The 134,511-nt window shown below is 54.3% G+C and overlaps 8 protein-coding genes and 2 long non-coding RNA genes across 15 annotated transcripts; 4 read left to right on the plus strand and 6 right to left on the minus strand.

Moving 5' to 3' along the window:
* Window positions 1-11,758: 11,758 nt before the first annotated feature.
* Window positions 11,759-28,454, minus strand: LOC106542582 (ectonucleoside triphosphate diphosphohydrolase 2). The gene is made up of 9 exons (XM_087704849.1): window positions 28,272-28,454; window positions 19,991-20,108; window positions 18,926-19,076; window positions 17,893-18,052; window positions 17,486-17,713; window positions 16,938-17,207; window positions 15,173-15,292; window positions 14,064-14,198; window positions 11,759-13,900 (listed from the first exon to the last, which is right to left on the minus strand). The coding sequence occupies exons 1-9, from the start codon at window positions 28,386-28,388 to the stop codon at window positions 13,697-13,699; spliced, it is 1,503 nt and encodes a 500-aa protein (XP_087560975.1). The 5' UTR covers window positions 28,389-28,454; the 3' UTR covers window positions 11,759-13,696.
* Window positions 28,455-31,666: 3,212 nt separating this feature from the next.
* Window positions 31,667-34,433, minus strand: SAPCD2 (suppressor APC domain containing 2). Of its 2 annotated transcripts, none has more exons than XM_087704850.1 (6): window positions 33,976-34,433; window positions 33,449-33,588; window positions 33,040-33,186; window positions 32,850-32,924; window positions 32,594-32,716; window positions 31,667-32,500 (listed from the first exon to the last, which is right to left on the minus strand). In XM_087704850.1, exons 1-6 carry the CDS (start codon window positions 34,394-34,396, stop codon window positions 32,372-32,374), a joined length of 1,035 nt encoding a protein of 344 aa, XP_087560976.1. In that variant the 5' UTR covers window positions 34,397-34,433; the 3' UTR covers window positions 31,667-32,371. The 2 variants fall into 2 exon arrangements, with proteins under 2 accessions (XP_087560976.1, XP_013913837.2); XM_014058362.2 differs by having other exon boundaries at window positions 32,850-32,927.
* Window positions 34,434-34,747: 314 nt separating this feature from the next.
* Window positions 34,748-39,863, plus strand: UAP1L1 (UDP-N-acetylglucosamine pyrophosphorylase 1 like 1). Its single transcript, XM_014058375.2, has 9 exons — window positions 34,748-35,141; window positions 35,231-35,435; window positions 35,531-35,706; window positions 35,894-36,066; window positions 36,157-36,350; window positions 36,964-37,104; window positions 37,907-38,092; window positions 38,843-38,909; window positions 39,574-39,863. The coding sequence occupies exons 1-9, from the start codon at window positions 34,847-34,849 to the stop codon at window positions 39,709-39,711; spliced, it is 1,575 nt and encodes a 524-aa protein (XP_013913850.2). The 5' UTR covers window positions 34,748-34,846; the 3' UTR covers window positions 39,712-39,863.
* Window positions 39,864-40,913: 1,050 nt separating this feature from the next.
* On the plus strand, window positions 40,914-54,087 carry MAN1B1 (mannosidase alpha class 1B member 1). The gene is made up of 13 exons (XM_087704851.1): window positions 40,914-41,158; window positions 44,191-44,299; window positions 44,700-44,827; window positions 45,310-45,458; window positions 45,743-45,852; window positions 46,557-46,742; window positions 47,011-47,159; window positions 47,391-47,579; window positions 48,200-48,390; window positions 48,814-48,934; window positions 49,457-49,654; window positions 49,780-49,911; window positions 51,096-54,087. The coding sequence occupies exons 1-13, from the start codon at window positions 40,985-40,987 to the stop codon at window positions 51,297-51,299; spliced, it is 2,040 nt and encodes a 679-aa protein (XP_087560977.1). The 5' UTR covers window positions 40,914-40,984; the 3' UTR covers window positions 51,300-54,087.
* A 326-nt stretch (window positions 54,088-54,413) lies between these two features.
* DPP7 (dipeptidyl peptidase 7) lies at window positions 54,414-63,834 on the minus strand. Its single transcript, XM_087704852.1, is given in 14 exon segments — window positions 54,414-54,669; window positions 55,279-55,303; window positions 55,306-55,348; window positions 55,463-55,527; window positions 55,983-56,139; window positions 56,766-56,884; window positions 60,055-60,115; window positions 61,202-61,368; window positions 61,576-61,657; window positions 61,777-61,912; window positions 62,033-62,196; window positions 62,989-63,128; window positions 63,529-63,639; window positions 63,735-63,834. Coding segments are annotated over 14 exon segments (1,467 nt in total). The 5' UTR covers window positions 63,826-63,834; the 3' UTR covers window positions 54,414-54,563.
* Window positions 57,137-60,254, plus strand: LOC106542600 (kelch-like protein 9). Its single transcript, XM_014058378.2, has 4 exons — window positions 57,137-58,745; window positions 58,952-59,204; window positions 59,323-59,483; window positions 59,588-60,254. The coding sequence occupies exons 1-4, from the start codon at window positions 57,669-57,671 to the stop codon at window positions 59,915-59,917; spliced, it is 1,821 nt and encodes a 606-aa protein (XP_013913853.2). The 5' UTR covers window positions 57,137-57,668; the 3' UTR covers window positions 59,918-60,254.
* A 152-nt stretch (window positions 63,835-63,986) lies between the features above and the next one.
* Window positions 63,987-77,336, plus strand: LOC106542601 (dual specificity testis-specific protein kinase 1). 2 transcript variants are annotated; one of them, XM_087704858.1, is made up of 9 exons: window positions 63,987-64,344; window positions 67,867-68,069; window positions 71,394-71,515; window positions 72,471-72,519; window positions 73,273-73,422; window positions 74,503-74,676; window positions 74,812-74,895; window positions 75,642-75,728; window positions 76,116-77,336. In XM_087704858.1, the coding sequence occupies exons 1-9, from the start codon at window positions 64,128-64,130 to the stop codon at window positions 76,215-76,217; spliced, it is 1,188 nt and encodes a 395-aa protein (XP_087560984.1). In that variant the 5' UTR covers window positions 63,987-64,127; the 3' UTR covers window positions 76,218-77,336. The 2 variants fall into 2 exon arrangements, with proteins under 2 accessions (XP_087560984.1, XP_013913854.2); XM_014058379.2 differs by lacking the exon at window positions 63,987-64,344 and adding an exon at window positions 65,485-65,517.
* An 804-nt stretch (window positions 77,337-78,140) lies between these two features.
* Window positions 78,141-94,182, minus strand: GLT6D1 (glycosyltransferase 6 domain containing 1). Of its 4 annotated transcripts, none has more exons than XM_087704856.1 (6): window positions 93,798-94,182; window positions 86,202-86,288; window positions 85,859-85,927; window positions 81,432-81,491; window positions 80,483-80,620; window positions 78,141-80,339 (listed from the first exon to the last, which is right to left on the minus strand). In XM_087704856.1, exons 2-6 carry the CDS (start codon window positions 86,253-86,255, stop codon window positions 79,623-79,625), a joined length of 1,038 nt encoding a protein of 345 aa, XP_087560982.1. In that variant the 5' UTR covers window positions 86,256-86,288; window positions 93,798-94,182; the 3' UTR covers window positions 78,141-79,622. The 4 variants fall into 4 exon arrangements, with proteins under 4 accessions (XP_087560982.1, XP_087560981.1, XP_087560980.1 ...); XM_087704855.1 differs by having other exon boundaries at window positions 78,141-80,316; window positions 93,798-94,177; XM_087704854.1 differs by lacking the exon at window positions 93,798-94,182 and adding an exon at window positions 92,297-92,508 and having other exon boundaries at window positions 78,141-80,316.
* Window positions 94,183-104,344: 10,162 nt separating this feature from the next.
* LOC148048612 (uncharacterized) lies at window positions 104,345-106,167 on the minus strand. Its single transcript, XR_015695341.1, has 2 exons — window positions 105,464-106,167; window positions 104,345-105,221 (listed from the first exon to the last, which is right to left on the minus strand). It is a non-coding gene; the product is annotated as an uncharacterized LOC148048612 (long non-coding RNA).
* A 20,162-nt stretch (window positions 106,168-126,329) lies between these two features.
* LOC148048613 (uncharacterized) lies at window positions 126,330-126,644 on the minus strand. The gene is made up of 2 exons (XR_015695342.1): window positions 126,607-126,644; window positions 126,330-126,434 (listed from the first exon to the last, which is right to left on the minus strand). It is a non-coding gene; the product is annotated as an uncharacterized LOC148048613 (long non-coding RNA).
* Window positions 126,645-134,511: the final 7,867 nt, after the last annotated feature.

The raw sequence follows: 134,511 nt of genomic DNA on the forward strand, positions 1-134,511 counted from the left end.
CCTCTCAACTCGGAGTGTTTGGTTTGAATGGCCTGCCAAGAAGAACGGGGGCCTTGGAAGATGGAGGGGGGTCTACGGGCGCGGGGTTCGGCCGGAGCATTACGGTCATGACTGGGAGGGGCAGGTACGAAGGGAGCTTCAGGGCTAGCCATTACCGGGGAAGGAGGGTTCGCTACGTCACAGCGATCCCTCCTTCCGGCCCTGTTAGCTCCACTCCAGGACCAATTGGCGAGAGTTGTCAGGGCCCTGGTCTCAGGCTGCTGTTGCTAAATGCCAGGTCTGTGGTTCACAAAGCTCCCCTCATCCAAGACCTAATATTAGACGAGGGGGCAGACCTGGCATGTATTACTGAAATCTGGCTGGACCAGGAGGGAGGAGTCCCCCTCACTGAAATGTGCCCAGAAGGATTTCAGGTGCTCCATCAGCCACGACACCAGAAAAGGGGTGGGGGAGTGGCAGCCATCATCCGAGGGTCATTAGTTCCTCGTAGGATCCCTGCTCCGGAGATTGTCGGGTGTGAGTCCCTGTTGGTGAAGTTGGACCTTGGGGGCCAAGTGGGCCTGTTGCTAACGTACCTACCTCCCAACAGCGTTACAACAGCCCTCCCTGTGCTTCTTGAGTCAGTAGCCGAGCTGGCGATTGAGTTCCCCAGGCTTATTGTGCTGGGAAATTTCAATCTGCCTTCGCTCGGCGAACGCTCTGATGGGGCGCAGGAGTTCATGGCTTCCATGACAGCCATGGACTTGACCCAGGTAATTCGGGGTCCGACTCATACAGCGGGTCACATGCTTGACCTCGTATTTCTCTCGGAGCAGTGGAGACGTGATCTAGATTTGAAGGGCATTAAGGCCTTGCCCTTGTCATGGTCTGATCACTTCCTACTGAGGCTTGATTTTCGGAAACCAATCCCCCACTGTAGGGAGGGGAACCGATTAGGTGGTTCCGCCCCAGGCACCTGATGGACCCTATGGGATTTCAGACAGCGCTTGGTGTAATACCTGACTCTCTCGTCCACAGTCCGGCGGAGTCCTTGGTCTCTGCTTGGAATATAGCGGTGGCGGAGGCTCTTAATCGGATTGCGCCTTTACGGCCTCTCCGCGGCAGTGGATCCAGGAGGGCTCCTTGGTTCACTGAGGAACTCCGGGAGATGAAGCACCAAAAGAGACACTTAGAGCGACGCTGGAGGGCCAGTAACTCTGAATCCGACCGAACACAATTAAGAGCCTTTATTAGGACTCTAGTGGCGATACGGGCGGCAAAATGTGTGCATTTTTCCGCTCTTATTGCATCCGCAGAATCGCACCCAGCCGCCCTGTTAAGAATAGCCCGCTCCCTCTTGAAAGGGAGGGATGCGGACGACCCTTTGCAGGATAGAGCTGAGGAATTTGTTCAGTTTCTGTCGGATAAAATCGCTCGGATTCGGACAGACCTGGACTCCACTTGGACGTTACCAGCCGATGTGCCAGGGGAAGGTCTTGATCGGACTTTATGGAGCGAGTTTCAACTTGTCACTCCTGAGGAAGTGGACAAGGCCATGGGAGCGGTGAGTGCCTCCACCTGTATACTGGACCCGTGCCCCTCCTGGCTGGTTTCGACCAGCAGGGAGGTGACACGTGGCTGGCTCCAGAGGATTGTTAACACCTCTCTTCGGGAGGGATCCTCCCCGCACCCCCTAAAGGATGCGGTGGTGATACCCCTCCTGAAGAAACCTTCCCTGAACCCAGCCATTTTGAACAACTATCGTCCAGTCTCCAACCTCCCTTTCGTGGGGAAGGTTGTTGAGAAGGTGGTGGCCTTTCAACTCCGATGGACCTTGGATGAAACTGATTATCTGGATCCCTTTCAGTCAGGTTTCAGGCCTGGTTACGGCATGGAAACTGCTTTGGTCACGCTGATCGATGATCTCTGGCGATCCAGGGATAGAGGTCATTCCTCTATCCTAGTGCTTCTTGACCTCTCAGCGGCCTTCGATACCATCGACCATGGTATCCTTCTGTGATGGTTACGAGAGGTGGGAGTGGGAGGCACCGTCCTTCGGTGGTTCTCCTCCTACCTCTCAGACAGGTCGCAGTCGGTGTTGGTTGGACGGCAGAGATCAACTCCTAGGCCCCTCAATTATGGGGTGCCGCAGGGCTCGGTTCTGTCCCCCCTCCTATTTTTTAGTATTTTAGTATTTAGTATTTATTGGGATTTATAGGCCGCCCTTTTCCCTGAGGGGACTCAGGGCGGCTTACATTCGTAGGGAAAGGGGAAGTGCAATATAACACAAGAACAGTATGTGACTAAAATAAAAATAAAAAAATAATAAAAAAAACACAACTGTTTAACACCTACATGAAGCCGCTGGGTGAGATCATACGCCGGCACGGGATTAAATACCACCAATACACGGATGATACTCAACTGTATCTGTCCGCCCTGTGCCAACTCAGCGAAGCAGTAGAAGTGATGTGCCAGTGCCTGGAGGCTGTCAGGGTCTGGATGGGAGCGAACAAGCTTGCACTCAATCCCGACAAGACTGAGTGGCTATTGATGCTCCCTCCCAAGGATGGTCCAGTTATTCCATCTCTTAGCCTGTGGGGTGAAATTATACGTCCCTCAGAGAGGGTTCACAATTTGGGAGTCCTCCTGGATCCGCAGCTGATGTTAGAACATCATTTGTCGGCTGTGACCAGGAGGGCCTTTGCCCAGGTTCGCCTGATGCATCAGTTGCGACCCTATCTGGACCGGGAGGCCCTTCGGATGGTCACTCACGCCCTTGTCACCTCAAGACTGGATTACTGTAACACGCTCTACATGGGGCTGCCCCTGAAGAGTGTTCGAAGACTGCAGTTGGTCTAGAATGCAGCCGCGCGAGCGATAATGGGTGTACCTAGATACACCCATGTTACACCTATCCTCCGTGAGCTGCACTGGTTCCCCATTGGTCTCCGGACATGCTTCAAAGTGCTAGTCGTTACTTTTTTTTTATTTTTTTATTATTATTTTTATTTTTTATTACATAGACAACAATGGGAAAGGGAGAGGATGGAGAGAAAAAAAAAAGGGGGGGGGAAACCCATCTTCACATACAATATGTCATTTAATCACAGGTGCATCCCTACTAAGTTTATACATCCCGTATCTCTCTATTGTATATTTAATAAGCACCACAATAAGCTAGGGTTTAAAAAACAAAAAACAACAAAGTAAAACAAGGGAGAGAGGAAAAAAAAAAAGAAGAAAAAAAAAGGGTGGGGGAAGGGGGGGGCCAAAAAGGACAAAAAAAAAAAGAAAAAAAAAGTTCAAGAAGAGGAGGGGAAAAAAAAAGGGTGGGGGGAGGGGGGAAGGCCAAAAAGGACAAAAAAGGTCCAAAAAGGAAGGGGGGAAAAAAGTCGTTACTTTTAAAGCCCTACATGGTTTAGGACCTGGCTACCTGAGAGACCGCCTCCTGCCATTTACCTCCCAAAGACCGATAAGATCACACAGATTGGGCCTCCTCCAGGTACCATCGGCCAGTCAATGTTGGCTGGCGACCCTCCCGGGGGAGGGCCTTCTCTGTTGCTGCCCCGGCCCTATGGAATGATCTTCCCATAGAGATCCGGACCCTCACTACTCTTCCAGCCTTCCGTAAAGCTACCTGGCTGCTCTGGCAGGCCTGGGGCTGTTGATTAGCATCCAGCCCCACTCTAAGTTGTATGCATGTTGTGTAATTTTAAATAATTGTATTTTTATTTTTATTTTTATATATTCCCTTGTTTGTCTGTAAGCCGCTCTGAGTCCCTAGGGAGTGGGCGGCATACAAATGTCAATAAACTTTCAAACTTCCAAACTTCAGGCTGGACAGCCTCCCGGGGCCCCTTTACTCCTATATTAAAAAGCGACATAGGCAGAGTTGCAGCTTGCAAAAGAACAGGAAGCACGTGCCTAACCACAAAGTTCAATAGTCTCCCAAAATCACAAGAGTTAGCTAAAATTTGCTTAGAGACTCGTACTCAGTACCTATGACAAAAGGAGAAGTAAGACCCCCATCTCCTTATAAGGCTTTCTCCTCAAGATAACCAATAGGAAATGTGTTAAGTATTTTCCGTGTTACGCTGCCTTTGAGAATGTATAAGAACACCTGCTTCGATAATGAAGGTGGTTCAGAACTTGCAATGCTAGCCATTTCGGTACCTGGCTGCCAAATAAACTTTTTGTGTATCGTGAGAAGTCTAAAGCCTGTCATTTTCTGCAACAATGTTATTTGGATTATCCCTTAACTGAATGATGACTGGCTGCCTTATCAGTGTATGGCTTGGACGGTTTGATGGATTGATACCTCTATTCCCATGAAAGGAAAAGCCTATTTAAACTATAGTGTCTCTGTATGCTGGTTTGTCTGTTCTCCAACACAACTCTAACTCCGCCCGGAGTCCTCCCGGATTGGGCGGCCTATAAATTTAAAAAATGAAATAAATAAAATGAGAGTAACGTTCCACAATTGTGTTGCACTACAATTCCCACCACCCGGGTTGGGAATGATGGGGTTTGCAGTCCAAACGACCGGGGAGGGGTCTGGGCTAGAAAATTTAAGGAAAAGGGTTGCGGGGGGAGGGGGGAGGCTTTGCCAATCAGCATTTTGAAAATTAGGAAATGCTTCAGCAGGGAGAGAAAGGTGGGTGGCCCTTGCCTCCTCCCTGTCCACGAGAGATTTCCCACAGCTGAAAGTTTAGCTTGGAAGCTGTTTTGGGGCAGAAAATAAGTTATCCAGTTATGTAATTCTGCCAAATCATCATGGGCTCCAATTGCTTTGTAAATAAAGACAGAATCAACCCTCTTTCCCCTCCCCCCTCTCCTTCTCTCTCTCTCTCCCTCTCTCTCTCCTTGTTTCTCCCTCTCCAGCTTCACCATCTCTTAACGGTGGGGGCAACCACCCTCCCCAGAGCCCCATCCGTGAAGCAGACACCCCCCCCAGCGAGAGAGGCAACCTATTTTGGGCAGAGCGAGCCATAGCCCAGTGGGCTGCCCAGGCTTGTGGGCACCAAGGAAAGGCCCATCCGGCCCAGCATTCTGGCCATGGTTGCCCCGGACCTCCTTTCCCTTTAGGGGGAGGGAGGACCAAGCCCTCCGTTCCTCGGGATGAACGGAGAGTGAGCTCAGCACGGAAGCTGGCAAGAGCCCCGTTCTCCAGTGCTACAGAGGACAACGGAGTCCGCTTGGCAACGGACTCTCTCGCGGCTCTTCCATCCCGCCCCCAGAATATAAACCTCGGGAGCCCCCAATAGATGCTTGCAAGACACGGGCCGTCTGCATCTCCCCAAATGCCACCCAGGAAAGGGTCTCTTCCTCCGCTCCTTCCCCAGGAAGGCACCCGCAGCCCCACAGCCAGCCCCCCACTTGTGCCAGTCAAACAGGTTCCGAAAACAGCGTGAAGCTGAAACCCCCCGCCGTGTCTGGGGCTGGGAGCGGCAAACACCTTTCACACGGGTAGGGCTGGGCAGCATCCTAGCCAGGCCAGCCCTCCCTGCCGGAATGGGGGCTGCCCGCAGGAGCCCGGGGCGAAAGGGGAAGGCCGCCCTCCTCCCCATCGGCGGGAGGCTTTCAGCACCACCCGGGCAGGGAAATCCGCTCCGGCGCCCCAAAGCTTCTCGCGCACGCCTGCCCGCAACTCCCAGGACCGAGGGGCTCCCGGAATGACCTCTGCCCAGCCCCGTTGCTCCTCTCTGCTCCGGCAAAAGGGGCGCGAGAGAACGGAGTTGGTGCTGCGACGGCGCTGGGCTCAGGAGGGCAGCGGGGAGCCCTTCGTGTCCAGTTCCGGCGGCGCTCGGCTGCAGAGCCCGGGGCCACGGGGTGCCCAAGGTTGCAAGCGCGCCTTACCTTGAAGTCGGGCGGCTCCGGTACGTCCTTGGTGGACACAAAGAGGAGGATGAGTCCCACCACAGCCACCAGGCACAGCACGCCCAGCGCTGCCGCCACCGCCTTCTGGGGGCTCATGCTGCCGCTACCCGCTCAGCTTCCACTCCGCTCCCGAGCCTCAGCCGAAAGCAAAAGTATTCTTATACATTCAAAAAGGCAGAGTAACACGGAAACACTTAAAACACTCATTTCTTAGTGGTTACTTTGAGGAGAAAGCCTTATAAGGAGATGGGGGGTCTTACTTCTCCTTTTGTCATAGCTACTGAGTACGAGTCTCTAAGCGAACTTAGCTGACCCTTGTGGTCTTGGGAGACTATTGAACTCTGCGCTTAGGCTTCCTGTTCTTTTGCAAGCTACAACTCTGCCTATGTGGCTTTTTAGGAGTAAATGGTCCCCGAGAGGCTGTCCAGCCTGACCCAGTAGGTTTCACACTCAATGTCCAAATCTCACTTTACGTCCTACTTTATTTCCCCTTTCTAAACTCTGTTAATACCCTCAATTGAATCTTGCCTGTTAGATTAACAATATAAGCATGCAGGATACAGAATAACGAAAAAAGCATGGATACAAGCAATACACGTCTTAGGGCTTATCTTCCGGAATTGCCCGTACAATTTGAATATGAGAGCTAGTATCTGAAGCTTCATCTTCCTTGAGGGTATGTGGGATTAGGTTTTCCATTAACATTAACTTCTTTTCAGCCCGTAACTCTTTTACAGACCTCATAACGAGCTGTTTAAGCAAGGGTATTATGCAAAGGAGGAATGCTAAACTTGCGATTCCACATAATAAAAGAAAAAGCATTTGTTTAATCCAACCTGTTCCCGGTAGCTAAGAGAACCATTCATCTGTCCCTTGCATTCTTTAACCAATTCAGGAAGCTGGGTTTCGTAGTTCTTTAACTACCCCCATCCCCCAGACCACTCTGGATTTATTCATATAGAAACAGCAATCTTCTCCCAGAAATACACATAGCCCACCTTTTTCAGCAGTTAAAAGATCTATGGCACGCCGGTTCAGCAATTTGGTTCAGGCTTTCTTGGAATTCTTCTGACAGCTGCCTGAACTGTGTAATGGAGTGGGTCATTTCACCTACACCCGTTCTAACTGCACTCCTTATTCTCAAGATCGCTAATAGCGGAATTAGGAGCAGCACTCTTTTCTGGACATGTCCCATGAGGGGTACAGGGAGGGTCTGTTCCCCACTTACCACCCATTTTAGGGAGGAGGTGTATTAGAGTGCATGTGCCAGTCCAATTGGTGGGTAAACATAGATATGCATTTCTCCCACATAGAAAAAAAAAACTCCATTTTCTCCTACACATACGCTGATGTTCACGGAGAAGACATGGGCTCAGAGGTTCCTTTCATTAGTCCAGACTTGTAAGGTTCCTGCTAGGAACATACCAGTCAGGGGCTGTAATGAAACTTCTTGATTAGGATCCATTAACTTGTTCCCGAGGTCTGGTCCTTCAAAGAGATATTGCAAAAGTAAACGCAAACTCCCGTAGTGGATTGTATTGAAAGCCAAAGGGGAAGTCAGGGTGGTTGGAATGGCTTTGGGCATCTTCCAGTGGTCAGAATCCCCACTCATCGGTTAAAAACAACTGGAGGTGGGAGGGAGAAAGTGACTTTCTGTTGGAAGATCTTGTGAGCAGAGGGAGACATGCTGTGAGTCAATTTTACATCTACAAGGGTTCAAGATACATTTCAGATGGGCATTGTTCCTCTGATAGTGACACCACAGGAATGCCAGGCTCCTGATATCGTTTTTATGCACAAGGAGGGTGATTTCATTCATTCATTCATTCATTTCATTTTATTAAGTTTGTATGTCACCCTATTCCCGAGAGACTCAGGGCGGCTAACAATAAAAAAGGGAGGGGATACAAAAAATAAAATAAAAAACAATTTAAAATTCTACAACAGCCGTAACCTCGAATGGGGCTGGATAGTTCAACAGCCCCAGGCCTGCCAGAACAGCCAGGTCTTAACTGCTTTGCGGAAGGCTGGAAGGGTAGTAAGGGTCCGGATCTCCATGGGGAGATCGTTCCAGAGGGCCGGAGCAGCCACAGAGAAGGCCCTCCCCCGAGGAGTCGCCAGCTGACATTGGCCGGCAGATGGAATTCGGAGGAGGCCTAGTCTGTGTGATCTAATAGGTCTTTGGGAGGTGACTGGCAGGAGGCGGTCTCTCAAGTACCCAGGTCCGATACCATGTAGGGCTTTAAAAGTAACGACTAGCACTTTGAAGCGTGTCCGGAGACCAATGGGCAGCCAGTGCAGCTCGCGGAGGATAGGTGTAACGTGGGTGTACTCAGGTGCACCCACAATCGCTCGTGCGCCTGCGTTCTGGACAAGCTGAAGTCTTTGAACACTCTTCAAGGGCAGCCCCATGTAGAGCGCATTACAGTAGTCCAGTCTTGAGGTGACGAGGGCGTGAGTGACTATCCGAAGGGCCTCCCGGTCCAGGTAGGGCCGCAATTGGTGCACCAGGCAAACCTGGGCAAAGGTCCCCCTGGTCACAGCCGACAGATGATGTTCTAAAGTCAGCTGCGGATCCAGGAGGACTCCCAAATTGCGGGCCCTCTCTGAGGGGCATATAATTTCACCCCCAGGCTGAGAGATGGAACAGCTGGACCATCTTTGGGAGGGAGCATCAATAGCCACTCGGTCTTGTCGGGATTGAGCGCCAGCTTGTTCGTTCCCATCCAGACCCTGACAGCCTCCAGGCACTGGCACATCACTTCTACCGCTTCACTGAGTTGGCACAGGGCGGACAGATACAACTATAGGGGTGACCCTATAATTTCTACACCAACTGCTATGGGGCCAACGATGGGGAGACAGCTCATCCCCAGTCTTCTAAGAGCATCATACAGATTGCCATGTAGCTGGGCTTCTGCCATTTTAATTCCCCATCTACCTCCCTTGTCAAAGACAATCGTAGCTCTGGTCATTTCCCCCAAAACTGGCTCAACTGGAACAGCATTGTAAGATTAAGAGGTTGCAGACAAGCACAACCAGCATTTTTGGCCTAGGTCAGGGTCAGACCGATTGATTAAGCTTTGGCCTAACTCCAGCACTCTTAACACATATAGTTCCCTTTCCACATTTGTTGCAGGAGCCCGTTTTCCCTATGCTCTGCCCTTTTTCTTACAGGGTTAGTCAGATGGTTGACTTTAGGTGTTGGGATTGGCTTACAGTTCCGTCCCCAAGCATAAATAATGCACCGTTTACGGGAGCGGACCTGTTCCACATCCTGTAACTTAATTCCACCCTGTTCTCCGGGATTTTTGACATCCTCGGATCTTTCTTCAAGAGCAAGGGGGGGTTGCTCGGGTATTTTCCCAACATTGGGAACTACTATTCAAGTCGTTATCACTTAGCAAGCTCTTCGCCAATAACAGCCAGAGCCACAAAAAGCTCATAATTGTCCCTCACGCATAACTTCTTCTAACACAATTCTTTTAGCCTACTGAATCACCACATCAGGAAGAAGGCAGGGGTTATATACCGTTTGGAGGGTTACAGCATCAGCTGCTGGCTCTCCACAAGACCAAATCTTATTTGCTAGAAACACACAACAAATTACTATAAGGACAATCAAACTCACCAAAGTAAAGGATATAGTGGCTACAGATATAAAAGCTTGCACCGCCATATCCTGACAGGTGCTCAAATTCTCTAATTCATCTTGCAACCGATAAGTTGGAACGTTGTTTTCCTTCCTTCAATTCTTCAGCCGTACGTCGAGAAACCAGCTTCCGGTTGTGGTTTCAGTAGGGCTTCATCTGATTCCACCTTTTGTCTCCCTTGGTCTCCTACCCCTTCAGTGTCAACCACTTCATGTTAAAGCTACACAAGTGGAGGGCACTGATGTCAGAGGCACGCTCTCTCTTTCTCTTTTTTAAACACTTAAGCACATCAACAAAGACAAACATGCAAGCTAAAACAGCACAGGAACTAAATGTTTCGTTGAGACTTCTTTTTCTTTTGTTTCTTTTCTCTCATGTATGTCTCTTTTGTGGATTCATGTGGTGATTTGGCTAGAAGGGCAAAATTCAGTATCCATATTCTACAATACCCTGCTACAACCAAAAACCCTCATAATTGTCTCCTATTAGTTGGTTTCGTCATTAAATCAAATCATTAAATTTTTCAACACCACTACTCTGTGGGGAATAGACAGCATGAAGTTTCCACTTAATTCCAAAAGCCTAGGAAACAGTTTGTGTCACCTGAGCTGTGAAGTATGGGTTCACATGCTTCAGGAACGAAATGAACAAGTAAAATCGTTTAAACACACAATAACTACAAGGATGAAACTTTTCTCGTGTCCTTTTGGATTGGAGACATCTTAATTTCAATTACCTTGAAGGTGCACAAAGACTTAGACACACCTAAAAATTTCAACAAACATTACGTCAAATTAATCAAGTACAATTACCTAGGTCTTCCCATTCAATAGGCTTTACTTTCTTATTACCTGCTAAATTTCTTACTTTTGCTCAAAGTTATGCCCGATGTTCTATCTCCTTAAGCACTAGATTGTTAATACCTGTCTCTGCCCTAGGGTGTTCTGTTTCTAATTTGAATCTGCCAGTGGGCGCTGGCTAATTTTTAAAGATCCAAACTCTTCTACCTTGATCTCCCAGCCCACGCTGGCATATTTTTAAAGATCAAGATGTATGGAGACTTTCATTAACACATTGTTTGTATCTGGTGGGGCTCTTGATTCATCTCATGGTGGCCAGAATCTGAGGCCCTATAGAAAGGCACCCCAAATCTTGGCACAATGTCTTTTAGTACACACAATAGCAATAGTAATAGCAATAGCAATAGCAGTTAGACTTATATACTGCTTCATAGGGCTTTCAGCCCTCTCTAAGCGGTTTACAGAGTCAGCATATTGCCCCCACAAAACCAAGAGATCTCTAAATCCCAATTTCTGGGAATATTCTGGGGAAATCTATTTGCCACACAGCACCTGGCAGCCCTGTAGAAGGACTTCCAAAGGAAGTTTCCATCCTGGCTTTGGGTTGTTTTCTCACAACTGAGACAGGCTGCAGCAACCTGATTAACAACAGCATATGTGTCTCTAACAACTGATCCCCGCAAACAACCTCCTTGAAGCTTGTACAATGGGGGTGAGGATAATTTCTCTGCCAGAGACTTTACTAAAACTTTCTGAAAGTTTTTTCAACATGTATTGGAGGGGCGTTCGAGGAACGCTCCCCAACCTCCCATGTTCTATTTCTAACACATTTTCTGCTGACCTGCGGTCCTGGAAATCACAGTCACCAACAGGAACTGCAGCAGATTAACCTCCCACACAAACCTAGAGCCTCATTAGGATACGCTGGTTCCGTTTGGAAGAGACGCTATCCCGGGCTCAAGGGGTGATCGAGCCCCCTCTTCCACTCATAACTCTTCCAAAGAAAGGTCTCTGTTGGCGCCTGAAGACGGGCAAGATGGCCTCGATGGGGCACCGGTTGGTCTGTTCCATCCTCAGCGAAATATCGCTCTAAATCCTGCCCACAGTCGCCAGAATTGTTGCAGAAAATGACAGGCTTTAGACTTCTCAGGATACAGGAAAAGTTTATTTGGCAGCCACATTCAGAACTTGCAATGCTAGCCGTGGGCTAGCTTTCTGACGCCAGTGCTGGCCTCCAGGGTCTGCTCCCTGCTCCCCACTTTGTAAGAATGGGGCGCCGGAAAGTCAGCCCTTCACAGGGGAGCAATCCTGATGTGTGGCCCAAGAGGGCCCAGCTGCAGGTGCAGGACAAACCGGGATCATACAGCTCAGACACTCCGGGCACTGAACCAGAGCACCAGTTCCTCCAAGAGGTCGAAGGCTTCCCAGTAAAATGGACCAGCTGGGCGGGTTGCTAAGCGAGCTTTTATTATGATTTGTTTAAGGCAATCATCACTTTGTTTCCTTTACATGGAAAACAGGCAGAATACAGTAGTAATAATACCCCCCCCCCCAATAATTTTCTTTAAAAATCCCACCCTTCCCTTCCCCACTTCTTCTTTCCTATCTCCCCAGTTTGCAGTGCTGGAGGCATTTTTCTGCCCACCCTGAAATATAAAGTCTCTATGGGAGACTTTAATATTGTTGCACTATCAAGGTAAAGTATAGCAAACAAACAAACAAACCTCCCCAAATCCTTGATATTTTTTTTTTAATGTTATACAACAGTGACTTCATCTCAAATTCACACACGTGGGATGGGAAACGACTGTCACCAGTGCAAACTCAGAAATAAACCTCATTACTTTCTGTGTGACTAGGGAAAATAATGGAAAGTTGCAATTTTGCGGCCTCTGTGCCCCAATCCCTTGTTTTAGGAATTGTCCAATTTGGGCATCTCTCCTCTGAATTCAATTATTGCACCTGACTCTGTTCAGGTATATTTTTAAGGGTTCCGGAGGAGCCGTCCAATGGGGTTGCAACACAGCTAGCAATCGCTTACACAATCCTGGCAGTTTTGGAAAAGACAACTTTGCTATATGTGTATTGTACACTAAGAAATGGAAGGACCCAAAATACTCAAAAATGTAAATTCAGCTGTGGATTATTCTTAATTTCTGATTGAGACCAGCTTTGAAATCATTTGCCTCAGGGATGGCTGTGACACCCAGGAGTGCAACTAACACAGAGACTTTGGAGGGGGGGGGTTGCAGGAAGAAAGGAGGCCGCCTCCTGGCTTCTGGAAAAGATTGGGAAACAAAAAAAAAGATCTCCAGATGTTGAGGGGATCCAGGGATCCTCCCTGCCAAGGAAAACTCCAAAGGAGGGCTTGTTCCTGCCTTGTGCTTTGATTTAGGGCAGTGGTAGTCAACCTGGTCCCTACCTCCCACTAGTGGGCGTTCCAGCTTTCATGGTGGATGGTAGGGGTTTGCTGTAACTCTGCTTTATAAATTTTATAAAGTTACTTTCCTACTTTATAAATCACTGTTACTGTGAAACCGGTGGTCAATTTTACTACTAACAGAGATACGAAAGTGGACGGTAGGTATAAAAAGGTTGACTACCCCTGATTTAGGGGGTCAGTAGAGGATGTATGGGTGATGAAGAGTCTCTCTCGTTGATCTGCTCAGCGGAAGAAGTTTGTCTCAGCAACAGAACTAAAGGAGTTTGCTGGATTTCCGTTCTCTGAAAGCTGAGCCGAGCCAGACCCGGTTTGTACATGGAGGGAAGTCCCGCAGTTGTGGCCGACAGTCAGAAGTCCAGGTGGTTGCCTCAAAAGACCTCTCCCCAAAGCCTTACGTGCATCTGGAACAATCTGGCTAAGTGATCCCCTCTCCCAGTGAAGGACGTGAGTTCGGTGGGGACCAGGCCCCGTGAAACTTTCCATACTACACTTTTTGGATGAAGACATTTGCCTGTTACGGGACCCTGGTTTTTGAAGGCGGCTGATGTCTGTTGAGAGGCACTAAGGCCCTGGGGTGGCCCATGACATTTCCTCCCAGGGTCCTTTGTCCTGGGGTGGGGGCAGCATCTTGTTGGGTCGAGGGGTTTAGGATGGGATAGAAATTCCTGAGTATCCATGGAGCAGGAAGAAGGGGAGGCCTGGAGGTCCCCAGAAGCTTTCCTTGCAAATGGCAGCACCTTTTTCTTGAAGGGAGGGGGCTGGTGGCCCTCCAGGAAGGAAAAAGGAGGCGGGAGAGTGGCTGAGCTGCGTATGCCCACCATCCATCCCAGGCACCGTCCACCTCCGTGGAGTGTTGGCTCTTCCATTTGTCCCCATTTCTTCCTTCCTGAGTCTTGGCAAAAAGGCTGGAGCCCCCAGTGTGAGACCAGGGGAGAGCTGGCCTACACCCCCCCTCGGTCCTTGGAGGACTTCAGCAGGCAGAAGATGCTGACCAAGCTGCCCAGAAGGATGGCGACGAAGAGGAAGATGAGGCCGACCCAGGGGCCAAAGAGGGTGCCCTTCCGGAAGCCGGGCTCTTCCGCCGGGATCATGTTGGTCAGGTTCAGCATGTAGCCCAAGGCCCAGCCAACGGTCGTGTCCCCGATCTGCAAAAGCAGGAAACAACCCCCCACAATTGCACAAAGACTCCCTCGTGCCCCCATCTGGCAGCTGGTCTCAGGACCCACAGCCAACCCGCATCCACTGCAGGACCTCCTCCCCTCCCCAGCCCTCTTCCCCCCAAGCCTTTCCCCAGGACAGCCCCCTTACCTTCTTCTGGAAGTCTATGTCGGGGAAGGTGGAGTTGTTGAAGTGGTAGCCCCGGGTGAGCAGCAGCGAGACGAAGGTGGCCATCGAACAGTAGTTCTGCAAATAGGGCTCCAGTTTCGGCCCCTTCTTGAGCAGCTGCAGTGGCAGAAAGAAACGCCCAGGCTGAATTTCGGCCTTCGAAAGGGCAGCTGCTCTCATCCGCCACCCAACACAGCCCCACTTGATCTCCTCCCCTTCATGATGGAGATGGAAAGATTATTCACCCCTCACACACAAATTATTCACTCCATGTTCATTCCAAGGATTGGTTATTCTTCTTCCTCTCCTCCTCCTCCTCCTTCTTCTCCTTCCCCTTCCTCTCCTTCTCCTCCTCCACCATCATCATCATCATCATCATCATCATCATCATCATCATCATCATCATCATCAAATCTTTATTCAGTCATAGACCACCTTGGAAGATTCATCTGCAATTCTTGTTGGCCAGGCCATATTTTGAGGGGTCCCTTCAGCAAATCCTCCTGGGCATCCCCCCATCTCGACCGCTTCTCTTCCTCTTTGCTTATCCTTAAGTAGCTGCAGGGGTGGGTTGTGGGCAATATGTCCCTGTACAGGTGTACCGGTTCCTTCTGGGAGGAGCAGGCACCGTTCCGGTACGGTGCTTCGAAGGGCCTGCCTAGTCGCCCATGTTCCTGAGCTGTGTTTGACCCAACCGGGCCATTTGCGCATGCACAAGCAATGTAGTGCACCTGCGTGACGCTCCACCAAGCAGCTGGAGCATCACAAGCATCTCTTCCTTTGGTAGCTACTTCAAGGAAATTGCCATGATCCCATCTTCCCCTTTTCAATCCTCACAACAGACCTGTGAGCGAGACCTGGCTTGGCGGTGGCAGGAGATCAGATGACACCCCCCCTCCCTGAAGCTGCCAGCTGTTGTCCTACCCATCAGCCACTACACTCTCCATTTCATTTCAATTCAAGTTTAAACCCATTTTTGAAAACGGATTCTGGGGACGGAGGACGACCAGTGATGTTTACATGACTAGCAAAGTTGAAAGGATTTGGCCCTGGTTGGAGGAAGGGAAGGAAGGTCAGGGGGACAAACCCACCTCACTCCAGGGGGTGGTACAGGTGGCCTCTGCACCTTCTCTGAGGTCATTTGGAGTGGCTACCTGTCTTTTCATCACTGACCGGAGGAAATCCACCGTGTGGAAAAATGACGAGAAGGCCTTTAGGGGAAGAAGAAAAAGAGGGAATGAGCAATTTAGCTTAAGATCCTTAAAGTGATATTACCAAGGCTCAATCTCAATCTCTCCAAGACTGAGTGGCTGTGGTTTCCGTCATCCCGATTTGTGCATCTTGTTCCATCTTTGATGATAGGGGGGAGAAATTTTAGCCCCCTCAGAGAGGGTCCACAATCTGGGTATCCTCCTGGATACGTGGCTTAGTTTAGAAGAACACCTGACGGCCGTGACCAGGGGGGTCTTTTACCAGGTTCGCCTGGTACGTCGCACCCCTTCCTGGATCGGGATGCTCTGTGCACAGACACTCATGCCCTCATTCTTTCTCGCCTGGATTACTGTAACGCTCTCTACATGGGGCTGCCCTTGAAGAGCACCCGGAGGCTTCAACTGGTCTAGAATGCGGCTGCGCGGGTTATCATGGGGGCACCCAGGTACTCCCATTTTACACCCCTTTTAGGCAGCCTGCACTGGTTGCCGGTTGTCTTCCGGGTACGATTCAAGGTACTAATTATGACCTTTAAAGCGCTCCATGGCTTAGGCCCAGGGTACCTGCGAGACCACCTACTGCCACCGGTAGCCTCCCATCGTCCAGTGCGATCCCACAGAGTTGGCCTCCTCAGGGTGCCGTCGGCCAGACAGTGTCGGCTAGCGACCCCCAGGGGGAGAGCCTTCTCTGTGGGAGCACCTTCCCTCTGGAATGAGCTGCCCGCAGAGCTCCGGTCCTTCTGACGCGCCCTAAAAAGTTGGCTTTTCCAGCAAGCAAGCCTGGCCTGAACAAAACAAAATAAATTATTGGTCATTGTTAATTTTAATTTGATTTTTTTTTAATGTTATTGTCAATTTTAATTGGGTTTGTTTGGGATAATCTATTTAATTTTTTTAAACTTTTGTATTATGTGTTTCTTTTAATGTTGTACGCTGCCCTGAGTCCTTGGGAGAAGGGCGGCATATAAATCTAATAAACCTAAACCTAAACCAAAGGAGCCAATACAGGATATGTGTAAACAGAGAGCCAGAAATATAGGATACTATATCTCACTTTTATTTCAGAAGGGGAGGGAGTAGCACTTGCCAGCCCAAACTGAATTCTTTTGGAAATGAAGCTGGGGGCGATTCGGTCTATGGGGTGGGGTGGGGTGTAGCTGAAACTCATAAAAGCAACAAGATATCCCACTTCTGGATTATTGCCAGAGGCCACAGGCATAAATAAAATTTGAGGAACACTTGTCTTTAAAAAAAATGGAGAAACATAGTAAAGTCACACCAGCTGACACAGGTGGAAGCGAAGGGAAGCCAAGCAGGGAATCAATTAGGGAAGAATTAGAGAGCAGGCCCCGCCCCGAGCGGAATTGGAAAAGGGGTGTCATGCTGCTTGTCTCCCACATGGGGGCGATAGCGCTCCATCATTGCCAAGAAGTGGGGGGGGGGGACACCTAATAACAGAGCTGGAAGGGACTTGGGGGTCTTCTAGTCCAGCCTCTTGCTCAAGCAGGAGACCCTGTATCATTTTAGGCAAATGGTCTCTTTATGAAACCTGCCAATGATGGAGCCCCCACAGCTTCATTGCTTCAGTTCCCGCGTCTGCCCCAGGACCACCCCCACCCCCGGCCCAACCCCCAGCAAAACTCACGATGAAGTTTCCCTCCACGGGCGGCTGGAAGACCCCGTCAAAGGAGCAGCTGGAATAAGAGCAGTTTGTGAACTGGAAGAGGCTCTCTGCATACACCAAGCACTGGGCGGGGTCTCCAGAGCCACTCATGTTCACCATGGCCTTGGGGAAGTAGTTTGTGGGCTTCTCCAAGGTGACGCAGGGCGACCCGTAGATGCTCTCCATGGAAAAGCTGCGCTCAAATCCCAGTGGCCAGCAGGGGTTCTCCAGTCGGAGGGTGTAAGCTTTAGCCTGTCAGCGGAAAGTATAAGGAAGGGGCTGGTGAAGCAGAAGACAGGGGTAAACCCACCCCACACAGACATGCACAGCCTTGGTATCTGCCATCACCAAGGTGGGGATGAGCCCCTTTCCCTCCATTGCACTTTAGGGGCCCCTTTGCAGCACCCACCTTCAGGGACATTCTGCCCGCTGTCCTGCAGGAGCCAATCCCAGCCGAGGGGGCCTTATAAACCTCCAGCCTTGGTCCCTGTGCCACAACTGCCCACCGGGGACTCCTGCCCAGGCCGTACCTTCAGGATCTTGGAGGTCAGCCTGGTGTAGATCTCGTTTATGCCGTAGCAGAGGAAGCTGTGCGTGTAGATTTTGTACTGGTGCCCATACAGCTTCAGGGTCACCTTGTTGCCGGGGCTCTCGATGGCCCCCGTGGTCTCAAAGGTGATCTGGGTGGAGGCCCCGCCCAGGTCCATGGCCCCCACCGTGCTTTTCTTGGGGCGGATCCAGCGCCCGATCCACCCGTACTGGGGAGAGAAGACAAGGCAGGCCTTCTGTGATATCATGGAGCTCAACCAACGGCCCATCGGGCTGTGATCCTGTGCTGACATCAGAGCAAGACCGGCCACTGGTGCACGGCTCAGGAGGAAGGGCAAGGAACTTTTCCTTGGGCAACAGCCCCCAAGGAAAGGCCAGGTGGTCCTACCTTGACGAAGTTCTCCAGGAGGTAGTTAGCGGTGACCCACCCGAACAAGCCCTCATCCTCCCCACTCAGGATCCTGGCTCCCCGGAAGTCAAAGGGGTATTTCTTCAGTGTGGAGGTCACAGCTTCAAGGATACTGTCTGAAGCCTGCGGTTTAGAAATGCTACCCATACACAGACACACAACACACAGATAATGAAACGCTTTATGACTTGGACCAGATCTAGGGCTGAGTCTCACCCTCCCCCACCCTCTGGAATTGCTCCTGTAGCAGGGGTGAAATCCAGCAGGTTCTGACAGGTTCTGGAGAACCGGTAGCATAAATTTTGAGTAGTTCTGAGAACCGGCAAATGCCACCTCCGGCTGGCCCCAGAAGTGGGGAGGGAATGGGGATTTTGCAGTATCCTTCCCTTGCGACGCCCACAGAAGCGGTAGTAAAAAAAAATTGAATTTCACCACTGTCCTGTAGCTACCCAGAATCTGCCCTTGATGGTTCACACAACCCAGGTTTTGTTTGAGGTCTTGGGGCTGCCACGATCCACGTCAATGCAGTGTGATCCTTCCCCTCTAGCTACGCAAACAGTTCCAGGCAGCGTCAACCCAGAATATAAACTGAGTTGGATTCCCAGGGAGAACCGTTGCGAACATCAGCAGCCCAGACAACCGCATTGGTTTGGAGGAGGGGTCCCACCCACCCCCATTTACTTTGCTCCAGCTCACCCCTCCTGCTCACAACTCTTCCTGCCAAGGGAAGGAGGGTCCCCAGAGGCAGACAGCGTGACCCCCTTCTTTGCCAGAGGGTCACGGGGCTGCCAACTCGCTGGAAATGGTGACCCAGGGGGCACACAGAGATTCAGTGCGTAAACATTGGGGGGGTGGATTGGTTATGCCCCAAGGGAAGGCTGGGCGGGATGAATTGCACCGACTGCTGCCAGGTGACACAGCTTGAGAAGTGGACGGGATGGCCAAACTCAGCCCCCGCTGGAGGCCGGGGATTGGGGTCTCCCCATGGGGCTGGGAGTCAACCAAGACTTACTTCAGCAGCCGCATGCCAGCCGTGGCACCCAAGTACAGGGGGGTGATGCCATGCCTCGCTTTTGGGACATCCTTCAGGGCCTGGTCAAGGCAGAGTACCAAACTCTCCCCGGCTGCCGGTGGTTTATCGACGTAGCTTGAGATGCCTTTTCCTACAAAATCCATCCGCCATGAGTGCCAGGCCAGCTGGATCTCCCTCCGGAGAGAGCCTGCCCAGCATGCCCAATTGGGGGGGGGGATTCTCGCCAGGCACGGAAGGGGAGAAGCTTATTTCAGCAGCTAAGAGGATTTGCTGAGTCAGACACACTCTGACTCATTCCAGGTTCTGTTACCTGGCACTGCCTTCTCCTCCCCTCCAGATGTGCAGGGAATTCGGTCCCAAACATTTGGAAAAGGCCAGATAGGAAAGACTGCTCTGTTGCAAAGGCGTCAGCCCTTGCCAGCTGCCCAGACTAAGACCAGGGTGGCGCTGGGCCCAGGCTTTGGCATGACCTCCTCCTGGGACAGCTCCGGTTCCCACATGCCTTTGTAGAAGTCCCTGGCCCCCTGCCAGGCTACGCCCGGGCACACCCTCCTCCCAGAGGAACCCACAGGTCTTTCTTTCTAGATCCTTAAACCAGGGGAGCCGTGACAATTCTTGGTCCAATGCCCATGGGAGTAAAGAAACGGAACAAAAGAAACACGGATGCCGCCCGTTGTTCAAATGTACAAAATGCAGAATGGAAACCTCAGCTGGGCTTGTGCCAGCTCTAAGCTGCCCTGAGCTTCGCCTTCCCTGGGCACAGGGTCACACAGGCCCTCCGCTCCTCAACAGGCGTGCCCATACTGGGCTCTGCCAGACCTGGATGCATCCCACGTTATTGCACACCAAGAAGGGGCTCTGGATTGGGGAGAGGAAGAGGATCCCCCTCCCCAGCGCTGGGGACGAAAGGGCGCCCACTGCTTTCGGCAACATTTAGTGGAGTCCAACTGCGAACTCTGGTGGTCCCTGGACAGACTAACGCCCCCCCCTCTCACAAGCAACAAGGGGAGGGGGCAGGGGATGCAGAGCCCCCATTTTGCTTACCCTCCACGTGGCAGTCGCTGTGCTGGCTGACAATCCCAGTTTCGTTCTCCTTGTTGGAGGGCCATTTGTAGACAAACATGGCCGTGTGGGAAGACCCCGCATCAAAAACGATCCCATACTGAACAGGAGGAGGAGGAGGAGGAGGAGGAAGAGGAGAAAGAGAGGGGGAGGGGAGGAAACATCAGTCAGGTCCCCAGTTTTGGCTGAAGCCACCCTGGGGGACACAAAGCAACGTCTCTCACCCTGACCCAATCCCTCTGCAGGGCTATTGGAAGCACGCCAAGTGAGCCCCCCATTTTCCCATGTTTAGGAACAGCCTCAAGATTAGGGTTCAAAATCATCTCATCCCCAGGGCCAACCAAAGCCCCCTCCCCCAGGCCCCAATCCTGCTTTCAGTCAGGGGTTTCTGCTAAGGGGCAGCAGTAGGGAGCCTGGTGGGGCAGGACGGCTGCTGGGACCCCAGGCGGAGAAAGGGCAGCACCATCCCAGCCCTCTTTGGGGGGCAGAACCCCCAGGTGAGCTTGGCTGAGTAGGATCTCGGTTCCAGCCCAGGCCCTGAGATCCTGCCCCAGATCTTCTCCCCCTCTCCCTGTGGGGCTGGGAGGCGCCTTTTGTTATTCACAGGGTGGTGCAAAGGGGTTTTCTTCCTTTGTTTTCCCCTGTAATCCCTTCTCCATTCATCTAGAACCGACAGAGGGAGGGGCCGTCCCTGTGGTCTGGTCCTGGGAGGGGGGGGGCACTTTCCTTCAGCTCAACAAGCCTGCCTCTGTAGCCATTTACCAGACCTCCCCCCCCCCACACACACACAAGAGGCAAAACACGTCCCTGGCTATTTGGGGTGAAGATACACTGTCCTCTTTCCTTCTTTCTCTTGAGCTCCTTCCCCAAAGCGTTTGGAGCCAGGGGGTCTCTCCTCCCCTGGCCACAGTCTCAGGATCAAGAAACACCCCCCCCTGACCACCACCAGAGAAATCCTCACTGGAATAAGAGTTTGGCTTGAGCAGCAGGAAGGCAAGGCAAGATCGGGCTGGCACAGGCTGGGCCCAGAATGGCCTCTCTAACTCCCAGGAGAATCTGCAGCTCTGCAGCCGCCAAAGACACCAGGAGGGTCTTTTCCCATGTTTCAAGGAATTGGGTGGGGGAGAACGCAGGCAGACGATGCTTTTACAACGTTGGCCTCTGCTGAATGGAGCAAAAGAACAATTGGCTGAGCCCCCAAAAATCTGCAGTACGCACGTATTGTCCTAGCCACACGCAGGAAACCCGCCTTAGTCAGAACCTGGCAGGACTCAGGCTAAATATTTTTCAAAGCCTCCCAATTATTTACAGCTCCAGGTGGAGAAATTTGCTGGGTGAGGCTGGGGACGGAGTTGGTTGCTACAAGCAACAACTTGTTCAGCCCTCACAGCCCCTCCATCGAGCCACAAATCAAAATAAACCCTACAATGGGCCAGCAAGTTTCCGGTTTCTGGCAAAGAGGCTTCTGGGGTGGGAGTGGGGGGTTGCCTCACTCTGCCCCACATTGGAAGACCCCTCCCAGCCTTCATGAAGAATTTGGGACACCCCCCCCCCCAAGTCCAATGAGCAAAAGTATCCAGCTATTCTGACCTAGGTTTCCTTCACAAGCATGAAGCAGAGTCTGGGTCCCTGCAAAACCTCTTTTTTTGACACAACTGTGTCCACACGAACCTTATCTCACTTGGAGAGCTGCCAGATAACTAGTTTCCAACCGCAGGGCAGGGCAACGCTTGGCCCAGAGTCTCTTACAGTCACAAACAGAACTTTCCACTCTTGAAACAACCGAAGGAACAAATTGTTTCCTGCAAAAGCTCCCTCCCCATTCGCTCCTCCTTTGTTTCCTCTGGGAGGGGCCGTTCATCATCCACCTGTGGCCTTACTCCCATGTCGACCCTGATCTCTTAGTTGTCCTTGTCTTCTGGCGGCTCTGTGCATGCGCACACTGGGAACATGCTCCAGCTGTTCCTCTGCCTCACTGCTGTCTATCTCCCCCTCTGCCTCCCACGCAGAGCCCTCGTCTGAGCTTCCCTCAGCCCCCCCAAGACTGCCCCAGTTTCCTCCTCAACCTCCTCACTGTCCGACTCTGTGGGCCACAACACAAACAAAGAGGGGGGGAGAACTTCCCGCTTCTTAGCTAAACAATATTTTTCAGCCCCCCCAAGGCTGCTAGATCTCCATTCTTAGGCTCTCCTGTGTCTAACATGTTTTAGGTCTGCCGTTGTGACCGGCAGGCCCAGTTGTCCTCGGAGGATCCTGCCAAATCCCCCCCACCCCGAATTACACCAGTTAACCCACAATTTAGTGCAGGGGTCACCAACCTTTCGGATCCCAGGGCCCAGTAAATTCATAATTTTAAATCCCGCGGACCTCTAATATGATCTGCCTAATGACCGATTGGCTGGGCGTGGCAAGGTGGTCATGTGACTGGGTTGGTGTGGCCAACTCAATGTCACTCATGCCAAGGGATGCCTTGCCAGCCTCTACTCACCCCCTACCCTCCCAGCCCCTCCTCGCCTGCCTGCCTGGGCTCCTTAGGGCCCCCACAGGAAGCAGCTGCTGGAGCTAAGCAGCCCCCAGGAGAAAGAGTTGGCAAAACAGCTCGGTTCAAATTGGATCTGCTTGAGAAGGAGGCTCAGCAGAAGCACCTCACTGAGGACTAGGAGCATAGACCTTCCAAGCAGAGGGAAGACCTGCGGGAGTGCAAGGCCAGGTGCTGGCGCCTGGAGGGCTGAGATGGTCAGCCAGTTCCAGGCCATGATGCAGTCCCACTGGAACGAGGCCCTCCAGCTCTTCCCTCCAGCTTTCGCCCAAAGCCCCCCACCAGGAGGCCGAAGCAGACCCCAAGTTGGAATTTCTGCCCCCCTCCAACCTCCACAAAAAGACCCTGAAGGGGGAGACTCTGCAGCAACACAAGCGTTCATTGCACGTATCCGTCCCAGGGGTCGTAGTTAGAGGACCCCGGAGTTAGTGCAATATAAATAATGCAAATCATTTCAGACCACGGATTTAGGCTGATTTAGAGCCAGTGCCTTCCAAGCAAACAACTAGAACGTTTTGTTGCAGGAAACAACAGGCTTTAGACTTCTCAGGATACAGGAAAAGTTTATTTGGCAGCCAGGTTCAGAAAGTTAGCGAAAATGGCTAACATTGCAAATTCTGAACAATCTTCATTGTTGAAACAGGCGTTCTTATACATTCTCAAAGGCAGCGTAACACGGAAACACTTAACTCATTTCTTAGTGGTTACCTTGAGGAGAAAACCTTATAAGGAGATGCGGCCTTCTCCTTTTGTTACAGGTGTGGATTATGTGTCTCTAAGCGAACCTTAGCTAACCCTTGTGGTCTTGGGAGACTATTGAATTCTGTGGTTAGGCTTCCTGTTCTTTTGCAAGCTGCAACTCTGCCTATGTGGCTTTTTAATATAGGAGCAAAGGGGCCACCAGAGGCTGTCCAGACTGACCCACTAGGTTTCACACATAATGTCCAAATCTCACTTCACGTCCTACTTTAGTTTGACAACATTCTGAGGTGTTTCAAAAGAGAGGAATGTGCTGGGGGGGGGGGATTCCTAGCTGTGACCTCTTGATATTTTGATCCCTTCCTGAGCACATTAGCCGGCAATACAGAGGAGGATGGATTGTCACAACTGGCCTGGCCTATTCAGTCTCCCCCATCTGGGCCAATTACATTCCTCCGACGATCTGCCTTTTCTCACAACCTGTGTCTGTTCCCACCCCCAAGAGATCATTAAGTGCTGGTTTGCGTTCTCTGTCGCTTTCACAATCATCTGTGGATTCCGCACTCTGCCACTCGCCCCCTCGTGACGTTTAGTTCCCCTGGAGACGCTTCAGCAGCAGCACAGAGGAACCCACCCACCCACCCCCTATTCCGCAAAACATTTTCTCAGCTGCTGCATCGGCTGGAAAGCATGGCGGCCAAGTTCTTCTTCCTCCCCTCCACAGCCTCCCGAGCGGAGATTAGCTAGATTTTGGGTGGGGGTCCATGCAAAGGTCAGAATGGAAGAATCTGGGTTGCCTCCGTGATTTGGCCATTCTTGGGGTCGAAGCTAAATACAGGAAATAACTTGAGTGCCGCCGTTTATTATAATTGCAGAGATATTGGAATTCAAGCCCCAAACGCAGGGATTGAGTCACCCCCTGCCACCCACCGCTTTCCCTTCTCTTTCTCTCTCGCTTTCTCTCTCATGGGCAGGAATGGCACTGAGTTGGCACAATCTTTTGACACTCAGCAGCCTGAGCCGGGGGGGGGGGCTGTTCTGGAGCACTTCCCCACCCGGTGAAGCCGGTAGATTTATTTATTTAGTATATTTTTAGTAAATTTATAGGCCGCCCAATCCCGAAGGACTCCGGGCGGCTTACAAAGCGAAAAGAAGAGAAATTAATAAAAAATAAATAAAGGAAAAACAATTTTAAAACATCACACATGCACCCAATCTGATTGGGGCTGGACCCCAGCAATGAGGTCAACCGCCACAGGCCTGCAGGGAAGAGATGGAAGAGATACGAAGGAAGTAAAGTAGGACGTAAAGTGAGATTTGGACATTAAGTGTGAAACCTACTGGGTCAGGCTGGAGAGCCTCTCGGGGCCCCTTTACTTCTATATTAAAAAGCCACATAGGCAGAGTTGCAGCTTGCAAAAGAACAGGAAACCTAACCACAGAGTTTAATAGTCTCCCAAGACCACAGGAGTCAGCTAAGTTCTCTTAGAGACACCTACTCAGTACCTGTGACAAAAGGAGAAGTAAGACCGCATCTCCTTATAAGGCTGTCTCCTCAAGGTAACCACTAAGAAATGTGTTAAGTGTTTCCGTGTTGCAAGGCTTTTGAGAATGTATAAGAACGCCTGCTTCGATAATGAAGGTGGTTCAGAACTTGCAATGCTAGCCATGGGTAGCTTTCTGAACCTGGCTGCCAAATAAACTTTTCCTGTATCCTGAGAAGCCTGTCGTTTTCTGCAACAGAAGGACACGTGTGGAGGCCACCACCCAGTAAGAGTCTGCTTCCTCCGCCCCGAGGCTGGCGTCTCCCCTGGGGAAAATACACATGCCTCCCCTTCAGAGGATCCCCAAAAGTGAGCCCCTGGGGAGCCTTTAAGGAGGAAGTGGACCAACCAGTGCTGGGGGAATGGGAGGCATTCCTCTCTCTGCCTTTGGCTGAGCTGGCCCTCCCTGGACTCCAGGGAACAACATTCTTCCCTCTGGAGATAAATCAAGAATACTCAGGGAAGTCAATGTACACCCAAGGGTGTGTGTGTGTGTGTGTGTGTGTGTGTGTGTGTGCGTGCGTTTCTGTCCTGGCAGTCTCACCAGCATGCGAGTGGCCTCTGCAAAGAGGGAGCTCTAGATTCCTCCTCCTCCTCTGTTTTAACATATCACCGCCCTCATAAGGTTTCCCCCTTGCACATATGTGCTAGTCGTTCCCGACTCTAGGGGGCAGTGCTCATCTCCGTTTCAAAGCCGAAGAGCCAGCGCTGTCCGAAGACGTCTCCATGGTCAGGTGGCTGGCATGACTCAATGCCGAAGGCTCACGGAACGCTGTTCCCTTCCCACCAAAGGTGGTTCCTATTTTTCTACCTGCATGCTTTCAAGCTGCTAGATTGGCAGAAGCTGGGACAAGTAAGGGGAGCTCACTCCGTTAACGCTGCGCTAGGGATTCGAACCGTCCAACTGCCAACCTTTCTGATCAACAAGCTCAGCGTCTTAGTCACAGAGCCACCGACCTCATAAAACCTCTGGATCAACCCCAGGGACCCCCATCTAAGGTAACTCAGACTCCTTCTCTGCTTTCCCTCAAAATAACTCCATCCTTCAGACCTCCAGGAAGTGGAGGGGGGGGGAAATGTCACCAGAGACTTAAGACTCCTGCAATATTTGTGTTCTCTAACAGTTACTCTGGTGATGGTACCCGATTAATACCACTCCAAGCAAGCAAAACTGGCCTTGGACCAGTTTTCCAAAGAGGCCGCTCCCGAAATGGGCATCAGCTACCCAGGGGGAAGGCCCATCAGGATCCATGGTGTTGATTTGCAGAACCACCAGTCCTTCTGAGTTTGTAGCCAGGGAAGGAAAGGGGATGCCGATGAGACCCTCTCAATGAGACCCTTCCCCAAGGCAGGTCTGATCCTGGAATGCCCACCTTCTCCTCCCCCCCCCCACATCCCATTCCAAGCTAAACTCTTAATCTTCTCTCCGGGATTCCGATCAAGAAATGAAACGTTTTCTTTGAAGGACGGGCAATGCAATCTCAGGCTTGCTCATTGTTCCAGACCTTTCCGTGGAGGGAGGCAAATGAAATCACACTTGGCACCTTCGCAGGATTCCCAGCTCAGGCAGGGAGAGAGTGAAATCCGAAGCTGGGGGACAAGCCAGGAAGGATTCAATGGGAAGGCAGGTAGATCTGCTCTTTGGGCAGTCAAGACAAATTCCGGGTGTGAAATTCCAGATAAATTCCAAGCGAGGAGACCACACCATTAGCAACGCCCCCTCCCCCTACAAAAAAATCCTAGGGGCATCCCCCAACTTTTCCAAGAGGCCGAGGGGCTCCTGCACAGAAGGAACCTGGTCCAGTGAGGGGCCTCTCCCGTCCCCCACCCACCCACCCTCCCTGGAAGCTGATCTCCAGCGTTTCAAAGCACTGGCAGGGGCCCAGCGGAGTCTTCCAGGGATTTAAGAAGGGGCGAATGTAGGAGGAACAACCAGGGTGTGGCATTGGAGGGACACACACGTTCCCCCAGTTGCACACTCGCACATTCCTCTTCCCCTCATCCACTACCCTGATTAGGTGCCCAGCCGGCGCTGTTGGGCAGCCTCCAGGAGGGGAGGGGAGGGAAAGACTGTTTGCACTGGGGCTCTTCGGGGCCGTGTCCCACCCTGCCCCCTGCTATTTCAGACTCCGAGACGTGCCAGTCGAAAAGCGCACCCGTTGCTACCCGTTAAGGTAAGGAGAAGGATTGGAAACGCCCTTCCAGCCACCCAGAGCGCCCGACAGGCAGGCAGCCACGAGGCAATGATTGTTAGCCCAGCTTCCTGGCTCTGCAGAGGGTCCCAGCGACCCTTTCAGAGTTTGCAAGGGGGTTGCTTCTCCCACAGCCTTTAATGCTCAGGTAGACTTCTGCAGGACATGGAGGTTTCCCCTCTTACCTGGCCGAGGGGAAATAATGCAATAAAACCACAGAATTCAGAGGCCCCTTTTAGAAGGGGGGGGGGGGAGAGCGACACTGAAGGGAGGAGTTTCCCCTCCAAAATCACCAAATTAAAAGAAGGTGGGATGAATATTGATCAATCGCTACAAATATGGGATAAGTGATGTAAGAACCAACCCCCCACCTCACCCCAGGGGTCATTCTCTTACTGTAAATATTCTCAAAGCCTGTTTTTCCTTTTCTTGCCAAACCGAGCCATAGCCCAGTGGGCTGCCCAGGCTTATGGGCACCAAGGAAAGGCCCAGCATTCTGGCTATGGTTGCCCCAAACCTCCTTTCCCTTCTGGGAGAGGGAGGACCAAGTCCTCCGTTCCTCGGGATGAACGGAGAGTGAGCTCAGCACGGAAGCTGGCAAGAGCCCCGTTCTCCAGTGCTACAGAGGACAACGGAGTCCGCTTGGCAACGGACTCTCTCGCCGCTCTTCCATCCCGCCCCCAGAATATAAACCTCGGCAGCCCCCAGTAGATGCTTGCAAGACACGGGCCGTCTGCATCTCCCCAAATGCCACCCAGGAAAGGATATCTTCCTCCGCTCCTTCGGCTTCCCCAGGAAGGCACCCGCAGCCCCACAGCCAGCCTCCCACTTGTGCCAGTCAAACAGGTTCCGAAAACAGCGTGAAGCTGAAACCCCCCGCGGGGTCTGGGGCTGGGAGCGGCAAACATCTTTCACCCGGGTAGCATCCTAGCCAGGCCAGCCCTCCCTGCCGGAATGGGGGCTGCCCCCAGGAGCCCGGGGCGAAAGGGGAAGGCCGCCCTCCTCCCCATCGGCGGGGGGCTTTCAGCACCGCCCGAACAGGGAAATCCGCTCGGCTCCGGCGCCCCAAAGCTTCGCGCGCACGCCTGCCCGCAGCTCCCGGGACCGAGGGGCTCCCGGGACGACCCCTGCCCAGCTCCGCTGCTCCTCTCTGCTCCGGCAAAAGGGGCGCGAGAGATCGGGGTGGGCGCTGCGACGGCGCTGGGCTCAGGAGGGCACCGAGGTGCCCCTCGTCTCCAGTTCCGGCGGCGCTCGGCTGCAGAGTGCCCAAGGTGGCAAGCGCGCCTTACCTTGAAGTCGGGCGGGTCCGGTACGTCCTTGGTGGGCACGCAGAGGAGGATGAGTCCCACCACGGCCACCAGGCACAGCGCGCCCAGCGCCGCCGCCACCGCCTTCTGGGAGCTCATGCTGCCGCCACTCGCTCAGCTTCCACTCCGCTCCCGAGCCTCAGCCGAAAGCAAAGCCGGGAGCCTCGAAGCGCCGCCTCCTTGGCGGCCCGGAGAAGGGCTGACCCGGGGGGCGAGGCAGGTGAGCCTCCCGCCTCCTCCGAGAGGGCAAGTTGCCCAATCTGCCTCCAGAAGGAGGAGGAAGTGTGAAGAGGATCCCTCTTCCTCCTTCGAAACCGCAGCTCTGAGGAACCTCCACGCGGAGGAGCAGCCTCCCTCCCCCGCACTGAACATCGGAGGCGTGGGAGCGCCCTGCAACACGACCTGGGAGAGGTTAACCCAGCTTTGGACTTGGCACCCACTAAGCCCTACCTAGGTTCAGCTATTGTGTGAATGCACTTGATGGGTCTTTACCATGCAACTCTTTTCGGCCTCCAGATTGCATTTCCATCCTCAGCCCCCATCCCCCACCACTGGGGGAAATGGTGCGAGGCTTGTGGGGAGCAGTGTGCCTGAGGTTAATGATGGCACAGGGAGCCCCTGAGCCCATTTCCCCAGGCCAAACAGAGTCAGCCCCGTGCCTGGGACTCCCAGGGAGACCCGAAGCTTCTTTGTTTCTCTCTCCACTCTCCCCTAATGAGATGGAGAGGCACTTTTTGTTTTTAATTTCCTCTGGAATTAAGTCTTTTGCCACCGGAAAGGAGCTCTCAAGTCCACTTGAGGAAGAAAGCGAGCTGAAGAGAGAAAGAGAGGGAGAGGGGGGGGGGCGGAAGACTCTTGAGAAATCGCCACTCCAGATGGCTTTGAAGTCCTCCGAAATTATGCTGGCAAACGAATGCTTAGCCAATCCAGTAACAAACAGCTAAACCTTCACCCAGGCTTCTGCTGTTAAATTGCCTGGAGTGCTTGCTTCTGAGTTGAGGAGTTGTTTGTGTCCTTTCTGGATGCCGAAGGCTCCGTGCCCATCAGAGTTAGCAATAGCAATAGCAGTTAGACTTATATACCGCTTCATAGGGCTTTCAGCCCTCTCTAAGCGGTTTACAGAGTCAGCATATTGCCCCCAACAACAATCCGGGTCCTCATTTCACCCACCTCGGAAGGATGGAAAGCTGAGTCAACCCTGAGCCTAGAACCGAGGCTCAGGGTTGAGATTAGAACCACTGAACTGCAGATAACAGTCAGCTGAAGTGGCCTGCAGTACTGCACCCTAATCACTGTGCCACCTCGGCTCTAAGTTCTTTCCAAGCATGCTAAGAGTGCCCTCCAAGGATGCCGCGAGACAGACAGACTTCCCCCAAGAAGGCCCTGCCTCTTACGTCACCCTAGCTGGGTCCAGCCACGGACCCGGCCTTGAAGTCCTGGCCTTCAAGAGAGAAGTTTACCAGCCTTACAACCAGCCTTTCTGCAGCTGGATGGGCAAAGACCCTCCGTGCCAACTCAATGAGGAGAGAAGGAGAACAAAACAACCTTTGTGGCATAAGATAGCCCCCCTCTGTGGGATTCGGTGGATAAAGAAATGACTATTTATAGCGAGTTCTCTCGCAGTCTCTCTAGTTTGTTCCCTTCTTCCAAAATTAGATGCCAGCCACACAAAACATCAAGGTTTCTATGGAAAGAATTTGGAAGCAGAAACGCTCCCAGTTGCGCCCGGGGTTCCCCCTCTCTTGGCATTTCCACTTGGAGAGAAGTCCAAGGGGTCTTTTGAGGCTAACTTCTCCGGGACAAAACACGATTATCCTCAGCGTCTCTGACCACATCCAAGGAGACAAAGAGCATCTGGGCAGAGATGCCCCAACTGGGCAGGACTGAAGCGGCCTGGCTCCAAGGCTTCCAGGAAGGCTGCTCAGATGCCTTCAAGAGGCCCACCAACAAGTGGGGGGAACCAACCTGGGTGGATTTTCTCCAGGATTTGGTCAAGGAAGACACTCAAGGGCATTTATTCTTCATAACCGTTCCTCGTCTGAACGCCTGGATGCCTCCTTTTCTCTTCCTCCTGAAGGACCCAAATTCAGGGAAGAAGAGGAGGGTGGAGCTCATTCTGACTTTAGCAAAACATCTGCGACGATCTGAATGGGCACAAAGCCAGAGCAACATTGGACCTTCGGATAGGAGAGGTCCCGAGATCCGCCCTCAACCTGAACTTAAGAGCGGAGGAAGCCAAGAGAAAAAGGCGATTTGAGTTGGGGGGAGTGGGGTTGTTATATGTGGCGGAAGCCCAGATTCCTACACTAAGCCTGGCTCCGCAGAACTGGCTCCTTCCGGACTTAACATCTGGAATGCCTTATTAAATCACAATCAGGCAGTAAGCCAGGCCCGTGTTTCAGGGGCGGTGGAGGGCTCCCAGGTTGCTACAGGGGCCACAAACCAGGTGGGAGCCCAGTCGTTCCCCCTGGATTCTGGCTGGCTGGCGATAAACAGAGGAACATGGTTGCAAAACGCCAGAAACGGAGACATTGAAAACAGATCCATTCCTGGGAGTCTTGCAACATACGTTAAGCCATAAGTACATTTGGGTGGAGCAGGACTCTGGACATTCAACAAGTCTCATCTTCCCTCCTCCCCCGGCCCGCCCAGCTGTTCTGGAAGGATAAAGAGATCTGCTCTCTGGAGCCAGAGCAAGCATCCAGAGTTGTTTCTGGATGGCTGCCTGGGACAAGTGACCCTCCTCTTGCATTGATGCTCCCTGTGGGGGGAAGCCCTGAAGTTGAAAATTTGGGTCTCTCGCCCAAACTGGGCCTCTTTTGTTCTACGCTTCCTCCAAAGGACCCTGCCTTGCATTGAAAAGACAAAAAAAATCCAGTAATTGTTTTTCCAGGAATGAGCAGCTGATGGGGAGCCTGCTGGGTCTAGCCAAACTTCTCCCCGCTCCCAAAACTCAGTGCAAAAATACGGACAACTGGATTCATAACTTTAAAAAGCCCCCCCCCCCCGCCCCCAGATTACTCTCTGGCAGAGCAGACCTTTTCATTCCCTGAAAAAACTCATTTTGGAAAGTAAGCAATCCAGTTGATTAAACACAGATCCTTAACTCGGTCCTTCTTGAGGAAAAAGCTCTCCTGCGGCCAGAAAGTTTGATTTTATCAGCCTCTCTTGAGCAGATTCAGCCATACCCCGCTATCCCTTTGGGCCTCTAATTTCAGGCTCAAGCCCCTTCGGACCCCTGTGATCTATGCCAGGCACTAATGTCAAAGCAACAGCAAAATAAAGGTTTCGCTTTTTTATTTAGATCTGCGCAATAACGAAACTAACACATGTACGGTATTTTTTTTTTTTTTAAAAAAACATCCTCAAAAATGTGATGCAGAAAAAGAGAACGACGCAGTGTTTATTTGTAAACGTAAGTAAACATCCGTAGTAACTGGAGGGGAAGTCAGAGTCCCAAATCCTTTGGCAGCTTCCTCTTACAATGAAAAACAGCTGGTTCTAAGCAGCCTGTCAGCTGAATTCGCCTGGGGTGGGTGGGTGGGGGCTTCTCTCCCAGCGTGAAGGAAACCAAGTGGATTCTGAAGGTTTTCTGCTACACAGAGGAAGCGCATTCACATATATATCCCCTTCTGCGGGCACAGTTTGGAGTAGAGCACCATGGAAATGTCAGCCATAAAAATAAAATTAAAAAATGCCCATATCATTCGGAGGCCCAGGCACAAAAGAGAGCCCGTGTTTATTCTAAGAGGTGGGAATCGGGACCCCGGGAGTCTGACGGGGCTGCTACACATTTTGTTCGAACGTCCAGGAGTGTTTCGGTCAGGAAGGCGCCTTCCTTGGGAGGCTCAGCCCCACTCCTGACCCTGCAAAGTGCCCGTTAAGGATATCCTTGACCAGAGAAGGTGCTGCGATGCCTCCTGCTGGCTGTAAGGGCCAGAAGGGCCAGCTTGCAAAGAGAGGGGGGGACAGGTTCCAGATTCTTCTGCAGCCTCCCCCCCTCCATGGGAGATGTCCCATTTTTCCAGTCTCCGGGGGGGGGGGGGGGAATGCCCCCGAAATAGGCAACGGGTATCCAGAGGCTAAATAAAGGTGGAGTCCAGATGGTCGCTGTCCTTGGTACTTTTGGCCCGAGCACCGAAGAGCTGCTTGATAAGGGCAGACTTCTCCTGCTCCAGCTGGGTGATCCGGTGGCCTTTCTCCGTCACCTCCTGGAGGGGGGGGGGTAAAGCAGTGTTAGCAAAGTAGCCAGTGGGGGCCTTCTCCCCCCCACCAAAAAAAGGGGGCTTCTGCTCCCCGCTGACCTTGGTGAGAAGCCTGTTCTGTTCTTTCAGCATGTTGATGGTCTGTTGTGGCCCTAGGGATGGGGTGGGGCCCAGCAGAGTGGCCGGCGGGCTGTGGGAGACGGTGGGGCTTGAGTTCCCAGGCTGAAGAGAAAGGCACATAACAGGTTTCTAGTCCTTATGGGCAGCGCAGGCAGATGCCAGCAAAGTTGATTTATGTGATTTGTATGACAGGGTAGCTCCCCCCTCCCAACCCCAACCCCCCATTGCACCTCACCTTGGCAGAGAGGGAGAGCAGCTGGCAGAGGCACTGGGGGACGAGATGGTTCAGCGGGATCCGGCTCTCCTCTTCCTGCTGGGAAGAAAGGGGAGGGGGTCTGTGGTTGGGTCGCCCCTCCGAGCAGGCCAGCCAGCCCTCCCTTTCTGGGTGGCGATTCCAGGGTCCCCCACCTGCCTCTCGCCCTCACCTGGCGGCCTTTGCTTTGCGCCAGCTGCTTCTGGTGCCCCTGCAGGCGATGGAGCTGCTGGTGGTACCAGCCCCGGGCCTCCTCTACCAGCTCCAGCCCCTGCAGCAGGAAGTCCTTCTCCTTCTCCAGCTCCTTCATCTGCTTCAGCTGCCAGGGGGCAAGGGCATCAGCGGGCAAGGCAGGCGCCCTCCCTTCCATCTCCACAACACACACCCCCTCCCAACCGCCAGACGAGAGGGCATGACGGGCACAGGCGCCTTTCCCCAGCTGGGAAAACTACAGTTCCCATTGCTCCCAGTGCACTACTGGAGAGAGCAAGCTGCAGGCCAGCAGGGGGAGCCTCCCTCTGCCTTGCCAGCTCCTCTGCCAGGCGGGGATTGAGGGAGGGGGGGCACAGGAGTGGGAATACCATCTCGTAATCCACTCCGTGGGTGATAGTGTGTCTCCGCCTTTCCCCTCGAATGCTCAGCTGCCTCCGTGGCTCCTTGTAGGGACCCTCGTTTCCCACCTGCTCCCTGGGCGGCTTCCGGCTCTCACTGGCCTCTCCTGCTGCAGAGAGGAAGAGGAGTGGCAGAAGGAGTCCCAGTTTAAGGGGAGGGGCTCTTGGTAAACCCACCACTCACAAGGAAGCAGCAATGTTGATCCTTTCTTCCCCTTTTTTTCCTCCAAATTTAAAACTCCTTTTGCAATCTGCCCTCTGATGGGGGGGGGGGCTGTTTCTCCCGGGTGCAGCCCCCAGACCCTGGGACTCACCCCCCCTCGCTCTTGAATCAGCTTTTCCCCTTCACGTCCCACCAGGGACCCCCCCTCCCGTTTCGCAATTAAACCCAAATTTTTCAGAGTTGTGTGATCGGCCATCAACCAGGGGAAGCTTCCCAGCTAAAAGAACTCTGCACGTGGGCAGGGAAGCTCCCGAGCTCTTTCCCGATCCCTCACCGGCTCGCTTGCCCTGCAGCTGCTGCTCCGCCCGGCCGCCGCGGCTGCTCCGCTCCAGGCTCCGAGAGGCGTGGGGGGCCCGTTTCAGCGGCGGCGTCGGGGGGCCGCCGGGGGGGCCGGGCGCTCGGGCCGCGACTTTCCCGCCGGGGCCGTCGTCTGCCTCGGGGCCCAGGAGCGCCAGCCGGAGGCCCAGCACGAAGCGCTCGAAGGTCAGGTAGCCGCTGGCCGGAGCCGCTCGGCGCAGCCCCTCAAGGACCCCCGGCGGCAGCGGCCCCGCTTCCCCGCCCGGCTGCAGCCAGCGCGACTCGATCTCGCGCAGGTGGACGTAGCCGCGCCGCCGCTCGTCCAGGATGTCGTAGAGCGGGCGGAGGCTCTGCAGAAAGGCCCGCGGCGGACCCTCCGCCCTGCGCTCCGGCGCCATCGGGGCTCGGCCGGCGGACAATGGGGCGGCCGGCGGGCAGCGGAGCTCGCGTGACGTCAGCCGCCCGCCGTTCATTGGACGCCCGGCCCGGCCCCTCGACGCCCATTGGCTCCTCCGCCCCGCCAGCTGGTTTGATTTCGCCGTGCGGCAACGCCGGAGCCTCCCGGGCAGCCGTCGCCTCGGCCGCTTCTCCCCTCCCCACGCGAGCCCCGGAGGGGATGGGGGCAGGGGGCGCCCGCGGCCCCCGGCCCAGGGGGCGCCGCTGCTTCCCTTTCGCCCTCGGCCCCGCTGCCCCCGCTGCCCCCGCCCCGCAGCGGGGCTCCGAGGCCGGGAGCTCCGCCTGGCCGGACGGGGCGGGACCGGCGGCTGAGCCCAGCAGCTGAACGGCCGTTTGGGGGAAGCGGCGGAAGGGCGCCTGGGGGATTCTGCCCGCTCCCGCCGTGCCCGGCGATGGGGCCGCCGGAGGAGGCGATGCGGGAGCGCTTGGAGCGCGCCGGCCAGCCCCACCTGCTGCGCTTCTGGGCCGAGCTGGGACCGGCGGAGCGGGAGGCGCTGCTGGGGCCGCTGGCGCTGCTGGAGCCCGAGGAGCTGGCCGCGCACTGTCGCCTGGCGGCCCAGGCCTGCGCCCGTCAGCAACAACCCTGCCCGGAGAAGCTGGACGGCCTCATGGAGCCCCTCCCGCCCGAGGTGGTGGGCAGCGTGGGCAGCAGCGACCCGGAGGCTCTGCAGCGGTGGGAGGATGAAGGTGGGTTACCTGCCTGGCGAGGGGCCGGAGTGCTGGGGGTGTCCCTCAAGAGGGCTGGGCTGATGCCAGCTGTACCTTCTGTCCTCCAGGCCTCCGGCAGATCTCCCAGGGCAAGGTGGCGGTGCTGCTGCTGGCTGGCGGGCAAGGGACGCGTTTGGGGGTGCCCTACCCCAAGGGCATGTTCGACGTGGGCCTGCCCAGCCACAAGACCCTCTACCAGATCCAGGCCGAGAGGATCCGCAAAGTGGAGCAGCTGGCAGGCCAGAAGTTTGGCTCGTGGTGCCTGGTGCCCTGGTGGGTCCCACAGCCGTGGGCGGCTTAAGCAGTGGCAGGAAGGGATTCGGGGTGGGAGATCTGCTAACGCCGGGGGGATCCGGCTTCTCTTGCAGGTACATCATGACCAGCGAGTTCACGCTGGGGCCGACGGAGAAATTCTTCCGGGATCATCATTATTTCAACCTGGACGAGTCGAACGTCATCCTGTTTGAGCAGAGGATGCTGCCGGCCGTTTCCTTTGACGGGAAGGTGATCCTGGAGGAGAAGGGCAAGATCGCCATGGCGCCAGGTGTGCGACTCTTTTCTGGCACGGGGGAGGGAGGGAGCACTTCCGGGACTTTCCCTGCAGTTTGTCTGCACTCGCCTTTGACATCGAAGCCCCTTCTGGAATAAGGGGCCCACGGTAGCCGAAGGTAAGTGGGAACGCCAGCGGTGAGCAGAGGGCTAGAAAGCCGCTGCTGCCTCCTGTGTTGCAGATGGCAACGGTGGCTTGTATCGTGCCCTGGTGGACCACAAGATCCTGCAGGACATGCAGCGGCGGGGCGTCCAGTTCGTGCACGTCTACTGCGTGGACAACATCCTGGTCAAAATGGCGGACCCCGTCTTCATTGGCTTCTGCGTCTCGAAAGGAGCGGATTGCGGGGCCAAGGTGAAAGGGGCGGGGTGGCCTGGTTTAAGCCCAGCCTCTTTCGGTGCCGCGTCTCCCGAAATGAACGGCCCCCGAACGCCGCCTTTGCAGGTGGTGGAGAAAGCCTACCCGGCCGAGCCTGTCGGGGTGGTGTGCTGCGTGGACGGAGCCGTTCAGGTGGTGGAGTACAGCGAGATCGTTGCGGAAACGGCCGAGGAACGCAGTCCCGATGGCCGCTTGGCCTACTGGGCAGGAAACATCTGCAACCATTTCTTCAGCCTCGACTTCCTCCGGGAAGTAGCCAAGTAAGTCCCTTGACCCCCCATCTCCACCCCCAATCAGCACCGAGGGGGCCCCAAAGCGGGCTGAGCTTTCCAGGAGCAAAAACAAGGGAAGAGAAGAGAGGTTCTTGGTGCTTAATTTGATCCAAGGAGGTCTCCCTGCTTTTAATCTGGACATGGGGGGCTGTTGGAGGTAATTTAACTGCTCTGCCAAACTGCCAGTCAGCTGAGGGTTATTCAGGAGGAGGGGAAAAAACGACATGTGTCTGAACAAACCACAGGGAGGCTTCCCGATAGTGAAATTGCGAAACGGTTTCCAGGGAATCGCCAAAAATCACATGCTGAGACACGAGAAATTTCTGTTCCCCTTTTTGTTCATCCCGAACAGCCGAGTCGGGCATTCCCCCATTCAGCTCTTTTCCCTCCCAGGGTTGAAAAAAACTTCCCAGGCTGCGTGGGAGTAAAATTGGGGGGTGTCTCCCACAGGGGGGAGGGGCTGCTTCTTGGTGTGGGGAGACCCCAGCTGGGCTGAGGATGGTCCTGGCTGGTTTGAGGGGCCGGGCCGCCTGAAGAGAGTCCTGGACTTGGAAAGCTGGGGGAGAGACCTCGTTGGCAGAGCCGGTTCTCTCCTCCCCAGGCAATTCGAGTCGCAGCTGACGCCCCATGTGGCCATCAAGAAAGTCGCTTGCGTGGACGAGGAAGGCCGCCGGCTGGCGCCGCTCAAGCCCAACGGGATAAAGCTGGAGAAGTTTGTGTTTGACGTCTTCCCATTTGCTAAGTTAGTGGCCGATGCCTCTCTTCCCTTTCCTTTGGGCCTGGAGACTCTGCTGTGGAACAGAGCCGGCTGCGGAGGGGAGGGGGCGGCAGGGAGGGGGCAATGCAGCCTTCCAGGTTTCTGCATTAACATAAAGTCTGCAGAAGCATTGCACACACACACACAAACACACCAGAGGTGGGTTGCTACTGGTTCACACCAGTAGTGGAAATAGGGTCCGGGTTGCCAAACCGGTAGGGATAGCAGGCTGGCCCAGCCTCCCCGAACCGGTTCCCTGGTCATCCATGGCATTGGTAGCATGTTTTTTAGGCATTTTATAATGTTCGGCGCATGCACAGAACAATTTTAAGGCAACTGTGCAACATATGGCGTGCACACACTTGAAGCGAACCGGAATAATGTCACCAGCAAACCCCCCCCCCCACACCACTCTGCAGCTGGCTCATCTGGGCCCCCTCCCTATTTCAGAGGTGTCCTGTGCAGATCAGTGGTTGGCATGAAGGTGCAGGGGGAAACCTGCTCTTGGGGGTGGTACATCTGTTCTGCGCTGGGAGTTGAAAGAGAGGCGTCCATGGTGAGCAGCTGAGCCAGAATTTCACCTGGCAAAACAGGTGGGGAGTGACATTCCCCTCTGTGGGTATCTCAAAAGACCTATCACCATATAAAGGAATGAAGGGTGAACCACAGTTATGTGGGCATTGCCTCCAATGTTTCACTAGCTTGGCATTGCCAAATAAAACAACCTAGAATTAAACTATCTGCTGGCCAATTTTAAGCACCCAACTCTTTGTTCCTGGATTGGCAGGAACTTTGTCGCTTTTGAAGTCCCGAGGGAAGACGAGTTCTCCCCCCTGAAGAACGCAGACACAGCTGCCAGGGACACGCCCACCACGGCACGACGGTCCATCCTGTCTCAGCATTACCGTTGGGCCGTCAAGGCGGGGGGAAGATTCGTGGCAGAGGGCGGGCAGCTGATCCCGGAAAAGGAGAGGTGGGTTTGCTTTGCTTGATCAGCCCGGTTGGCCCCGAGGCTTGGCAGGGGCGAAGGGGCAACCTCGGCCCCCTGCTGCGACGCCCTGGGTGCACAGCCGCCATTGGGCTTTTGGTTTAGTGGGTTGTGTGAATCGGCTACGTGTCTGATTCAATTCAACCTCCTGAAAAGTGTTTATGGAGTAGGGTGGGAATGTTTTAAAGGTAAGTCAATATTGATTTCTACTATTTAAATTGGGGATGTTGAAACAACTGTCACTATTTACCAGGCACCCATGAAAGGGCTACTTGAATGGTTAACAATCAATATAAAAACTCTCCCATGTTCAAAGGCAATTTAGTTGAATTGGATATTTAAATCTAGAATTATTATCCCAGTCCCAGATTTGGTTATTCCAGGGAATAAACTTTCATGCATTTGGACCTTTATTATCCTATAAGAGCCAAGGTGGCGCAGTGGTTAGGGTGCAGTACTGCAGGCCACTTCAGCTGACTGCTATCTGCAGTTCGGCGGTTCAAATCTCACCGGCTCAAGGTTGACTCAGCCTTCCATCCTTCCAAGGTGGGTGAAATGAGGACCCAGATTGTTGGGGGCGATATGCTGACTCTGTAAACCGCTTAGAGAGGGCTGAAAGCTCTATGAAGCGGTATATAAGTCTAACTGCTATTGCTATTGCTATCCTCCAGCGTAAGGTGCGTTCGTGTGTTTGTGGAGAGCCTGAAATGTCTTTGTTTCCCTGCCTTTCTCCAGTTTCGCCCAAGACGAGGAACCACCTGCTGTGTGTGAGATCTCGCCTCTAGTCTCTTACTTTGGAGAGGTCAGAAAAATTATTCTCTGTTGAGCTCCAAAAGGGTTGGATATCTGTAGCTAAAGGGTTAGGACTGGTTTTTGCACTGACTCGGGAATAAGGGCAGCAGAATTCTTTGTAAACTTTTACTCCCTGTGTTTTTTTCCCCCTTTGTTCCCCAAAGCAAGGAAAGAGCCAGAATTTAGCAGTAGAAGCTTTGCTTTGCACGTAAACAATGCTAATATTAAATTAGGCCTGGTGCACCTAGGAACCCTTCCCTTGTTTTGTAAACATTGTTTTAAGAGCAGGTGATTGGTGCCGTAAAGTGCGAAGCAGCCTGGTGAGGCCTCTACCTGCAAAAAGCCTGAAAAAATATAAAACAATTGGTGGAAAATAATATGAACGCAGAAGGTAGAAAGCGGTGGATATGGGGAAAATCCAGAGTGTGTATAAAGTATAGAAAAGGATTGGTTTTAAAAATAAAGAATGGTTTGTAATTGTTGCAGAAAGCAGAGATAATGAAAACAAAATTTCTCCATCGTTAACTTTAATTTTGTAATTCTGTTTTTAATTCTATTTTATCACACAGTTCATCTCTGCCTTTGGGGTTTTTCTAGCCTTTGAGGTGTCCTAAAACAATCCCTCCACATTCAGTCTGACAAATTCTTCTTCTTTTTTTTTTTTTTTTGTGCAGGGGCTGGAAAAATATATCCGGGGCAAAAATCTTCCATCTCCGTTTCTTCTTGATGAAAGCAAAGCTGAATTTTTAGCTTTGGATGAAGCTGGAGAGCTCAATTTTGGGGGAAAGGTCCCTATTTCTTTTAAAAACTAAAGCAATTCTTTTTAGAAAAAAAAGTAACTTTGAAAAAGAGTGGTTTTTTTTTTTTTGAGAAGCAAGGCATGTTTTACCTTCCTGGAGGAAGGTCAGGAAAATGACCGGATATCTGAGAATTTTTCTTCATATTAAAATGAATTTTAAGAGCAGCCCTGAGGATGTGTGTTTCTTGTGTTTCTGCATTCTTAAGTGTTGTGACCCTCCAGCAGCCAGCGGAGCTGGCAGCAGATTCAGACAATGGGGAGGTTGGGGAGGAAGATGGGCCAGTCCTGGAGTCTGGGGAAGGCTCTGATGAGGGCTCTGTGTCGGCGGCAGAGAAAGGGCCAGGGCCATCTGGGAGTTATCACTTGCTTTCAGAGTCAGACATCAGTGAGGCAGATGAACAGGGGGAGCCTGTTCCCAGTGTGCGCATGTGCAGAGTTGCCAGATGAAGGGAAGAGCTAAAGAACAGGAGTCGACTTGGGAGAAAGGCCACAGGTGGATGATGAATGGCCCCTCCCAGAAGAAATAAAAGAGGAGCGAAAAGGGAGTGGAGTTTGCAGGAGACAATTAGTTCGCTTCATTGGTTCGTGGCTCTCCAAGACTCCTTCCCAAGTTCTGCAGGGATCGGCCTGGCAGCTCTCCAAGCAAGATAAGGTCTGTGACTGTAAATCCTCCCTTGAAAGACTTTGCTAGAGGTGAATGAGCAGAATCCATAGCAAATTAATAAAAGTTGGGGATCAGGAATTTGCTTCAGGCTCTTGGGAAGCCTCCGTCAGGACATTAAGGGGGTTGGCTGGAGATTTGATCAAGGTTGGGAGGGGGGCACATTATCACTTGATGCCGCCAATTTGCCTTCCAAAGATGCTCCTGTCTTCTCTTCATCTTCCTTACAAGCCTTAAGAATCAGCTAGGAAGGGCAGCACAGAATACAAAGCATCAGGCTGGCTACGAGAGGAACAAAACATTGGCTTTGGAGAGGGGATGGGAGGGCCTTCAGAGAGTCACGTGGATTCCCTTCCTAGAGTTGTGGGTTGGGTTACGTGGCGTGCCAAATTTCGGTTCTCACGTGCTATTTTGATCCGGCTCACCCGCCGCCTGCTCTTCTCCCAGTGAAAGACTAGAGGGCGCTGTGGCAACTTAACCTCTCCAAGAAAGGAGGGTGTCCGCGACGTGCCTGCGCGGCCGCTCTAGGCTTCCCCCCTCTCGGTGCCGCGGACAGCAACAGGAAGAAACATGGCGGCGGGCGGAGGGGAGCTCCGCGGCTCCTGAAGGAAAACCGTTCGCCGCCATGTACGCCGCCACCTCCTCCTCCTCTTCTCCGCCGCCGCCGCCGCCGCCACTCCTGTCCCCCCCGCGGCGGGACTTCATCTCGGTCACGCTCAGCGGCGGCCAGTTCCAGGCGGGCGGCGGCGGCGGCGGCTACAACAACAGCAAGGCCTGGCGGAGGCGTTCCTGCTGGCGGGTGAGAGGATCCATAGAGTCGGGACGGGGCAGAGGGGCTCCACGGCGCCCTCTAGGGGATAGGCAGCGGGCGGGAGCGGCCTTTGCCCCGCGCCCCCTGGCGGCGGGGTAGGAATTGCAGCGCCTGGGCCACTGCGGGACTGGCCCCTTCCCGGAGCGGAACCGCTGCACGATGGGGGGAAGCCCGCAGGTCGAGCCTTCCCTGGCCTGAGTGGGGCTGGGAGGCGCCAGGAGCGGCTGCTGACGTGTGTCTTCGGGGTTTGCTGTCCGAGGGGCGGTGTTGGAAAGGCAGCCAGGCTGAACAGACCAAGAAGCCTCGCTCTTTTAGCAGGGGAGGCCTTGCAGAGTCCCACCAGGTCGTTGGTTTGTTTCATATATTTATTTTGGTTTGTCAGGAGCAAACAAGTATGAATATAACATATAAGCAGTAGAGGAATAAGCAGGTATAGGTACATGTATAAGAAAGGAGTACAAATCAATGGGGACAGCAGGACAGGGACGGTACGGACTCCGAGGAATGGGGAGAGGTCCATGGTAGACAGTTTAAGGTTGAAGTCCTTGGAGAGCCAGCCAGTCTTGAGGGGAGCCAGTCCTATGGGCCCATTTTACAGGGGAGGAATGCCGAGGCCTAAAGAGAGGGAATGGAAGAGGCAATCAAGGCTCAGGGTGGGATCTCTCTGCTTTTTGCTGGCAGAGGAAAACGTTTGCAGGGATTGGGGGCAAGGGAAAAAGGGTTAATGCACAGCCTTGCATGAGCCAGTCTCATGGGCCCATTTTACAGGGGAGGTGGGCTGAGCCCAAGGAGGGAGGGAGAGAGAGAGAGAGAGGAAGGGAGGGAGGGAGAGAGCTAATTGGCATAAAATCTGGGTGGAATCTATATTTATTTGTTTATTTCATTTGGTTTGTCAAGCATGAATGAGAAAACAAGTATGAATATAACATATAAGCAGTAGAAGAATAAGCAGGTATAAGTATGTACATAAGAAAGGAGTACAAATCAACGGGGACAGCAGGAGAGGGGCGGAAGGCGTGCTGGTCCGTTTATGAGCAGTCCCTTTTCGGACCTCTGAGGAATGGGGTGAGGTCTACGGTGGGCAGTGTCAGTGACCATCAAAGTAAACCCGTTTCCTCCGTGGATTGCAACAGGCGTAAATATGGTTTTGAAGGACTCCTGTTTGTTGCAGATCAAAAGGTGTGTGATTCCTGTGGCGCCTGGTCAAATATTTCTGGTGTTTGGCAGCTTTAGGATCCCCAGAACTTTCTGCTCTTGAGTAGAACCTGGTCTACCCAAATATGGGGCAGAGCACATACGGCTTCCGCTTTCAGCCCCAATCCAGGGGGCTTCGCAGGCAGTCACTTTCATGACAAACTTTTTTTGTGTTAAATTTATATTTTACCAACAAAGAAATAAAGGGAGACTAGTATAGATCTGAGGGACGCAGGGGCTAAGAGGCTGAGCTTGTCGGTCAGAAAGGTCGGCGGTTCAAATCCCTAGTGCTGAGTAACGGAGTGAGCTCCCGTGACTTGTGCCCAGCTTCTGCCAACCCAACAGTTTAAAAGCACCTAAAAATGCAAATAGAAAAAGAGAAACCACCTGTGGTGGGAAAGGAACAGCGTTCCGTGCGCCTTCGGGCGTTGAGTCATGCCGGCCACATGACCACAGAGACGTCTTTGGACAGCGCTGGCTCTTCGGCTTTGAAATGGAGATGAGCGCCGCCCCCTAGAGTTGGGAACGACTAGCACAGATGTGCGAGGGGAACTTTTACCTTTAGTATAGCTCTATTTCAAGCTATTTAGCTCTTTCCAGCTACCCAATGGCAGGTATGGCTAACTGACGAGAGTTAAATAGCTTGAAATAGATCTGTACTAGTCTCCCTTTTATTTCTTTGTCGGTAAAATATAAATTTAACACAGCTTGAGATAGATTGCATCTGGGCATGGGAGTTGTGTCCTTCTCTTTAAGATCAAAGGATAGGGTGGATTAAGAATCCATCAAGTTCAGGATCTCACACGCCATAAAATCCAGTTTGGTGCCTCTGGGTGTGTCAACGGTTACCCAATTACGCACAGTTTTTAAAACTCCGCTGCCTTTGATCCTGAAAGCGTGGCTGGAAACGGACAGGCTTTGCCTCCACTTAGATAGTTTTGTTTTTCAGAGAAATGTTCCCTGGCAGCAGGTGCATTTCTCGTTACTGGATCATTTCGAGAAAAGAGAGGACGCATTTAGGGGCGTGGCAAGTAACCGCGAGCTGTTGCTCGCCTTCCAAGGAGCTTCTCCTTTGAGACATTGAGCGGAGAGGTGGTTGTGCGTGTCGGGCAGCTGCCGTCCCACTGAATACGGGAGAAGCGGAGAGGAGGCAGGCAGCAGCCTTGTTCCAGGCGCCATGAATTGCATTGTACGTAAGGATTTCTTCCTCATTCAAGGCTGAGAGGAGGAGGGTATTCGCCAAGGGGCAGGAGAGAAGCAGTGGCTGTTTTCCTGAGGCATGTCGTGGGGGAGACGTGGGTTGACCCTGGGCTTGGAGAGGCTCCTTTGTTGCCTGCCATCAATCACCAAGTCAGAAGGGTTTCGTTCTTTTGATTCTGCTGTGAAGCGCCTCCTCTATCCAAACAAATATTTCAGCTGTAATACTTGGCATACAAAGATAGCAATAGCAGTAGACTTATATACCGCTTCATAGGCCTTTCAGGCCTCTCTAAGCGGTTTACAGAGAGTCAGCATATTGCCCCCAACAATCTGGGTCCTCATTTTACCCACCTCGGAAGGATGGAAGGCTGAGTCAACCCTGAGCCGGTGAGATTTGAACCGCTGACCTGCTGATCTAGCAGTAGCCTGCAGTGCTGCATTTAACCACTGCGCCACCTTGGCTCTTAACAGGGAGGACCCAGATTGTCTCCCAGATAACAGGGAGGGGCGAGTAGGCAGCGTACAATGATCTTTGGGAGTGGGGTGGGGGGGACACTCATGCAGAGGGGTTGGGGGTCCGTCTGTGTTTGCAGGCTGACGGTTCCTTTTGCAATGTTCGCCCTCAGAAATGGAAGCAGCTGTCCCGCCTCCAGCGCAGCATCATCCTCTTCCTCTTTGCCTTCCTGGTGGTCTGTGGGATCAGGACGTACGCCAATATGGCCGACCCCTGGAAAAGTAAGCGCCTGCCAGATCTCCTGCCCGTAGGTTAACTGTTGCGTAATGGAAGTGGCTTCCTTTTGAAACGCCTAAAACCACAATCCTCCACCTGCCTGCGCAGAAGCTCTGCGTCTCCCTGGAGCTACCTGGGGCTGATTTCCAAGTAAAGGGTTATTCTGCTTTGTGGCCCTACTGTGACAAAGTAGTTTTTAGAGAAATTAAAATGTGTCTCGGCTTTTTCAAGCTCCCAAACTTCCAAGCATTGTTTTGGTCGCGGGTTTTTGTTTTCAATTGTGTGGGAACCAGGAGGTTTCGCGGAAGGAAATGATTTAGTGTTCCTTTCTTTCTTGGAGCCAACCTTGAGCGGTTGGTTTCACACCATTGCATCAGGTTCATGGCAATTAATGTCTCCGTGCAGGTGAGACCAGCCGATCTTTGGAGGAGCAGAAGGCGGACCTGGAGATCCCTGGATTGAATCCAGCAAATCAGGCCATTCTCCCGATCCCCCAGAAAGCCGATGCCAATCTCAGGGACCTTTCACCTCAAGTAATTCCCCCCCTTCCTCCTCCCCCCCTCCCCCCTATTATCTTATTGTAAGCTAAGGGGAGGGTCAGCAGCTTTTAGGCAGCTCGGCTGCGTTTGTTTTTCAATCTGGCCTTTGAACTTTCTACCTGGAAGGAATTTTTCTAAGCGGACTGATCCCCAGACTAGCCTTTGTCAACTGGATCACTGAATCACCTGCCTTAGGCCAGTGGTTCCCAAACTTGGCAACTTTAAGACTTGTGGACTTCAACTCCCAGAATTCTCCAGCCAGCAGAGCTGGCTGGAGAATTCTGGGAGTTGAAGTCCACAAGTCTTAAAGTTGCCAAGTTTGGGAACCACTGCCTTAGGCCAACGGGGCAGCCTAACACGACTGGAGCGGTTCTCCTTTTTCCCTGCCGCCTTTGAAGCATTTAGACTTCCAGCTGTGATTTCTCCACTCCTGCCCATCCACCGATTCCTTTGCATTCTTTTTTTCCCCCCTCCAGAAACCTCCGAAACAGGTTCCTGTCCGTCGAGGGCCTCCGAACCTGCAGATCCGGCCACCTTGGCGGGAGGCGGAGGCCAGGTCCCAAGAAGCGGAGGGGAAACCTGGCCTGGCACCTCAGGTGGAGAACCCGGAGAAGCCCGTCATTAGGTGAGCTGTTTGCCTCTCTCGGTTTCGCCTAAGACGGTTTTGGGCTCCTGCACGTTTTAGTAACGTAGGGAAGATGGGATGGTTGAGTGGCAGGTGAACGGGTCACAGCTAACAGAGGCCTGGCCTGAGGATGCCGGGAGCCATGCCCACAAGGACTGCCCACTTGTGCCGATTGGGCAGGGAAGGCGCTGTAGAATGCTCCCCTATGACCGGGGGTGTGTGTGTCTTTGTGCCACTGGCTGTAGCGTAGAGTAGAGAAGGCCATAAAAAGCCTCTTTCTGCAGCTGGAGGGGAGCCGTGATTGAGCCCAACCCGAGCCCCGAGCCGCCTTCCAAGAAAACAAACCACCTGGGGAGGCCTTCTGCCGTGGCATCCGAGGACCAGAAAGAGCCAGGTAGTGGGCAGGGCTCGGCTTAACCCAGGGGGGGGGGGGGCTTTGCTGAGGTGGCAGCCGGTTCCACCACAAAACCGCGCCCGACTAAACCGTGTCGTTGACGTCATCAACAGGGCGACAACAGCGCGGAGACAGAAACACGCTGTAAACCCTAAACCTAAAATTAACACCTAAACCTAACCCCCCTAAACCTAATCCTAACCCTAATCCTAACCCTAAACATAACCCTAAACATAACAACCTAACCCTAATGCTAAACCTAACAACCTAACCCTAATCCTAACCCTAAACCTAACCCTAAACCTAACAGCCTAACCCTAAACCTAACCCTAACCCTTAACCTAACCCTAAACCTAATCCTAAACCTAAACCTAACCCTAACCCTAACCCTTAACCTAACCCTAAACCGAACCCTAAACCTAATCCTAACCCTAAACCTAACCCTAACCCTTAACCTAACCCTAAAGCTAACCCTTACCTTAAGTTGAATCGGCTTGCTTTCAAAGCGCTATTTAAAGCGCCCTTCTTTCTCCGCGCTGGCTGTTGTCGCCCTGTTGATGATGTCAGCGACGTGGTTTAATCGGGCGTGGTTTAGTCAAGCGTGGTTTTGACGGGTCACGGTGGCAGCCCACCCCCTCTTCCTCCTGTGACGAAGGCCTTTCCCCTCCAGAGCAGCTCCCGACGTCTCTCCCTCCCTCTTCCAGGGGCCCTCAATAAGCGCCAGCTGGCCGTGATCGAAGCCTTCCGCCACGCCTGGAAAGGCTACAAGGAGTTTGCCTGGGGTCACGACGAGCTGAAGCCCATCTCCAAGTCCTTCAACGAATGGTTTGGCCTGGGGCTGACGCTCATCGACGCGCTGGACACCATGTGGATCTTGGGCTTAAAGGCAGGTCCGTGCCTCGCCTGCCGGTTGGCTCGGCCTTCCTCCCACAGCCAGGGGAGTCTGGAGGAGGCCTTAGGCACAGCGGGCTCCCTCCTTTCCCCTCTGCCTTCGCCCGCCCACAAAAATCCAGCCTTGTAGGTTGAGGCGGCTGCCTCTGAGGGGCGCCTGTTTGGAGGGAGAGCCTCTTCTCAGCGTAGGCGGAATCCGGAGGCCGATCCTTGGCCGAGCTTTTCCCTTCCTGGCTGAAGCTCCTGGTGGTTCCTTTCCTTATGCAGAGTTCAAAGAAGCCCGAGAGTGGGTCGCCAAGGAGCTGGACTTCAAGAAGGACGTAGATGTCAATCTCTTTGAGAGCGCCATTCGTATCCTGGGGGGCCTTCTGAGCACGTACCACTTGTCTGGGGACAGCCTCTTCCTGGAAAAAGCGGTAAGCATCTTGCTGGCCTCTGAAGACCCCCGGAGGGCCCCTCCCCTCCTCAGAAGGATCAGGAAGGCCTCTGAGTCGGTCTCTCCTCTCTCCCAGCACCAAAAAACGGTCGCTCGCTCTCTCTCTCTCTCTCTCTCTCTCTCTCTCTCTCTCTCTTTCTTTCTTTCTTTCTTTCTTTCTTTCTTTCTTTTTCTCTCCCTCCTACCCTTGTGCAATTTCTCCCTTGTTCAGAAAGACATCGGGAGCAGGCTCATGCCAGCCTTTAACACCCCTTCCAAGATCCCCTTTTCGGATGTCAACATTGGGAAGGGCACTGCCCACCCCCCACGCTGGACCTCTGACAGCACTGTGGCCGAAGTGACCAGCATCCAGCTGGAATTCAGGGAGCTCTCGCGCCTGACCGGTGAAGACAAATTTAAGGTACCAGGGAGTGGTGCAGGGGGTGGATTGCCTAGGCTCCTTCCTCTTAATGTCTATGCTGGGAGGCGTGGGGGGGGGCACGCAGAGGGGAAGAAACCACTTAATCATGAAGGGGGGACATCTTCAGCTTTTGGGGCAGTCAGGGCAGTGGTCTCCAACCTTGGCCACTTTAAGACCTGTGGACTTCAACTCCCAGAGTTCCTCAGCCAGCAAAGCTGGCTGAGGAACTCTGGGAATTGAAGTCCACAGGTCTTAAAGTGGCCAAGGTTGGAGACCACTGAGTTAGGGTACAGAATTTGGGCTAGTCCATCTCCCTCTTTGCTATTCAGTTGCAGTAGACGGTAAAGAGAAGAAAGGAAGCTCGGAGGAAACGTGTCTCTTGATAGACTAGTAAAGGCTTTCTGCTTTTCTTCTTGGGACGCAGTTCCCTCAGGGCATAGAGAGTGTAACACACACACCCCCCACCCCAGGTTGAGCTTTGATGGAACCGGGTCCATTCCCTCAGAATCCTGGCTGCTACACGTACCCCGGAACCCCCTTGGTGTGCGGCTTCTCCTGGTTCTGGTTGCAGAGGAAGAGGGCACCACAGCTCCCTTGCTGTTTGTCCCTTTGCTTCCTAGAACGCGGTGGACAGGGTGATGAGGCACGTCCACTCCCTCTCCGGCAAGAACGACGGCCTGGTGCCCATGTTTATCAACACCAACAGCGGGCAATTCACCCACCTCGGAGTCTACACCCTGGGGGCTCGAGCGGACAGCTACTACGAGTATTTGCTCAAGCAGTGGATCCAGGGAGGGAAGAAGGAGAACGAGTAATTCCTTTTCAAATCCCCTTCCTTCCTTCCTTCCTTCCTTCCTTCCTTCCTTCCTTCCTTCCTTCCTTCCTTCCTTCCACGCCTGGCAGGGTTTTCCGTGGAGAATCCTAGGGCTTTCCCTGCAAGCTTCGTAGTGGACGTTGGGTGGATTTGAAGCCAGGGTGGGAATAACTAGTTCATTCTCACAGCCAGGAATGCTTCCCTGCAGCTGGGCTTCTCGGGGAACCAGGCACGCGGGCACATACTCCCGTTCTCAGACACAGCGGCTGGCGTTGCTGCAGTTGACGGGATGAAGATAACCACAAATGAGCCAAATGCAAAAAAAAATTCTGGGAGGCACGAACGATGCAGCACCCCAGGGCCTTGCTAGCAGCATCCCAGCCACTAATGTTGGTGCCTTCTGCCCCCTCCCCCCAACAGGCTCCTGGAAGACTATGTGAAGGCTATCGAGGGCGTGAAGACGCACCTGCTCCGGAAATCTTATCCCAAAAGGCTGAGCTTTGTGGGGGAACTCGCTCACGGCCGTTTCAGTGCGAAAATGGTGAGCCTTCTTTTAGGGATGGGGGGAGGGGGGAGCAGAGGGGCTGCCCTTACCGAGTGTCTTGCGGTGAGTGGGTGGAATAAGGCAGAGTCTCTTGCTTCCTCTTCCGTGTTTACCAAGAGGGTTGCTGAGCCGTTGGGCACGTTTCCTCTCCCAGTTTCTGAACGGCAGCGGATGGTTGAATGAGTCAGGTTTCAGGCTCCCAGCCAGCGGTGCGTTTGCAGCCCTTCTGCTGGGCCTTTCAGTCCCGCAGAGAATCGGATCCCCAGCTGGACTGCCAGCACCTGCATTTCTCATAACTGCCTGCGCAGATCCCCCCCCTTCCTTCTTCGCTTCCACTGACACATCAGCTCCTCTCTTTCGAAAAAGGCGCCCCTTCTCAGAGGTGCCTGGCAATGCAGCCAGCCACGCGTGGTGTGCAGGGAGCCCAGGAGCTACTGCAGAGGTACTGCAGAGGAGAGGCCCTTGGGCAGAGGAAGTCTGGATCCCACAAGCTCTCCTCCCTCTGTGTCTCCGGAGCAGGATCACCTGGTCTGCTTCTTGCCTGGAGTCCTGGCCCTCGGCGCTCACAACGGGCTCCCTGCAGATCACCTGACCCTGGCGGCGGAGCTGGCGGAAACCTGCTACCAGATGTACGCGCAAGTGGAGACCGGACTGAGCCCCGAGATCGTCCACTTCAACATGCACCCGCAAAAGGACCGGAAGGACGTGGAGATCAAGGTGAGGAGCCGATCCTGCCCTGAGCGCCAATCGGGGCAACTCAGAGCCTGCCCTGTGGTGGGCATCCGAGCCACCCCCAGGCCCAGGAATGCCCTTCAGCTTCCCTTCTGCTCCCCTTTCCCCAGACCGCCGATAGGCACAACCTCCTGCGTCCCGAGACGGTGGAGAGCCTCTTCTACCTCTATCGCTTCACCGGCGATAAGAAGTACCAGGATTGGGGCTGGGAGATCTTGCAGAGCTTCAACCAATACACCCGGGTAAGCCTGGTATTAAATATTATGGATGTTTAGCTAAAACAGGATATGAGGATTTAATGTTAATGGAGGATTTTACAAATAAGTAAATGAAATGTCAGCATGGGGTTATGTATTGAATCTTGGTATATTTAAGGATGATGTTTAAATGACTATAGTCAAATAAAAGTGGAGGTATGATGATGTTAATATAGTAAATATTTGAGTTAAGATATTTGAATTAATATGAATTGTATTTGATGACGGTGGAAGAGATGCACAAAAGCCTTTTGTAACCAGATGATACACTTTCTACAATATGTAAAGAAGGAGGAGTTGTATATTTGTTTTGAAAATAAATAAATACACCCGGGTAAGCCTGAGCTTAGGGCAGCCCAGGCCGCCTGCTTCAGCAACGGGGGTCCCATCAGAGGGAGCGAGGAGAGGAGGAAACCCACCCACCCAGCCGGGGAGAATTGGCTGGGGTAAAGCAGGCTTTTTCCTAATTCAAGGTTTTTATTTTTTAACACAAATTTTTAACGTATTTTATAAACAAAGTGTTGTGTGGGTCTTTTACATCGTATACATAATCTATTTTATATCAGGTTCTTTTTTTCAATTTCAGTCATATTATATTCCCTTTCCGTATTTTTATCTTAAACTTATTTTCTTCTTAATATATAAACAATATCACTAATCGCCCTAATTTCTAATCTCTTACAATAGTATCATCTCAATTGCTAAGTATGTTTCTCAAATTCGCCATTCCAGTCTTTTATGTTTAATCTTCGTCTCTCAACTTGCATTTTCTTCAAGGTTCAACCAAATTATCCTTTCACCTTTCATGCTGGTACACACATCCTCAATTTTTACATACAGAACATTTAACTTAATTAATTATCCACAATCAACAATGTTACGATATTTCCCTTATATCTAAATTGACTACATGCCATTAATAATATTAATACAATTCCCTTTAATCTACTTATACGTCCCTTATTTCCCTTCCTCCTCCTCTAACCATTTCTCTTGGTCTCTCAAAGATTCCACTTCTTGCTAATTTTCTTTTCTCCCATTCTCCTAACTTCTTCTTTTCTTTCTTATTTAAACAAGTAAAGCAGGCTTTGCATCAGCAGCGCCCCAAACGAGCCAGGATGGGGAATCTTGATGGCCTTCAAATTCCAAACTTGGGTTCTCCCCTCCAGGTCCCGACGGGCGGCTACACCTCCATCGACAACGTCCAGAACCCCAGCAATCCAGAGCCCAGGGACAAAATGGAGAGTTTCTTCCTGGGCGAAACGCTCAAGTACTTTTTCCTGCTCTTCTCGGACGACGTGAACTTGATCAACCTGGACCAGTACGTCTTCAACACGGAGGCCCACCCGCTCCCCATCTGGCCGTCGGCATAAAACCGAAGCCGGGCGTCTGCCGTTCCCAGGTTCGACCCCGTCCCGATTCCAGGGACCCGAAGGGAGGCGTCTAGCGGCATTCCTGGTGAAGGGGAGAATTCCCGGAGGAATTGTACCTGAGGGAAGGTGGGAAATCACCGCCCCCCTCTCTGAAAAGGGGCACCCACACAAGGACCGGGCAAGCGGGCCCCTGCCGTGCCAGATCCGGCCTGGCCTAAGGGGGAGTGCAGGACTCACTTCGGCCCAGGGAGCGCCTCAAAACTAGCAAGGAGGGGATCCCCGTGGAGGCCCCAGCCTTCCTCCATTGCCTCCGTCCCGTTCAGTAGGAAAGGGTGCCCTTGTTCCCAGGTATCCCTCCCAGTATCCCTGGGGCTTCCCAGGATCATTCCACGGCCGCAGGTAGGGGTGGGGGAAGGACGATGCTGTCCAGAGGAGACCCCTCCCCCTCCAAAACAGTGTTCAGTGCTGGCATCCTGATCCCCGGGGGCTCTTGGTGTCATCAGGGGAAGGAATTTGTGCCCCGTGTGCAAACTGGGAAGAAGATGGATGGGGTGGTAAATATATATCTAAATATATATATATATATTTTCTTAACTTATCTGCAGCAATGCAGGGAGAAAAATGTGAACATTTACATTATGAAAAAAAAAAACGGGAGGTTGTCTATGTAGGAATTTATATGTGCATAATATGAATAATGTCTTGGCTCAGGTATCCTTCCGAAAACTGCTTCCTGTAAGGGGTCCTCTTCCAGCTTGGAGGCCCCAGGGGACTGTTGACCTTCACTTTGCAAGCATATTGGGGGGACGGGGGCTAGAGGGCAAGGAAGCAGCGGGTCACAGAGTCCTTATCCCCAGAGAGGATTCCTCCCGCTAAGGATTTCTGCCACGCCTCTCGTGCGTGAAAAGTCCCCCCTGGAAAATTGGGCTTAAGAACCAAGCAACCTTCCCTCTCTGGCTTTTAACTACCAGCCACAGCGGAAGCTCATTTGCTCCTGCTTTACACGTTGTTGTTGTGAATTTTGTGTCTGTCTCCGAGTCAGGACAAGTGCAGCCTGCAGGGTGAGAGGCTGTCCCTTCGCCAGGCTCTCTGGCCCTTTCATCCCCGTCCTTCCTGTCCCTTCCAGCTTTCATGGCCCTCCCTCCCCCTCTCCCTCCCTTTTCCCAGTTGCTCAATCTCAGCACTTTAAAGTGGGGGCAGAGGGAAGAGTCCTGGGACAATCTTCCCCAGTTTTGGTGGGACTGTTATTTTGTGTATTTGGGGGCCTCCCAATACATGCTTGCTGCTGCTCATGGTGCACCAACCGCTTTAAATCCCGGCCCAGCAGAGGACAGGGAGACAAACTGGCATTGCCCGTCTTGGCACAGAGCTGCACGAGGTTAATGGCACTGCTGGAGCTGCGGCAGGAGAAAGTGGGTTTCAGAGGGACCAGTGATCCTGCTTCTTCTTTGTGTGCCACCCTGACCCCCAAACAGAATGCATGTCTCCCAAGACAGGGGGCGTTTGGTGCTACCTAACCGGTGGGACGGTGCAGTGGCCAAGAGGCCGAATCAAGAAAACGGTGGCTCAGATCTCTTGGTGCGCACCTCGCACTCCGCTCCTCCCCCCCGCGATATCCCAAGGCCGATGGCTCCCAAGAAGAGGGAGAACCAGATGCTTTGAACAGCTGAAGCACAACAGTATCCTAATGAGAAAAGATTTATTTCCAATCTTCTTACTGTAACTCTGGACTTCTGGAGAAATTCACTGTTGCCACGTTCTTTATAAACGGTGTCTTGTTTGCTGTCGAGGCCACAAAGTCCCAACTGAATTGGGGAGCGGTCCTGGCTTTCGAGGGGGTGCTTGCAAGGCACCATCGTTCAGTTTCCTGTCTCCCCCCCCTCCCTCCCTTTAAACAGACCCTGGAATTTAAAAGCCATACTGCAAATCCCCACTTTTGGGAGGCCGGACACTTTACTTCGAACTCGTGCCTTCTGGTTTCAAGGGGAAGGAAGGGCTGGGATGGTTCCCGTCTCTGAAGGCAAAGCGGTTCCTCCAGCAAGCAAAGCCTAGAGCTGGGCTGCAGACCCTCCAACCACTTTTCAAGCAAGCCCCCTGGGACGTTGGTTCCCTGGATCCTTCTCAAGAGGCTGAACGGCCCCCCACCCTCACCCACCCACCCCAGTGGAGGATTGCTTCGCTGTTTTGTTTACGCTGAATTTCCACTCGCCTCGTGTTCTCCACGGAGGATGGGATGTCCTCCTAATTTTGGAGATTTGTTCAAGAGAAATTTGCCACGTCAGGAAAACCTGGCTCAGTTTTCATCTTTTGTCTTATTCCGCGTGATTTCCCTGCCGTCTTATCACGGCCAGTTCATCTCGTGTCTTAAGAACGGAGGAGGGAGTCCTAAATAATCATGCGCACACTTGGGCAATTAGCTGTAAGCAGACCGGCAGCGGGGGCGGCTTTGTGGCTGCCAAACTTGGTAGAGAAGCTGGGCTCTCGTGGGGAGCACCCTGTGGGCTCCCATCCTTCCCTCTGCATCATTACTTTTCAAATTACCTTCTCCCCCCCCCTCCCTTCCCTCCCTCTCCCAAGAAGAGGCAGACTTGTTGAAGCCTCGTCGGTGTGATCTGGTCCAAAGTATTTGTGAAGTGGGATTGATTTCAAAACGTGAAATCGCCTTTTTCTTGCAAAGGTGGGGGGGAAAAATCTCCGAAATGAAAGCAAATCTCAAATGATTTTGGCCGGGAAGTTAATCTGCAGAATTTTACTCCACCAATTAATAAAACTTCCAATTTTATTTTGAGAGGCTGCATTCTTCTGTGCTGCTGACCGCTTACATGTTCCTTTTCCTGTCAGAAGGGGTGAAAAACGACCATCCCTTGATAGCGATCCAGGAAGAACTCCAGAGGGACTCCAAGTTGGCAAAGAAACGCTTTTCCTTGGGATGGGGGGGGGTCTCCCAGGTTTCTACCAGGGTGGGAGGAGGCCCGGCTAGTGGTCCAAAGGGAAGACTTAGAGGAGCAGCCCTGTTGCCTCCAGGGCCCCTGGCTTAGACCCATCGATCTCAATGCATCTAAGCCCTGAATTTGAACTCTTCCTCGGGCCCCCAGATCCTTCCTTCGAAACAGGTGAAGAAAAGAAGTCCTGGAGGGGTTTTATTCCTTATTCTTCAGCACCGTCACACATGTGTCACTGCTTAAAGAGGACACTGCGTTTCCCTTCCCGTCCAGCGGTCTGGGTGGGGGGCTTCTGTGAAGACCCCGGCTGGCAACTCAGATGCTACTTGGTGGTCTTGAGGGTGGCCGTCTCCACCCACCCCTGGATGATCCTGGCTTCCTGCAGCCGAGCTTCCCTGGCCGAGGCGGGATCAGCTGGGTTGGAGCTCCTGTTTTGGGGGGGGGGGAAGGGAAAAATAAGCCCAGTGAAGTGGACCAAGCCTGCTGCTTGTCCAAGAGCAAACATCCTCGTCACAAGTGGCTTTTAAGATGCGCTTGCTTGCTGTAGCAGGACCCCTCCCTCCCAGGGAACACACAGTCGCCCTGCTTCCTCTCCCTGGAGCGTTCAAAATTCCCGAAAGTTTGTTTTTAAAAGCAAAGCGGGGAGGAATGAAACATCCAAGGAGACTTTCTGAAACAAGAAACTCCGGTTGACTTTTGAAGAAAAAAAAAACACCTTTGGGACAACTCCAGGTCCTGCAGGATGGAGGAGCTCCGGGCCCTCTGAAGAGTGGCTGGTTGAGGCCCAGGGGCTCCATACCTCAGCCCCTGGGCCTGCATGAAGGCCACCCAAAGCCCAGGAGCAGCCCTGCCTGCATCAGGAGCCGGGAAGAGCTCCAAGAGGCAGCTGTTCCTCACCCCAAGAGACCTTGTGAACAAGGCCAGGGAGATGGGGAGGGGGAGGAGGACGAAAGGCCCCTCTTTGCCTCCACAGAGATGCTGGCAAGCACGGCACAATCCCGGGGGGGGGGGGGGAGAAGCCCGGAGGCCAAACTTACCGGAGATCCAGGTGATGGGCGCCCCTTTGATGGTGATGGCGACCACGGAGGAGCTCAGGTTCTTCCGCACCTGAACGGCAACATCGGAAAGTCAAAAAACTTTTTTGGGGGGAGTGGGAGGGAGGTGGAGCAGGAGGCAACGGGACCAGGTAGATCTGGCCGGGAAGGCTGAGCAGGTACTTACGCCGCCCGAGGCCCAGGGGTCCAAGTCTCCGTTGGAAAAGATTATGTTGCTGGCGGCAGCCAGATCTGCAGTGGTTAAAAAGGCACAGCCGGATTCTCCATCGGTTTGAATGATAAAAAAGTGCAAAAAAGCTTCCCTGAGCCATTTGGGGGCGGAGGGGGGGCAAGGCGAGAGAGACCGAGGGGAGGGGGGCTTTCTCGGGAGGAGAGTGCCTGCCTTAAAACCATTCAGTGACTCTGCAAAAGCTCCCAGTGTCTCCCAGCAGGATCCTTTGCGGCAAGGAGGTCCCAGCCTTGGGACGGAGAACGCCAGACTCCCACAGCAGGTCGTGTCCTCACGGGGGCCCAGAAAGAGCCTCCTTCCCACCTGTCCATCTGGGACCCCCTCCTCCTGCCCTTTAAGACTGGCGCCTGCGCCCCCCTCCCGCAGATCACCGAGAGCAAAGGGGGCCCTTCAGGAAACGCCCCCCCCACCACCACCACCATCACAAGCGGAAATCCCAACAGAGGCTGCTGCTCACCGCTGCCCCAGAAGTTGGTGCGCAGCCACGATGGCTGGGGCCAGACGCCCCACTTGCGAAAGCAGTAGCCCTCCCGGGCGGCCTCCGTGAAGGTCAGCTCCGGGAAAAAGTCGGTCACGTTGTTGCTGTCGAACGTTAAGTTGATCTCGGTGCAGGCCTGGAACAGAGAAGAGTCCGGTTGCCGGGAGGAGTGACTGTGTGTGTGTGTGGGTCTCGTCCTGATCTTGGGGGGGGGGGGGAGTGGATGGGCCCTGTCTGCACTGTGTCAGCCCAGCCCCCTGCTCACCTGGTTTCAATATGGAGGAAGCTGGCTCCTCCCTGTGAGGAGGGGAGACCCATAGCAAGAAACACACACACACCCTTGCAAAATCGTCTGGGGAACCTTGCTCGGATATCAAGCAAAAAAGTCCACAGCCTTGGAAAATGTTTCCCATTCCATCCCTGGCAATCAAATGCCTTGATATAACAACAGCCCTTAGACTTATATACCGCTTCGCAGTGCTTTTACCGCCCTCTCTAAGCGGTTTACAGAGCCGGCCTCTTGCCCCCCAACAATCTGGGTCCTCATTTTACCCACCTCGGAAGGACGGAAGGGTGAATCAACCTTAAGCCTGGTGGGATTCAAACTGCCAAACTGCTGAAATGGACTGCAAGACTGCACTCTAACCACTGTGCCACTGAAGCTCTGAATGGCAGCTGCCCACCCCCCCCCCTTACTGGGCGTCCCTGCAGTCTCCTCTCTTCCTGGCCAGCCCAGGTGAGACAGCTCTTCCCCCAACCTACCTGATAATCCCAAGCTTCAGCATTGGGGCCTAAGCCACAGCCGGTTGGATCGGAACATCTATGGTACATCTCGTAGATGTCAAAACAGCTTTCCGTCCCCGTGGAGTTGTAAAATACTCCTGGTAGAGCAAGAAGAAGAGGCTGTGTCCACTTTAGGTACTCCAAAGAGAGGGAGAAAGAGGTTGGGTGGAGGGAGGTGGTTTCTTAACCCGAAATCCAGGTGGGCCCACCAAGCACCCATGAAGCCCAACTTCCAAAGTCTCAGATTAAAATTCTTTGGGCGACACGCAGCTAAAGTAACCAGAAAGCCCCTAGGAGGAAAAGCTGAGGTGATGGAGATCCTTCCATCAACAAGCAGAGACACACAAAAGGCTCGAGGGCTCAGCAAGTGACTCAGGAGAAAGGGGAGAAACCCTTTGCAAAGTCTGGCTGCCAGGCCCAATGGGGAGCTCGGCTTTTTATCCCAGAGTGCTGGTGGCTGGGCAGAGAAATTGCAAATATCCCTTCTTAAACTTATTTCTCTTCTGCCGAGGAATAAATCCCAGGAACGGCAGGAAGGCAGATTTTGGTCCTCTGCTGCCTCCTGGGCCGAAGGCCGCAGAGAAAGTCCAGGCCGAAGCAGCCGGCTCTTCCTTCCTTCCAAGCTGAGGGCAGGCCTGGGCTTGCCTTTCTTCCCCACTTTGGCCAGACCAGGAAGCGGAGGACCCACCGCACCTTACTGGACACCAACCAATGGGAGGGAGGGGAGGAGATTGGTTGCTGCTGCCTTGGAGATGAGGGATCAGCTGACCGGCTCTCCTGGGAGCCCAGAAAAACAAGACTGGCCGTCCCGCGGCTGAATCCAGAGAAGCCCCAGAGATGCTCCCAGTGGGCAGAGGGTAGGGAAAGGGCCGCTTCGGAGCCATGGCTTCGGCAGAGACGCAGCTCGGGGGCCAGAAAGTGGCAGAAGGCTGGAAGAGCCTCAGCTCGGATACCTACTTGCCGAAACTCCTAGAGGGGCTCCAGGACCTGCGTTCCCAGAATTCCCTGTGCGACGTGGTGCTGGAGGCCGAGGGGGCCTCCTTCCCCGCCCACAGAGCCGTCCTTGCCGTGGGCAGTGGCTACTGTAGGATGCGCTTCGTCAGGCAGGCGGCCGGCCAGGCAGTTCCGCTCAAGCTGGCAGCGCCAGTGACCGCCCGGGGCCTGCAGGCCGTCTTGTCCTTCCTTTACTCCAACCGGCTGGAGCTGACCCTGCAGACGGTGGAGGAGGTCTTCCGGGCGGCCGAGGCGCTGCTGGTGCGCGAGGTGATGTGCCTGGCCTTCCACTTCCTGGAAGGAGCCCTGGACCGGCACACCTGCCTGCCCATCCTCCGCCTCGCCCAGCGGCTGGGGCCCGAAGAACTGAGGCTGAAAGTGCAGCGCTGGGCCGGCAAGCACTGCGGACACCTCCTGAGGGACCCTGCGCAGCTGAAGGAGCTGGACAGGGAGACTCTCTGCGAACTCCTGGACGGAGGAGACACCCGGGGGATGAGCGAACTGCAGCTCTTCCAGGCCGCCGTTTGCTGGCTGGACCACGACGACTCCCGCCAGGAAGACGCAGCCCGGGTGCTGGCCTGCATCCGCTTCCCCTCCATTCCGCTCCCGGATCTGCAGGGCTTCGTCCAGGAAACGCCCGTCATGAGAACCGTGCCTGCTTGCCGCCGGTACCTGCGGGAAGCCCTGGACTACCATGGCCAGCCGTACGTGCAGCCGCTTCTCCAGAGCGAGGGCACCCGGGTGCGGCACAGGAACGAGACGCTGCTGGTGCTGGGGGGCCGATCGGCAGACAACGCCGTCTGCGAGGAGGTCTGGGCTGCTGGCCAGCACTGTGGTTCGTGGACAGCCGTGGGGAAGCTGAGCGGGCCCCTCTACAACCACTGTGTGGCTGTCCTGCACGACTTCGTTTTTGTGATGGGGGGGCAGGAGAGCTTTGATCCGACCGGCCAGGAGCCTTCCAAGAAGGTAAGGCAGCCGCGAGGGTCCGAAGTGGCCCGGCTGGCGGCTTCGGCTTTCTTCACAGTGAGAGGCCAACGGAGTCGCTTGGGGAGAGCAAAGGTCCCTGCTTCTTCGTTGGCAATGTCAGATAGCGGCTGGAGGCGAGGCAGACTTCCTCCTTCCCGAAGGGGGAACTAGGGGGAGCCCCTGACCTTTCACTCTTCCAACTCCAGGTGTTCAGGTACGACCCTTGCCTCAACACCTGGCTGCAGCTGGCCAGCATGCTGGTGCCCAGGACCCGCTTCTACGCGGGGGTGCTGAACGAGCGGCTGGTGGCCGTGGGGGGCGGAGCAGCGCTGGGGATGCCAATTGACACGGCCGAGGAGTACCACCTTGCCAAGAATGCCTGGTGGCCCCTCCCGCCCTTCCCGGTGCCGGTGGCTGACCACGCGGGGGCGACGCACGGAGGCATCTTGTACATCTCAGGTGCGGAAGGGGTTACGGGCGGCTGGCACTGGCTCCTCTGGAGAGAGATGCCCCAGGGTTTGGGGCAGCCTTGAGTAGCAGAGGAAGACACAGCAGCCCCTCTTCCCCTTCGCCACAGGGGGCTTCGCGGAGGGCCAGACCTTGAGCACCATGTACAGCTACCTCTCCCGCCTGCGCTGCTGGGTCAGGAACCGGCCGATGGCCTTTGCCCGCTGCGACCACGGCATGGCGGCGGTGGGAGACCGCATCTTCTGCCTGGGAGGAAGAGCTCTGGCCCAGGTAGGTGGCATTGGCTCCATCCCTCCTGGGGCTCCCCGAGGCTCAACCGGCGGGCATTCTGGGAGGTGCCCTCTGGTTCTGCCCTATACTCTGCTTCTTTATAGGGCCAGGAGTGGGTCCCTGTGAGCGAGGCAGAGTACTATTGCCCCAACACCGATCAATGGGCCCAGCTCCGCCTGCCAGCCGTCGACCTCTGCCACTTCGGCCTCACCACCAGCCAGCTTCAGCTGTACGTCACAGGCGGAGGGTCTCTGCGGCGGAGGAGCAAAGAGGAGGGCGTCTGGGTCTGCCACCCCAGCAGGGGAACCTGGTTAAAGGTGGGCTGCCTGCCCCGGGCTCTGGCCGATCACGCCTGCTGCTTCGTTCACTTGCCGCCCGGGATTGCAAGCCCAGGAGAAGCCGAGAGAGGGGGGCCTTTGGACGGCGGGAAATAGCTGGATCAAAGCAGTTTGGGTTTCTCCTGGGGTGTCCCCCCAGGGAAACGAACTGGCGGCGCATCTGTCCCATGGCCCCCCACCCTGGGGAAATGCAGCCTTCCTTCGCAGAATGAAAACTGGGCATAAATACTCACCCGAAAGAGCTGCCAGTCCTCGGATGGGGTCCTTACTGGCCAACACCTGTTCACAGCCAACCTGGAATACCAGACGTGCCCAGGCTCAATCTCTCAACGCCCCCTCCCCATCGAAAGCAGTTGAGCACATCTGCATCACCCCCCCCCTTCCCAAGCAGAAATCAGGTGTGGCTACCTGCCGGCTGACCAAATATAACCTATTTGGGTTTCATGCAGTGGTGGTATTCCATTTTTTTTACTACCGTTTCTGTGGGTGTGACTCGGTGGCCGTGGCTGGGGAAGGTTACTGCAAAATTCCCGTTTCCTCAGCTGGGACTCGGGAGGCAGGGCATAGATGGGGTCGGGGCCAGCCAGAGGTGGCAGTTGCTGGTTCTCCGAACTCGTTCTCCAGCGTGACCCGTCAAAACCGCACTCGACTAAGCCGCGCCTGATTAAACTGCGTCGCTGACGTCATCAACAGGGCGACAACAGCCAGCGCGGAGAAAGAAGGGCGCTTTAAATAGCGCTTTGAAAGCAAGCCGATTCAACTTAAGGTAAGGGTTAGGTTTATGGTTACGTTAAGGGTTAGGTTAAGGGGGGTTAGGTTTAGGGGTTAATTTTAGGTTTAGCGTTTACAGCGTGCTTCTGTCTCCGCGCTGTTGTCGCCCTGTTGATGACGTCAGCTACGCGGTTTCGTCGAGCGTGGTTTAGTCAAACGCGGTTTTGTGGTGGAACCGTTCTCCAGAACTGGTCAGAACCTGCTGAATCCCCCCTCTGGTTTCATGCCAGCTTAAAAACATGTCGATAACCCCATTAGTTATCAATCTTACACTTCCTGGCCCAAATCCCCAAGGGCTGATATTGTCATGAAAAGGGGGGGGGGAAGCCACAGGGCCCGAATTTCTCTCTAGCACTGCCTTGCGTAGGTCCATAAATTAAGGACCTCCCTGGAGGGGACGGGGGTGTCACTGTATTGGCGTAAGGATCTCTGGAAAGAGCCAGCAAGGAGCGTGGTTTCGCTGCTTACCCTTTGGCAAACACTCCAACCTTGGGCAAAGAGAGGCGAAAGAATTTGGGTGTGGAGCTTGACAAATGATTTTAAAATGGTTCTTTTTTTTTGCACTGAGAGGCTCAGCTGCCCCACATCCGAAGGAAGCTGAGTCCTTACCTTGACGGGGTTTGCTGGAAAGTGGCCCATAAAGTCCGTCACGTACGGATAATCCATCATAGCCATCATGGTGAAGGCGTTGCGGACGAACTCGAAGAGCTGCCTGATATCCCCTGGAGTGGAAACCTTGTGGCAGAGGCCCATCTCCGTGGCGATTCGCCCATAAGCTTAAACCCAAAAGAGAGACGCCCTTTGAGTTTTAAGGGTGCCGCGATTGGTCTCCTCCACCTGGGTAAATAAACTGCCTTTTGGGTCAAAACCCTTCTGGTCCACTGTAAGGCAGCCGTATCCGTTCGCAAACTGCCCACAGCTTCACACCCTAAAATGTGTCCGTCCCCAAGGGGGGCACTAAGTCCCATTCGGAGCCCCTTTACCTCCAACCAGGCTGAGGTCTTTGATTTGTCTGAATGCTTCTCGCACAGCCTTGGCACACATTGGACTGTAGTTCTCAAAATCCTGGGAGGAAAGAGAGACAACATTCTCAAACGGAGCTAGAAAACGAATGGGGTTATTTCAGATTCACTGGGGTGTGTGTGTGTGTTTCGATGAGCAGGAAAAAGGGACCCTTGTCTTACTGCTGTGACATCCTTGAAGAACTGGCCGGGGTCTCCAATCCCTGCGGTGGAGAGCACAGGGGCGCTGGCAGCCAGGGCCCCGTCCACCAGGTTGGGGTACTTCAGCCTCATGTAGGCGCTGAGCATCCCTCCGTAACTGTCAGGAGGAGAATGAGACGGTTGTTACTTTCCTGGGCGCTTCTGGGCTCACCGAAAGGGATCACAGCCTCGTCGCCACCTGGGGGAACCCCGTGTTTTGCTCGGAAGTGCCCCTCACCTGCCCCCGAAGGCGATGACTGGCACGCTCTGCGCCCGGTGCTGCTCCTTCAGCCACGCGATGAGAACCGCGTAATCGGCCAAAGCTTGCTCCACGGTCAGCAGGCCAATGTTCGGCCCCTGAAAGGAGGCTGCTCCGAATGGAAGCGATTTCCCATAATACCTCTTTAAAAAAAAGAAACCGGGCACTTAGATCCTAAAAAAACTGGCTTGCATGTATCTGAATTTACAACCTAAATGCTGGAGATGTGAATGTGTTGATGCTACATATTATCATATATGGTGGACTTGCAAAAGGGTTAAAAGCATTTTGGATAAAAATATGGTGGATTATGCAAAATATTTTTTTAAAAAGGATAAAGTTTACCCCTCAGTTATTCTTGTTAGGTATAACTACTGATTGTACAGCGGTAGTAATTTGATTTTGAACCTGACAATGGCAGCAAGACTGTTGGTGGCGCAGTACTGGAAGACGGAAGATTTCCTACTATTCAAGAATGGACATTAAAAGTAACAAACTTAGGAGAGATGGCCAACATATCAGCATATCTCAAGGATAATTCAGACGAGAAATATAAGCTGGAATGGAGAAGATGGATTGATTATATTCAAAATAAATATGGGACTAAGAAACTCCAGATAGCCTATGATTGAATGAGCAAGGAATGATACAACTTGTTTAAAGTTAGCTTTACAAAAGGGGACTTAAAATACAAGTGAAGGATGATGCCAAAGTTTTTTTTTTAGTTTACCTTAGAATATGATTGCTAAAGATGTATACCCTGTATCTGCTCTGGGAAGGTGGGGGGAGGAGGGTTTGGGTGGGGAGGTAAATATTTGTAAAAGCTTTTTAAATTTTCAATTTAAAAAAAGAAACCAAGAAAAGATGAGCCAGTGAGGAGCCCCCGGCGGCCCCCCCTGCCTGCCCTGCCCAGAGCCAGCAGCCCCCCCCCTTACGTGTTCGGCAAAGACCACCAGGGCCCTCTGCTGCTGCGCCAGCTCCAGCAGGAAGCCGGTGTTGAGGGCGAAGTCCCAGATGTCTCCTTCGTTGCCCGTGTAGAAGAAGATGGGGCCGACCCCCTGCTTCCAGAACTCATCTGCGGGAGGCGGCCGCGTTAGGAAAGAGGCAGGTGGTCCTCATTTAGCGACTGCCTCCTTTAGCGACCCTTCCCAGTTACAGTGATGATGATGGGAAAGTCATCGGGGGTTCAGTCCCCCCCTCTGCCATGTCCGCAAGCAAAGGAGAGCTGACTCAAGGCAATAAGCCCAGCCACAGGGATTGCTCCACTCCGCAACCCAGATGCCACTCCCCATTGGGGTTGCAAAACAGCAATGTGGGGCAGGAAGCAGCAGGCAGCCCACGCTCTCCCCCTCCGATCCTCCCCCCCCCCGGGCAGCTGAGCCTGGCCCCCCTTGGAAGAGGAGGCGTTTCCCGGGGCAAGAGGGGCCCATTTCTCCCCTCCCTCCACGGGTGGGCTTTCCCCCCCCCCAGCTGACCTGTGATGAGGTAGCGCTGGGGAAAAGTCCGGTTGCGGCAGTTCTGGAAGTTGAAGTGGTCCAGGCGCTGCTGGAAGAAGCGCTCCTGGAAGGCCGGGGGGCGGCGGGGGGCTGCAAAAGGGGAAGGGGCGTCGTTAGGAAGCGCAGATTTCCCCCTCCTCCGCCTCCCTCTCCCCAGAGACCCCTTGCAACGGCCGCCCCCTCACCTGCCGCCCCCAGCCCCGGGAGGAGGAAGAGAAGGGGGAGGAGGAGGAAGGGGAGAGAGGGGCGCGGGGGTCCCGTCGAGATCGCCTCCATGCCGCCGCCGCTGCTGCTTCCCCGCCGCCAGCCACGTGACGGAGGGCTCGGCCGGTCACGTGCGCGGGGGTCACGTGGCACTCTTGCCCCCCCTCCCGGAGGCACGGCGGCGCCCGTCGCCATGGAGACCGAGGAGCCGGCCCCTCCCGCCCCCCTCTCGCCCTCCTCCCCTCCCAGGGGCGCCCTCTGCACACGCTCAGAGACCCGACGGACCCTTACGAGCGCTGCCGCTCAAGAGCCCCCAACACACCCGGCCGTGGCGGCCTCAGAGGCTTCCCGCCCCCCCTTTGCCCCCCTCTCCCATGCAAGGGGGGAGGGGGCCGTCCCGGGGTCCCCCGGCCCATAATGCGCGGTCGGGGGTCGCGGCGGCCTCCCTTCCCCGCCCGCCCGCTGGGTGGCGCCGTGCCGGGCCAGGCGGAGGCGGCGGAGGAGGAGGCGGGAGCGCAGCGGAGCTCAGCGCCGTCTCTGCGCCCCGCGGCTCGGCACGGAGGAGGAGGAGGAGGAGGAGCCCCCCGGCAGGTGAGCTGCCCCCCGCCTCCCCCCGGTCCTGCCCCGGAGCCCCCGCCGCCCTCCCCGCCTCGGCCCCCCGCAGCCTCCCGGGACAGGTGGGGGGGAGCCGGGGAGCCTCCCGGAGGGGGTCCTGCGGGTGGGTCTGGGGGCGCTGGGCCAGGACGCCCCGCTGGGCTGCAGCGGTTCCGTTGCAAAAGCCTCGCCGTCCTTCTTTCCTTCTTTCCTTTCTTTCCTTCCTTCCTTCCTTTCCTTCTTTCCTTTCCTTCTTTCTTTCCTTCCTTCCTTCCTTCCTTCCTTTCTTTCTTTCCTTCCTTCCGTCCTTTCTTTCCTTCCTTCCCTTCTTTCCTTTCTTTCCTTCCTTCTTTCCTTTCTTTCCTTTCTTTCTTTCTTTCCTTCCTTCCTTCCTTTCCTTCCTTCTTTCCTTTCTTTCTTTCCTTCCTTCCTTTCCTCTTCCCCCACCAGGAGTCGGCCTCTGGGTGCCAGGCTGTCCATCGCTCAGCCCCCCGCCGCCCCCTCCCCACCCACCCTCTGCGTCTCCCCTCGGCCGGACTCCGGGCTGCCTCTTGAGGGGCGGCTGAAGGCAGCTCGGATCCCGCGAGCCTCTTGCCTCCAGCCGCAGCGGCAGCCTCCCCGAGAGCAGGAAGCGCAGGGCCGAGCGAGCCACAGGCGATACATATGTTGCTCCCTCGGGTGCCGCTTGGTTTCCCTTGACTGGCGGCTCCCTCCTCTGCTTTAGCCTCCCGGAGAGCCCGGGGGATTAAGGCAAGGTGTGCGCCCCCCCCCCCCAGCCGTTCTTCCTGCCTGTCAGAAATCCCCCAAATGCTGAGCCCCAAAGGGCCGTTTCTGCCAGGGGGGAGCTCTGGCTACCATCTTTTAATTTGGGCAACCCCGGGAGACTTTGGGGAGGGGGAGGCCTGGCTGCCCCCTCTTCTCCCTAGGAAGGAAGGGAGGGGGGGATTCTTCCCTGCCTGAGGCTCCTAGGAAGGAAGGTGCCACGTTGGTCCTGCCACTTCATAGCTATAATTACTAGGCCCGTCTGACTTAACCAAAGTTCTTGCTAAATCCACCCTCCCCCCCCCAAAAAAACAAAACCTCAGAAACCCTCCCCAAGTGACTCTTCTTCTGTCGGTTTTGCTGTCAGCTTCTGAGAGCTAAACATCCTTTGACCTAAATCTTTGCCCGGTGAGTACCAACCCAGGTGGGGCTGGGCGCTTGGCTTCTCAGGTCGAGGCAGGATTTGTGCCGCCAAGTCTTGTTGGGCTGGCCAAGAGCTCAGCTGCTGCGGATTGAGGAGGAAAAACTCCCCGGCGTCTGTCTCCCTTCCGGGCATTCGTGGCAGGAATGCAGGTTGCCCCCGGCGCAGGGAGGTGGGGGAGGCGGGTGGTCTTCTAGTGCTGGATGCCCCTGCCTTGTGGGCTTGGAGTCGGGAGGCTGGATTTGGGGGTGTCGCGTCCTACATAGAGAATACGGAGTCAGGGTTCACTGAAGGCGGTGTAGATTCGGAGCCAGCCTTTTGTCAGGGAATACGGCTTGGCTCGTTGGTGTGAGTTGCCCGCAGCTGGGCTGTGGGTGCTTCCCCTGGGACAGTGGCTTCCGTGCAGCTGAGCATCCCGGCATCCACCTTGGAGGGCCAGGCCTGATGGCCTCGGGGCTCCCTTCCCACCCTCCAGATCCCGAGCAGGAGTCAACCCCCAAGCAGGAATGGCCCCTGTTTCCTAGCAACCGGCCACCCCCTCCTCTGCAGATTCCAGAAAGCCCTGGAACAAAAGACTCTTAAGTTTTAAGTCTCCCCCCACACCCCTCACCCCCATTATTCTGCCAGCCGAGCTTTCCAGCAGCCCTGGAGAGGAGGCCATGCCAGCCCCTGCCAGGAATGCCCCATCAGCTCTTTCTGCCTAATGGAACTGGCATTGATCTACCACTGCAGGGCTCTGGGCATCCGCGCCAGCTCTGCTTTCGCTCTCCGCAGTGGAAGGGTGGGAAGATAATTGTGACAAGCACACAACAACAACAGCAACACCAGCCCCCTGGCGAGGAGGGATGGGCCTGGAGACTCTGCGTCCGGCTGCTCCCTCTTCCGAGGAGGCCCCTGTCATTCAAGGGAAGAAGATGCAATGAAGGAGAATCTTTTGTGGCTCAGGGTTGGACCGAGGAGGAAGGGTCTTCGGGGCTCTCTGCGCTGTTTCCTTGCAGGCGTTTCATGGCCCAACTAGGGAACAGCATCAGTGCCGGTGGGATTTGCTGCAAATGCTCCGTTAGCAATGATGGCGTTACCTAGTTGGGTCCTGAAACACCTGCAAGAAAACAGTTCAGAGGGTCTTAAGGAGCCTTTGAAGGAAACCCCGTGTGGCCTGTGTCCAGCCCTGTGTCCAGCCCTCCCCTCCATCCACCTGGGCCTCAGTGCCTGCGTCCCTCCGCAGAGCTGGGGCCGCGGTGTCCCTTGCATAGCAGGCCTAAGGAGCCGAGGGTCCCTTGGTCATCGCGTGAGTCGGGTTCTTGGGCCCAGCGAGACCATCTGCGGCAGCTGAAACCACCATGCTTGCAAATAATATCAGCAGCTGCTTCCGTGTTTACTTTTCATTTATTTTTGCCTCTTCTGATTTTCCAAGGGAGGCTGGTGCTTCTTCTGTGCTCCAGTCCCTTCTCTACGTTGTTAGCTCAGCGTTGTTTTTCCCAAATGCCACCAAAGTTTAGTCCGAGTCCTTGATGAACAAAACCTCCGCCAATTAGTGGCACCCCAAAATCACGCTGAAGGCCTTCGGTGGCCTGGGAGCCTCAAAGGGAAGAAAACCGATCAGAAACGATGCTGGATTTCTGGGCTTGAGGATTTTCACAGTGCGGAGCAGAGGCACGTGGGAGCAGCCCTGCGCCGGCCTTTCGGCTCCCCGGGTGCCACAAGCGCATTCCTGCTGTGTTGTTGTGCTCGGCCTGGGAAACCGGAGGCTGCCTGTTTTGATCGGGCGGACAATGGGCCCATTTTGCTGGCCGTCTGGGTCTGGGTCCAGGAAGAGGCCAGAGCCGCCCTGTAGTAAAATCGGCCTCCCGGGAAGTGTTTTCTCCTCCCGTCTGGGGCTCTGCGGCGCCTTCCAAGGGGCTGCCCCCTCACAAAGCCCAGCCACCACGCCTGGTGCCGGGCAGTTGGCAGCTCCGCCTCGGATGCCAGGAGGGCGGGAGGCCCTGCTGCAGATGCTGCCCTGCACGAAAGCTTCATCGAGACAGCACGGAAGGCCAGGAACGCCAGGCATGAGCCCGGGGCTGGGTGGGGGTCCTGTGAGGCCCAGGGATTCATAGCACCTGGCTCAGCCCGGCCAGAGAGGGGAGAGAAGAGGCCTGAGCAGCCAGGGGTGTCCTTCGTGGGAGCCTTCCCCTTGTGGGAGGGTGCCAACGAAGTCTTGAGCACCCACTTAAATCCTGGAGCAGCTCCTGCTGGTTCCCAGTTTGGTCTGAGTAAAGTTGGAAAGTGGAGATGGAGGCTGGGCCTGCGAAGGGGCTTTTTTGAGACAACTCACCCCCCCTTCCTTTCCTCCGCAGGGCCTGCCTTTACCATGCACAAGGTGGGCCTGGCGTCTCCGGATTTCTCTGGCCCGACCCTCTGCTGCGAGGAGACCCCGGACGCCTATTGCCCAGAGGATGACCGGTGGCAGAGGCTGCGCACGGCTGTCCGGAAGCTGGAATTCTGGGAAAACTTCGAGGCGGAGCTGATAGGCAGCGGCTTCTTCTCCAAAGTCTACAAGGTAGGGCATCGGCTGGGCATGTTGAGCCAGCCCACCCCCCAGGTTGCCTTCTGTGCCCGTTGCCTTCCAGTTCTCCTCCGTAGAGGGCTGGGGGAGTTGGGGAGCGGAAGTCCCAACACGCCCGGAAGGAGGCAGACCTGGGCCAGTCCTGGAGTCGGGGGAAGGCTCTGAGGAGGGCTCTGTGTCAGAGGCAGAGAGGGGGCCAGGGCCGTATGCCAGATATCAGCTGCCTTCAGAGGCAGACATCAGTGAGGCAGAAGAACAGCTGGAGTGTAACGTTCCCGTGGTTCATCCATGAGGCCAATGTGGAGAAAAGACAGGACACGATCTTTCTCGGGATGGAGCGATGACCCAGATTGGGGGTCTGAGAGCCCCTTTTATTGAGATAGGACAAAGGCAGGAGGAGCAATAGCATGTGGTTAAAAACAGCCTGTAAAAGTACAATTTCTAATCTACTGCTCAGGGAAGTTCTGTCTATATATGGTCAAATCCTGGGCGTCATTGGTAGGGATGTTATCTCAGGATGTTATGTTATGAACTATCAGGATGTTATGGGGTTTTAGGAGTTTGTTTTCTCCTGTGTGGTTCAGCGTGGCTCTGCATGCCCTGGTATGAACTGGGCCATGGGTGACCTCCACACCTACAAGGAACTATATTACAACACTGGAGCCTGTTCCCAGTGTGCGCATGTGCAGAGTTGCCAGACAAAGGGAAGAGCTAAAGAACAGGGGTTGACTTGGGAGTAAGGCCACAGGTGGACGGTGAGTGGTCCCTCCCAGAGGGAATAAAAGAGGAGCGAAAGGGGAGTGGAGTTTGCAGGAGACAATCAGTTCGCTTAATTGGTTCGTGACTCTCCGAGACTCCTTGCCAAGTTCTGCAGATCTCGGCCTGGCAACTCTCCAAGCTAGATAAGGTCTGTGACCGTAAATCCTCCCTTGAAAGACTTTGCTGGAGGTGAAGGAGCAGAATTCACAGCAAATTAATAAAAGGGCTTTTTTGTCGTGACTAGGAGTTTGCTGCATGCACTTGGGAAGCCTCAGTCAGAACAGTGTCAGGCATCAACACTGGCGCCCTGGCGTGCAGAGGGCACCGTCTCCAGAGCAGGCAGGGTGTTATGAAAACAGGGGACGGGGAAGAACCAGAGAAGCCCAGCTGGTGCTCTGGCTTTGAGCAGAAGATCAGCATTTTCCAAAGTGGCGTCAAGAGAAGAGAAAGGACAGTTTGTGTCTCAGGGGGTGCCAGGATTCTCGGGGCATCTGTCTGGTTTAGGGGCAGAGAAAGCGTTGCTTGTTTCCTAAGAGGCCAGAGTCCCTGTGTGGTGGGGCTTGACCCCAGGGGTCTCATGCCAGGGGTGGCCGTGGCTGGATTCTGGTTCTACGAAATCGGGAGCTGCTGGTTCTCCGAAGGGAGGCGAGCCGTGAACGCCAGACGCTCTCTGCTCCGAAGGCCTGGTTGGCTTCCTTCCCCGTCAACGGAGGCTGCTCTCTTTCTCTCCCCTTCCCTGCTAAGCCTCACCTTCATCCCTGGGCACCTCTTCATTTGCCCATTGGCAAACGGTCCTTGCTCTCTCCAAAGCCTTTCTGGATGGGGCTTCGTGTCCCCCCACTCCCAGAATTCCTGCAGGACTCCTGCAGAAGGACAAAACCTTTCCCAGTCGAGACGGCTTTTGCTCCAGTTTGACAGGGTGACCTTCTGGGGCTTCCTAGAAGCCAGGGACAGTTGAGCCAGGACCGAGCCAGGACCTGCCACCGCCGGGCGGCAACTTTTTATCTGGCAGCCGAGGCGGCTGGTGCCAGGCAGCTCCGAGCTCAAGGATCCCTGTGCCAGTTTCCCAAAGCCAACGAAACCGAGGCGGCTTCTTTTAAACACAGGCGTTGAAACTCTGACCCGGCTCTTGGAGGAAGCCCATCCCGCCTGCACGCCCGATGCTTCACCCCGTCTGGCTTTCTGTCTCAGGCCCCACTCACCCCTCCCTATCCACCAGCTTCTTCTGGCTCCTTCTCGGGCAAAGCAGGGCCCCTCATTGTGCAACGCGCGCGCAGGCTTTCCGCGGCTCATTGAGCGCCTGGTTGTCTCCGTCATTAACCTTCCCCTCCGCGAGTCTGAATGCCAGCTTGATTGCGATGCTTGATGACTTGAGGAGGGCAGCCATGCCTGCTGCCGCCTGCCTCCCCCGAGAGGGAGGGGAAGGCAGAGAATTAATGAGCGGCCCTTAAAAGCATTTTTATGGGGAAACGATAAAAGAAAGGCTCGGCTGGCTTAGCTGTTGGCCAAGGGTCCTGCCTCGTTCGCCCTCCCCGAGAAACGGCCTAGTGGGTGTTTTATGGAGCTGGCCTACCAACATCAATCTTGCCCCTAAGCAGGGAGGAGGGGAGCGACCCACGCAGGGCAGCTGGGAGAATGGAGAGCCCCCCCCAACTGCCGAGAAGAGGCGAAATGAGGCTGTCGGTCAATTCAACGCCTTCCCAACAAAGGGACCTTTAAAAACATCCCTCCGAATCCTTTTCAAAGGTTGCGATGTGATCCCGGCTTCAGCAGGAGGATCTCTCCCCCGCTTCTCCCCCAGATTACTCATCGCTTAATAAAATTCTCCCACTGCGGGCTGCGTGTTAGGAAGGAGAAACAGCTCCAGCGTTTCCCTCCCGCCTCCCCAGAGCCCCCCAGGAGCACTCTTAGCACGGTTCCCACGTGTCAGTCCAACTAAGCCAAGCATTCTCCCACACAGAATGCCTCAGACTTCTGCCCTCCTCGTTTCCATCCAGGTTGGCTGGGAATGATGGGAGACGCGACCCTCCCACAGGGAAGACTTGGGACGAGGAGCTTCTGAGGTTTATGAGTTCTATTCCTTGCAAGCTGCTCGGTGTCCCTTGTCTGCGAAATAAATCCCACCCGTGAATCTCGGTCCTTCTACGCCTGCCACCCGTCCTTCGGTTTCTGGCTGCAAATGCCGTTTCTTGGAGGAGTCCCGCTTCAAGCAGGGGTTTGGTGAGCCCAAGGGACTCCCTGCCCCAGGAAGAGGCAGGAGCCGTAAATGCCCAGCGGCTGAGAGGAGGCTGGTGCAGCTGCTAATCCGTAGAGCCAACGGGAGCTGTAGGTGTTTGTCCTGATGCCCGTCTGCTCCTTAATTGTTGGAGCCAGGCGCTCTTCCTTTACTCTCTGGTGTCCTTCCCGCCCTTTCGGTGCCACATCTGGGTGGCTCTTCCAGAGGCAGCCCTGAACGTGTTAGGGGCAGCTACACCTGGGTGGGCACCGCTGAAAGGTGGACGCAGCCGGCTGTCGATCTGAGGCCGCCTGCCCTCACGCCACCCCCCCCTCTTCCGGCAGGTCTCTCCGCGTCCTGGCGCCAAGGCCATGGTGGTCAAGATCTACAAGAACGATGCCGACCAGGAGGGGATCGTGCGCGAGATCAGCTTGCTGCAGAAGCTCTCCCACCCCAACATTGTCAGGTAGGTCTCTGGAGCCGATCCCCTGGGGGCCGTGAAGCTCCCTTGGCCCCCCACCCCCTCCCCGTGGGTCTCCACCAGTGGTGGGTTTCAAAAAATTTTCGAACCTACTCTGTGGGTGTGGCCTCCTTTGTGGGAGTGGCTTGCTGGCCATGTGACCTGGTGGGAGTGGCTTGCCAGCCATGTGTTTTCTCTCTCTCGCTCTCTCTCTCTCTCTTTCCTTCCTTTTGTCTCTCTGTCCCTTTTTCCTTTTTTTCTTTCATCTCTCTCTCACTTTTTCTTTCTTTCGTTCTTTCTTTCTTTCTTTCTTTCTCTCACTCTTTCTCTCTTTCCTTCCTTTTGTCTCTCTGTCCCTTTTTCCTTTTTTTCTTTCATCTCTCTCTCACTTTTTCTTTCTTTCTTTCTTTCTTTCTCTCACTCTTTCTCTCTTTCCTTCCTTTTGTCTCTCTGTCCCTTTTTCCTTTTTTTCTTTCATCTCTCTCACTTTTTCTTTCTTTCTTTCTTTCTCTCTCTCTCTCTTTCCTTCCTTTTGTCTCTCTGTCCCTTTTTCCTTTTTTTCTTTCATCTCTTTCTTTGTTTCTTTCTTTCTTTCTCTCTCTCTCTCTCTTTCCTTCCTTTTGTCTGTCCCTTTTTCCTTTTTTCTTTCATCTCTCTCACTTTTTCTTTCTTTTTTTCTTTCTTTTTTCCTTCCTTCCTTTCTCTTTCTCTTTCTCTCTCTGTTTGAGTCTGTCTCTCTCTCTCTGTTTGTGTGTGTGTGTGAGTGGTGGGTTTCCAAAATTTTTGGAACCTCTTCTGTAGGTGTGTGGCCTGCTTTCTGGTGGAAACTCTTCTAACCGGTTCGGTAGATTTGACGAACCGGTTCTACCGAACTGGTGCGAACTGGTAGGAACCCACCTCTGGTCTCCACCTCCCTGGAAGGAAGGCCCCTAACCACCCCCTGCGTTTCCTTTTGTGTAAGGTACCTCGGGATCTGCGTGAAGGATGACAAGCTGTACCCCATTCTGGAGGTAAGAGATTTGGGGAGGGGGGGGGTCTTCCCTGCCCAAAGAACAGCCGTCAGTCATCTTGGCTGCCTTTTGAAGGAAGGATCCCGTGATCTTGGTGCCGGACAGAAAGCAGAGATTTCCCAGGGGTGGGATCGGCTCTCGGGAATCTCTTCTGGAACAGCCGAAGCTGAGCTACTCGGGGGGGGGGGGGGGGCTCCTGCGGCCCAGCCTGTCCCGTTGCCTTCGAACTTTTACGCCTTTGATTCTCGCGTTGCGTTATTTTGTGAGCCTCCAAGGATTTTGCGATCGCAGCAACACACCCGTTTGATAGTTATCATCTCTCCATCTGGCTTGCAAGTGGCCTGAGGCCCCCAAAAGTGGGGAGTTGGGGGATGGTGGTGGACCACACCCCTTTAGGATTGAGACTGCGGATGATGTGAGAAAAAGCCAGCCTGCATCTCAGTGTTAACAAAACACACAAACAAGGAAATCCCCAGTGTGGAAAATCCTGCACTTAGAAATGTAGCAGCTCAAAGGAGAAGAGTAGATTGTTCTTTAAGGTTCTTCTCTTGGTCTTCCGCATGGGGGGGAGCGTGTAGTTCAGCCTTCCCCAAAGGGGCCTTTGCCAGACGGGTTGGGCTACAGCTCCCATCCTCCTCAGCCGGTTGAAAAGGGTGGGGCTACGGGGGCTGGGAAGGCAGAACCGCCCCCCATGCCAGCCTCCTTGGGAAGGACCGACTCCAAGGCCCCTCTTCCCTCCTGGGCTGCCCTCAGTATGTGAACGGCGGGTGCCTGGAGGAGCTCCTGGCTTGCAAAGACGTCTCCCTCAGCTGGAAGGAGAAAGTGGGCTTGGCCTCGGACATCACCCGCGGGATGGTCTACCTCCACTCCAAGAACATCTACCACCGTGACCTCAACTCCAAGGTGGGCTTCCAGTTCAACCGACGTGCAGAGAGTCTCGGGATCAGCAGCGCTGCGGGGGAGGGAGGAGGGGGACAGGGCTGCCACCCCAGAAGAAGGGGAAGCCCCGTGGCTCTTTCTTAGCTTGCTTTGCCCAAAGGAGCCTCCCTCTTCAGGAGCAGCCCCAGGAAAGAAAGAACTTTGGCTTCTGTCCTCCTGAGGTCTCCTAAAACAGTGGTTCCCAAACTTGGCAACTTGAAGACTTGTGGACTTCAATTCCCAGAATTCTCCAGCCAGCAGAGCTGGCTGGAGAATTCTGGGACTTGAAGTCCACAAGTCTTCAAGTTGCCAAGTTTGGGAACCACTGTCCTAAAAGTCTTATTGGAGGCTGTTCCGGGGGTGGGTGGGAAGGTGGTTTGTCCTGGTTTGGGGCTGGGGGCATTAAGACCTGGGCAATTGGTCCGAGGCCAGTGTCCACCAGAGGGAAGAGGCCTCTGTGAGGCTGTGCCAGGCCAATCCCAAGAGGGCTTTCCTGTGATCAGACCTGCATACCATCTTCCCAGCCACACTTCCTACTGTTGACTTTCTATCGTGGGAAAATGGGAGTATGTGGGTTCGGGTTAATCTCAGGGTTCCAAATAGCATCCGAAATAAAATTAGATTCAAAGTTCCTCAAAGTTCCCATTGATGAAGAGAGGCATGTTGGCACATCTGGGGAAACCCGAATCTGAAAGCTTCCCGGTTTTCCCCACCCAGTTGAAAGTTCCAGATCCTGCCCCCCCCCCCACCCACAAGCCCATCCCATGGTCCAATCTCCCACTGCCACAAAAAGACAGATTCCTCCCGTCCACATCCGGCCAGGTGCAGAGACAAAGATGACCTTGAGTTTCTAAGAAGAATGTTGTTATGGCTACACTTCACCCAACACTGCATAATCCCATTTTCCCACAGTAGAACGTAAACAGTAGAAAGTGTGGCAGGCCTGAAACCTTAAAGAAAAGATGGCTTGCAGAACTGACACCTGTCAGTCGCAGCCCCCCCCCCCTCCCTGAACTCCCGGTGGGTTTGGGAGGAGATTGAAGGGGCCGGCCGCCTGTTTTCCAGAACTGCCTCATCCGAGTGACCCAGCGAGGGCGGGAGGCGGTGGTGACCGACTTCGGGCTGGCCAAGGAAGTGGCGGAGCTCTCGGCCAAGAGTCCGGAGAGGAAGCTCTCGCTGGTGGGCTCGGCCTTCTGGATGGCTCCCGAAATGCTGCGCGGAGAACCTTACGACCAGAAGGTGCCTCCCTCCCTCCCTCCCCCCCCCCAGGGCTGCCGGCTGGGCCTCGGGGACGCCCCAGGGAGAGGAGAAAGCAGGGCACTTGGGAGGGGGGCTGGCGCATTGCCTGCAGCTGAGCCGGGCTCCCTTCGGCAGGTGGACGTGTTCTCCTTCGGCATCGTTCTCTGTGAAATTCTGGGCAGGATCCCCGCTGACCCCGAGGTGCTGCCACGGACGCAGGTGACTCCCAGGCCCTCCCCTTCCCTGAAGTTTCTTAGGAGGCCCCTTCCTGCTCTGAGTGGCTTGGTGGCACTCTTGAAAAGCATGTTCTCTCTCTCTCTTTTTTTTCTCTTTCTTTCTCTCTCTCTCTCTCTTCTCTTTCTTTCTCTCTCTCTCTCTCTCTCTTTCTCTCTCTTTCCCTTTCTTTCTCTTTCTCTCGTTCTCTCTCTCGTTCTCTCTTTCACTTTCTCTCTCTCTTTCTCTCTCACTTTCTCTTTTTCTCTTTCTCTCTCTCTCTCTCTCTCGTTCTCTTTCTCTCTCTCTCTTTCTCTCTCCCTTTCTCTCTTTCTCTCTCCCTTTCTCTCTCTCTCTCTTTCTCTTTCCCTCTTTTTCTTTCTCTCTTTCTCTCTCCCTTTCTCTCTCCCTTTCTCTCTCCCTCTCTCTCTTTCTCTTTCTCTCCCTCTTTTTCTCTTTCTCTTTCTCTCTCTCTCTCTTTTTCTCTTTCTCTCTCTCTCTCTTTCTTTCTCTTTCTTTCTTTTTCTTTCTCCCTTTCTCTCTTTCTCTCTCCCTTTCTCCCTCTCTCTTTCTCTTTCTCTCTCCCTCTTTTTCTCTTTCTCTCTCTCTCTCTCTCTCTCTCACACACACACACACACACCCTTCGTCTCTAGGAAGGGAATTTAGAAGCCTATTGGGGGGTGGGGGGAGGAAGGGCCGGGGACCACAAAATGACGGAAGGCCTCTTTACGACCCACCTTCTCTCCCTCCAGGATTACGGACTGGACGTGGCTACCTTCCACAGCATGATCCAGGAGTGTCCCGAGCAGGTTTTGGCCTTGGCTGCCAGCTGTTGCAGGGTGAGGGTTTCCTTCAACATGGGGATGGGGGGGGTTGTTTTGCGACACAGGAGGAGGGACCAGGGGCCCCCTGGCCAAAGCCGCTCTGAAGCCTGGGCAGGTTGAAGAGAAGCAACTGAGGGGGCTGGATAGTAGAGCCTCTGTGTTCAGGGCCATCTACCTTAGAGTTGTAGATCCAGGAAGGGAGAGCTAAGCTTGGTGGGGCCTCCTGGGGTCTCTGTCTACAGGCAGCTCCTGGGGGGCAGGGGGGAGAGAATTTCTACCCCTCTGATGACAAGAAGGGCGTTTGCCATTTCCAAAGGTTGGGTGGCTTTGGCAGGGCTTGGGGGGGGGGAAAGCGAGCTGCCCCCTGGCACACACCCCCATTCTTGTCTCCCCCCTCCCCAGATGGAGGCCTTCAAGCGCCCCTCCTTCTCCGAGGTCCTGGAGGAACTGGAGGACACGGCAGAGCGGCTGGAGTTCCCCACCGAGAAGCAGTCCCCAGGTTGACTCCCCTCCCAGTGGGGGAGGATGTGGACTGATGCACACCTGTGTATCTCGGAAGAAAAGGTTCTGCAGGAGGATGGGGGGGTTAGGGCCCCCTGGGGCGGATCAGAGGCTTGGAGAGCGGATGGCACTGTGCCCTCCCCCCCCCTCTCTTTTCTAGATGCCCAGATTCTTCTGGACCAAACGTTATCGTTGCTAGATAACAAATCCCACCCCCCTTTAGATGGCTCTGGCCAGTGAGCCAAGCTGCACCTCTGCCACAGTCATCGGGGCCCGAGTTGCCTCCAGTCCTCAGACCGCTGTCTCCTCCCCCAGAGCCTGCCCCTCCTTGCCCAGTGGGGCTGCTGGCAAACAAGCCACCCTCTTCCTGCCAAGGGCATTTCAGGCCCAGAGGGGGGGTGAGCCTGGCTCTCTGCGCATCTGAGGAGGGGGTGGATCCCTGCAGAAGTGGGGGGGGGGTTCCTCTGGGCATTCAGCCGCTTGGGGGGGCGCAGCCTTCCAGCCAAGTTTTCTGGGTTTAATGATTCAGAGGGCATATTCTGAGCAGAAGGGAGCTGCCCTGCGCATCTTGGCTCTCCTGTGCCAGGCACCCGGCTCCCCCAACCCTCACCATGGCAGCCCCCAAGGGGCGCCCTGACTTTTAAAGCAGCCCAGGTTCCCCTTGGTGCCTGAGAAGGCTTGGTGAACAGCCCCCTCCTCTCTCTTCCCTCCCCCCCTTTCTCTCCTCCTGCATTCTGCTCCCAATTGGGTGTGAGCCGCTGTGGTTCCGCCGTGGGGAGCAGGAGGCTGGAGGGCAGATAGCCAGGGGGTCCCCAGGAAGACGCCCAGGTGGGAAGGGGCTCCGGTAGCCCGGCCCCCGGGGAAAGCTTTGGCAGCCTGCCAAATGCCAGGAAGAGGGAGGGCCTGAACCCATCCCAGGTGGCAGGCGCACGAGTCCATCCTTGTGAACCCTGGAGGCCCTGGGCATCCCATAATAGCCCTCTGGAAGGCGCCGGGCCTGGGGACTAGCCTCCCGGAGCCGAGGGCAGCTGCATCCCCCTCCGGACCCCGCTGGACACCACGGATCGGCTATCTTTGTAAATCAATAAATAACTTCTGAGCTCTTCCCAGAAATTCCTTCAACTGCAACAGCCCTTTGCACTCTTCACTCTCTCTGTGTGTTTGTCTGTGTGTGTGTGTGTGTGTGTTTGTGTAAGTGTGCCTGGATGCCCCAGGGCCCTTGTGCTGGTAGACCCGCATAGACTTGTGCCCGCCACAAGGTGGAGCCCTTTCACCAGCTATGCTGCATTTGGCAGCCAGGGATTCTCCAGGCACCTTCTGCTCCCCTCCTCTGGGTCAGTGGATGCAGACTGAAGGCCAAGCAGGCTTCCTCCTCCTCCTCCTCCTCCTCCTCCTCCTCCTCCTCCTCCTCCTCCTCCTCCTCCTCCTCCTCCTCCCTCCTCCTCCTCACCTCCCCAGCTGGCATTTTAATCCAGGCCATAGAAATGGCTTGCTTGGATTGGACTCTAGAGATGGTTTTGCAACTGGTTCCTGCTGGAGTCTTTCCTTGGGGGGTGGGGGGCACCTTCGAGGGGATGCAGTTGACGCTGGACGATGCCTGGCCCTTCAGCCAAAGGGCCCAGAGCTTCCCCTGGGTTCATGGTTCCACACCAGGTCTGCCTTTCAGAGCTCAGGAAGTAGGCAGAAGGGGGACACGGAAGGATTTCTTCCAGGAACTGCTGTCCTTCCTGGGGGGCAGGGGGCTCCCCATAATGGTGCCGGAGACCCACACAAGACAGCTGTGGCTCACTTCTCCCCCCCCCCCCGCCCCTTTGATATTCAAACCTGCTTTGGCTTCAGGCTCTTCCTCCTCCTCTGAGGGTGAGGCCTGGGATGTTCTAGCCACCCTCCTCCCCGCTCAACCGCACGTCAAAAGACTTGCCAAAACAAGGTTTCGAATGTATTTTCTTGTCATTTACAAGGCAATAAATCAACAAAGGTACCGATTTCCAAAAGCGGTTAGGGCAGCCTGGTTTCCAGGCCTACCAACCTGCACGAAGTACAACCATTTCATAAATCTCTCGGTTGACGGTGGGCGTATTTGTGTGTGCTGAAACAAGGCGGAGCCCCCCCCCCTCCCCGTGCCAACCCCTGGCATGCTTGGACCTGCAAAATACGTCCCACTTCTGAAACCGGAGCCCCTGAGTCCTCCGGGAGGCTCCGTTTGGCTGCATAGAGAGTTCTGTGGGGCAGCCCCAGGACTTGAGTTCCCTCTTTAGCTCACACAGCGTCCCCATGCAGGCCAGGCCGAATCTTTGTGCCCACAGGGGCGAGGAGAAGCCCGTCTTTAAGCTATAAAAGGGAAAGGACGGACGGAAGGGCCGACATCTAATTTTAGAGCCCACCAACGCAGGCGAGGCACAGCAGGACACGGCGTGTGCAAATGAGCTCGGAAAGGGAGCCGGCAGGCAGGTGTTTCAACAAACAAAAGGGGAGTCGGGCACCTTGGCAGGTGCCAGCGGGACAAAGCACCCCCCTCCGTCCTCTGGAGCGGCACAGGAACAAAAAGCAGAGCTTTTGTTCCGCCAACTTGGGTGAGCTGGAAGGACAAATACCCACCTGGTGTGTTTCTACCTGCATATTTGTCCACAGGTGGGGTGGGGGGAATCCCCATTTTGGAAAACAAAGCTTTGGGGAGGAGAAAGCCAGGAGATCCTGACCCATCGGCTTAGCGTGGCTCCCTGAAGCCCATCGGAGGAGATTCCCCCAGGAGATCTGGAGGATCTGAAAAGAGGGCCTGGGGGCTTCCTGCTGTGTCAACATTGGCCACCTCCTGGATTCCTGTGTGTGGGAGGGGGTGTCCTCTTGCTTCCCATCCCTGACTTCCCTTCCTGTGTGGGGTGAAATCCTGCCCTGGCCTGGTGCCCTATCTTGGGCTCACCAGGGACGGTCTCTGCGTGCCTGACAGGAGCTTTGCCAAGGAAGAAGGGCAGTCTCGCAAACCCGGCCACTTGAGGGGGGGAGCAGAAAAGTTCCATGCCCCCCAAAGTTGGAGAACCGGTGCAAAATCTCAAAGGAAGGATGGGGGAGGCCCGAGGTGTTTGGTCTACATTCCCTTGTTCTGGGGCTGAAAGGCAGAGGGAGGTTGAAGCCTCGATGAGGCCCAGCTCCGCTTCTCTCTCAGAGCAAGAGGAAGGGAGCCCCACCACAGGTTGTCCTGCATAACGTGGGAGAACAGAGAGGGACTCACAGAGGCCCGATGTCGAGGGAAACGAAGGGGGCTGTGGGAGGTGCCCGAAGGCAGCTGGACGCTTCCGTTGCCAGCTGTGCCCCCAGCTGTGCCCTCTTCTTCTGCAGGGGGTGAGGGAGTGAGGCCCATGTGTCCATGGCTGCAAGCCAGCTCTGGTCCGCGCAAGGCCTTGGGGCAGGTCAAGAGTTGCCTCTGACCTGGTGGTATTCTTTAGGCTTCCAGGACAGCTTGATGTTATGGATGTTCTGGTCCAAGCCGATCTTGTAGTCCCAGCAGTACTCCGGGGAGAGCAGCTTGGTGGGCTTGTTGAGCAGGAAGTACCTGTTGAGGTGGCTCTCGTCGTGCCAGATGGCCTCCACCTCCCGCTCCTTGTCCTGCAGAATGCCCTGGTAGCATTGGCGGGTGAGGTTCAGCACCTGCAGCGGCGTGCCCCCAAAGACCGCTCCGTGGTAGTAGTAGTCCCCCTCGTCGTAGGAGATGTAAGCAGCCGACTCGGGGCGCCTCTCGTAGGTGAAATGGCTCCGGTCCCTGTTGTAAAACCAGGCGTGGATCTGGGCCACGGACGTGCCCAGGGCCTCCACCCCGTAGTGGCTCTGGAAGATCTGGTCGACGTCCATGCAGAAGAGGAAGTCCACCTCGAAGCGGATGGTCTCTTCGATCAGCTCCGCGATGGTCCTCATCCTCATCATGCTGATGTCCTGCCAGCGGTCGTGCTGCTCCACCCGGAAGAGCTTCAGCGTCCGCTGGGGGGCCAGCCTGACCTCGGGCACCTTGGAGAGGTCATCGACAACGATGTAGAAGATGACCTTCTGGCCCGCCATGAAGAAGGAGTTGGCGGAAACCAAGAAGTCCTTCAAGTATTTGTCCAAGTACCTGGATGGGGAAAGCGAAGGCGGCTGGGATGAGGGGGCCTCCCCCCAGTTGCTGCAGGTTCTACCCCCTCCCCAACTCAGCCCTCAGTCCATGGGGGCCGAAGTCCTTGGACGGTCCTCTCTGGCCGTCTCCTCCTCAGCCGTGTCAGGCTGGACGCGGCACTTACTTCCCAATGGCGAAAACGCTCAGTCCCACGGTGACCTTCTGCCGCCTGTAGTGATAATGGAGGGTGGCGCTTTCGAATGTCCCGTCCCACACGATGGGGGCTGACCACGGGCTCAGCGTGGGCACCTCTGTCCGTGCGCTGGAAAGAGAAGACAGATGAGGGTCCCTGCCTGGTCATCTTGGGATCAGCTGACTCTCACTCAGCCCCTCCATCCCTCCAAAGCAGCCTTCCAGAAAGGGGGGGGGAAACTGGGCCAGCAGGGGTCCCCCATTTTTCCCTACTGGAGAGGGGATGGCAGGGAGCCTCCGGTCTGAAATTCCAGGCCGAAGGAAATGGGGGTGTTTGGCTGCAGCTCTCCAGCCTCATGTTTAAAATGTTTAGCAGGGAGTGTCCGGAAGCGGGAAATGTTTGGCCTTTCAGCGTGCTAATTGGATCCAGATGTTTGGGAAACTTCCTCCTCCTTCTCCTCGGGGATTTAATGAAAGCAAAGCAAAACAGATCCTTTCATTTGAGTGGGCTATTTTCAGCTGACTGGGCTTCCAGGCCAGGCCCGATCGGGGTGAGCGTCGGTCGCCTCTTCCAGCTGAGCAGCCTCCCCTGGTGCCCGGCACTTCGGGCGGAAGGACCCTGGTGGGGTTTTTGCCCAGGAGACGGGCAGAAGGCCTCCTGCTTAGCCTTCAGCTCTGGGTTTGCAGGCGTGAGGAGCTCCGGCTGGGTCTTGGGCCAGCTGGGGAGATGCACAGCAGCTGCACTTTTGCTCCTGGGGGGGGGGGGATTCTGAGCCCCTGGAAGCCTCCCCCAAGGAGTTTCCCACTGGGGGTTAAAAAGCCCTCGTCTCCCGGGGACTTCTGCCTTTGGCGGGAGGGTGGGGGTGGGGAAAGGGGAAGTCTGGAGGAAGCCCAGTCAATGCGGCCCCCGCCTGAGTTTCAGCTCCAAATGAGCCTCTGACCTTGGGTGAAACCAGCTGCTCAGCGGAATCCCTCTCGGTTCCTTGGTTGAATTGGCATCTCTGTAAGGAAGGAGGAAGGAGTCGGAAGGCAGCCCAGCAGGGATGCTTTTCCAAAAGGCAACTAGACTTTCTTGGGGGGGGGGTTTCTCCCCTCCCTTTCCTTGAAAATGTTTCGCTTCTCATCTAAGAAGCTTCTTCAGTTCTCCAGCTGTCTTTAGGAAAATAGCAATAGCAATAGCAGTTAGACTTATATACCGCTTCATAGGGCTTTCAGCCCTCTCTAAGCGGTTTACAGAGTCAGCATATCGCCCCCCCAGTCTGGGTCCTCATTTCACCCACCTCGGAAGGATGGAAGGCTGAGTCAACCCTGAGCCGGTGAGATTTGAACCGCCGAACTGCAGATAACAGTCAGCTGAAGTGGCCTGCAGTGCTGCACCCTAACCACTGTGCCACCTCGGCTCTTTTTCTTTCTCTTTCCTCACTTTCTCTTTCTTTCTCCCTTTTTCTCTCTCTTTTTCATTCTCTCTCTTTCTCTCTCCTCTCTCTCTTTTTCTCTCTCTCTTTCTCTCTCTCTCTTTCTTTCTCTCTTTTTCTTTCTCTCTCCTCTCTTTCTTTTTCTTTAGCAATAGCAATAGCAGTTAGACTTATCTACCGCTTCATAGGGCTTTCAGCCCTCTCTAAGCGGTTTACAGAGTCAGCACATCGCCCCCACAGTCTGGATCCTCATTTCACCCACCTCGGAAGGAGGGAAGGCTGAGTCAACCTTGAGCCGGTGAGATTTGAACTGCTGAACTTCAGATAACAGTCAGCTGAAGTGGCCTGCAGTACTGCACCCTAACCACTTTTGGGACAACTGTGATGGCGGAGAGGCTCTACAGCCACACACACACACACACACACACACACACACACACACACAGCGTGTGGCTTTCACACGGACCCGCTTGGTCTGCCACCTTCCTAGGAAACCAGGAATATGCAAGCGTATCCTGTCGCCGTCGGCTGTCAATCAAGGCAGCCGAGTTTTTTTTCTTTAAAACCCACAAAACCATCAAAGGGCCCTTCAATTCTCGACTTCATTGTTTTTCTCCTTGTTCTGTTGGCTTTCCTTCAATCAAAGGAATGCTTCTGTGCTCGCTTTTGGCTCCGATCCCTGACCTGTAGATGAAATAATTTGGTGCCAAGGAAACTATTTAGCCAATGTTGCAATGTGGCTTCCGGGAGTTGAACTATACTGCAGGGGAGGCGGGAATCTGGCATGGCTACCTGGGGGGGGTGGTGTGTCTGTCTGCTGGGCAAGAGTTGGGGAAAGTGGACCTCAGTAAGCCTGAGGGCTGGGCCTGGCTTGGCAGGACACGGGACTGATCCCCCTCCCCAGGCTGAGGAGGGGGAGCAGCACTCTGCTGCCACCTGCAGGAAGAAGTGAAGGTGTGTAGCCTCTATACCAGTGTTTCTCAACCTTGGCCACTTGAAGATGTCTGGACTTCAACTCCCAGAATTCCCCAGCCAGCGAATGCTGGCTGGGGAATTCTGGGAGTTGAAGTCCGGACATCTTCAAGTGGCCAAGGTTGAGAAACACTGCTCTATACAATCTCCTTCCCCTGAAAACGGGGCTTCCTGGCATCACCTGGGTGGGGTGGGGAGCCTCGCTGGCATCGAGCTTATGCTATTTGCATCCCAGCACCCGTTTTCCATGCTTGAAAGCCCGCTATGGAGAAAGCTTCCTGTTGCGCAAAGCTCCTCAGTGATTGTCAGCCACGTGCCAAAGTTACCAGTCCCTCTGGGTGTGGAAGAGCGGTTAGTGCGTACACCAGAGGCAAATAAAGGGCAGCTGGCCATCGGCCACTTTCACTCTTTAAGGAAGGAGGATGCCCAGGAGAGAATCGGGACTGCTGGTTGCTCCCTTGGGCAGCGCCTGGTGGAAGGAGCCTTGGCCCACATGCCAGCGGGAGGAGGGTTACGCAGAAGCAGATGGCAGCTGTTTTGAAAGCGCTGGGCGAAAGCATCCAATGAGACACGCTGTGCCTTGCCCGCTCTCCGGCCACCCCCGTGCCCCAGGCATCCCCTCATCCCCTGCTAATCTGGGCTGCAGGCCCCCTCCCCACAGGGCTACTTCAGACCCGCCTCTCGCTGAGCGAGGCAAAGATTTGCTCTCTTTTCTGGCTCTTCTGTGGGGCTCAGCGGGTCCAGGGTGCCAGGGCAAAATGCAGCGGCCCAATCAAGGAAAGGGGGAAGGAGCCGTTGCAAGAAAGGCCACCTGAGGCTGGATCCCTAAATCCCGGGGAGGTAAAATGCCCTCATTCTGCCTGGCAAGCACCCGCGAGGAGAGCCGTGACTCATTTCGGGAGGTAGGCAGTGCCACAAGCCAACCGGAGCCAGCCAGAGCGACGACGGGCAGGGGACTTACGGGGAGCTGATGCTGTCCGTCCCTTTCTCCTCCCTGCGGAAAGGAGAACAAACAATCTGACAATCTCGGGGTCATCTGACCTTTTAAGTAACTGCTTCTCTCTACATGGCTGGGCCTGGCTTGGCAGGGGACAGGACTGATCCCCCCTCCCCAGGCTGAGGAGGGGGGGCAGCACTCTGCTGCCACCTGCAGGAAGAAGTGAAGGTGTATAGCCTCTATACCAGTGTTTCTCAACCTTGGCCACTTGAAGATGTCCGGACTTCAACTCCCAGAATTCCCCAGCCAGCATTCGCTGGCTGGGGAATTCTGGGAGTTGAAGTCCGGACATCTTCAAGTGGCCAAGGTTGAGAAACACTGGTCTATACAATCTCCTTCCCCTGAAAACGGGGCTTCCTGGCATCACCTGGGTGTGGTGGGGAGCCTCGCTGGCATCGAGCTTATGCTATTTGCATCCCAGCACCCGTTTTCCATGCTTGAAAGCCCGCTATGGAGTAAGTTTCCTGTTGCGCAGTGATTGTCAGCCGCATGCCAAAGTTACCAGTCCCTCTGGGAGTGGAAGAGGAGTTAGTGCGTACATCGGAGGCAAATAAAGGGCAGCTGGCCTAGGCTTAAGGCCAGCGTACCTGCGAGACCGCCTCCTGCCACATACCTCCCAACGGCCGGTGAGATCCCACAGGGTGGGCCTCCTTCAGATGCCATCAGCCAGACAATGTCGGCTGGCGGGCCCCCGGAGGAGAGCCTTCTCTGTGGCGGCTCCGACCCTTTGGAACGAGCTACCCCCAGAAATCCGGACCTCGCCCACTCTCATGGCCTTCAGAAAAGCTGTAAAAACCTGGCTATTCCCACAGCCTGGGGCTGTTGACCTTATTGTTGAGGTTCCAGCCCCGATTAAAACGAATGTATGTATGTTGATTTTAACCTGTTTTTATTTTCATTTTTTATTACTTTTTTTTTTCTTTGTTTGTAAGCCACCCGGAGTCCTCCAGGATTGGGCGGCCTATAAATCGTAGAAAGAAAGAAAGAAAGAAAGAAAGAAAGAAAGAAAGAAAGAAAGAAAGAAAGAAAGAAAGAAAGAAGGAAAGAAGGAAGGAAGGAAGGAAGGAAGGAAGGAAGGAGAAAGAAGAAAGAAGGAAGGAAGGAGGAAGGAGGAAGGAAGGAAAGAAAGAGAAAGAAGAAAGAAAGAAAGAAAGAAAGAAGGAAGGAAGGAAGGAAGGAAGGAAGGAAGGAAGGAAGGAAAGAAGAAAGAAAGAAAGAAATGGCTGGCAGGGTGCCCATTCGTGGGCAAAACTCTTGCGTTCTTCAGAAGCTCCCGGCTATCTCCATGCCCAGGTGGGGCCGGGAGGTTCTGGCTCTGGAAACCTTCCGCGATGCCCTACAAATGCGCAGGTTGGCCTGGAGCTCCCAGAAACCCAACCTGATGTGGGGCTTGGGCCTGGCTGAGAATTGCCCCGGAACTCTTGAACTCTTGTCCAAGACATCTGGACGGTCTCAGGACAAGCAGGGGGAGACATGGGGCTTTTCTGGAGAGGAAGCAACCGCTGAGGTTGCTATGCAACCCCTCTGTTTACACACACACACACACACCATCCCCCTTCCCTTCCTCCTATGGTCTCCTCCATGGTGGAGGGGCCGTTATGACCCCTGCAGCCAACCCGGGGGCCGGTCTTTGGTTTAAGGAGTTGGATCACGGGAAAGCTGCAACCGAACCGCCTTTCAATTTGGCAGAGGAGAACTTCTCCTGGTTCCGTCACCCCAACATAGACACACACACACACACCAGAGGGAATGCGTTGCACCATCAAGAGTTCGGGAGTGTGAGATTTCACATTGGTGGTGCGTGTGGAGCTTTATGTAACAATTTGGGAGCGGATCTCGGCTGTTGAAATGCTGCATGGAAAGCGCAGGCCTGATCCATTCCCCCCCCCCAACGGAAAGCTGTTCTGATGTGCCACAGGCTGGGCTTCTGAGTGAAGGCATCGGGGCCACCCATCCTCCTGGCGCTTCTCTCCACCAAACTCACCCTGTGCCCGGTCTCTGCCGCGGGGGTTGCCTGGTCTGGGTTTCTCCAGGTTTCTTCCAGCTTTTGGATCTGTAAGGTTCATTGTCTCACATTAGTGAAGCCTCGGCTGCTCCAGGGGGGTTGATTGCCCCAGATTTACTGGCAAGCAATGATGGGAATCCTTGATTCTCTTCCTTGTTGGGCTCCAAAGGAAGGGAACAGACGTTCCCGGGTGAGTCTGCCTTAAACGGGTGATGGGAATCGGGCGCAATAGAAAGGAAGGTTGCAAAAGAAGTTGGTGGAGCACCTTCCCTTGCAAGAACAGTAAACTCCGTTGGCATTTCAAGGGCCCTGGATTTCTTACCTGTCCAGGTAGGTGAAAAAGGCCAGCGAGAAAAGAGCGAGCAAGAACATCCATAAGAGAACGGCCTTTCCTTGAGACAGGTTCATCCTTGATGGAAAGAAAGAGAGAGCCAGGGGTTACTCTCAGCTGCCTTCCTGTATTCCCAGACCGAAGCCCGGCCGCTGATCGGGGAGGGGGAGGTGGGGCAGCCCAGCCTTCCTTCCCAGGGGACCCATCTCCAGCGAAGGCAGAAAATTCGCCCCGTGGATTCACTTCCCTACGACGGAAAAGGCCACTCAAGGGAGCCCTGCCCTTGGGAGCCTGAAACCAGCCACCCTCAATATCTGACTCCCCAACACATCCCGAGCCTCGCTGGCTGGGGAGGATGGGAGCTGCAGTCCCACAGGTGAATTACCTTCCCCTGCCTTGGGGAAGGCTGTGTGGCAAACCCCGGAGGAGATCTGAGCAATACCTTGACCTCCGTCAACATGGGAGGTAAGCTTTGGTGTGCCTGGCTCCCTGGCACCATCTGTTCCCTCCAGCTGCATTTAAGGGCCTGGCACGGCTCTGCCCTGCTCCACCTTCAGAAAGATTTGGGAAACTTCCCCCCCCCCCACTCCACACCCTCGTTTTCTTCTGCGCCTCCTCTTTCCCAGGGAGAACCTCCCCTTCCAGGAGCCACCTTTGGCCTCTACAGACCCAACCCCGGATGGCACTTTTGCCGCGTCCCTGACCAGCGGGGACCTTCGAGGCGGCCTCAGGGGATCCCATGGAAAACCCAATGGTCGGTCGCTCAGCCACTGGGGCAAGCTACCGCAAGTATCTCTGTCTCCCGAAGGCAAAGGACAGCCTGGAGTCTCGGCTGACTTTAAGAAGACTTGGAGGTGGGAAGCCGGACATGTTTGGCTTCCCCCAGGAGGAACGGAGGGACAGAAGGAGGCAGCTGCTCTTTGAGCCAAACACAGAGATCCCAGCCCAGCCAGAGACTCCGCTTTGTGGCTGCTCAATGGGGGGCAGGGAATCCCCCTTCCCACCCGACCCCTTTGCCTCTGCAGAAGCTCTTGCGGCCTTCCAAAAGAGGGGGAGACTCCCTGGTTTTACCCCCCAACATCTACAACAAGCTCGGAGGGGAGGTTATCTGCGGCGAGCCTGAACCCACGCCTGGGAAAAAGCAGGTTGCCTGCTGAGAAAGACCAAGGATGCCCAGAGACTTAGCATTCAGTTAGACTTAGCAGTTAGACTTATATACCGCTTCCTAGGGCTTTCAGCCCTCTCTAAGCGGTTTACAGAGTCAGCATATGGCCCCCAACAACAATCCGGGTCCTCATTTCACCCACCTCGGAAGAATGGAAGGCTGAGTCAACCCTGAGCCGGTGAGATTAGAACAGCCGAACTGCTGAACTGCAGTCAGCTGAAGTAGCCTGCAGTGCTGCATTTAACCACTGCGCCACCTCGGCTCAGAGACCACAGAAGGCATTTTAAACCCCTCAATTCTAAACTGCCATTCAGAAGTGTTCTGATAGGTTGATGCTGTGGCTGCCTTTGGGCTTCCTTGGCCAAGAGCTTCCTAGCCAGACCCTCCCTCCTTTTCTCCCTCCCTCCCTCCTTTCCTTGGCTTGCCAGTTGACCTTATGGGGGGGGGCACGTTCCGCCGTCCTCCAAGGTTCCAGATCAAGCTAACATGAGGCCACCTTTGTCTTTGGCCCAAAATAAGTCATTGTCGGTTATACATTTCTGTTGGTAGCCGACGTACCAACACACAGCATGTTGCCATCCCCTAAAAGCCTCTCTTTGAGCATATATATGGCCCTTTCACCTGGGCAGCTGCACCAGCCCTTCACCTATTCGGGGCCCTCCAAGTGGGGAGGTCGGGACCCTTCGGCCGCATCCTCGTAATGCTATCCTTTGCTCAGTGGTCTCCTTCCTCCACCTTTGGGCATCCATTCCTCTCCAGTGTTGTGCCAGCCCGGCAGATTCGGCCATCACAGGAGGCCAGCCATGCTCCCTCCCTTGCCTGGGGCCCAGCTTGGGGCCCTTCTCCCTCGCCCCTCGTGCCTCTCCTGGAGAGAGATGGGGGTTGATTGTTGGCAGAGGGCTGGGAAGGGAGAGTTGGATTTGGGCTAAATCCTAACCCTGCTCAAATTCACCTGGAAAAATATCCCCCGTTTTTCCCCCTTCCAAGGAAGAACTCTGAATGTGAGCAGAAACTGAAATGTCGTGGTTTTTGGGGGGCTGCCTTTGAAACCTCTGGACCAGTGTTTCTCAACCTTGGCAACTTGAAGATGTCCGGACTTCAACTCCCCAGAATTCTCCAGCCAGCATTCGCTGGCTGGGGAATTCTGGGGAGTTGAAGTCCGGACATCTTCAAGTTGCCAAGGTTGAGAAACACTGCTCTGGACTCAAGCCAGGCATGCTTTTACACCCAGGCCCTTCACCTGAGTCCACCTTGAAGGCCCCTTCCGTTTGAATATAAATCATGTTGGCAGGATGTGACTCATCTGAGGTCTAACACTCAGCAGCCTTCGTGTTTTGGCGAGGTTCACCCAGCCTCCTCCAAATAAATCAAACTGCTTTCCTGGTGGCAAATCTTTCCTTCTGATCAGATGGGCAAAAGGAAGGCCTCTGCCTCTAGGACAGTGTTTCCCAAACTTGGCAACTTTAAGACTTGTGGACTTCAACTCCCAGAATTCTCCAGCCAGCTCGAGCTTAAAGTCTTAAGCTTAAGTCTTAAGCTTAAACTTAAGTTTAATCTTAAGCTTAAGTCTTAAAGTTGCCAAGTTTGGGAAACACTGCTCTAGGAGCAGCTGCCCCTTTACCTCCAGGCTCCCTAAAAACCGATTCCTTGAGGGGCTCGGGGGCTTAATTGCCCAGGACTTAGAGTGGGGGGGGGAGTCAGGGAGCTGTGCCCCACGTTCCTCTTGGAGCCTTCCAGACCCTGAAAGTGACGGCAAAGGTGGCAGGAATTCAGGTGTGCAAATATTGGCTTGAAATACACAAGCGTGCAGCAGTCACGTACTGTACCTGCCAAGGTGATCTGCGATAATGCCATTGTTAATGTAGCATTATCAGAGCAGCAGACAAGTGAGTAACTTAAGTAGGAATGACTCAATGCAGCAGAAGTCAAAATTATTTCTGGGTTTGTTTTCCCTTTTTTTTTTTTGGCCTCCTGAAGCAGCTCCAAAGGGCAGAAACGGCAAGTGCAAAATCCTATTTTTTTGACTGCCATTTTTCAGTTGCCCGGCCCAAGCTGTTGGGGGAATAGGATGAAGCAGTCAGGGAAATGGGGGCTCCCCAGAAGAGATGCTGACTTGGGGGACCATGGTCCTTTCCAGACTCCCTTCTAGGCCTGGGGGGCAAGAGCGCAGGGGGTGGGGGGAAGCAATTGGGCCTTCAGAGCCAGCTCTGCCTGCAATACCAGCTGAGAAATTGGGGCCATAAAAACGCTCCTGGATCATCCAGATATCTGGCCTTTGAATGAGGCGAACCAGAGTAATAAAAAGACCCCCACCATCAATTGATTGGCCAGCAAGTCTTGGGCCCATTTACTTGGCCTTATTTTTTTATTATTATTATTTATTATATTTATATGCCGCCCAATCCCGAAGGACTCCGGGAGGCTTACAAAGAAGGAAAGAAAAAAGAAAAGAAAATAAGAAAAGGATAGTTTAAAATTCACAACACGCATTCGTTCTAATCGGGGCTGGACCTTAACAATAAGGTCAACAGCCCCAGGCCTGCCGGAACAGCCAGTTTTCCTGAAGGCCATGAGAGTGGGTAAGGTCTGGACCTCTGGGGGTAGCTGATTCCAGGCAACAGCAGGAAGGTTCCAGAGGTGTTTCTTTTGAGGGCTGGCTGGGCCACCCTCTCCCCAAGGTCTTTGCTTTAGTTCCCCCCCCCCCACTTAAAGAGTATGGAAGCTCCTTGGCTGAGTCGCTTCCATTCGCCCCTTCTGTCTGTCTTAGCCCCCAGCCCTGAAAGTCCCTTGGCCCAGCCCCCTCTCCAACCAGCAGGACGGTGGGCTGGAGACCCACAACTAGGAGGGCCAGGGAGGTGAAGGGAGAAATGGAACTAAAACATATCTGCAGGTTTTATTTCCTCACACCAATTGCCTCCCACAGACCCATTAGATCTCACAGGGTCGGCCTCCTCCGGGTGCCATCTACCAGCCAATGCCACCTGGCTATTACCCGGGGGGAGGGCCTTCTCTGTGGCAGCTCCCGCCCTCTGGAATGAACTCCCCGCAGGGATTCGGACCCTCACCTCTCTCCAGGCCTTCCGAAAAGCCGTCAAAACCTGGCTTTGCCGGCAGGCCTGGGGGTGATGAGTTCCCTCCCCTCTCGACATGTATGGTTGTGCGACTGTTGTTTACTTTTATTATTTGTATTTTGTCTTTTATGTTCCCCCTTTTTTTCCCCTTTGAATTGTTCGCCGCCCTGAGTCCTCCCGGAGAATTTGAATTTGAATTTGAATTTACTTTATTTGTATGCCACCCTTTTCCCTGAAAGGGACTCAGGGCGGCTCACAATTCAAGGGAGGGGGAAACAAACAAAATTACAAAATATAAAGACATACACAGTTAAAAAACACAACAATCATACCATTCGGAGTGGGGCTGCAAGTCTTTAGCCCCAGGCCTGTCGGAACAGCCAGGTCTTAAGGGCTATGCGGAAGGCCTGGAGGGTGGTGAGGGTACGAATCTCCACGGGGAGTTCGTTCCAAAGGGTCGGAGCAGCCACAGAGAAGGCCCTCCTCCAGGTAGTCGCCAGTCGACACTGGGAGGCTGATGGAATTCGGAGGAGGCCCAGTCTGTGGGATCTAATCGGTCTAGTGGAGGTAATTGGCAGCAGGCGGTCTCTCAAGTACCCAGGTCCAATACCATGAAGGGCTTTGTAGGTGACAACTAGCACCTTGAAGCGAATCCGGAGACCAACAGGCAGCCAGTGCAGCTCGTGGAGGATAGGTGTTACGTGGGTGAATCGAGGCGCACCCACGATCGCTCGCGTGGCTGCATTCTGGACAAGCTGAAGTCGCCGAATGCTCTTCAAGGGCTGCCCCATGTAGAGCACATTGCAGTATTCCAGCTTAGAGGTCACAAGGGCACGAGTGACTGTTGGCGGCATACAAATAATAAAATACCAATACCAATACTTTTTTTAAAAAGGTTTTCCTAGTGGGCCATTTTATTAGTCAAGTTTCCTCTCAAAAGATCAAAATTTCCAGCCATTTGAAGCTGTTCCCATGGTTGGAAACCCCCCAAGGTCTCGGCTCTTATGCAGATTTTGTCAGAGAGGGCAAAAAAACAACAACAGCTCATGTTTACCAATGAGGCAAATGCATCCTGACATCTAAACGCAGGTTTTAAGAGGGAAACATGCAACTCTCTGTCTTTCGCCCACCCACCCACTCTGTCCTTTTTTTTAAAAAAAAGGAAGACCTCCACTTCTTCCTACCCCAATTCTGAAACCATTTGCACTGTTTGGATAACTTCATATTTCAAAACACCCCCCCCCCCCCAGATCCCTAAATCAAACGCAACTGGAACCATCTCCAAACTTTTTAAGACTCTCTTCTACCGCTCTGAATTCCCCTTCCTGCTGTGGAAACAGGCCTCATCTTCTGCAGCAGGAGGATTTTGCCCCCTTTCTCCATCACAGCCTCTTAATACAGTGTTTCTCAACCTTGGCAACTTGAAGTCCTGTGGACTTCAACTCCCAGAATCCCCCAGCCAGCATAGCTGGCTGGGGAATTCTGGGAGTTGAAGTCCACAGGACTTCAAGTTGTCAAGGTTGAGAAACACTGTCTTAATACCCCTCGGCCAAGTTCCCTCCATCCTCTGTTCCCATCGCGGCTGCGTTTGTCCACGAAGCAACGCAACTTTCCTTGAACCTCCCAGCCTGTTTCTCAAGAAGAGGAGCGCGACAGAGAGGACAGAGTCCGCTTTTCTAAAGCAAGCGGGACGGGACAAGAACCCAGGCGTAGCGACTCCTTAAACACGTTTGAAACCAAAGCACAAAAGCAGGCGGAGGACCAGGGGAGAACCCCGAAACGGCTGCTAAGCCGGAGGGCAGGCACAGCCTCCACCTCCAAGTAAAATACTCTTAGAGCCACTTACGCACCGTAGGGCGGCGAAGTTGACCTCTTTGGGTTGCAAAAATAGAGGGGAGAAATAACAGACAGGGCTCGATTCTGCCGAAGTGGGCAGATTGGCACCAAGCGAATCCCTTCCAGCTTTTCCTGCCAAAACCAAGCCCTGTTTTGTTGTCCCGGGAAGGTTCTCCTCTTCTGGATGCATCGTTCGGAAGGCGCCTCGCACGGGAGCCGAGCAAGAGCGCAATGCTCGAAAGGCAGGAGTTGGGCAGCCTCGGAGCCTCGGAGCCCCGCGGGAAAACCAGTTCGGAGTGTTTCCTTCTTTTCCAGTCCTGAGGCTGCCTGCCACGTTTCCCCGTTGTTGTTGTTTTCCTTGCAGAAAACTGGCGAACGCAATTCCTCTCGATAAATCTGAGGCCGGGAATAGCGAGAGGGAAGGTGGAGCCGTTTGTTTCTGGCTCAGAAATGCTGTTTTGACAAGGCAGAAGAGAGGGGTGCTTCTGGCAATTATCCCTGGGCGGGGGCGCGGGGGAAGAAAGGAGGGGGGGTCTTGAAAAGGAAAGGAACAGGCTCCTTCATGTCCAGATGGTTTCGCCTTAAAATGATTCGCTTTCTGAAGCGGGGATCAATCAGAGTTCGCTTTCCTAATCCTAATCTAGAGCCCATCCTTCCCCCCCTCTTCCCCCTCTGGAATGAGCTGCCCCCAGAGCTTCAAATAAAACCCGACCTCCGGTCCTTCCGACGCGCCCTAAAAAGTTGGCTTTTCCAGCAAGCCAGCCTGGCCTGAACAAAACAAAACAAATTATTGATCATTGTTAATTTTAATTCGAATTTTTTTTAAATGTTATTGTCAATTCTAATTGGGTTTGTTTGGGATATTCTATTTAATTTTTTTTTTAACTTTTGTACTATGTGTTTCTTTTGGACATGTCCAAAAGAGTCCTTGGGAGAAGGGTGGCATATAAATCTAATAAACCAAGCCAAACCTAAACCCTTGCATTGTCCCTCAAAACCGAAAAAGTCAGCAGCTGAAAAAGACAACAACCCCATGACTTCAAACTTTTGAACCCCGCAATTTCGGGGCTGAAATCTTTCACCGCAAGGAAACCCCACCCCCCCTGCCCCCGCAGTCCTCAGATAGCTCAATGGCTTGGAAAGGCTCAAATGTTCAGGGAAGGAAAGGAGAGTGGTGGGAGAAGAAAAGCAGGCGATTGATTTTCTCATTTTGAATACTGAGCATTGGGCTGGGAGGGGGCTGTGCCCCACCCAAACTAAACCAACAATTGGGGTTACTTTATGGATGATAAAACTTTTCCAAAGCTTATCTGGGGAATCTGAGATTTCCAAGCCACCTCTGAACGGCTATTTAAGCTTGGGAAGGAAAAGCATTCCCATATCCAAAGTCTCCAAAGTCGGCCCCCTGGGGAAGACGTGTAGGGTGGGGGTCTCTGGGAAGGTTTCCCCACCCACCCGGCAGCCACAGGAAGGGCTACCTGCCTTCCCCACAGAGGTTGTAACACCTGACCTCACCTGCAAACTCTCGCAGACATCGCAAAGGCTTTCCAAAATGCACAGAAGGTGCTGTGGGAAAGGCTCCTTTTTAAAATTCTCTCTCACCCCCCTCCCAATTCCCTCGTGGTCTGCTTTGAATACCCTGCCTCGCCTGGGTGTGTGCAGGATTCAAATGCTTGTGGAAGGCCTATAAAATGTTCAGCAGTGTGTTTTAAACCTAAATCCTTTTAATAAGGGCGCTTTATCCTCCTGACAATGGCAGAGAACTTCTTCCTGGTCCTGCCCTTCTAATCCGTAACTGAAAGAGTGCAGAAAGACAGAAAAGAAATTGTTTGTTCTCTTAATCCCGACATAAAGATGTTTCTAAGGCACAAAATAGCAAACAGCAATGTTTGCAGGAAAGCAAACAGCAACCTTTGCAGGTAGTGCTTCGGACTTGTGGTTGCAGGAGTTTAATTCAGGTCTCCTTTTTCAAAAAATCAATTGGGGTGGGGTGGGGAAGCAGGGTGAAAAGTGCATTTGTGGGGTCCTAACATTTATTTATTTATTTATTTATTTATTTATTTATTTCTCTTGTATGCCGCCCACTCCCGGAGGACTCCGGGCGGCTCACAAAAGACAAGGGAAAGGGGGGAAACGAGACAAAGACAACATATTAAAAACAAAACCAACATTCACAATTCCCGTGGAGGTAGATGCTTCTCAGCTCCCCCCCAGCCTGCTGGAACAGCCAGGACTTGGTGGCCTTGCGGAAGGCCGGGAGGGTAGTAAGGGTCCGGATCTCAACAGGGAGCTTGTTCCATGGCCCGTAGAGGCTGGCATCGCTCCTTCCGGGCAAACCTGGGGAGGGGGTGTGTGTGTCTCTGGCGGTTTGGCCATCCTGCAAACGCCAAGCCTTCTCTGTCCCTTTGCAATGAGACTGGGGGGGGGGGTTCCTGTGGCTGCCTGTGTGCATAGGGAGGGCTCAGCTTTGCACTGTGGCCCTCGGATGCCCCCTTCCTCTTCTGGACCCTTCCTCATTTCCTCAGAGACTTGAAGTAGCTTCCTTTCTCCTTGGCCTCCTCCGTCAGGTCTCCCATCTCTCTCCTCTCTCTCTCTCTCTCTCACACACACACACACACACCAAATTCAGCAGTCCATCCAGTTATTATTATTCTATTCTATAGCCCTGAACTGTGTTAGTCCTTCCTCCTTTTGCAGAAAGTTGGGGGAAAAAAGAAAGAAAGCGCATTTCTGATTTAAAGAAAGTTTGGTGGCACGACCCCCGTTTAATGAGGACTTTGGGAAGTTTCCCTTGCCCCATCCCTTGTGCGCAGTTGTGTCTCTGAGGGCCTCCCAGGTTGGAGGCTCAACCTGTTCCTCTTTTGCCCCCCAGGCCTTCCGGGAGAGGCTGGCGGAGAAACAAAAGGCCCTTTCAGCCTCTGAAAGCCCAGGATTCCTGCGACCTCAGAGAATGGCACAGGTGAGCTCATGCCTTTAGGCCTGGAGTGGGGGGAGCCCTGGGGTGGGGGCTTCTGGCACCTGCCCAGGGAGAGGGAGCGCCCCCCCCCCAAAGGACCGTGTGATGCTTGGCTGCTGGGCAAGAGAGCCTCCCCTTCCGTGGGACGCAGCTGCCGGCAGGGCTTTGGGGTTACCTGTGAGCAACCCCACATAGCTGCGCTGGGAGGCCTGACCTGCTAGGCTCTTCCTTGGAGTGGGGGAGCTGGGGAGGGCCCGGGAGGCTTTGGGCCTCTCTCCGCAGGGCTGTGCCTAGGTGACCTCTTAATTCCCAGGCTCCAGGCCGGAGCCAGCTCTGGCGGATCTCCAGGGAGCCCAACCAGGCGGAGGCTCGGCTGTCCTTCCTATGCTCTTTGCTGCAAATGTGGTCGCTGGAAGGCTCCCCGTCTCTGCAGGAAGAGCCAGCCGGGCTCCCAGGCAGCCAGCCTCCTCCCCCCCCCCTGCCAGAAGGCTGCCTTGACCTCATCCCGCCTTCTCTCTCCTTCTGGAGAACTCTGCTCCCATCAGCCCTGAATGGGACGGATCAGAATCCAGTTGCAAATAATGGGCAGTTGCTAATTGTTCCTTCCATGCAAAGCAGCACCAGGCGTAGCTGCCTCGAGCATCGTCTCCCGGTGCTGCTTCCTCACCCAATGCAAAGTGTCCCGTCTCCCCCACCCACCAGGGCTGAAATCCAGCAGGTTCTGGAGAACCGGTGGCAGAAATTTTGAGCAGTTCTGAGAACGGCAAATACCACCTCCGGCTGTGCCCAGGAGTGTGGAGGGAATGGGGATTTTGCAGTATCCTCCCCTTGCCATGCCCACCAAGCCACGCCCACAGAACAGGTAGTAAAAAAAAATTGATTTTCACCACTGCCCCCCCATCCAAGCTCTGCGCCCCTCTTCCCCCTCCCCCCCACACCTGCTCTGCTTTTCCTGAAAGCCCTGGGGAAGAAAAGGGCCCAATCCTTCCCCCGCCCACTTCCGCTTCTCATTTTCGGGGGCCGCTTCCTCTCTCCCCCACCTTGTTTGAACCCCTGAATTTGTAAAGAAGACTTGGTTAGGCCTGGGAGATGCCTTTTGCATTGGGCCTTCAAGCCAGCCACCTTTGCTGCTGTGGGGAAATGGGAGTGGGGGGGACCCAGATGCCACATTTTTGTTATTTCTTGGAGCTGGCGAGCCACGGCCAGCTGCTTGTACACTGGAGCCTGGAAGAGAGGAAGGGAGGAAGCCGGAGAAAGGAGGCCCGTGTCCCCCAAGGCACCCTCTCCCTTTGGGAGGGATATCCCTGCCTCCACTGAGCCTCAAACTCCACCTTAAGGTCCCGTCATTTGAAGAAGGGGGACACACAAACACACATCAGCAGAAACCCCCCCCACACCTTTCACCTCAACACAAGTGACCCCCAAGAAGGCTCCTTTAATGCATCGGCTGAAAGGAAGGGAAGAAAATTACTTTTCCCCACTTCAGACCCATACCCGGAACTCTCTACATCCCACCGCCTCTCCTCAATCCCCACCCCCACCCCTAGGCTTTCTCCAGCTAAATGCCCAAGTTGTCTAGAAGGAGGTTAAACTGCTCCCGGACCCAGCTGAAGATTTTGGCCACACCTGTGGAACCCCGGCCTGTAAGGAGACGCAAAGGGGACGTTTCCCAGGCGGTGGAGGTAAAGTCGAAATATCAGCCCCGAGAGCAGAGGGGGAGGGGGAAGGGGCTCAGACGCGGCAGGGTAGCTGGGCGCCCCGAGAATCGGTTTGGCCAGGAGCCTCAAAGCCTGTGGTTGCAGGATTAACTCTCCCTTCAGTATTTATTTATTTATTCATTCATTCATTCATTCATTCATTCATTCATTCATTCATTTAATTAGTTTGTATGCCACCCACTCTCAAACCAGTTCCATTGAAGAGGCTTTGCGGGAGCTGGGATCACTCCAGTGTAATGCAACGCAGGATGAAAGATGAAATTCAGCTGCCTCTCATATACGCGCAGAGAGAACGAGAGGCAAGGCCCCCCCTCTCTTCCTGGCCAGGAGCCCCTCCTCCTGCCCCTCAACGGAAGGGCCAAAGTTTGGCCAGGCCCCCTCAAGTGGGCAGTTCTGCCCACCTGAATCCCTGGGATCTGTACGCCTTCTGACCAGCTCTTCCGAAAGGTCCACCTCTGGCTGAGCTGATCTAGTTCTCCACTCGTCCTTCGCACATATGAAGAGTGTTTAGAGTTTAGAGTTTTATTTCATTTGTATGCCGCCCTTTTCCCTGAAGGGACTCAGGGTGGCTCACAACTCAAACAAGGGAAGGGAGATACAGACAGTTAACAACAACACAAAAACAATACATAATTAAAAAAGCACAACAATCATACCATTCGAGATAGGGGCAACGATTCTTTAGCCCCAGGCCTGTCGGAATAGCCAGGTTTTAAGGGCTTTGCGGAAGGCCTGGAGGGTGGTGAGGGTGCGAATCTCCACGGGGAGTTCGTTCCAGAGGGTCGGAGCAGCCATATGAAGTCCGGCTGGAGGCATATTTGTGCCTAATAAGGATGGTGTTACTTGGGCAAAAAGGAAGCCCTGCAACGCCCTTTCCCCGCCTTTCCAGGTGGGCCTTGCAGTGAGGGAGATTTGAACCTCCGCCTGCTTTGCTCGCAGATTCTGGGCGGGGGGAGCTTGTCTACACCAGTGTTTTTCAACCACTGTGCCGCGGCACACTAGTGTGCCGTGACATAGTGTAAGGTGTGCCGTGGGAGAATTACTTTATATATAGTCAATATAGGCACAGAGTTAATTTTTTTTAACATTTTCTAATGGTGGTGTGCCTCGTGATTTTTTTCATGAAAAAAGTGTGCCTTTGCACAAAAAAGGTTGAAAAACACTGGTCTACACAGCCCACCTTCCCCATCCCGTCCCTGAGCTCTGTCCCCTCTGCTGTATCACCCTCCAGCCTCCCGTCCTTCGTTGGTCTGTTATTCCATTATTCCCCAGTGTTATCTTTAGTTGCCCAGATGTTTGCACAACTGCACCTCCCTGCAGTAAGAAAAAATAAGGACCCCACCAGGCAGGGGGAGAAAGAACAGGAGCAAACCTTGTTGTCAGAGGCAGCACGCGGAGCAGCCCACTGTTCCTGGGGAAGAGCTGGCTCCGCTTAGTGGTCTTCACCGTGGGTTGGTCGGATGCCTGGCAACGCTGGACCCAGGCCGCACTTTTCCCCCCCCGGAGCAGGAAAGGCTCTCTGGGCAGCTGTGGGTGAGTGGGTGCCAGTCCCTCACTCTCCCGCCTGCAAATCATTAACTGTGGCTCAGCAGCACCTTCAGGCTGGCATCCCGAGGGTGGTTTGAAAGGCTGGCATTGCCTCCGGTGGGAGGAGGAGGAGAAGGAGGAGGAGGAGGAGGAGGAAGAGGAGGATTTTCCTCTGCTGGGCGAGCAGGTAGATTGGCCAATGAGGAAGGGTAGACTTTGTGATATCTGTGAGACTCTCAGGTCCGGTAGAAGGAAGGAGGAAGTGCCAAGCTCCCTTGCAAGTTGCAACCAATTAATAAAATGAAACTGGGACCACCAGAAGGGCCTCGGAGTCTCCCTCTTGGCGAGGGGGGGGGGAGTCCTCGCTTTTAAGGTCACAAACACGCTTTGTTTTTTTATTTTTTATTCCACACTTTTTTATTTATTTTCCATTTGCATAACACATAATCACATGTATACTATTACAGCCCCGACCAGAGTGGGTGCATGATGTAGTTTTAATTTATTCTCTCTGTTCTTTTTTTAATTCTTTATTTATTTATTTTTTTAAGATTTGTTTTCTGTAAGACGCCCGGAGTCCTCCGGGATTGGGCGACCTATAAATCTATTAAATCAAATCAAATCAATCAATCAATAGCCAGTATCGTGTTGTATTATTAAACATTTACATCATTTCATCTTATCATCAGCTCCCCCCAAAAAACAATTATTGGCTCTTCTGCTCTCCATACACCATATTTGTGGCTTATCCCAGTGTTTCTCAACCTTGTCAACTTGAAGATGTCTGGACTTCAACTCCCAGAATTCCCCAGCCAGCATTCGCTGGCTGGGGAATTCTGGGAGTTGAAGTCCAGACATCTTCAAGTTGACAAGGTTGAGAAACACTGGCTTATCCAACACTTTCTTCTCCCTCTCTTCTCCCCCTCCCTACCTCCTTTCTTCCCTCCATCGTCCTTTTCTACTCTACTTCCCCTTCCTTTCTCCTTCTCCTCTCTCCCCTTTCCACTCCTCCTTACTCTCCTCGTCTTCGCCCCCTCACCCTCTCTCCTGTCCCTCTCTTCCTACCTTTCTTCTCTCCTCTGCTTCCCACTCTTCCTCTCATTCACTTGGTGGATTTCGACTCCTGAGTATGCTCCTTACAAAGAGGCTTTGTTTTATATAGGAAGCTGCCGAACCTGAAGGGGCTGGGGGGGGGGGGGACCAAGCCACAGTCAAGCTCTGGTTTTCCCAGCCCTCGAACTTCCCTGATAGTCCTCAATGAAGCCACAGGTCATTCCTGTGTTTCTCTCCTGAGGAGGCAACGGACTTCCCCAAATCACCCTTGAAACTTTGCCCATCTTGCTCCCAAACCCCGGGAGGAAAACCAGCCCAGAAGCATCGCTTCCGATGGAGGGCAGGAGAGGATTTGTGACGTTTTCCCCGCAGTTATCTGTTCTTTGGCTGTTGGTGGTTTGAAAAGCAGGTCTCCAATTTTCCACCCCAAAGCTCCCCATGGGAGGGCTTCACTGGCCCTTTGGGGGCACTTTTCGGGGCTCTTGAAGAGACATTGGCTGGGCCAAACTGTGGCAGAAAACAGCAGGCTTTAGACTTCTCAGGATACAGGGAAAGTTTATTTGGCAGCCAGGTTCAGAAGCGAAAATGGCTAGCGTTGCAAATTCTGAACCACCTTCATTATCAAAGCACACGGAAGTAACACGGAAACATTTAACTCATTTCCTATTGGTTACCTTGAGGAGAAAGCCTTATAAGGAGATGGGGGTCTTACTTCTCCTTTTGTCATAGGTACTGAGTACGAGTCTCTAAGCGAACTTAGCTGACCCTTGTGGTCTTGGGAGACTATTGAACTCTGCGGTTAGGCTTCCTGTTCTCTTGCAAGGTGCAACTCTGCCTATGTGGCTTTTTAATATAGGAGTAAAGGGGCCCCAAGAGGCTGTCCAGCCTAACCCAATAGGTTTCACACTTAATGAAAGAGTCAAGGTGGCACAGTGATTAGGGTGCAGTACTGTAGGCTACTTCAGCTGACTGTTATCTGCAGTTCAGCTCAGGGTTGACTCAGCCTTCCATCCTTCCGAGGTGGGTAAAATGAGGACCCGGATTGTTGTTGGGGGCAATATGCTGACTCTGTAAACCGCTTAGAGAGGGCTGAAAGCCCTATGAAGCGGTATATAACTGCTATTGCTATTGCTATTCTTCTGGAATCCAGAAAGTGGCAATCAGGAAATGGGTGGGTGGGTGGGGTGGGGGAATAATCTGCCAGCCCCCCTCAGCCCCAAAGCTTCCTCAGGATTGCAGCTCCAGATACAGGAGAAGGCTGGGGTTTCAAAACTAGGCTGGCCAGGGAGAGGCTGCCGGGCAGATAAGAGGACTCATTCTGACTCCCTGGAGGATCAGGGTGACTGTTTCGGGCAGTTCCTTCCCCATCAGGAATCTCTGGTCCTTCAGGTCTGTTGGGCAAAACCTCCTGTCACCTGCAACCAATAAGGTGAACCTCGGAAGAGAAGTGGGGTGTCTCCCCCATCCCCAAGGGGAGCTGAGCAGGCCAGGATCTCCCCGGTTTTATTTATTAGTATTTCAGGGGTGCCTCAAGGTCAGGTCAAGCTACAAACCCGGGGTCAAACAGAAGAAGAACTTAGGGCAGTGATGGCGAACCTATGACACGCGTGTCAGTGCTGACACGCGTAGCCATTTGGGGTGACACGCACAGGATTTCATGTGATTCATCCTTGGCTCCTGCACGGCCGCCGAGGATGAAAGAATCTGTGCTGGAGGAACGGGGGGGGGAGTGATCTCCCCCGCCCACACTCACTTACTGTATCGCCGCCGCCCCTTTCTGAGCGCAGGGGCTGCTGGTAAGGCGTGCGTGCCGTGCGCGCACACGTCATCAGCGCGGCAAGGGAGGACCCGCAGGAGAGGAGCGCGGGAACAGTGATTAGAACAGTGCATGCCTCTCTCCAGTCAGGCCGGCACAGAGAGTCTACTCCAGTGTCGAAGTGACACACAACGCGAGTTATGCTCGATTTTTTGCCGATTTTTGACACACCACGCCAAAAAGGTTGCCCATCACTGACTTAGGGAGAGAAGAAGGATGCCAACTATTAAAAAAAGAAAGAAAATGGGAGTAATAAATAAGGAAGGAAAACAATAAAAAATCTAAAAGACAATAAAGACTTACAAAGAAGGGAAAAAAAGAAGGAAAAGGATTAAAACTGGGGAGCCCGAGAGAGAAAGCGGTTAAAAGAGGAAGAAAGGCAGAAAAGAGTTACATTAGCACAGTGTTTCTCAACCTTGGCAACTTCAAGATGTCATCTTCAAGACATCTTCAAGTTGCCAAGGTTGAGAAACACTGTGCTAATGTAACTGCATTAGCAGAAGAAAGAGAATAGGAGTAAGGTTGTTCTGGTTACGGAACTAATTAAGAAATAAAGAAATGATTGTATATCGTTACTGGTAGAAAAGAAACTTGAAAGAAATGCTCTCTAGGTTTAAGTTGAATGAGAGGATTGGATTGCAAAATAGACCAACGGAGTAAAAATCAGAAAGGAAAGTTGCGTGCAACTTTGAAGGGGCAAATGGAAGAAATCGTTTATGTATTAAGGGAAAAAAACAAACTATAAAGATGGAAAATAATGGAAGAGGATAATTTGGCTGAAAGTGGGAATGAAACTACGATGTAAAAAGGACGATGTCATTGACAGGATGTAAAAGAAAAGACCCGAATAGAATACGTATAATTTGTATTAAAAAAATAAAAACAAACTTTGAATGGGGGAAAAACAACAACAGACCAGGTCAAGATGGCATGGAGGACTCTGTCCCTCGGAGGAAACTGGACCTCTGGCTCCGTATCAAAGGAGTGGACCATGGGTGGGGGAGTATGGGGTGCTGGAAGAAGGAGGCTCCCTTCCACCCCCAGAAGCAGCGGCCATGAGGCGTGGAGCCTCCATGTTCTGAAGCAGCCAAGGTGAGAACGCCAGGCTCTGGGGAGGGCAAAGCTGCCAGGCTAAAGCCAGATTAGAGAGGTTTTGAGCGGCGTCTGATTGGCAGCTTTGGGGTGGCTCAGAGGGAGGATCTGGGGGGCAGGAAGCAGGACGCTGCCCACTTATAGGGCTGCTCCCCAGGCCCCCGGAGTGGGCAGAGAGGGGCTGCCCTGCCCTTCGTCCTACCCCAGTGCTTCCCTCCCCACTCTGGGTTCCCAGCCACCCATCTCCAGAGTTGAGCCCTGCCCAGCTTTCTGCCCCCTTCGCTTCCCAGCTACCTGGGCGCCAGGTGAGGCCAGGTGAAACCTTCCCACTTGACAGAAACCCATTGTCTCGGGTTGTCCTGGCATTCTTGGCTGCCACTTTCTGATTGTCTCCAAAGGCCAAACAAAATTTTGGCAAAGAAAACCGGCCAGGTAATTGACGTGGGCGTGTTGACACCTGTCTCTTTTGTTTTCAATAGCTGACATTTGGGACAGGAGGCAGAACTCACCAAACGGCTCTGAATGGACAGGAAGGATGTTTTTATAGGCCCCGTTCATGTGTCACTGGGAGACCGAGACCGGGGTGGGGGTGGGGCTGGCTGGCTCTCACCTGGGGGAATCAAAACTTCTACTCTTGGGTGATGTATTCAACCGGTCACAGATGGGGTGCAACGGCCAAACCTACAGATGGACCGTAGATAAATTCTCCTTCGTCTCTGGGGACCTCGCCCCCCCATCCCTTCTGAGGCCTCGCTGTCCGTCCCCCCCCTGCTTTCACTGACTGGTGGGCAAGGACCCTCTCCTTCCCTGCAGGCCACAAATGAGATGGGGGGGGGTTGTCTCCCCATCCTTCTGGGAGGGAGGCTGGGCTGTCCATGTGTAGATCCTCCTTGGCAGGGAATTAAGGTCATTGCAATTGTTCCTGGCATCCCCCCCCCCCCGCGCACACACAAACACATCCTACTCCAAGGATCCAAATGGATCGTTTTGAGAGATTCTCATCGTGAGAACCTTCAAACAAAACCCAAGATTGTTGAAGTCTCTGCTTGCTTGACTTCTTCTTCCTCCTCCTCCTCCTCCTCCTCCTCATCTTCTTCTTTCTAATTCTCCTCCTCCTTCTCCTCCTTCTAATTCTCCTCCTCCTTCTCCTCCTCCTCCTTCTAATTCTCCTACTCCTCCTTCTAATTCTCCTTCTCCTCCTCCTCCTCCTCCTTCTCCTCCTCCTTCTAATTCTCCTCCTCCTCCTTCTAATTCTCCTCCTCCTCCTTCTTCTAATTCTCCTCCTCCTTCTCCTTCTCCTCCTCCTCCTTCTAATTCTCCTTCTCCTTCTAATTCTCCTTCTCCTCCTTCTCCTTCTCCTCCTCCTCCTTCTAATTCTCCTCCTTCTTCTAATTCTCCTCCTTCTAATTCTCCTCCTCCTTCTCCTTCTCCTCCTTCTAATTCTCCTCCTCCTTCTCCTTCTCCTCCTTCTAATTCTCCTCCTCCTTCTCTTCTCCTTCTTCTAATTCTCCTCCTCCTTCTCCTAATTCTCCTCCTCCTCCTCCTCCTCCTCCTCCTCCTCCTTCTTCTCCTCCTCCTCCTTCTAATTCTCCTCCTCCTCCTTCTTCTAATTCTCCTCCTCTTCCTCCTCCTCCTTCTCCTCCTCCTCCTCCCCCTCCTTCTTCCATGTCGGTCATCAGACATTGCTGATCATCTTGGCCATCATATTTTTATCCACAGCTGCACGAAAAACCGCTGCTGAGTTTTGTCCAAACCGGTCGCTTAGATTTTGAAGCCACAATGTTCTTCTTCTGCCTGGACCTCATTTGCCTTTAATCTTTCCCTGGAGGATGAAGGGAAGGATGCAGTATTTTCCCATGTGTCGCATTGTTGCAGAAAACGACAGGCTTTAGACTTCTCAGGATACAGGGAAAGTTTATTTGGCAGCTAGGTTCAGAAAGCGAGCCCATGGCTAGCATTGCAAGTTAGAACAACCTTCATTATCGAAGCACGCATTCTTATACATTCTCAAAAGCCTTGCAACACGGAAATACTTAACACATTTCTTAGTGGTTACCTTGAGGAGGAAGCCTTATAAGGAGATGGGGGGTCTTACTTCTCCTTTTGTTATAGGTACTGAGTACGAGTCTCTAAGCGAACTTAGCTGACCCTTGTGGTCTTGGGAGACTATTAAACTCTGCGCTTAGGCTTCTTGTTCTCTTGCAAGGTGCAACTCTGCCTATGTGGCTTTTTAATATAGGAGTAAAGGGGCCCCGAGAGGCTCTCCAGCCTGACCCAGTAGGTTTCACACTCAATGTCCAAATCTCACTTTATGTCCTACTTTAGCATCACATGTCCAAAATATTCTAACTATTAGGGACAAAACTGGGATATTCAAAGAATCGAGGGGTATAATGAAATTTGGAGTATGGCAACAAATGATAAATTAACAACGGAAATTAAATTTTAAAAGGGATGATCAAAGCAAACAATTAAAATGAAATAGGGGGAGATTTTATAAAATCAGTTTTGGTGGAAGGCAGAGGGGAGGTAAATATTTGTAAAAGCTTTTTTAAAATTTTCAATAAAAAAAAAAGTGGCTAATGAAAGCCAAAATTCAGTATGGGTTTGGGAAGGGTGGGGGGGGGGAGAGTGAAGACGGAGTCCAATTCCGCTTCAGCTGTGCCCCCTAGTGGTTAGTGGAAAAGTAGACTTCACTCAACTTGGATTTCTTGATTGATCGTTGTGGTAACTAAACTTCTTCCTTGTTTTAAGATGGGTGTTTGCAAAACGTTGCCCTGAGGGAAAAGCAAGAAGGAGGAGGAGAAAGATGAGGAGGAGGAGGAGCAGAAGAAGAATTGGAAGACGAAGGAGAAACAAGAAGGAGGAGGAAGAGGAGGGACCCTGGGGTTTGTCTGGCGTCTCTGAATGGAAACCAAGTCAGATGCAGCTCCCTTTCAGTCCTTGGCGAGACGCTCGTCCGTGCTGGGCCCCCAGCAGAGGGCGCTCACACCCCTTCCATGGACCAGCCAAAACTCACCTTGGAGAGAGAGAGAGAGCCTGCACAATCAAAGGCAGTCTACCTTTGGAAGCTCGCTCGGCTGGGGGCAAGGCAGCCCTTCCTCAGGGACAGGCTTCCAAGATGGGAAACGTAGCCAGGTTTTTCTCCTGCTCTCCAGGCCTGGAAAGGCGGCCCCTCCGTCACCTGCGCGTAAGCTCAGGAGGGAGGGGTCGGGTGCCTGCAGAGAGCCCAGGCGGTGGGGTTGGGGGCTGCTGCCCTCCGCCCGGCCTCCTTTCGGCCCCCTCTGCTGCTGCCCCCCCCTTCCCTGGCTCCTCCGCTCCCTCCTGGTGTGTGCTGAACGTGACTCCGACTGTGAGGCTCCCCCCCCCAACCCAGGAGCTGGTTTTCCTGCATCCTGAGACAGGCTGGCCGAGGGACAAAGCCCGGATTGTGCCCGTCGCACAGCAGCCTTGGGCAGGCAGCGGAGGGAGGGGGCCGTGGGGGGGGGGTTGGCCAAATGCCAGCATGGGAAACCTCCCCCTCCTTCGCCTCCCCTCCTCCTCCTCCTCCTCCAAAGCCGCCTCTCCTGCTGCCCCACTGCCCCTTCATCCCACGGCTGAGGGGTGGGGGGTGGGCAGCACTGCCAACCGCTAGGCACTGCCTTCTCCGCATACCCTCCAGCGAGCCAAACTCTTCCCACACAGCATTGCTAAGCAACCCTGCGCACGGAGGGCTTTTTGCCTCCTGCAAGTGGAAGGCCTCGGGGGTGGGGGTGGGGGCTTCTCAGCCTTTCCCAGGATGTGCCCACCCACCCCTTTCCACTTCAGAGCCTCCCATTGCTCGGGGAGGCCGGGAGGGAGAAGGAAGCATTGGCAGCCCGCCCTGCCTTGGGCCACCCTCAACCGCAGTGGCAGAGAGAGAGAGGAGAGGAGGAAGAGGAGGAGGAGGCAGAGAAAGAGGAGGGGGCTCCTGGGGGGGGGACATCTGTGGGGCCAGAGGAGGTGCCCCAACCGGCTCCCCCTTGACTTGAGAAGACTGAAGGGGGATAGGCCAGGGCACAGCAGGCCAAGTGGGCCCTGTGCCAACTGGGCAGGGGGCGAGAGGGGGAGGCCGGGGATTTGCGGAGGGGGTCACCTGGGAGGGTGGCTGAGGTCCTTCCCTGCCTCCTTCCTGCCTCTCTGCAGCCTCCCAGTTAATTTCCTTTCCGGCTTCTAACGGCTCCCTCTGCCCCCAGCAGGCCATTGCTGCCACGTCGAAGGGGCACAGGCGGCTCTCTTCCTCCGCCAGAGCCAAAGGCGCGGCCGGTTAATCCCAATTAGGCCGCCTGGACGAAGCCACCTGGCCGGCTGACCTCCACTCTCTTTCTCTGCTCCTGTATGGTGGGGAGGGGGGGCAGAAGCTCCTTTGTCCCGCCAGGCACCCGGAGCTGCTGGAAAGCTGGGCACCAGCACTTGGGGGTATCCACCCACCCAGGTAGACTGCTCTGAACCGGGAAGTTCCGCGCCAGCTCTTGGGATTCCAGAAGGACGCCCAGACCAGACGATGGATTGCAGCTCCTTGCGGGTGGAGGAAACGGTTGGCAGCCGAGATGGTCCTCTTCAAAGGCTGAGCCGGGTCTTCTCCAGCGAAGTTCTCCTCGTGCCAATCCTGGCTTAATGGGAAGCCGGCTTGTGTGGGGTTTGCCTCCCCTGGGGGCCCTTTGACACAAGCGTGTTCAGCCGCTTTGTGGAATATCCGGTCAGTGAAGAGAGAGAGAGAAGAGATGAGTCTCCATTTCCACTTTTGCTCCAAGCCCCCCAAACGGGGCCACCTGGCTGTGAGACCCCCCCTCTTCGCCCTCCCCTGACTGGTCACCCTCCTGCGTCCCTCTGCCGAGCCGGACCCTCCATCGGGCAGAGAGAGAGAGAGCCCAGAGGCCGCCCTCTTCCTCTGCCGCCCCCACAGAGGAGGGACGAGGCTGGCAGGGGCCTCTGGAGCCGCCCGGGTGCCAAGAGCAAGCGGCAACGTACGCAGCTCCTGGCAAGGGCTGGGCCGCTCTGAAGCCCACGCGGACGACGGCAGGGGAAGCCGCAGCAGCAGCCGCCACGGAGCAGTGACAGCAACGCAGCTGGCTGAAGGAGAGGGAGACGGAGCTGCAGGAAGGAGGCGCCGAGGGACCGAGGCTTCGCCGGCTGGGAGTGTGGGAAGCTCGGCTCCTTCCTGGCCTGGTGGTGGACAGATCTTAACAGGACGCTGGGTGTTGCAGACCCTCTGAGCTGGAGGAGGGGGGCCTGTGGCGTCCCGAGAGGCGAGGGGCAGCAGCAGGGGTCTTCTCCCAGGAACTGGCGCTCTCCTGGCCAGAGGCCAAACCCTCCTTCGCCCACAGCACCCTTTGCCGGTAGCTCCCTCGGCTTCTGTGCCCTGCAAGAAGGGGGCACAGAAGGCTGCCTCGGCCCACCCTCCCACTTTGAACTCCCCCTCTTTGCCCCCCCCGGCAGCTCTGCTCCTGAGCAGCCTTGCTGCTTTCTTCCCATCCCTGGGAAGAGGGTAGGACTTGGGACAGGGGTGGGCCAGAGATGCCTCTCCGGCCTCGGGGCTGGACGAGGGCCAGCCAGACCCAAAGGTCACCTGCCAGACCAGGAGAGCTGCCCGGCTGTGCCATGCCAAGGAAGAGACGCGTCCCCTTGCGGAGCTGGCCGGAGCTTGTCAATCAGCTGGATCGGCTGGCTGAGCCCAGGATGAGCCCCGGAGAGGGGTCTGCTTCGGCCTGCTGAGGCTCCCTCCGCCCTCCCCGGCCGGACAGCTGCCTTTCGGGAAGCCATGGAGCCACATCACCCATCGGACCAAGAGGGCAGTTCTCAGGGTAAGGGGCTTCAGGGTCCTCCCACCTAGATGGGGGCAGGGAACAGGCTGCTGAGCCCCCCCCAGGCTGGGCTTTGCTGGGGGCTGGCGTGGAAAGGGATCCCAAGGGATGGGCCAAGCGCTTTCGACCCCAGGGTGCTTGGGGTTGGAGGGGGCAGGTATCCTGGGGGCCAGGTTGAGTAACTCGGTCAAGGACTGATGCCTTTACGTCCAGCCTTTGTTATGAGCAAGGACGTGGCCTTCAGAGGGCCTGATGGGTGAATTCTTCAGGAGGCATAAAATAGCTTTGAGAACTTAGTGCAACCAGAAGGTTATAAAGGGGAGGGGTGGTCTTTCAAAAGATCCTTCCTTCCTTCCTTCTTTCTTTCTTTCCTTCTTTCCTTCCTTCCTTCCTTCCTTCCTTCCTTCCTTCCTCAGAATAATTTCCAGATCTCCTTGTTTCTTTTATCTCCTTCCCTTCCTTCCTTCCTTCCTTCCTTCGTTCCTTCCTTTCACCTGCCCTCTCTCCCTTTCCTGCCTTCCTCTATTGCAACTCCTTCTTTCCTTCCTTTCTCCCCATTCCTATCTCCTTCCTTCCCTCCCTCCCTCCCCTTGGAGGTCTGCACAATGGAGAATGCTGGTATTTGATGGAAATGTATATAAAAATGGGTTTGCTTTTTTTAACATCTCTTGCAACAAATGCAAAAATGAGGCAGGCGTTTTAATTTCCATGCACGTGATGTGGAAGGCGGCCCTGATGGCTGTGGATCTGGATTGCTGCTCAGGATCCCCTCGGGATCAGCAGCCTTCCCTTGGCTCCTGTACTGTATCATTTGCACCCGGGGATGGATTGCCTTTGCCCCCTTCCCCCCCCCCCGCTCTCCCCTCCATCATCCTTGCAACCCTTGAATGAAGGCGGCTTCGTTTTCACGGGTGGATCCGTGACACGCTCTCCTCCGCTAAGACGGGCTTTGGGGCAGAGATGAGCTTTGTGAGGGTGGCAGAGACGGGCCAGGATGGCCAGTTGGGAGGAGGGCCATGCGTGGCACTCGAGTGTGGCACCCAGAGGGCCCAAAGGAAACCCAGCTGCATGTTGTGCTAGGAGCCGGCTTTGGCTGGGAAGGTTTGGTGGGCATGGAGGAAATCTCTCTTGGCCAGCCGTGGCTGGAGGAGGGAAGGGAGAAAGAGCGCTCTGGTCAGCTGGACTGGCTCCATCCCCTCCTCCCAGGTAGACTGCCCTTGAACCGCAGGCTTCCTTAGAGGAGGTGATAGATTGCCATGGAGAGGAGGAGCGAGTGGAGGCCTTGGGAAGTGCAGCGTGGAGGAGGGAAGCTTGGCTCTCCAATTCCAGCATCTGAAGGCGGGAAGAGAAACATTGAGTGGGAATTGCAAGAGAGAACCAGGAATGGGAGCAGCTGTTTGACAGGGGTCTTCACAGAGGTTTTTTTTGGGGGGGGGAATTCGGAAAAAGGCCCCTAGGATTTGCAAGCTGCCACCCTCCATTAAGGGATGGGGGCCGTTTCCTTGGGCCAAAAGGCTGGGCTGGAGGGGCTGCCATGTCCCGGATTGTCCTCCAGGGCTCCTGCCGAAGGGGAAGGGCTGGTGGGCCGCTGGGAGGGAGGGGGAGGGGGGAACGGCGTCGAGCTGGAGGAGGGGGGAGGTTGGCAAAGGAAGCTGGGTGTGGGAGGAAGGCAGGCAGGAGCCACTGCCATCTCGGCCGAGGACCAAAAGGCTGGGGAGAAAATGCCTTTTGCAGAGCCCAGCTCTCTTACGTGGTCCCACAGCCTTCTATTTTAGGCAGATCCATCTGGGCCCAGAAACTTGTGGTGTGTGTTTGTGTGTATGTGTGTTTGTGTGTGTGTGTGCAAGGGGAGACATGCTGAAGCTGACAGCCTGGATTTGCACGTCCCTCTTTGACTGGGGAGGTGGGGGGGCTGAATCCACCCATTTACTGGTTTGGTGCAAGAGAGCAGAGGGTGACCAGAATGAACAGAGCATAGCAAGCCATCCCAGGCCCCTAAGTGTGGGGGATTTGTGGGGGGGGGGGGCTCCTGTGGGTCAAGGAGCATTGAGGGGCCCCTTTTGCTCTGGAGGGTCATCCTGGGCATGTACCCAGCAGAATCTGGGGCCAAGAACACATCCTTTGCCCTCTGCCACCAGCTGGCTCTCCTCCTCCTCCTGCCCCACTTGACAGCTGGCTGCTTCCCATTTGGTCTCCCCCAGGCCCCCTGGGAGCCCCCTCTCTCCTCCCTGACACCCCAGAGCTTCTTGGAGAAAGTCCCGGGGGGGGTCCCGGGGGGGGGAAAGAAAGGGGGCTCTCATTTCTTGGAAACTTCTCTCTCCAAAGCCCGAACACCAGGTCTAAATCTGGTAAATTCTTGGGGGCACATGTGGAGTCCTCTGCTTCCACACACACACACCCCGCCGGTCTGCAGCCTGGCACAACTGTGGGCACTTTCCTTCCTCCCCCCCCCAAACAGCTGTCCTCTCCCCCCCAGTTTGTTTGATGGCAAGCACACAGCATTTGCCCTGAACAAAAACTCAGCTGCTGGCAACAGCACACGTTGTGTGAAAAGAAATTTGCAGCTGCTAAGGGCCCATGGATACACACACACACACACACACACACACACACACAAACACACACACAAGCACGCGCACACACACCTTGGCGCATGCAAACACGCTCCTCTTAAAGAAGATTCTGCAGCATTGAGCCCGCCCCAACCTTTCAAAAGAGCCAGCAGAAGGAGTGGGCAACCCCCCCCCACACACACATGTTGCATGACACATGTCTCCTTCTTCCTCTCCTCTCTCCCCTTGCCTTCTTTCCCTCCCCCCCCCCAGTTCTTATCTTCCCAACAAGGAGGAATCCTGGGCCCTCTTTGTCCTCCTCCTTTCAGATTTTGTCCCGTTTAAAAACATCTAAAGTTTGGTGGTTTCTGTAGGCGATTCTCCAGATATTCAGTCTTTCTGGAGGGAAGGAAGGGAGGCGTTCCAGGCCCTGGAGGGTCCCTGCTCATCGGCCTCCGAGGCAGCGGTTTGGCTGGGGAGCCCCCTTGCTTCTCTGCCCCCTAACCTCAACTGCCTCGGCTGCAGCCAGCTTTCCCTTCGCAGCTCCCTTGGGGTTATCTGATCCACAAGGAATGTGCCTCCCTCCCATTCGGTCTCCTCCGCGGCTGAATTCTTCACCCTCTTCTTCAGTCTTGAGCAGTGACCTTCCAGGCTAATCCCAGGAGGACGAACGAAAGAGCTGCCAGGGGGGTCTGGCTGGACCCAAGGCCCCCATGTGGGCGTGCGGAGGTCACCCCCGGTCAGCCTGTTAAGCAGGAACAGAACGAAAAGAAGCTCTAATGGTACAGGGTCTCTTGCTGGACTAGAAGACCTCTAAGGTCCCTTCCAATCCTATCCTTCTGTCTCCTAAGTCCATTCTTCTTTTTCCCTTGGTCTTTCCAGCCCCCCCCTCAAAACCCTCTTTACAGTGAAGCCCCCACTCCCAGGGGGCTTTACGACACCCAGCCACCAGCGCAGGCGGAGAAGAACTTGGCAAAGCCCCCAGCAGAGGAAGGAGGCTTAAACCGGCTCACCAAAAGCTGACTCAAGTGAGCCTTGATGTCAAGAGCAGTCTACCTCTGAGTATCCGATGGCTGCATTTTGGAAGCACTTGGGGCAACTCTTCGGATCCTCCCTGGTGCTGCATCCTTTCCTGCAGATCTTGGGGGCAAAACACAGCCAGAACCAAGGGCCATGCCCTTCCCCCGTTGGTCACTGTCTCTGAAACTCTTCCCTTGTTGTAAACTCCCTTGAAGTCCTGACTAGATCTGCATAGGATCACCACTGATCCCGAGGATTCACTGAGATAAACTTTGATTATCTGCAGATGACACATCTCCAAGCCCAAGGGATGATTCTGCATCTTTCCCCCATTTCGGCAGGTAATACCTGCAGCTCCCAGGTGACATTCAATGAAGAGGGGAGGGGTGTTTTTCCATTGGACCCGGCCTCTGGGATGCAGTCGCACCTCCTCGGGTCATGCCAGCCGATGGTTCTGTCTCTTCATTCAGAATGATATCAGAGCCGTGCCTGGCAGGCATAGGAAACGGGGAGGGGGGGGAGTGTTGACTTTGAAATTGCTTTGAAAAACAACAGACCCCCGTTTCAAATTTTTAGTTCTGCACTTTATTAGGAACACTTAATGCATCTGCAAATAATAATAGCTCTTTCTTTCTTTCTCTCTCTTTCTCTCTCCTCTTTCTTTCTCTCTCTCTCTTTTCTTTTTTATCTCTTTCTTTCTCTCTCTCTCCATTCCTTCCTTCTTTCTTTCTCCTTCTTTCTCTTTCTTTCTTTCTTTTTTCTCTTTCTCTCTCCCCCTTTCTTTCTCTCTCTCTCCCCCTTTCTCTCTCTCTTTCTTTCTCTCTCTCTTTCTTTCTTTTCTTTTTCTATCTCTTTCTTTCTCTCTTCCTCTTTCTTTCTCTCTCTCCTTTCTTTCTTTCTCTCTCCTTTCCTTCCTTCCTTCCTTCCTTCTTTCTTTCTCTTTCTTTTTTCTCTCTCTCTCCCCCCTTTCTTTCTCTCTCTCTTCCCTTTCTCTCTCTCGCTCTCTTTCTCTTTCTCTCTTTCTTTTCTTTTTCTATTTCTTTCTCTCTTTCTCTTTCTCTCTCTCCTTTCCTTCCTTCCTTCTTTCTTTCTTTTTTCTCTTTCTCTCTCCCCCTTTCTTTCTCGCTCTCTCTCCCCCTTTCTCTCTTTCTCTTTCTCTTTCTCTTTCTTTCTTTTCTTTTTCTATCTCCTTTCTTTCTTTCTCTCTCCTTTCCTTCCTTCCTTCTTTCTTTCTTTTTCTTTCTTTCTTTTTTCTCTTTCTCTCTCTCCCCTTTCTTTCTCTCTCTCTCTTCCCTTTCTTTCTCTCTCTCTTTCTCTTTCTCTCTTTCTCTTTCTTTTCTTTTTCTATCTCTTTCTTTCTCTCTTTCTCTTTCTTTCTCTCTTTCTCTTTCTTTCTCTCTTTCTCTTTCTTTCTCTCTCTCCTTTCCTTCCTTCTTTCTTTCCTTCTTTCTTTCTTTTTTCTTTCTTTCTTCCTTCTTTCCTTTCTTGGAATAATATTTCAGATATTGGCTGGGTCCTGAAAACACGTCTCTCTCCATTGCTGTTAAGATAAAGAAATCTGTGAATGAACAAATGGGGGAGAGGGGGGGTGGGGGCGGGGGGGAAAGAGCTGGCAGGTTGCCATGCCAAGATATTCCCGTTTCTTCTGCCGCATAATTAATGCCATGTTTTATTAGCAATGAAAGCTGGGCTTGTTTTGCACAAATGCTCAAGCGATAAAGTGTGACTCTGCAGACAGTGGGGGAAAAAAAACATTACTTCTGCAATTTATCGGCTGCCAGAGTTGCTTATTCACTGTGTAAAACAAGTTTATCGGTGTTTGGCCAATGGCCGCTTGAAAGCCTTGGGGGGAAAACGCAGACCCTCCTTCAGGCGGCCTGCAAATAACCCTGCTGGGACAAAACTAATGCCCACCCACCCACATTTCTCTCCCCACCCACCCCCGCCCAACAGCAGGCACCTTTCCGCCTCCAATTCTCCTTCGCTTCCAAACTTCCCTTGCGTTCCTGCTTTCTTTGTGGAACCTCCACATTCAGAGGCAGTCTACCTCCCGAAAGGTGCCTGTAGGTTCTTCAGAGGCAGAAGCTGGTCTAGAATGCCTTAAATCCCTTTAAGATGGGACTCTGTGTATTTATAAGAGTCATATACATATACATACATATATACGTATACATTTGTTTTGTATTTGTGCTGATAAATAAATAAAGGGAGACTAGTATAGATCTATTTCAAGCTATTTAGCTCTCATCAGCTAGCCATACCCTTACTGGGATTTGAACCTGGGCTGTATTACATATTAAGCAGTTGTGTTAACCACTAAGCCACAAGGTTCTCCTCCTTTATCAGCTGAGCCAGGGAAATAGGTATCTATTTAGTGTCACAATCCCTGGTATGCCCAAATATGGGAGGAAGCAGACTGCTTCCTTTTTCTGTCTATCGGCTCATCACAAGAGACCATCACGACAGAAAGCCATTATTTTTACTGTTGCCTTTGTTACATTTGTGTTGCATTTGTGCTGATAAATAAATAAAGGGAGACTAGTATAGATCTATTGCAAGCTATTTAGCTCTCATCAGCTAGGCATATCCTTACTGGGATTCGAACCTGTGCTGTATTACATATTAGGCAGTTGTGTTAGCCACTAAGCCACAAGGTTCTCCTCCTTTATCATATACATATATACATTTATACATACAGATACACACACACACACACACACACACACACATACATATTTATATACATATTTATACATTTATACATATACATTACATATACATATAAACAGGCTCCCCATGGGCAGCCAAGAGGCAACTGCTAACCGCTGAGCATAACCTTGTTAAGACTTTATAGGACCGTTCTCTCAATTCTTCGCCTGAATGTTAATTTCCTTAATTAATTGCCTGAAGTTCGTGCTGTTTATTAAACACTTGGAAATTCACGAGAGCCATTCCAGCGTGGAGAGCAGCCAGGCAAAATGGGGAGTGGGCACTAGGGTGATTTATTCATCCACAGGAGGCTCTGCTCTGGTCCCCCCCTCCAAGTCCCTTGGAGCGGAGGGGAGAGGGGGGCTGATATTCCCTTGGACCCCCATCTCTCCCTCCCGGGGTTGATGAGGAAGGAGCGGTCGCTATTCTTCCACCCATGCTTCACTTGGCCCATTCCGCTTTGGCCCGTCAAGACACTATTCAAGGCTCTCTGGATTTTGCCAGCACTCCTCCCCCCTCCCTCGTCCTTTGCTTACTGGGTCCCCTTTCACTGGAGTTACTGGGAATGGGATGCAGCCTCTTCCTTCATGGGTAAAAGAAGCCTTCTGCCACCAAAGTAGGTTTTCCTGGGGGGACAGGGACCGGAATTGCTGGAACTTGATCCAGGGAGAGAGAGGGAGAGAGAGAGAAATCTAGCAATCCTTGTTAAACAGGTTAGAGCTAGGGAGCCTCCATGTTCAGGAGCAGTGTATCACTCAGGTAGCTTCTTGCGGGAGAGAGAGAACAGTGGGGAAAGAGGTGAAGTTGCTCCCGGGGTGTGTAAGTGTACACATGCGCGTGCAAGGAAACCAAAAGTGCCCGGAACACTAAACAGGAAACAGGGTCTTTAAACCAGGAAGAAGGCCGGAAGCTCCCCCCCTCCCCATCCAGTCATTCTGCAACTCCAGCCAAGTTGGGGAGACGGTCTCACAGCCCCTCCCCTCCCTCTCCCTGCCCTTGGGGGGCTGCACGCCAGGTGGCAGAGCCAGAGCAGAGGGCAGGGACCCGGAGGCAGGGCATGAGCCGAGGTGGCGCAGTGGTTAGAGTGCAGTACTGCAGGCCACTTCAGCTGACTGCTATCTGCAGTTCGGCGGTTCAAATCTCACCGGCTGAAGGTTGACTCACCTTCCATCCTTCGAGATGGGTAAAATGTGGACCCAGACAGTGGGGGCGATATGCTGACTCTGTAAACTGCTTAGAGAGGGCTGAAAGCCCTATGAAGGGGTATATAAGTCTAACTGCTATTGCTATTGCTATCGGGATGTCAGATCAGTCCAGGACGTTGCCAGGCGCAGGGATCCAGTGGCTTCCTTCCGTTGGCTGGGGTCTCAGGGCAGAGGGGCCCACCCACTCCAGCATCAGCATGGCACAGCTGCCCCGTCTTCCCCCTCCTCCTCCTCACCTCCCTGCCAAGAGAACAGAGAGCCCTGTGGCCTGATTGATTGATTTTATTAGTCACTCGTTTGCAAAATAATAGGTCTAAGAATATACATGAGTATGAATGAAACGGGTACAAATAAATGGAGACAGTAGCTCTCCAAATGAGCATGCGTGCACACACACACACACACAGACACACCGCCATGGGTTGGATGCTTTCCCCCAGAGTTATGGGGGGTGGTGGAATGGGGGGGGTCTCCATCAGGACCCTTGAGGGTCCCAGCTGCTCCTCCTCTGCATCCTCAGGAGGAATTTTCCCTCTTCCTCTCTGCCTTTTTCTGTTTCCTAAACAGGATTGGGGTTTCCCCAGATGCCCCCAGTCTGTGATGTGCAGTTGTTCCTCCAGGGGGCAGCAGAGGCAGCAGCCGGCTGGGGGTCCGGTGGAGGTGGTGGGAGGTTTTTTTCCCTGGCACGGGCACACGCCATCCTCTCAAAGGTGTGTTGACTTTGGACACGGCCGAGTTCCTGCAGTTCAACCCTGTGGCTGACCACTTCTTGCTGACCAGCTGCCTCTGAGCCAGGGGAGCCATCACAAGGCCCTGGTCCTCAGTGAGGAGCATGCTAAAGCATGCAGCTGCATGCAGCTCCTGGGCACGAATGCAGCGGCCAAGGAAGGGGGTTCCTTGAGCAGGTAGCAGCAGCCCCACGGCTTGGGAGTGGGAGCCCGGCTGCCCTCTGAGCCCCAGAGCTCAAAATAAGCCAGCAAAAGGGGGGAGATGCCGAGGGGGAGACGGCAGACTTGGGGGCCCCAAGGGACCCATTGGTAGAAGGGAACGAAATTCTGTGCAAAGTATATTATTGAAAGGGCTCCTTCCAAAAATCTGGGGAAAGGGGTGGGGGCAAAGAAAGAGGGACATCTGCTTTCACTCAGGGTGGTAAAAAAGGGGATTGTGCCCCAGTCCAGATGGAAAACAGAGGACCCAGCCCCCCCTCCTTCCTCCTCCTCCTCCTCCTCCTCCTCCTCTGTCTGGGCCAGTCCGCCATAACAAACTTCCTTAAAGTGTTTCCTTTCATACTAGCAGCAAACTGGTCTCTGCCAGAAGACTAATTGCTCACAGATGAGGGGTTTTTTCCCTCTTTTATGGGATGCCAGATCAAAATGGGGGGGTGAGTGGGGGAAAGTGGGGGCAGGTCTGTTGTGCGGTCTTTGGGTGGGTGGGGTGGGGGGAAGAAACGTTCACGCTGGATATTTATACCAGATGCTGTTCTTTCCAACCTTCGGAGCATCCTTGGGAGAACGTGGTTGGGTGGGGGGCAGACAAGGATGAAGCGGGGGGGGGGAGGCAGTTACTGCCCCCAGGCAGTTACAGAGAGCCAGTTTTGGGGAGGGGGCTTCAGAAGCCCTTCAGCCTGTTGGTCTTGGCTCTCCCCCCCCCCCCCCCCGGACAGGAAGGGCATCGCAATTGGTTGAGTTTCTGCCCTCTGTTGCACAGATTTCCGCACTGGGGGGATGCAATGGGGTATCCGGATTCACAGCCACAGATGTCTTGGCCTCCTCCACTGCCCACGGGGGGGGGGGCAGAGGGGGGGGCAAAGGTCTGCCTGGCGGGGTCCTCTTCAGCCATGCAGGGACCCCCTCAAGGGGGCTGGCAGGCCAGGGCTTTGGGGTCTGGAGAGGCTATGCCATCATAGGGGTGTGTGTGTGTGTGTGAAGCAACCCCCCCTCTCTGTCTGGCTCCAATTCTCATTTTTTCCAAGCTCGGGGGGGGGGGGCTTCTGCTGCTTCCCCCTCCCTCTGCCAATTCCCGCCCCCCATGGAAATCCCCCTTTAATGTTGCGCTCTGCTTCCAAGGGAGGCCAGAGCACATTCAGAAGATTGAGAAGCAGCAGTGTGGCAGAAGGGCTGCTGGTCCTCCGTCCTTCTCCCCCTTTTAAAACGGGGGGGGGGGGGCTGCCATCCCAAGAAGCCGAGGGATGCACGTGTTGGGGTGATCGCTTGTGCAGCCCTCAGACCACAAATTTAAGGCACACCCAAGCCTGTGTGTGTTTGTGTGTGCGTTGGAAAGGCAGGTTTTCAAAGTTACATTTTTGGGGTGCTTTTAGAGACAAGGGCTTCTCCCCCTTTTTTCCCTTCTGCCCCATGAAGGTTTTTAGAGCAGTTGCATTCAAGCCCCCCCCCCAAAACCTGAACCTCGCTTTGAAGGGGAAGCTGGGAGGGATGGGAGCCCCACAAGGCTTACGGAGGACCCTTGCCCAGGAATCATCCTGGCTGGGGAGCCCTTCCTGGAGGGGGAGGGGAGGCTGGAGTGTAGAGCTCCCCCCCCTCTGCAAGAGACCACGCTGTTCCTGCCATGGAAGCCCTGGGAGGGTGGGGGGAAGAACTATTATGGGCTGCTGCCTTAGGAGGAGGAGTTATTCTGGATCAGCCCCTGCTGCAATTTAGGAGACTGAAGTTTCTTGAAGAAACTTTCCCTCCCCCTCCTGACCCTTCCCAACTCGGGTGGCAGCAGCTGGGGCTCCCTGGCCAGGCCCTCCTTGGGCAGCTGCTTCCTCCCAGCTCTCTGGCTGCCAGCCAGGGGCCCAGCCAAGCAGGATGGACGGCTTGACCTGGATGCAGCCATGCCTGCGCTCCCCAGCCTCCAGAAAACTTTCTTGGGATTCTTTCAGCTCAGCTCAAAACCTGGCATGGAGTCCTCGGAGAGGGCGGCCGGGCAATGCCAGCGCCCAAGGAGGAGCAGCGGGCGAGGGGCTGCCTCCGGCCTCTTGGGAGACACCTGCCTGGGCTCCCCTGGGAGCTGCAAATGGAACCTCCGTGTTCAGAAGCAGCCTACTTAAAGCAGCAAACGCTTAGGAAAAAACGAATACAGGGCACTGTCGTTGTGCCCCTGCTTTCGGGCTCCTTCTCCAGGCACCAGGCCTGACCACTGCCCAGCCTGGTCCTGCGAAGGCCTTGCTGTGTCTTTGCCATGGCAGCCTCCCACACTGCCCTCTGGATCATCCCCTGCGTGCCACCTTTGGGGAGGGGGAGGTGGCTTGAGGAATAAAAGGGACCTCTTCCCTGGCACAGGCTGGCAGGAAGCTGGACAGGTGCCCATAGGATGATCCCAGGTGGCTCTGTTGGGGGGGGCACTGACAGCTGAGGCTTTGCTAGGAGGGTCTTTTGAGAGGGGCAAGACTGGCTGGGGAGGGTCTCCCTGGCAGCAGGGGAGGGTCGTGGGGGGAGAGGCTGCCTCCACAGCGCCCTTCTGCCGCGGCCAGAATCCAGGCCGGGCCTTCCTCCCTCCCCCCCTTCCAAGCCGCCCGCCTGCCTTTCCCAGTTCCTGAAGAGTCCGGGGGGGGGGCGGAGGGCAGGGAAGGCGGAGAAGGCGGCGGGGCTTTCTCCTCCGCGGCTCCCTGCATGGCTGGGCCGTCGCCGGCGCTTCGGGGACTCCCGGACGGCTCCCGTGGCTTCGGCGCTCCCTTCCGCGGAGCCTCCTGAGCCCCTTCGCGCGGAGAGCGGGGAAAGCGGGCACGGGGGGCAGAGAGAGATGTCGATGAACGGCCGCAAAAGTGGCGGAAGACCCTCGTACTACTACCGGCTGCTCCGGAGGTCGCGGCTGCAGAGGCAGCGGAGCCGTTCGCGGAGTCGCAGCCGGCCCTTCCACCGGGGTAAGACCCCCACCCACCCATCTTCGGTCGGGCCGGGGGCGAAGTTGGCAGAGTCGCGGGGAACTTTGGCAGGGAGGCGGAGGGCGAAGCGGGGCTGGCGGGAGGCCGAGGGGAGCCGGGAGGGTCCGGGAAAAGGGGCTGCGGGGGTCTCCTGCCCTCGGGCGGCCCTGGCGGTGCGGGGAGGGCAGCGTCCTTGCGCAGAGGGCAGCGCTGGGCAGAGCCCGGCCTCCTCGTTATTCCGGATGACCGGAGCTCTTCAGCCCGTGGCTGGAGCGGGCGCGGGCGACGTGCGGAGCTCGGCGGGCGGTCTCGGAGCTTCCTGGGCTGGAGGGGGCGCCTCCTGGGGGCCGCGCAGACCCCGCTGGCCAAGGAAGTGCAGCGCTCCCCGACTTCAGGCGCCCGTGGGGGGGGCAGCCCTGGCTGGCGGCCCCTTTGAGGAGGGGGCGAGGAGGACGGAGCCCAGGTGAGGAGGGGGCGCCCACCCGCCGGAGGGAGTCGGATCCCTGGGGTGGGAGGAGAGAGGAGTCAGACTTCGGGGCCAGGGGCGTTTTCTGCACCTGCCTGGATCCCAGAGCAAAGGAGCTTTAATGCCCCCCCCCGTTTCCATCACTCGACGTTTGGCCCTTGGGGGCTTATAGGTGGTGGGGGGCCCTGATGGCCCCGAAGAGGGTTTCTAAGTGAGCTGAGGTGGGGTTATAATCTCTTCTTCTCTCTTCTTTTCTCTTCTCTTTTCTCTTCTTCTCTTTCCTTCCTTCTCCCTTCCTTCTTTCTTTCCCCTTCCTTCTTTCCTTCCTTCCTTCCCCTTCTTCTTCCTTCCCTTCCTTCCTTCTTCCTCCTCCCTTCCTTCTTTCCTTCCTTCCTTCCCCTTCTTTCCTTCTTCCTTCCTTCCCTTCCTTCCTTCCTTCTTTCCTTCTCCCTTCCTTCTTTCCTTCTTTCCTTCCCCTTCTTCCTTCTTTCTTCCCTTCCTTCTTTCCTTCTTCCCCTTCCTTCCTCCTCCTCTCTTCTCCTTCTTTCTTTCCCCTTCCCTTCTTTCCTTCCTTCCCCTTCCTTCCTCTTCTTCCCCTCCTTTCCTTCCTTCCTTCCCCTTCCTTCTTTCTTCCTTTCTTCCTTCTTTCCTTCCTTCCTTCCCCTTCCTTCCCCCTTCCTTCCTTCTTTCCTTCTCCCTTCCTCTTCCTTCCTTTCCTTCCTTCCCCCTTCCTTCCTTCCCTTCCTTCCTTCTTTCCTTCCTTCCTTCAACCTTCTTTCGTCTCTTCCCCCTTCCTTCTTTCCTCTTTCCTTCCCTTCCTTCTTTCCTTCCTTCCCCCTTCTTTCCTTCCTTCCTTCCTTCCCCCTTCCTTCCTTCTTTCTTTCCCTTCTTCTTTCTTCCTTCTCCCTTCCTTCCTTCTTTCCTTCCTTCCTTCCTCTTCCTTCCTTCTCCCCCTTCCTCTTTCCTCCTTCCTTCTTTCCTTCTCCCTTCCTTCTTTCCTTCTTCCTTCCCCTTCCTTCCTTCTTTCTTTCCCTTCCTTCTTTCCTTCCTTCCCCCTTCCTTCCTTCTTTCCTTCCCCCTTTCCTTTCCTTCCTCCTCCCTTCCTTCTTTCCTTCCTTCCTTCCTTCTTTCCTTCCTTCCTTCCCCTTCCTTCCCCCTTCCTTCCTTCTTTCCTTCCCCTTCCTTCTTTCCTTCCTTCCTTCCTTCTTTCCTTCCTTCCTTCCCTTCCTTCCCCCTTCCTTCCTTCTTTCCTTCTCCCTTCCTTCTTTCCTTCCTTCCTTCCCCCTTCCTTCCTTCTTTCCTTCCTTCCTTCCCCTTCCTTCCTTCTTTCCTTCTCCCTTCCTTCTTTCCTTCTTTCCTTCCCCTTCCTTCTTTCCTTCCTTCCCCCTTCCTTCTTTCCTTCCTTCCTTCCCCCTCCTTCCTTCTTTCTTTCCCCTTCCTTCTTTCCTTCCTTCCCCCTTCCTTCCTTCTTTCCTTCCCCCCTTCCTTTCCTTCCTTCCTTCCCCCTTCCTTCTTCCTTCCTTCCTTCTTTCCTTCTCCCTTCCTTCTTTCCTTCCTTCCTTCCCCCTTCCTTCCTTCTTTCTTTCCCCTTCCTTCTTTCCTTCCTTCCCCCTTCCTTCCTTCTTTCCTTCCCCCTTCCTTCCTTCCTTCCTTCCCCTTCCTTCTTTCCTTCCTTCCTTCCTTCTTTCCTTCCTTCCTTCCCCTTCCTTCTTTCCTTCCTTCCTTCTCCCTTTCTTCCTTCTTTCCTTCCCCCTTCCTTCTTTCCTTCCCCCTTCCTTCTTTCCTTCCTTCCTTCCCCTTCCTCCCTTCCTTCTTTCCTTCCCCCTTCCTTCTTTCCTTCCCCCTTCCTTCTTTCCTTCCTTCCTTCCCCCTTCCTCCCTTCTTTCCTTCCCCCTTCCTTCCTTGATTTCAGCATGTCAATTCATCCTCCTTCGTTCCTTCTTCCTTCCTTCCCTTCCCTTTTCCCCTTCCTTCCTTCTTTCCTTCCTTCCCCTTCCTTGATTTCAGAATCTGTCAATTCTTCCTCCTTCCTTCCCTTCTCTTTTCCCCTTCCTCCCTTCTTTCCCTCCTTCCCTGCTCCTCCCCTCCACCCTCCGCTCATTCCACTCCAGGCAGCCGCTGACCCAGATGCAGCGTTAAAAATAAGCTGAGCGGTGGCTGCTTTTCTTCCCTTCCAGGACCCCAAGTGCTCTTTCCAGTCAAGTGCACCCATGGAGGAGACTTCTCTCTTCTTTCTCTCGGCCCGTTTCTCTCCTGGCTTTTGTGGGTCCCAGCTGCCACCTTGTTTAGCCAGGGCTGCCCCACACTTTGTGGGCCTTCTGCAAAGCCACTGAACTGCAGTGGAAATGCGATGTCCTGGGTTGCCCGAGTCCTCTGTCCCGAATCCTCTATGCCAGTGTTTCTCAACCTTGGCAACTTGAAGATGTCGGACTTCAACTCCCAGAATTCCCCAGCCAGCGAATGCTGGCTGGGGAAATTCTGGGAGTTGAAGTCCGGACATCTTCAAGTTGCCAAGGTTGAGAAACACTGCTCTATGCCCTGGGTGATGCTGGACCAATAATCTTTGGCCTCCTCCAGAGAAGGGCTGGGGTATTTAGGGGGCCACTGGTCAGTGCTGTGGTCCATCCGTAGCTGTCCGAGAGCTCTCGAAAAGGGGCCCTGGGAGAACGCCTTGCACTTTGGGGGGGGGGGCGGCGTTTGGCCTGTTAGGCCTGAACTGAACCAGTTCCAGTTTCGCGCTCTGCTTCCAACCCAGAAAAGGAGTTTGATTCCCGTCGGTTTCTTCCCTAATCACAATGCCCCCCCCCTCCCAGTGCTTTCCAAATGCCTCCAGCAGGAGGAGGAGGAAGAGGAGGAAGAGAAGAGAAAGAATAAAACAGCTTTCCCTTCTGGATAAATATTTGGCAGGATGTGTTTTCCCGGCTCTCTGCTGTGTTTGTTGCCCGAGTTGATGCTTCTGTTGTTCTTGGGGGAGTTTCTGGTTTTCAGAGGCTCTGCAGATAAGGGAGCCTGTTTTGTCTGGACAGGGCAGTGCTTCTGGGCTTGGGAGAGACAGCACGGTCCCAGGGGAGGCAGCTCCCACCGGCTTCTCTGAATGGCCAGCGGCTCCTGTGGATTCGGGGAGGGGGGAGCGCACAGAGGCTGCAAGTGAGACTGTGGGAGGGCAGGCACTTTTATTACTAGGCTCCTGAGATATGCAGGAAAGAGGCTCCTTTTGGGTGCTCCTTACAACTCCTCCAGCTGGGGAAAAAAGGAGGACACGATGGGGACTAGTGAGGGCATCTGGACTGACCCTCTGTATTTAAGTACCGCTATAACAGAAACAGAGCCAGGGGGATTTGGCTGCAGTAGAATGGAAGAGGCGGCAGGAGAGTTGATGGCTTTTAATTCCGTGGCACGACAAAACCGCGAAGCCCTTATCCGCGGAGATATAAGCGCGTCGCTAAAGCCGCGACGTCATCACCGCGCGTCATCACCACCGCGACAACAGCGCGGCAACAGAAGGGCGCTTTAAACGGCGCCACGGCAGAAAGCCGATTTCAATTAAGGTAAGGGTTAGGATTAGGTTTAGGGGTTTGTTTTAGGGTTAGGTTTAGGGTTAGGTTTAGGTTTAGGGTTAGGGTTAGGGGTTAGGTTTAGGGTTAGGTTTAGGGTTAGGTTTAGGGTTAGGTTTAGGGTTAGGTTTAGGGTTAGGTTTAGGGTTAGGTTTAGGGTTAGATTTAGGGTTAGGGTTAGGGTTAGGTTTAGAGTTAGGGTTAGGGTTAAGGGTTAGGTTTAGGGTTAGGGTTAGGTTTAGGGTTAGGTTTAGGGTACTGAGTGCTTGGAATGCGCGGATTTGCCCTCCGCGTTTATGTCATCGCGATAGGGTCGCGTTTTTCCTTAGCGCTTCGAACGGCGCTAATTAGTCTTCGCGCTTAAGTCTCCGTGGATAAGGGCTTCGCGGATTTGTGGTGGAACCTTTAATTCAGGACCCTCCCCTCTCTTGGCCCGGCCTCAGAAAACTGCCCGCCGATTAAAATGTTTGGGGCATCTTGATATACTCAGTGGGTTTTGGTTTTTTTTTTCCCCAGAGGTATTCTGGGTCTCTCTCTGCTCTCTTTGGGAGCCAAAAGAAAGGCTCACAGCGGGCACAGCAGCTCTCCCTTCCCGCCCCCTCGCTTTCGTCTTGAAGCAGGGAGTCCCACAGGCTTCCTCCTCCCCATCCTTCGCCTTGGATGCTGCTTCCTGGGCCTTTGGGTTGCCACGGCAACCAGTAGCATTCATCTCTGGTGATTGAACGGTATCCATGGCAACTGAGGGAAGCGTTTGGGACTTCGGCCGGTGTCTTTCTCCTTCCCCTTTGCCATCTGTAAGTGAGCAGGATTGCGTCCCGCGATGGAGGAGGCCTCAGAAGGAGCCAGCTGAACGGCAGGGGGGGTGAGGTGGCCGGGACGCCCTTTGTTGGGGGGGGGAAGGGTGTCTTCCAAACTCAGCTTGCAGACCCCGAGTTGCTTGGAGAGCAGAGCCTCAGGGCTGCCCTGGCCTGAACCTTGCCCGTCTTCAGTGTCCAGGAGTCCAGCTTGCGGTGCCAGGGTGCCCCCCTGTCTGAGAATAGGCAATGGGGGTGGAAGGCAGGAGATTTCCTGGTAAGACTCCCTGAAGGTCACCGACGGCCTCCTGCCTTTCCAACTGGGACACCCAAACCACAAACCCCCCCAGCCGAACCAAGGACCCAGCCTGATGGGCCTTGCTGTCCAAAGCCTGGCAGGGAGGGGAGGAAGTGCGACAGGCGGAGGGATCTCATCGTTGTTTTTTTAATTGTCCCCCTCCCAGCTGCAGGGGAGAAACAGATGCTCTGGTCGCAGGGCTTCATTAGCGAGATAAATTAGGCCATTGGCAGCATCTTGGCTCAGGTGCCTCTGCGTGGCAGGCCAGCCGGGCCGGGCAGAAGAGAGCTGGGAAGGGACAAAAGGTTGCAAGTGATGGTGGCTCCTGGGCAGATGGGTCCCACCCAGCTTCAGCCACTGGGGTGCCCACCGCCTTGGCTGGTGTGGGGGCAGGTTGTTTGGCCAGAGAATGTCCAGGTTTCAGTGGACAAACTAACAGCTTGGCTTCCTGGGAGATTGGAAAGGGATTGGAGTCCCCGCAAAATGGCAAAATTGAAATGGAATAACGTGTTCCTGCTGTCCCGTGCTTGCTCCAGCCTTCCACAGGACTAGAGGCTTGGCTGGATTCAAAGATCCTGCATTATGGGTTTCTAATGAGGTTGTAGAAGAGGGGAAGAGGAGGAGGAGGAGGAGGAGGAGGAGGAGGAGAATTATTCGCATAGTAGGTGTTTGCTGTCCCCCCTCCCTTCCAAGGTGCCAGGGAGAGGGGGAGCATCTGGACCCGCTCTAGAGGAGAGGGGGGCTGCCCCTGTTGGTCTTGGCTGCTTTTCTGCCTCCCCACCAGCCATGGCAGCTTCCAGACAGAGCTTTCAACAACCTCCGGGAGATCTCCGTTTGGAGTTTCCTCCCGGGGTGGTGAAAACCAGGAAAGGCTCAAGGGTGAAATGTGCTGCCCAGGGTGGGCTGAGGGGGAGAATCCCAGCCCCCTCCGATCTCCAACCCTTGTGCCAGCCCAGAGCAGGTTCTCCCCCCCTTCCCCTTCCCCGGCTTCCGTGCGTGAGTCAGAAGAAGAGTGCTGGTGCCCTCTGGTGAGGCAGAAGCCACATTTCCTCTGGAATCCGGAGCGCTCGGCTGGGCCGCCTGCATTCCAGGAAGGAGGAATGAGCTGGCGCAAAGCAGGTGGTTTTGGGACGAGGGAAGCCTGTCCCCAGCAGGGGCCCTTTGACAGAGGAGGAGGAGGAGGAGGAAAGGAGGCCACCCGGATCCTTTCAGGAAACGTAAACAGGGCGCTGGGTTTCACGATGATGCTGGGAAGGTAAACAAAACCTTCCCAGGTGTGGCTCCACCTGTCTGAACTTGACTTGGGAGAGAGATTTGTTTGCATTTTGCCTTCCAAACCAGAAGCAAAGTTTAGACGGTTGCGCGTCGATTTTTGTTTGCTAAATGACCGCCTGCGAGAAGCGTTTGAGTGAAAAGGCACGCAGACACCTGCCACGGACTGGGACGGTGCTTTTATAAAGGAGGGAGAAACCACACCAACCATGCTGGGAGGGGTCCCTGGGTGGTCTTTAAAGGAGGGCAAATGGGCCAAGGAAGAGAGACGATCCCCCCCCATCTCTTGGCTGATTGACACCCGTAAAGTTAGGGACAGCTTGGAGGTCTCCAGAGGCTGACCAGTACATTTAATCTGCCCACAGAGCAGCTGGCAGGAAAGATCCTGGCCTTGGTAACTGTCGGTGCAGAGAAGGTGTGGTTGGAGGCTGTCACCCTGCAAGGAAGGGGAAAGGGGTTCAGGTCTCTTTCATTCCCCTCCCCCCTCTGCCGTCGGCTCCTGTCAGTGAGCCAAGCACCAATCCTTCCCCATCACCTGCGCAAACACCAAACCTCCCCTTTTTTTCCTTTCCATTGGTTGCCCAGAACTGCCCAGGACAGGGAAATACCTGAACTCACTCCAGGTGATGCAGCAGCTCCCTTGGCGGGTGGGGCGTGGCCAAGGCAGGACAGGTAAATCCAGTTCCACCTGGTTCTGAGGAAGCCCCGCCCCCTTTAAAGAGATCGGAGGGTGTTCTGCCCAGAAGGGAGGGATCAGATGACGGGAAAGGCCAGTTTTCATTGGACGGGCGGCCTTGGGAGAGAACTGGGGTGCCTCTGTGTCTTTGGGCTCCTGCCCCCAGCCTTTCTCGCCTCCTCTGCCTCCAGGGGGGGTCCCTCTGAGCCCGTGGGCTTAATCCAGGAAGCCCCCAAGGCCAAGGCCGTTCCTGCCTTCCCCGCTGGCCTTCCAGACTTGGCCCGGAGGAACCCCTTCTTCCCGTCACCCGATGAGGTCACCCTCTCCCACCACGAGGCTCCCTCGGGAGCTGCCCAACGCGTCATGGCACGTGGGCTTCTGACGGGCACTGCTGCTTCCCCTTGGGTGAGTCAGCCTGCAGGGGCACCTGTTGAGCAGGGAGCACTCGGTGGATGTTCGGGGTTCCCTCCCCCTTGCCTTCCCCAGGCCTCCGTGGGCTTCTCTGTGGCCTCTGCGGGCAGCTGATTCCCATGGTGGGGTGGGGAAACGTGTGGGGCAGGGGAGGCGAATCTCCTGGAGCTGCAAGGCAGAATTGGGGGTGGGTGTGGAAGGCTCCAGACATGGATGTTTCTTTTGCAGTTTCTTTGTGTTTCTGGAAACTCTTTTACAGCTTTTTTTTTAAATGGTCTGTTTGCTTTGTGGCGTTTAGCAAAGTTTGTAAAAAGTTGCCTGGCTCTTAAGCAGCAGAAGAAGGGAGGGAGAGAGAAGAGGGGTGGTGTGAGATACCGAAGTTAAAAGATCTTGCTAATCCCAGAGAGGAAAGTAGCCGAGGGCTTCTTCCCAGATGAAAAGGCTCCGTTCCTCAGGGGGGAAACCCAGCTCAAAAAAACCCGCCCCCTCCTCAGCAGGGAAAGGAAGTGGGGGAGGGCTGGCTCCTCTTTAGATCTTCGCTGGCTCCTTTGCAGTAGCTTGGAATCTGAGGTAGACTGCCTCTGGACATGGAGGTTCGCAAGGCAGCTGCTGCCTGGCACGCTCTGGCCTTCCTATCAAAGGCTTTCCGTGCTGTCGAAATTCCCCTCCTCGGACGACGGAGGTCCTGTCATTAAGGGGCAGGGCGTGGGCCTCCCCAAGGGCTGTGTCCTTGCCCTGAGAAACCAAGGCCATGCTCCCCAATGCTAATCCTTGTTATTAATCCGGGTGTTGCTGCAGCTGGGACATCCTGGTGCCCCCGTGGCGGTTGGCTTCCCTAGACGCGGAAGGGCAGGGGGCATCTCGGTTTATTAGCCTTATGTTGGAAACCAGGTTTGAAGGAGGTTCGTTTCTGGCGAGGAAGGGGTACAAAGCTCGACTGTTACGTCTGAGGGTGCACCTGCAGCCTCAGGAACAAAGGAGGTGGGAGACACGTTATCCCCCCACTCAAAGAGGCAGGAGGGGAAAAAACCCTGGAATTTTGAAACCTCCATCGATCTGTGTAGGCCTTTGCAGAGGCCTTGGATAAATGGCACGTGCAACGCAGCTGCCACTTTGCACTCAAGAAATCAATGTGGGTTTAACAGAGTAGCAGAGTCGGAAGGGACCTTGGAGGTCTTCTAGTCCAACCCCAATCTAGCCACTCCGTCTATGAGCCTCCTGCCCAGAGGATGGGGCTGGACACCAACAGATGCCCCTGCAAAAATAGGAACGGCTTGCCCATGGTCGGCGAACCTCTGTGGTGTCCGACAGCTGTTGCAGATGTGCATAAGAACTGGGGGGCGGAGCAAAGCGGAACCAATGCTTTCAGTTGCAAGGGCTGACCCTCTCTCTGCCCCCCCCCCCCCGGCCCGGGTATTAGAGATAGGTGTCTTTCCTACAAGCCATCATCTCCCGCCCATCTGTGAAGGAAGCAGATCTCCCTCCAGATTTCACAGCACTGCTGCGGCTTCATTTGTCCCCCTGTGAGACTCTGATGCTCAGGACATCCATGGTGGTGCATAGCCTCACTCCATGTGCACCTCTGTATTCCAGCTATGAAAACCTCCATAATGATCTCCGGAGTCTTGGGAAACTGGCAGATTTCACCGTCTGGGCTGAGTGGATTAAGGCCTGCTGGGACAGGCCAAGCCTTTCCCACTCGCGAGTGGGCTCGGAGGCAGGAATCGGATTGCAATAGCAATAGCAATAGCAGTAGACTTATATACCGCTTCATAGGGCTTTCAGCCCTCTCTAAGCGGTTTACAGAGAGTCAGCATATTGCCCCCAACAACAATCCGGGTCCTCATTTTACCCACCTCGGAAGGATGGAAGGCTGAGTCAACCCTGAGCCGGTGAGATTTGAACCGCTGAACTGCTGATCTAGCAGTAGCCTGCAGTGCTGCATTTAACCACTGCGCCACCTTGGATTGGGGTCCCCTTTTGCGCTGCTACCTCTGCCTCTGAGCCCAACAGAACCCTCCCCTGCACACGGCCGGATTGACGCCGCTTGCTTTCAAGTGGCACAGCCGGGGCGCAATTTCCGAGCGGGGAACTCCCTCCGCAATGCCTTTTGAGAGGCCAGTGAGTCGCTTGGGTGCCCGGCTAACAGTGCCACGCACACGGAGACTGTGTCAGCGCTGCGGGAGATTAGCAACCCTCTCCAAACCCCTTGGAATAGAGCAGGAATCCGCATGCAGCCATCCCGCGCTTGACTTCCCCCCCTTGGGTATTCAGGTAGCTTTTCCGGATACGAAGCGCATCTTGATTGCAAATAACGGATGCTTGCATTTATTGGCGACGAGTAAGACTTACTTTTAAGTAAGAGATTGCAGAAGGAGGGACTGGCCAATGTCAGAAGGAGTCTGAGAGCACTCAACTATGATTGACAACAGCGGTCACCAACTGGGGGTCCGTGAGAAAATGTTGGTGGTCTGCAGAAAAAGTTATTTGCCTTTTTATATTGCACTAAATCAGGGGGTCCTCAATCTATGCATCCTGGGACGGATACGTGCAATGGACGCTTGTGTGGCTGCAGAGGGTCTCCCCCTTTGGGGTCTTTTTGTGGGGGTCAGAAATTCCAACTTGGGGTCTGCTTCGGCCTCAAGCCTGGTGGGGGCCTTTGGGCAAAGGCTGGAGGGAAGAGACGCTGGTGGCGAAGAGCCGGAGGGCCTCGTTCCAGTGGGACGGCATCATGGCCTGGAACTGGCTGACCATCTCAGCCCGTTGAGCCTCCAGGCACTGGCATCCTGCACTCCTGCAGGTCTTCCGTCTGTTTGGAAAGCCCATGCTCCTAGTCCTCAGTGAGGCTTCTGCTGAGCCTCCTTCTCGGCCAGATCCAACTTGAACCGAGCTGTTTAGCCAACTCTTTCTCCTGGGGGCTACTTAGCTCCAGCAGCTGCTTCCTGTTGGGGCCCTAAGGATCCCGGTGGGCAGGGCGAGGAGGGGCTGGGAGGGGAGGGACGAGTAGAGTGTCACTCAACATGAGTGACACCGAGTTGGCCACGCCCACCCAGTCTCATGACCACCTAGCTGGTCAATAGGCAGATCCTATTAGTGGCCCACAGGATTTAAAATAATGAATTCAGTGATCCCTGAGGTCCAAAAGGTTGGTGACTCCTGATTTAAAAAATGTTCTTAAAAGCTACCTGGAGCCGTTTGACCTCGAGATGGGTGGCGTATAAATTTAACAACCCAATAAATGCCTGGCACCAGTTTTTGTGCACTGCAGCACCTGAAAGCTTTGAATGAAACGAGGTAGCCGGAAGAGGTGCTCCCCGCCCTCACCTGTTCTCCTCTTCCTCCTTCACCCCGGCATCATTGTGCCAAGATAAAACGGGGAAAAGAGATCCTCATAAAAACATTTCTGCATCACTTTCATCGGTGATTGATCCAAATCCTGTTTGGTGCCAACCGCCAGCGATGTTGGCGGTGGAAGCAAATGGGTTTTTTCCCCCCGCGTCCGTTGAGAGAATAAAAGAGCGATGGGGAAGATAATTGGAAACTCTGAAGTCCGGGCAATTGAGCCGAGGAGAATTTTGGAGCCCCGGCTGAGTGAAGGGCCTGGTTTTCTGGAAATGACAGTGAGTCATCAAATGCGGGGAAACAGTCGGAAGGCCGCCTCTGGGTTTCTTTGTGGCAGAAGGGTCATCTTTGATTCTTCCACGCTCCTGTTTACGTCCAACCTGCAGAGATGGGCTTATTTTGTGCCCGAGTCTCTTCACCAACAGCTAGGAACGTTTAAGCATCGTGTGTCCTGCCAGCCCTTCAGCGAGCGGAGACCTAACGGGGGAGAAAAACGCACTGGGGCTGTTTTGAGAGGGTGGTTTTACTCGACCCAAAGAGCTGAGGGCAATGTCCAGATAGCATCCAAAAGTAAATCAGAGTCCGAGGCAAAGTCCCAATTTATGAAGAGAGCCATGTTGGCACATCTGGGAAAACCCAAGACTGAAAGCTTCCTGGTTTTCTCCACCTAGTTGAAAGTTCAAGATCTTGCCCCCCACGTCCCAATGGTCCAATCTCCCACTGCCCTGCTGGCAGCTTCCACCCATCCAGTTCCGGTGCAGAGGTGCAGAGACAAAGGATGACCTTGGCTTTCTAGAAAGAATGTTGTTATGGCTACATGGCATCTAACTCCGTACAATTCCCACAATAGAAAATGCGGAATAATAGAAGGCCAAAGACCCAAAAGGAAAGATGGCCGAAGGCCAGACAGGCAGGCTCTGAGCAGCTGAGTTACTTTAACTTGCTCTCTCTTGTACTTTCGAGTTGCACGGGGATGCCTCTTCCTTTCCCTTCACTGTTGGCATATGGAACCCGTCTCTTTCTGGGTGACGCCTTGAGCCCGTCGTGTTTCCCATCATGCCCTTGGACGGATGACTTAAGGGGGGGGGACTTTTGTGTTCCCCCAAGATTGTGTGTGGGGAAGGAGTGAAAACCTGGGATTGTCCTTCCCATTGGCGGGTGTGAATCCATTGTGACCCTTCCCCAAAGCCTTGGTGGGAAAGAATGGGTGGGGGTGGAGGGTGGAGAAGGGGGGCCCTTGCAGGAGGGGCCACGGTCATTCTTAAGCACCCCTTTCTCTCCTCCCCCCACTCAATCTTCTTTCCTTCTTTGTGTCATTTGCAGACTCCCCACCGGAAAGAACCGGGCAGAGGCGCGGCATGCCGGGTGGGGCTCTGGAGAAGAATCCCAGCATGGATCTGGCAGCCACCACCCCGTTCCGGGTCACGGTGAGTCCCTCTTTCTGCCCTCAGCGCATGTTCTGCATGCCCTCGGGTTGGGGGGGGGGCGAAGGAACCAGCACATCTCTCTTGCGTGGCCTTTTCCAGTGGCACCGAGTTCCATAGGAGAATGTATTTAGCGCTGCAGGAGGATGTGAGGGGGCGGGGCTTTATAAATGCCCTGAGTGGCCACACCCCTGAGTGGCGATTGGCTCCTGGCCTCCCAAGGCGGAGTCCCTTGAGCTGCCTAAAGCCAGCGCTGAAGTTTTTGACCGGCTGTTGATTCAAGACTCCTGTAATTTATCCAAATTTATCCCAAAGGATAAAAGCAATCCTTTATTGAATCCATCTCTGCTCCAGGGGGAGCAGAAGCTTCCTTCCCCCGCCTGCCTCTCTTCCGTGGCCCTGGTTTTTTCATGGCTTTTCATTCAAAGAAACCTTCCATCAAAGAGTGGCTGGAGGGAGATTTTAATGGGAAAACAGAGCCCATCCCCTTTCCGTCTCTTTGGCTGCTGGGTGTGTGGGGGGGGGGGGGACATTTGTCCAGCTATTATTTCTGCTCGGTCAGGGGTAGCGGGGTTGGGGGTGGGGGCTGATTTCTTGAAGACAACCGGCTGTTCCTTTCTGCCTGGCATGGGGGTGGGTGGTGGGGGAGTGGGCTGCCCTCCAGAACAAAAGAAGAAATTCTGCTATGGCTTAACCACAAATCACTTTTATTTTCATCCGCTTCGGCTTGATCGAGCGAACTGCCTTTTTAAAATTTTTTTTTTTAAAAAGCAGATGTAACAGAGAAAAGTGTTCTATAAGGCAGTGTTTCTCAACCTTGTCAACTTGAAGATGTCTGGACTTCAACTCCCAGAATTCCCCAGCCAGCGAATGCTGGCTGGGGAATTCTGGGAGTTGAAGTCCAGACATCTTCAAGTTGACAAGGTTGAGAAACACTGCTATAAGGGATGCTTTGTGGGCAGGGGATGCCATCCTGGGGGGGGGGGGGTCAGGCTGTGGTGGGCAGGCTGTGGACCTCACGGGAGGTGCCGATGCCCAGCGTGGCCCCTCCCAGCCACATCCAGAGGGTGCAGGTACCCAAGAAGCAGACCTGGCACTCCCCATCAATCTCCTGGCCCCATGGTGTCCCTCTCTTCTCCACCCACATGCCCCCCCCCCCGCCTTTGCCCCAGCTTCACTTCCTACAAGCATCTCAAAGACTGGGATGGGGGTTGCATGGAAGCCAGGTCCAGAAGGAGGTCCATGGGATCTCTGCCCCTCCCCGTCCGCTCCTGCAGACCAATTCCTGCCCTTGAGCTGCCCCCACCTCCGAGTAAATTATATTTTAATGGTGTCCTTTTCTTCGAGAGGTTTTTTCACGCTTGCTGGAGGAGAGCAGCCGGAGCGAACTCGGTTCTCCGCGGTGGGAGCCCTCGGTCTTTAATTGAAACCTAATTGTTTACTAAACCGCTTGAACCAAAAGGGAAAATTACTATAATTTGGGTCTGTGGATGATTCCCCTTCTCCCTGCCTGTTATTTTTAATTTTTTTTAAAAGAAAACAAAGAATTAAAAAAAAGACCTCTTATGGGTGCTGAATTTTAAGGAGAAAAAAGGGCCCATTACCTTCCATGATATATAAACAGGCAAACGGATGATCATTAAACTGTCGGTGCCAGCAGCAAATTATATGCAAATCGTTTGGGGGGATCGATGGGGGGGGGGGCTCAGTCAGTGCGAGGGGAGGGGAGGAAGGGCAGGCAGATCTGCTCCCCCTTCCTAAGGGAGGCTGGGGGGGGGGCATGAGGGCCAGCAACCTATTTGACGAAATCCTATCTCAGCCTCCTCCCTCCAAGTCACTCTCTGCTGTGCATTATGGGTCTGAAAATGCAGGGGTGCTTGGAAGGTGGATTCAGGGCTTTCTAGATCAGCATTCACCAATTGGTGGTTCGCAGAAAAATGATTTGCGTTTTTATATGGCACTAACTCCGGGGTCCTCTAACTACGACCCCTGGGACGGATAGGTGCAATGGACGCTTGTGTGGCTGCAGAGGGTCTCCCCCTTTGGGGTCTTTTTGTGGGGGTTGGAGGGGGGGGCAGAAATTCCGACGGGGTCTGCTTCGGCCTCCTGCTGGGAGGCTTTGAGCGAAGGCTGGAGGGAAGAGCCGCTGGGGGGCGAAGAGCTGGAGGGCCTCGTTCCAGTGGGACGGCATCATGGCCTGGAACTGGCCGACCATCTCAGCCTGCTGAGCCTCCGGGCACCTGGCCTTGCACTCCCGCAGGTCTTCCTCTGCTTGGAAAGCCCATGCTCCTAGTCCTCAGTGAGGTGCTTCTGCTGAGCCTCCTCCTCGGCCAGATCTAACTTAAACCGAGCTGTTTTGCCAACTCTTTCTCCTAGTGGCTACTTAGTTCCAGCAGCTGCTTCCTGTTGGGGCCCTAAGGACCCCGGGCGGGCAGGGGAGGAGGGGCTTGGAGGGAGGGCAAGTAGAGGCTGGCGAGGTGCCCCTCTACATGGCACCAAGTTGGCCACGCCCACCCAGTCACATGACCACCTAGCTACGCCCACTCAGCTGGTCATTAGGCAGATCATGTTAGTGGTCCGCGGGATTTAAAATTATGAATTTAGTGGTCCCGGAGGTCCTAAAGGTTGGGGACCACTCCTCTAGATGGTATCTGAGAGAC

This window comes from Thamnophis sirtalis, unplaced genomic scaffold, assembly GCF_051295495.1.
Source record: "Thamnophis sirtalis isolate CommonGarterSnake01/CBP01778 unplaced genomic scaffold, rThaSir2_p1.2 scaffold_2, whole genome shotgun sequence".
Taxonomy (NCBI): Eukaryota; Metazoa; Chordata; class Lepidosauria; order Squamata; family Natricidae; genus Thamnophis; species Thamnophis sirtalis.

What these genes read in the sequence shown, in the direction of transcription:
- GLT6D1 (XM_087704854.1), bottom strand. Translation starts at nt 92,472, where the DNA reads ATGCATCCAGAAGAGGAGAACCTTCCCGGGACAACAAAACAGGGCTTG. An exon ending in CGGCAGAGACCGGGCACAGG is followed by an intron (nt 81,492 to 85,858) that starts GTGAGTTTGGTG and finishes CCTTCCTTACAG; the next exon opens with AGATGCCAATTCAACCAAGG. An exon ending in AGCGTTTTCGCCATTGGGAA is followed by an intron (nt 80,317 to 80,482) that starts GTAAGTGCCGCG and finishes TTCCCCATCCAG; the next exon opens with GTACTTGGACAAATACTTGA.
- MAN1B1 (XM_087704851.1), top strand. Translation starts at nt 40,985, where the DNA reads ATGTACGCCGCCACCTCCTCCTCCTCTTCTCCGCCGCCGCCGCCGCCG. An exon ending in GGAAGGACGTGGAGATCAAG is followed by an intron (nt 49,655 to 49,779) that starts GTGAGGAGCCGA and finishes CCCTTTCCCCAG; the next exon opens with ACCGCCGATAGGCACAACCT. An exon ending in GCTTCAACCAATACACCCGG is followed by an intron (nt 49,912 to 51,095) that starts GTAAGCCTGGTA and finishes TCTCCCCTCCAG; the next exon opens with GTCCCGACGGGCGGCTACAC.
- LOC106542600 (XM_014058378.2), top strand. Translation starts at nt 57,669, where the DNA reads ATGGCTTCGGCAGAGACGCAGCTCGGGGGCCAGAAAGTGGCAGAAGGC. An exon ending in GCCAGGAGCCTTCCAAGAAG is followed by an intron (nt 58,746 to 58,951) that starts GTAAGGCAGCCG and finishes TTCCAACTCCAG; the next exon opens with GTGTTCAGGTACGACCCTTG. An exon ending in AGGCATCTTGTACATCTCAG is followed by an intron (nt 59,205 to 59,322) that starts GTGCGGAAGGGG and finishes CCTTCGCCACAG; the next exon opens with GGGGCTTCGCGGAGGGCCAG.
- SAPCD2 (XM_014058362.2), bottom strand. Translation starts at nt 34,396, where the DNA reads ATGGCGCCGGAGCGCAGGGCGGAGGGTCCGCCGCGGGCCTTTCTGCAG. An exon ending in ACGGAGTGGATTACGAGATG is followed by an intron (nt 33,187 to 33,448) that starts GTATTCCCACTC and finishes GCCCCCTGGCAG; the next exon opens with CTGAAGCAGATGAAGGAGCT. An exon ending in CGCAAAGCAAAGGCCGCCAG is followed by an intron (nt 32,928 to 33,039) that starts GTGAGGGCGAGA and finishes CTTTCTTCCCAG; the next exon opens with CAGGAAGAGGAGAGCCGGAT.
- UAP1L1 (XM_014058375.2), top strand. Translation starts at nt 34,847, where the DNA reads ATGGGGCCGCCGGAGGAGGCGATGCGGGAGCGCTTGGAGCGCGCCGGC. An exon ending in GCAGCGGTGGGAGGATGAAG is followed by an intron (nt 35,142 to 35,230) that starts GTGGGTTACCTG and finishes TCTGTCCTCCAG; the next exon opens with GCCTCCGGCAGATCTCCCAG. An exon ending in TAGTCTCTTACTTTGGAGAG is followed by an intron (nt 38,910 to 39,573) that starts GTCAGAAAAATT and finishes TTTTTTGTGCAG; the next exon opens with GGGCTGGAAAAATATATCCG.
- LOC106542601 (XM_087704858.1), top strand. Translation starts at nt 64,128, where the DNA reads ATGCAAGGGGGGAGGGGGCCGTCCCGGGGTCCCCCGGCCCATAATGCG. An exon ending in ACCGTGACCTCAACTCCAAG is followed by an intron (nt 73,423 to 74,502) that starts GTGGGCTTCCAG and finishes CCTGTTTTCCAG; the next exon opens with AACTGCCTCATCCGAGTGAC. An exon ending in AGGTGCTGCCACGGACGCAG is followed by an intron (nt 74,896 to 75,641) that starts GTGACTCCCAGG and finishes CTCTCCCTCCAG; the next exon opens with GATTACGGACTGGACGTGGC.
- LOC106542582 (XM_087704849.1), bottom strand. Translation starts at nt 28,388, where the DNA reads ATGAGCTCCCAGAAGGCGGTGGCGGCGGCGCTGGGCGCGCTGTGCCTG. An exon ending in CGGACCCGCCCGACTTCAAG is followed by an intron (nt 20,109 to 28,271) that starts GTAAGGCGCGCT and finishes CCTCCTGTTCAG; the next exon opens with TATGGGATCGTTTTTGATGC. An exon ending in GTACCACCCCCTGGAGTGAG is followed by an intron (nt 14,199 to 15,172) that starts GTGGGTTTGTCC and finishes CTGCCACTGCAG; the next exon opens with CTGCTCAAGAAGGGGCCGAA.